Below are 144,179 nucleotides of genomic sequence, written 5' to 3'. Positions count from 1 at the left end.
TCCTCACATACCCATAATACACTAGACGCATCACAAAAACAACACCATTCAATTTTATTTTTTATTTTTATTTATTTCTCTTTGAGACAGAGTCTCACTTTACCATCCTTGGTAGAGTGTCATGGCCTCATAGCTCAGAGCAACCTCCAACTCTTGGGCTCAAATGATCCTCTTGCCTCAGCCTCCCAGGTAGCTGGAACTACAGGCTATTTTTTTCTTTTAGAGACAGGGTCTCACTCTTGCTCCAGCTGGTCTCAAACCTGTGAGCTCAGGGCAATCCACTCACTTTGGCTTCCTATAGCCCCTTCAGTTTTAATCGGTGCAACCCATCAAAATAGATATGATTTCCATTTTGTAGTTCAAATAACTGCAGCTAGGAGGGAAGATGAAACTCATACAAAGTCACAGAACTTGTCTGCACTGGTGCTGCCAGCTCTCACTGCCCTTTGGGCACTATCTGTTTCATCTGACACTACATTACTGAGTGTCTGCTGTGGACCAGGCAGTTTCAGTGATTAAGGATGCAGTGGTGAACACAAAGTCTCTACTCTCTTGGAGTTTCAGCTGGTGGTTGAAGAGCTGAGGGAGGTGGAGAATGGAAGCGGTGGGGGTGGCTAGGAGGCCTCCTTCCAGCAAAGTGCAGAGCGGGTGTTGCTCCCTGGGCTTTGGTCTATTTCTCTTCCAGTTCGTCTTTGACCCTAGGTGACCTCTCTGCACATCTGGTCCTCCTCATCTGCATACCTGATTGTGGCTGCCTCCTCTGCTCTTCCAGTGACCCTGCCTGGACGTGAGGGATAGCACCTTCTCCCTTCCAGCCCTCAGGAGGTGACCATGTCCTCGTGACCTTGACAAAGGCACACACTGGCCTGTCAATCCTCTAGGGCCTATTAAGTAACCAGACTGATAATGTTCTGTACACAAAATTATCTGATGTTTGCCTTGTATTGACATTTTGATAGGCTGCAAAGACCTCTCCCTGTCCAAGTGCCCCAGGACCTCTTCTTATCTTTACTTTTGCCCCATCAGTACTCTCATCCAGTTTCAAGGCTTTAGTTGCATCTACAAATAGATGACTCTCAAATTTATATTCCATTGTAGCCTACCCTCTACTTATCTTTTCTAATAGGCATCTCAGAATGGGCATTGCTATGTCCAAATCTCAGTTTCTATCTGAAGTCTTTTTCATGTAAGTCCACCATAAATTTATCTTTTTAGCTGCTCAGGACAACAAATTTGGGGGCATCTTTTACTCCACCTCGATTCTCACACCCAGAAGGAGTTGGCTCATTGTCAAATGAACTCAGAATTCAGCCTTTTCTGACCTTCCCCCTGGGCTACCACTTTGGTCCAAGCAGCTTCTAACCCTCTTTTCCTGTAGTCTCCTCCTCAGTAGCCGGGATGATCTTCATAAGTGAGTCAGATCATCTCTCTGCTTGGTTTATAATATACTCTCCAGTGGCTCCCACCTTGCTCAGAGGATTCGAGCCTGAAACTGTGCCCTCTTCTTTGAAAAGAAACCCCCCAACCCAAACAAAAGAATAAAGAAAGCAAGCCTGGCCTCCACGGTGGCCCTCCCTCTCAAGTAGGAGTGCCTGCAGCTAGATGTGTCCTCACAGGGTAATTTGAAAGTTGGTCAAGGTTAGATTTACTAAGAAGTGTTATTTCCTAGACCTGAGAACTCTTCCTGCTAACCCTGGAAGATAAGAATTTGCAGAGATTTTATCTGAGAAGAGATTGGTCCCTGGTCCCCACCCACACGGGAATGGGCCTTCTGTCCCGGGACACTGGCTGGGCGCTCACACCTTTCAGAAGTGCCATTTGTCTCATGCAACATTTAACCTCACAGCCCTCTCCTACTCAGCTCTTTAATAACTATTTTGCTTTTTCCCTTTAAGAAAACGAAGTCTGTTTTAATTTGGGGGGCTCGCCGGGACTGGGACAATAGGACAATGTTTGCTAGGATCAAATTTTTTTTGTGTAAAATTTTTTGGCAGAATCAGTGTTCGCAAGAAGCAGATAAAACTTGACTGTGGGAGAACCTCGCTGCGGCAAGCGGCTGCCTGCCAGCAAATCTCCAGCCAACAACAGAGTGGGGTCATTGTTAGCAGGTAGGAGAGGTGGGGGGAAAGCCCAGGGCTTCCTTGTCAGGCCTCAAATGAGTTAGTTGTTTAGCAATTACTGTGAGACAGCAGATCTGGGCACAGGGCTATCTAAAGATAACATCTCAACTTGGTCTGCCTTCCTCACCCACCCAGGTGTATGTGCTTCAGGGAAGACTCACGGCCCAAATACGTTATTCACCTCACACTCAGAGGAGTTCACTGACTAGAATTCAATAGAAACTATTCTCTGTGTGAAAGTAATTTCAGAAAGTAATCTAGTTTATGGAAATGAAAGGCATCAAAACACAAAAAACTCTGTTTCTCTATAAGTGCTTTACCTCAAATATTTGACATGGAAATTTGTATAATCCCTCTGGGGGCACATGGGTTTCACCAGTGTTAACATCTTTTGAAATGGATTTCACAAATGTTTATTTGCCATGCCGGGCTGACAAATAATTTAGAATATCGAGGCATCTTCCCAGAATCACACTTAATGATATGGATCTGAGATGACTGTGGAAGTTAAAAGGTGTAAATTTTAATTGGGTATTGAGGGTGACATCACGGCTTCAGGGAGCAAAGATGGCACTTAGCTGTTCTGGGCCCGCAAACCTCCTTGCTATGAGGGCAAAGCCCTCAGAAGGACCCTGCATCCCCTCCTCTCACGTCCAGCGGCATCTCCTGCCCAGGCCAGGTCTTAGCGCACCTGCGGGGGGAGTGTTGTGGGGGAGGGAGGGAGGCCACCAGACTCAGGCACTCAGGTGAGACCGGCTGCTTCCTGCCAGTGCTTAAGAAAGGAGTAAGTAGGCACAAGAAGCCTTCAGGAGACGGCCTTGGGTCAGGACAGGATCAAGGATGAGCAAGAGAGGGAAGCTCGTAGCTCCCGTCACCTGCCGAATCTGAATGCTCAAGGAGCCCCTCCTTCTTCCTTTAGGGGAGCATCGGCGGCATGTCATTTTAGAAAGCTCCATGTGGGCCTGCGAGAGCCTTTCCCCCAGGTGCAGGTGGCCCGCGGGCCTGATGACAAAGGGCCTTCCTAGAGCCATGGCGCCCAGTCAGAGATTCAGAGTTGCACAGTCCTAATGGCTCACCCTGAGGGCCAAGCATCCCTGTGTGACAGAGGGCCAGCAGCTAGCCTGTGTCCCTGTGGGGGGCAGGGTGCTGGGTCAGTTGCACACCCAGGTCCCTGATCATGGGTCTAGCACCTTCCCTGCCCTGAGACTGCCCTCTCAGCCTGGATGATCACAGAGGGCTGTGCCCAGCCCAGGGGGTTCTGCTGGAGGGGGAGCCGCCAGCCTTTGTAACACTACAGCACAGGGGTGAGCAGGCCAACGCCAGCCCAAGTCTGAGACCCGTGGGAAGAGGAGGCAGGTCTGTGACCGCTCTGCCCATTGTGGGCCCAGACAACTAGCACTGTTTGCTTCCTCCCTGCAAACCTGGAGGAGCCACCCTGGGGGGAAGTCCCCTGCTTTCCAGGGAGAGCACTCAGGTGGACTGCACAGAGGAACGGGAACAGGTGCAGCCTGTCAACTCTCTGTGCAGGCCACACGAGTCACTTCAAGTTTCTTAGTAGCTGCAGGAAAAAGTAAAAAGAAACCGGTGAAATTAGTACTATATTTTATTTGACCCAATGTATGAAAAAATAATCAACATGTAATCAAAAGCAAAATTATTGAGTAATTTTAGATTTTTTTTCGTATGCAGTCTTCACATATTTGCAGATACAGTGTGTCTCAACTCTGCCTGGCCACGTGTCAGCAGCACCTGTGGCCAGCAGCACCGGTGGCCAGAGGCTGTGGCTGGACAGCGCTGCTCTGAAGATGTGTCCCGCTGTCTGCCCCGGCCCACTTCACTCCCTCTGCGAGTGCGCTCATGCTAACAGACGTGCAGGCACGCTTGGGGGGACAGCTACTCGAGAATACACTGGTGCAGGAAAAGTCCCCTGCTGCCTACTTGGGGAGGCACAAATGGGGGCCTGCTGGTGACATTGTTTTCAGTGGCTGCCTGGTCATGTCAGACCCTCAGTCTATCTCACGTGAGCAAGCACTCTATATAAAAATTCTCCTTTGAGAAGGAGCTAAGTGGCTATTCAATTTGAATAAGAGTCTACTTTACAAAAGGATTCGCTTTAGGATTGCTTAAGCTAGCGCATTTCTCTTGTGTGTTTAAAATAAATCCATTTATTTTTAAAAGATTTAATCACATTGCACCAGCATCTATTGAATGAAATAAACTATCCCTACATGTGAAGGCTTCTTGAAAGTTGATGTGGGGAAGAGGAAATACTTACAGAAAGTTAGGGCTATAAAAGAACTTGGGAGTGCACAGCCTCTGATCCAGGGGTGGCAGATGTAGGTGGCTGGGCTATCCTCTGGCGACAGCTGGGCAGCTGGCACCACCTTGGGTGGCCCCAGGCAGAGTCTCTGCTGTCCCTAGGAAGTGGCTACCAACAGACCTGAAGCAGCCTTAGCGGAAATCGGCCCTCCCTGTCGTTGTAATAGGTGAGGCACCTGTTGGATTATCTGCCAGCCTGCCCCATCACTACTCTGAAATTCACCAGCACCCTCATCCATGGCTGATTTGTCTAGGGGGGCACCTGACCTGAATGCAGAAACTCTTTCAGGTTCTTGGCATTTAGGAGACCATGAGCATGTCAGTGAGTCTTTCCCGTGGGAGACGGAAAGCTCAGCAGTTGCCTGGCCTGCTCTATCCTCAAAGTAGATCTGAAGCCAGAGAAGGGAGATGCCGCTCTGAGCAGAGCAGAAGTGTGAGCACAGACCCTGAGGCTTAGGGCCCTTAGCCGGCCGAGTCTGAGGCAGGGCAAGCCTACCCAGCATTGTAGTAACCATCTGTTGCAGAATGAATGTGACGTGGCGGCTCTCATTTGTAAACCCAAGTCATCACTAACATAGAGGGCCGGCTTCAGGTTGAGCAGACTGTGCACTCACCAATGGCCCTGGGCTCAGAAGGACATTTAATGTTCTGCTGTCTCCTCTCAAAATCCGTAATTGTTTTTGAATAAGAGGACTTGTACTTTCATCTTGTACTGGGCCCCCGAATTAGGTAGGCAGTTTTGCAAATATACCTTCATTTTATAAAAGGAGGCAATTGAAACTGAGATGAATCAGTGAATCATTTAAAGTCCTAGAGTTGGGTACAAAATCCACTCCAGCCTGGTGGAGTCCTGGTTGGGGCTGAAATAGACGTAAAAGGTGAAAGGGCTGTGGGGAGGGAGAAGGAGAATCATTTTGTTTCAGTTTCTTCTGACGCAGACGCTCTCTATCCCCCTACATTAAAGGCCATTGTTTTGCTTCTCAATTTTCATAAAAATAAGCAGAAGCAAGCCTGTGCACAGGCTGCCTGGTGTCACAGACTGTTAGGAGAGAAGCAAATGTTTGCCACATTGCCAAAGCCAACTTCCCAATTTTTCAAAGACCCAGTTTCCCTATCTGCTTTGTTGACACAGTAGCAGGATTCCGAAAGGCGTGTGATGATATTAATGCATATTTCACGGTGTGCCGCCCTGTGCTCTTCGTGAACCTTCTGATTCAGGCCTAAAAAGAGGTGCTTTTGGCTGCTGGCCACAAAAAATAAGAAGCTCCAGGCCCAGTTCTTTGAGTGAAATAAGTGAGGTGCAGGGCCTAACAGTTGGGTGGGGTCTCCTCCACCAGCCGTCACCAGGAAGGAGGCTGACTGTGCAGACCATTTAAGTAAGAGCTGCACCTCGGAGTCCATTTCCACCCTCCTGCTACTCTGGGTGTTAAATGTAGCACCTTGAGCCATTGTGTAGAAAATCAATTATACCTTTGGCCCAGTGATAAGAATTCATCCCCCTGAGCTCAATTTTTAAAAGGCTTCAAAAGGGCTCCCACCTCTTTCCCTTTTCCCAAGGCAAATGAGCAACACTCAAGACATTTGCATGCCAAATTCCAACCTGGGTTTCCCCGAGTAAATGGTCATGTTTATTAGTAATAGTGGTAGCAGATGAGTAAGAGGTATAAGTGCATGCTGAAAGTATTAGCATTTCTAACCACTTAGTTTTCAAACCTTTTTTTTTCTGTACCCAGTTTATTTGATTCTTAAACAAGTAAACAAACAAACCAAAGCCCTCCGATGAGGACAAAGAGGGATTATCCTCATTCTACTGATGAAGAGAACAAGGCCTGAGAAAAGTTTTATCTTGCCGGATGTTACATAACTGCTTTGTGTTATGATTAGAACTTGAGTCCGACTCCTAGCTGTGGGCCTGTCCTGTGCTGCTTTGTGTTATGATTAGAACTTGAGTCCGACTCCTAGCTGTGGGCCTGTCCTGTGCTGCTTTGTGTTATGATTAGAACTTGAGTCCGACTCCTAGCTGTGGGCCTGTCCTGTGCACATCCTGCCTCATGGTATTTCAGAAGGGACAGAAGGACAAAGCAGGAGTTATCTAAAGTGAAAGCAGGAAAGAGCAAGCAATAATGGCTAAAAGCAACTAAAGGCTTACAATGTGTCTGCGGTGTGTATTATCTCATTTAATATTTTAATTAAACTTTTTAGTGTGAAATAATTGTAGATTCACACAGCAATAACGGTAGGAAATAAAGAGAGATCTGTGTATCTTTTTTACACACTTTCCTCCCAGGGTGACTTTCTGCAGAACCGTAGATGGCTGACATTGAGTCAGTCGGACGGGTGTCTCAGTGTCTCCATCGACAGTGACCTCTCACCTTGTCCTTCTATGCCCTCTCATCCCATCCTCCTGAGATGCTGTGTAGACTAAATTGTGCGCAGGGAACACTTGTCATTTCTTCCCTGCTCTGGGCATAACTGTCTGGAGAGCTGGTAAGGCTGTTGTATGTACCATTTACATAGCACGGAACCTGAGTCGCGTTCCGCACTATAGATGTACTGTGGTTTGTTTGACCATTCCCCTGCTGAAGGACATGTGGGTTGTGTTTGGGTTTTGACTGTTGGGAATAAAGCTTCTGCAGGTACAGGCTTGTATGTGAGTAAGTCCTCATCTCTCTGTGATAAACGCCCAGGAGTGTGATTTGATTAATGCGGTAGCTGCACATTTAGTTTTTTATAATTGCCGGACTAGACTTCCCCACATCCTCATTGTGGTGTTACTATTTTCATTTTAGTCATTCTCTTAGGTGTACATGGACATCTCACAGTGTTTTACTTTGCATTTTCCTAATACCTGATACGGTTGAACATCTCTTCATGTTCTTGGTCATCGTTTGTGTATATTCTTTGCTGAAATGTTTTTTCATGTCTTCTGACCACTTTCTATTAGATTATTGTTCATTTGTTTTGGTGGCTTTTTTAAAAAAATTATTTTTATTATGGAGCTTTTTTTTTTTTTTTGGTTTTGGTATTAGTTTGCTTTTTAGAGACCGTGTCTTGTTCTGTCACCTGGGCTGGAGTGCAGTGGCTCCTCACTGCGAGTTCAAACTCCTGGGTTCCAGTGATACTTTCTCCTCAGCCTCCAGAAAAGCCAAGACTATGGGTGCACACCACCACACCGAGCTAGTATTTCTAAGTTTTGTAGAGAGGGGTTTTGCTTATGTTACTCAGCCTGGTCTTGAACTCCTGCCTCAAGCCACCCTCCTACCTCAGCTTCCCAAAGTGCTGAGATTACAGACGGGAGCCACTGTGCCTGGCCTTCTGTGGAGTGTGAGAGTTTATAATATATCTTTTATGTGATTTGCGATATTTTCCTCCACTCTATAGCTTATTCCTTCATCTTCTTAATAGGGTCTTATTCAGAGCAAAATTTTAAATTTTGATCAGGTCTGACTTACCAGTCTCCCTTTTGGGGATCATGCTTTGGGTGTCAAGCATGAGAACTCCTTGCCTAGCATTAGACCCAAAAGATTTTCTTCTATGTTTGTTTCTAAAAGTTTTATAGTTTTCCAGTTTGCATTTAAGTCTGAGATCCATTTTGAGTTAATTTTTATATAAGGAGTGAGACTAAGGTGGAGGGAGAGCATTTGTTTCTGCATTTGTTTTTTTGGCTTGTGGATGTCTGATCGTCCCCACACTGTCTTGAAAAGCTGTCTTTCTTCTATTGAAGTTCTCTTGCACCCTTTGTCAGAAGTCAGTTGGGCACATTTGTGTGGCTTTATTTCTGAGTACGATGTTCTATCTTGTTTAATCTTTAACAGTTCTTGGAGACAGACACTATCACTGTCTTCTCCTTACAGGTGAATAAACTGAGGTACAGAAGGCAGAAGTAAGGTTTTCATCATTCAGTGTTTGCAACAAACACCAGGGACTACTTGTACATATAATAGGAAAATGCTTTAGTAACTGCTGGCTCAGTGGCATGGAAATTCGTTCTATAAAGGGACCAGAAAAGAAAGCTCCACGCTTCCTTTAGGAACATCCTCATCTTGGTCATCAGAAAGGTACCAAGAAACTAAGTGACTAGACTCAGATACAATAAAGTGACTGCAAACTGCACCTATCCTTCTCTGAGACCCAGTAAAGATCACTTTCTGCTTAGACGACATAATGAAAACCACTACTTCTTAAATAAACTAACCATCAGGTGAAGAAAAAGACTGTCACTAGGGAGTCCTCCAGCTGTTGACAGCTATGATGTAAAACTGGCAGCACAGCATGATTACTTGAGAGGCTTTTGTTTAAAAAATTCAGATTCCTGAGCCACATACTCTAGCCATAATCCCTAGGCTTGAGGTCAGGAGTTTGAGGCCACCTTGAGCAAGAGCGAGATCCCTTCTCCACTGAACATGGAAAAACTAGCCAGGCATTGTGGTGGGTGCCTAAAGTCCCAGCTACTTGGGAGGCTGAGGCAGGAGGATCCCCAGAGCCTGGGACTTCCAGGCCGCAGTGAGCTGAGAGACTCTGCCACCCAGCCCCGGGGATGACATTGGAGCTGGGGCATGCTGCCTTTCTGGCTAAGAGGGCCACAGTGATGACGGTGACAGTCTCCTACATAGGCCCTGCCTCTGTTCTGCGCATTTGTTTCAGCTTCAGCTTAGAGGGAAAAGAACTAGCAGAGCTGTGTGTGGTGTTGCAGACAAGGAGTGAGGGAACTGGACAGAGCTCCCAGGGCCCCTGTTAAGACATGTCTCTCTTCTCGGTGCCAGCTCCCCAGGATGACTTGTCTCTTATGAGGAGTTCAGGTAGAATACGGGCACCATGTATCTGGTCACTATTTATGGATAGTCCTAAAATCTAGTAGAAAGGGCCTGATGTCCCTGAGATAAGAGTGCCCTGCATTTTCCCTGGAGGAATCTCTGAGGGAAAGTCTGTGCAGATCCAAATTATACCTACAGGGGGACCAGGGAAGGCAGCTGAGCACAGCCGCTCAGTAGCCACAGTGAGGGCTCCACAGTGATGGTGGTGGCCCCAGAGAGAGAGCTTGGTGACACGTGTCCTTGCGTGATGGGACCATCCAGGATTTTGTTTGTGCTTTCTTTGTTTGAAGTTTACCTTGATTCTGTCTCACTATTTTTTATGTTGTAGTATGTTTATTTTATTTGGGGATGTAGAAGTGAATGAACAGTTAACTGAAATTTGATGTGGTGCCGGCAGGGTTGGCCCCCATCCACCTCACACTTCATTCATTTATCCATCTAAGACACATCTCTAAAGATCTGGCACAACAGACACTGTGCTGGGCACAGGGACCCAGAAGAAGAGATACTGTCTCTGAATTTGGTAGAGTGGGGAAGACAAACAAATAAGTGTGCCCAGACCATGAGACAGATCAGAAGCCATTGACGGTCATCCCCTGGTAGTTGGCAGGGCTGGGAGGGGCATTGCCCCAGATGTACCTCCAGCACAGAGGTCCTGCCCCGGAGAAGTGTCTCCTTAGATTAGGACTGCTTAAGAAGTCCTCTGTTTAAAGGATGTATTGCCTGGGTTTTGTCAAAAGGAGATCTGAGAGAAGGACCTGTGTGCCAAGAGTTTATTTGGAGAAGGACCCTAGGGACCTGCAGTGGGGACAAGAAGGAGGAAGGGCAGTTTAGAACACACACGTGACTCACTGTGGGCAAGTGGGGTCAGCCGCCTAGGTGACTTCTGAGGATCCACTAAGAAAAATGAAGGGAGTGGCTGTCCCAACCCGGTCGGTTTGCTGCTCACACTGCCGGGGGTTCATGCCTGCACCAGGCAGTGCCAGACAGAAGCCTGGGAGGAATGCAGAGAAAGGAGAGGTGGCTGAGGAAGGTGCCGTCGGGTCTGTACTGTGCACAGGCCGCTCCCATGTTCACAGGGGTCCCAATGGTGGCCTGGGTCAATGTGAGAAAGGGCATCCGAGGGGTCTGGCATAAAGGAAGTGTGATCTGAGGGAGAATAAGTGCTGTGACTTTAGGCCAGGGCCTATCATTAAATGTGCATTAGATATTCCATTCTGACAAGCAGTCATTGAGCTTTCTACCCTAGGGCCAGGTTGCTCATCCAGGGTCCCCCTGGAGAAACGGTCTGGAGGACAGGCATATGCTGACCCGTCAGTGAGAGGGGAGCAGTCTGGTGGCAATGAGTGGAGGGGAAGACCCAGCAGGCAGCCTCAGCTCACCCACTGCCCAAGGACAGAAGGACACAAAACTGTGTGGCCTCCCTGGAAGGGCTGAGGAAGGTGCCAGGGTGAAGCTCTCCAACTTAAGATAAGAGGACATTAGGGCGTCAAGGAGAGAGAGGCTGGCGAGCTTTGAGAAGTCAGGGAGCCTGCGTCCTTGGCGCGTTCCCTGAGCTGATGGCACACGGCAAGCGCAGGCCGTTCCACATGCTTGAAACATAAGACACAGTTCCCCAGAAGGTGAGGCCAGTTTCTGTGAGGACTGGTCATGATGAATAGCCTTCTCATTGCTCCACCAAACTTGAGTTTCATTGGAATTGAGTTACGCTGTTGCTGCTTTGAACTACAATACTTCTCAGCTGGGAGCTAAGACACCTCTGTGGCCGGAACTCTGTACTATAATAGAGTAACTGTCAGAATCACTAGGCATCAATTCTGACTCCTCTTTCCTTATTGGTGTTAGAAAATACCTCAGATGTGTTTGGGACTAATGCCTCTGTTTCATTCCAGAAGGCCTCATGGGGCCTGGAGTTGCTCGAGCAGCCTGGGCCCCCAGATAGTCTAGTTGGTTTGTTTTCATACGTGCAAACCTGCAGTTACAAAGACCCACAGGCATGGGCTGCAGTTCCCAGACAAGGTGAGGATAAAATAGAGAAAATTATCCACAAAAAAAAAAAAAACACACAAAAAACAGAGTTTCAAATCTCCAAAGCCATAAAAATTTATTAAAGCTACAATTTCTTGCATGTGTACCTGTCTAGGCTCATGCAGGACAAAGTTACCCCATCTAAACTTCACAACAACAGCATGAAGTAGGTGGTAGTTTTTTCAGTTTATAATCAAGGAAACTTGATCAAGTAACACGTCCAAGATCACCCAGTTTGAATCAAGGATGAGAGCCAGGACTCAGAATTAGGTCTTATTCTGAAGCCCATGTTTTGCATATTGAGTTGAGAGAAATATTTATGAAACAAAAACATCTGCCATGAAATCACCTTCCCTCCAAAAGGGTGAGCAGCGACGTCTTCCACAATGTTATAGCTGCTCTGGACTCTTGGCTCCGTGAGCAGAGATATTCCCCTTTCTCCTCATTGGCTTCTCCTGGTCAGAAACAGTCCCCCAAACACCCACACCCGGCCCATTATTGCTACACACACCTGCTAATTATGCCCAGTTATTCAGGCCCTTTTGGAGTGGTGGGGTCAGCCAGCCATAAAACTTAATCTTCCTTGCGTAAACACTCCTTGCTGGGCCTGAAGACTGTGGCTCCCCACAGCTGGAGACATACTGACGTCTCCAAGTGAAGAGACTCCTCCTTTTTGGCTGTGAGGGACATTGGTCATGTCCTGTGGAGCTGGAAGATGACTGGGCGGGCCATGGTGTGATTCTGACCCTTCTCTGGGGTTCGGGTGTGGAAGGACTGCCTCTCCTCTCTCTACCATGGAGATTTCTTCTCTCACACACGTGGGTGCCCACTGAATCCTTCCGAGGCCACTTGGCAATTAAAATAAGGCACTTAAAATAATCGAATAAACAACTTTCCTCTTTTAAAAATTTTAATCAATTTTTTCAGTCCGCAGTAGCTCTTGGTGGACAACTTCAGTGTTCTAATGCACACCCTCTCTCCACTATGCCTGCTCACCTGCACAGGGCAGGGTTTTAAAACCTCGTTTTATGAAGCACAATCAATATTCTGTTATTCTCTGTCACTTGGATGTTACCTTGTGCGAACAGTAGTTTTTTTAAAAAAATAACATCAGGAACTCTGCTGTCTACCCAAATCAACAACGAGAGACAAGAAGTGGATTACTACTGAACGAAATCCTTTTTGTTCTAAATCGTAATCAACTATATTGGATGCGAGGTTTGTCCATTTTAAAAATTTAATAACGGGTTTTGGTTCTCTTGGTTCTATAAAAAGGGCATTTATAAATATTAATATGGAATACCAGGGAAAGAACAATACATAACAATAATGAGAATCTCAAAATCCCATCACATTTGACACTGTCATATCACCAGCTTAAGGATTAGCAGGTTAACCTTAGAGTTAAAAATATTGCTTTATGATTAAAAAAAAAAGTCTCAAAATAAAAAAGCTCCTTGTTGCATTACATATTCCTCATGGCTTTCTTATTTTTTCTTCAGGTTATGGGATCACTGCTTTGATTAACACTTTGGGGGTGAGTAGGCTCTGAGGAAGGTGGGCTGACTTGTCTAAGTATTTCTGGTCCGTGTCATGCTGAGCATGGCTTTTGTCTAATCCTAACCCTGACACTGCTCGAGTCAAAGGCCCAGAGATTAATATCCCCATCTTAGCTGGTTTTTTATCCATCTGAAGCTCCATTTTAAATGATAGTTACCCAAGGTGTCAGTTTTCACCAGTTTTTCTAAATACGTGTAGTAAAAATGCAGCAATTTCCTAGAAAATCCAAGCTATTGCGATCTAATCACTGCTTAAGCTGTGGCTTTATTCAAATCTGGATCACAAATATGGCTTAAGATGTAAATGAAGTGCAGAGAGAAATAAAGCAAGAGAATCTCCAATGGCCTTTCTCTCTGCTGTTTGATGCCCAGCCCTTGCTTATCAGTCTATTAATGCAGCTCAACTTCAGTGGCAGTGTGAGCACCAGAGCTGCTGTCCTCCAGTCCCAGTCACACAAAATACACTCGCAGTAGCCTTAATATGAAACGGAAAAGGTCAAAATAGACAGGCCTTGCCCCAAATAAATCCTGAAGATCCATTCTAATTTCCACCCAACGATCTTTTAAGTCGTCCCGGATGCTCTTTATGATATATTGATCCACATTTAGTTTCATTAAAACTTTGTGGCTTGCTATTTTTCAACTTGAGAGCTTCACTCAACTAGTTCTCAAAGTGTGCACTAAGCCGCTATGCATAAAACTGCTTTGCTGTCATGGTGGCTTCTAATATCACCTAAACGCAGGCAGCGGCAATTCTGGAAATGAACCTGATCTACATGCATTCCGTCTGAGCTTGGGAAGTACTTTGCTTCTGCTTTTACTGGGTGTCTCATGAGGAAGGGGTGGTGTCCTCTGCAGAGCCCCCCCCCCCAAGCCCTCCTGCAACCGAATGCTGAATTATCTACCATCCCCTGTTTGTCCTGGAAGAAATCTACACAGGACTTTTATCTGCTAAGGTTTCCAACTGGGATTAACAGATGCTAAAACATTTGGGGAGGAGGGAAGAGCCCACAAAAGAGAAAAGAATTAAAAGTAAGGGCTCCTCGAACAACAGCATGGCAAATACAGAGATTCAGACTAAACTTAAAAAGCAAGAGATTTCTCGGAGGGGCACACGAAGAGCCCAGCTTTACTGATGTGAATTTTAAAATGGTAAAAGGGGGGAAAAAAACACATACACACTCTGGACTCCTGGCTACTCTGAAAATCACTTCCGAGCTGGCTGGGTCTCTCTCAGTGATTAGTTCCTGCTCTGCTTCCCTCCATCCTGAGTTCTGACAGAAACCTTTATTTCTTTATCAATTGCTGTGGTCAGTGTACATTACTGCAGTCAACAGAACCATTGGCAAAGGGTTTCAAAAAAGATGGAGATCATTTTTCCATGAGAAAAGAGGATTAAACATAAAATAAATAAATCAGCAAGGCTGAATAATAGATTCCTAAACCCCGATGAGTCTGCACTTGTAATGTTTTCCCCAGAAGTCCTACCCAACATAACAGGTGGACGGCCTTGCTGTGCTGGGGAGCAGAGTGCGAAACCAGCCCACTCTTCAGCTGACCTTGCCTCCTCCATACACTTAGTTTCAGGCCAGGGCAATGCAGGCTGATACCTGACACAGGCCTGCATTTCCATCTATAAGCTCTTAGGCTTTGCAAGCAAATCAATCTGCATTGGAAACCTGGCTCTTCTGGCAATGGGCTGTGTGACCTAGGTAATTCCTCTGAGCCTCAGTTTCTTCATCTATGATAATAACACCTCTGCTACAGCAGGTTAGACGACATCATTTCTGTGAAGCACCCGGCCTGGTGCCTGGCACATGCCTGGTGTGTGACACATGACAGTTAACACAGTGACACTGAACATTGTGCTGGGACTCTGCCAGTTCTGAGAGTCCAGCTGAGTGCTACTCCTACTGGGTCTAGCGAACAGCAGCAGTTACAGAATATATCTTGAAGCTTAAACCTCTGTCTTTGCTCATGTTGTCACTGTGACCAAATGGCTCCCAGATCCCCCACGATTAGTGCTTTGGAATCAAGGATATTTAATTCTACTGCTCTACGCACTCTCTGCCCATCATCAGACGGCATGTGGTAGTACAATGTAACAACCCTGGGTAGGCTTGAGCTCCCAAGACCATTGAGAAAAAGTGAAACGACCTCTAGGAGACCTCTAGAATAGCATGGTGGCTCTCCAAGGGTCTGAGACTCGACCCCCCTGCCCTTCTGCTGGTCTCAGGGCATGCCTGACAGCTGCAGGTTTCCGGAGCAGTGTGCCGAGCACCTTCATGCTGAGTGGCCCATGGGCTCGCCACCTCCTTGCTGATGGCTGGGGTGCTAGAGAGGTCTTTTGCAAAGAGGAAGGGGTTGAAAGGGCACTGGACAGAGGGGTCGGAACCCCTGCCTGTGATCTGCCACTGTCACTGTTGGACTCATCTCCTGAACCCTAGGGACTACATCTTTAAAATGAGGATGATTAAGCACCCCACGTGGGACCCTCCTTTGCTTGTGCTGCACACCCACGGCCTGCATTCACCAGGGCCACCATTCAGCAGCTTGTAGGAAGATGGCACCTGGGGAACAGCAAAGGCTTGGATGAATATACGAAGGAACTAGGAGTGGGGCTAGCTCAATGAAAAATGGGTGCAATGGCCAAACCGCATTGTATCATCACTTGTGATGACAAAAACCTCACCATAAAAACTGAGAGCACTTTGAAAACAATACAGTTTTCTTGTGTCTTGGGAAAGAAGTTTAAAGAAACTACAGCTGATGGGGAAAAACTCAGACTGTCTGCGCCTATGCAGATGGTGCACTGATTCACCATCAAGAATGGGAAGGGAAAGAAAGCACGATAACAAGAAAATTGCCATATGGGCAATTAGTGGAGGACTGTGTCATGAACAATGTCACCTGTACTCGGGTCTATGAAAAAGTAGAATAAAAAGTGCATCGTCACTCTGGGCAGGAATTAGTTATGAGAATGAGCAAGTCTCCAGACTGCTTTCTTTTTTTTTTCATTACTGTATTCAATTATCTTTTTTTTTTTTTTTTTTTTTTTGTAGAGACAGAGTCTCACTTTACCACCCTCAGTAGAGTGCCATGACTTCACACGGCTCACAACAACCTCCAGCTCTTGGGCTTATGTGATTCTCTTGCCTCAGCCTCCCAAGCAGCTGGGACTACAGGCGCCCGCCACAACGCCCGGCTATTTTTTTGTTGCAGTTTGGCCGGGGCTGGGTTTGAACCCGCCACCCTTGGTATATGGGGCCGGTGCCCTACTCACTGAGCCACAGGCGCCACCCAGTATTCAATTATCTTTATCACAAATATTTTACATGCAACTATTTCAAAGTGTTGGTTTAATTAGGTTTCTCCCTTTGGTTAATAAATAAATATGTTTGTGCTAAAATAAATAAATAAATGAGATGAGGTTGTTAGTTGACCCCTTAACAGGCATCACCTCTGAAGGAGGACATTGTAGGCAGAACTTTCACTCCCCACTTTAAATTCTTGTACTTGTTTTTTTTTTTTTTTTTAAATTAACAACATACTTGTATTAATCTTATAATACATACTTTTCATTGAAAGGAAACTAAGGGGGTGGATCTAAATCTCCTAAAATCCAGAGGACATGGTGGGCAAGAGTCTCATAGGTGACCAAGGAAAGATGCAATCTCTGACAGCTGAGGAGGAAGTCTCTGCTCCCTGTCAGGATCAAGATGAGATGGGGCCCAGAACATTAGCACCAAGGTCATCAGACGAAATCAGGCCTATTAAACCCAGATTGCACTGGAACCTGCTTCTCACAAGTTGGATGATCATATGATCTACTAGGCGCCCTCCCCTGAATCTGCTAGTTCCTTTGGAACATTTCCTGGCACCATGAAATGGGATCCTTTGTGGGGAGGGGAGCAATGGGGCTGGCAGCTGCCTGACAGTCTCTCTTAGCTTGGAGCATGGCCTCTATTGCTTAGGCAAGGTGCACAGCAGGGGCCCGCAAGGCAAAGGCTTGTTGGACATGGCAGAGTGGCCCTGCCTCTAGCAGTTTCACTCTATATTCGGAGATCATAGGTCCGATATGCTGTGACCAGCTTTCCTGGCCCAAGGTAATCTTTCTCCCCTCTTCACATTCATGTCCTTTCTCCAAAAGGTCAGCAAATAGTTTAGATCAGTACATCCCAAACCTAGTTGCATATGAGAAGCACCGGTTAATAAAACAGATTCCTGGGCCTCCTCCCACAAGGTCCTGGCGGTCTGGGTGGGTGGGACCCAGAAATTTGCATTCATTCTGAAGTACTGCAGGTGTTTCTGATGCCACCAGGCCAGTACAGTGACATCCACGGTGACACATTACCAGATAATTTTTTTAGGGCTTCCCAGGTGCAGCAGGTCAGACCCCAAAACACAGTCATGCACGGACAAAGCATCCAGACAGGTGAACCCAGACATCAGTCCCCACCCACCGGTGCTCCAGGCACAGGTGGGTGACTAGTGACAAGAGCATCACTGAGAGCCTTTGACAATGCTGAGTGGCCTCACCCTTCTCCATTCACCACATAAGTCTTCCCCTTCATTCCCCCTCCATGGCAAGTTAACCACAGATGGAACTGACCTCAGCAAACAAGAAAGGCAGTGGCGAGACATTCTTGGCTTCAGGAGAATTCAGTCCGATTTGCACCAAAATCAAGGCTTGCTTTTGATTATGTTGATGATAGAGACTGTAAACAACAGTCTTTCTCTACTAATTAATTCCCTCGAAGAACTCTAAAGATCTTTAATTACACAGTTTGAAGAGCAGCGGTCACCTGATCAGGCTGCTTGGCCTGTGTCTCCTCTCTCTGTCCACCTGAACGGAATGTTTTCTTGTTTTCCTGCCTCGCACATCTAGGGTGGACCTGCAGTAAATCCTGACAGCTAAGCGCCTGACAAAAGTGCTCTGATGTCAGGTATAAAGAATGCCACCTACAGCTTAATGTCTGGAAAAGAAATTCTGAGGGCTGCAGACAATGAAGTTTTTTGTCTTCTTAATGCCTGCTCTGCAATCGAGTGGAAATGCTACTTCCATCTGTAATCTACGAATGAAATTAAAGTTGTTGAAAGACAGAGTAAACCAGAAGCCTTTGTTTCTTTGCGGAACAGGAAAATTTTAAACCACTAAATGTTTTAGCAGATTTACTAAATTTCCAATTAAATCATGAAATCTATTATTGCAGAGCTCTGAGAAGGCAGGGTCTCTCCCCTTCCTGTCTCTCTCTGCCTCCCTACACCCCCTCTGTGAACACATACGAAACAAGATATAAGCAAACCAAACTCCTAACTTCCCAATGTACATATACACCTGGGGTGCAGGGAGGGGGACTCCACAAGCTTGAAGGTGAATGAGGCCAGCTCAGTGGTGATTTTAGGGAAGGCCTAGGCCAGCTTTGGGGACAAAACCAACAATTTGCCTTCCCTCCATGCTTGGTCTCCAGCAGGTCGAGAGAGCAGGCGAGAGCCATAAGGCATCAGGAGCTGGGCGTGGGAGGGAGCCAGATCTGCTATACAAGAGCACCCTCTGCCAGTTGGCACAGGGGGCTGGCTGAAGAAGCCTGAGGCCCAGAGTCAGGGGAAAGGGCACAGGACCCCTGCACACAAAGCTTGCGGGGCCGGAAGCCAGGCAGGAGAGAGATTCTATCTTCAAAACTAGACAGAACACTCACCTCTGGAACAATAGCGGGTGCAGCAGGGGCGATGCTGATTTTCCAAGGGCTCTCCACGTTAATCCTCCCCACGAAATCCAGCCGCTAGGAGCCTGAATGGTCCTCCAGACACCCATTCAGGGGAAAATGACGGGTGATTTTTGCCCTTGTCTCCCGAGATCTCCGGTGAGCACCGCTGCTCCGGCTGACATGTGTTTGTAAAGATAAAGCACCAGGCTACTTTGGGGGCCCTCCCAGGCTATTACAAAGAACAAGTGGTGCCAACTCAGGCTCTGCATGGCTTTTTCGAATTGAGCTGTTAATTTTTTTTTTTTTTATGTGCACCTCTTTCTGAAAAGGATTTGAAGCAACTTACAATAAAGGCAAACACAATAAAATCATTCAACTAAAATTAGAAAAGCAAAGCCATGGAAAGGAGGAAGAAGCAAGCATTGACTATGAAGAGTTACTGTGATTTTGTGTCAGATTAGACTCTGAGCTTCCTGGCAGCCAGGGCAAAAAAAGGCTACCCAGTTTGATAGTCCCTATGACGTACTGGAAGGGAGCAGGACCTCTTCAAGTGAGGTATGTTCTTCTTTTCTGATATTAAGTTTCATCTAGGAGATTTTTCAGGAAACTCTGAAAACATCAGTGTATTTAAACATCTTTTATATAAGTGCATCTTTGGCGTTTGTCAAGGGCATGAGTCAATCACAACTCAGCAATGGTGATTCTTCATGGAAGAAAATGAAGTGTGCGATGGAGAGCAGCTGGACAGCTAGATTCACAGTCTAGCTCTTGCCAGATGCAGTGGCAGGTGCCTACAGTCTCAGCTGTTCAAGAGGCTGAGGCAGGAGTATCCCCTAAGCCCTGGAGTTTGTGGCTGTAGTGAGCTCTGATCATGCTTGCAAACAGCCACTGCAGTTCACCCTGGGCAACATAGCAAGACTCATCTCTAACAAATGAGAAGTAGAATAAAATTTAGATGTTGGGTGTTTTGTTCATTCACTGAGGCATTAGGTATTTATTAAATGCCTACTAAATGTCAGGTTCTAGGTAAAGGGGATAGAGCACTGAACAGCTAGGTAGGTCCTGTCCTGGGGTGTGATCTAACTAACCTGATACTGGGGAAGAACTAGAAAGAGGGCAGTATCCTGGAGCACTGGTGGGCAGCTGGCAAACCTCCCGGGGCTTAGTTACTCTGAGTAGGAGCAGGTTAGCAGGCAGTGTGCTTTCAGACTAAGTCTCAGAAATCTCATTTCAAACGTCCTTAAACAGTAAAGAAAAGAGATTTCACTACTGGCCGCCACAGCTCTGGGAGAGACAAGACAAAACAACCTTCAGAGCAGAACAGGAGACCATCTGTTCCTGTGACTTTCTCTTGGGACGGAGGAAAAACTTTCTAGCCCTTGTGTCCACCCCTCCGACAGACTTGCACTTGGTCTCCTTGGTCAGAATCGGCCCACATGTCCATTCCTTAGACCAATGAAGCCATCCTTGGGGTCAGCTTCACTATAATATTTGTCCAGGTGGGGAAGGAGGACACTTGAAAAAAATTGGACTCATGGGTAGGAAGAAAGGGCAGGGGATAGATGGAGATAAATGGACACCGGGTAGGCAGCCAACATTGCTGTTTTGGCCTTTAAGTGCCAACTCTTTGGTGTGTGAAGACTGGTATAGTTGGAGAGTCATCAAGGGTGTTGGAACATCTGTCTTCCCAGCTTCTCAGAGAAAGAACATCCTTGTGATTTTCCTGTGTCTGGAATCAGACTTAATGTTTTCTATGCCTTTTGTCAATTCTTCAGCTTGGGCCTTCTGCTATATACATTTTTTAAAAATTCTCTTAGCTGGTCTTCCTTCCTCCAATTTTATCTGAATATAGTCCATCTTCCTCTTTGTTAGTAAGACAATCTTATTTTAAAATTATTTTTATTTCAAAATATTAGGGGGTTCAAGTGTTCTTGTTACATGGATAAATTGTATGATGCTAAAGCCAGGGCTTTTTGTGCGCCCATCCCCAGAATAGCACATGTTGTATCCTATAGGTAAGTTTTTATCTCTCCCCCCTTCTTAGTTTCCAGTGTCCTTTATACCATTTTATGATCATGTGTACCCCTTGTTTCATTCCCTCTTATAAGTGAGAACATGTAGTGTTTGTTTTTTCATTTCTGAGACACTTCATCTGGGGTAATGTTCTCTAGTTCCATCCAAGTTGCTGCAAAAGAAATGATCTCATTCATTTTATGGCTGAGTAGGACTCCATGGTATCTATACACCACGTTTTACTTATCCATTCATCAGTGCGCTGGGACTTAGGTTGATTCCCGATCTTTGCAATTGTGAATTGGGCTGCAACAAACATTAGAGTACAGGTGCTTTTTGATATAATGACTTCTTTTCTTTTGGGTAAATATCAGTACTGGAATTGCTGGATCAAATGATAAGTCTACTTTCAGTTCTTTGAGAAATCGCCATACTGTTTTCCATAGAGGTTGTACTAATTTACAGTCCCACCAGCAGTGTACAAATATTCCTTTTTCAGCATATCCACACCAACATCTATTGTATTTTCATCTTTAGTAATGGCCATTCTGATAGGCGTAAGGTAGTATTTCATTGTGGCTTTAGTTTGCATTTCCCTGATGATTAGTGATGTTGAGCATTTTTTTCGTATGTCTGTTGGCCATTTGTATATCTTCTTTTGAAAAAAACTCTGTTCAAGCTGGATGTGGTGGCTCAGTCCTGTAATCATAGTACTCAGGGAGGCTAAGGTGGGAGGATCTCTTGAGCTCAGGAATTTGAGACCAGCCCGAGCAAGAGCAAGACCCCATCTCCAATAAAAATAGAAAAACTAGCTGAGTATTATGGTGGGCACTTGCAGACATAGTTACTTGAGAGGCTGAGCCAGGAAGATCACTTGAGCCCAAGAGTTTGAGGTTGCTGTGAGCTATGGTTCCATAACACTCTACCCAGGATGACAGAATGAGACTCTGTCTCAAAAAGAAAAAAGAAAAGAAAAAAAACTCTGTTCATGTCTTTGGTCCACTTTTTAATGGGGTTAGTTGTTTTTTTCTTGATGATTTGTTAGAGTTCTTTGTAGATTTGGGATATTAGCCCTCTTTAATGTACAGTTTATAATTATTTTCTTCCATTCTATAGGTTCTCTATTACCGTATTGATTGTTTCCTTTGTTGTGAAGAAAACTTTTTTTTTTTTTTTTTTTTTGAAATAGAGTCTCACTCTGTGCCCTGGGTATAGTGTCATGGATAGCAGCCTAGGCAAAGAATTTATGACTAAGACTCCAAAGACAAATAATACAGAAATAACAACAATAAATAAAGAGGACTTAACTAAATTAAAAGTTTCTTCACAGCCAGGAGTGGTGGCTCATGCCTGTAATCCCAGCACTAGTACTCAGAGGGACTGAGACAAGTGGATTGCAACCTCAAATTCTTGGGCTTACATGATCCTCTTGCCTCAGTCTCCTGAGTAGCTGGGACTACAGGCACCCACCACAACACCCAGCTAGTTTTTCTATTTTTATTAGAAATAGGGTCTTGCTCTTGCTCAGGCTGGTCTGGAACTCCTGAGCTCAAAAAATCCATCCATCTCAGCCTCACTGAGTATTAGTGCTGGAATTACAGGCATATACCACCACTCCTGGTTGTGAAGAAACTTTTCAATTTAGTTAAGTCTCCTTTATTTATTTTTGTTGTTTCCGTATTATTTGTCTTTGGAGTCTTAGTCATAAATTCTTTGCCTAGGCTGATATCTGGAAGAGTTTTTCCTATGGTTTTTCCCAGAATTTTTATGGTTTCTGGTCTTACATATAGGCCTTTAATTGACCTTGAGTAAATTTTTGTACGTGGTGAGAGATAAGGGCTCTGTTTCATTCTTCTGCATGTGATTATCCAGTTTCTCCAACTCAATTATTGAACAGGGCATCCTTTCTCCAGTTGTCTGCTTTGTCAAAAATCAGTTGGTCATAGTTACATGATTTTATTTGAGGGTTCTCTATACTGTTGTCTGTGTCTGCGTTTCCACCTCTATACCAGTACCATGCTGTTTTAGTTAGTATAGCCTTGTAGTATACAAGCCCTGGGTCCAAGGGATGATGGCCTGCAGATCCCCATCCTGCAGCAGACTGGGGCATGGCTTTTGTTTGTAAGTTCCTGTTTCATGTTTCTTCCCTAGAAACTGAATTTGTTAGTCTCTTTTCCAGGCTCTCAGTCCCCTCAGCCTTTGAGGGGGTAGGTTTGCACAGACATGCTCACCTCAGAACACTTTGAGGACCTGGTCCACTTGGAACTTCCACGTGGCAGAAGAGGGCTGGTCATTAGTTTTTATTCTAATGTACCCTCTGCCTAGCACAGTGCCTGACCCACAGCAAATGCACTTTAGAAATTTGCTGACTGGCTTAGTGCCTGTAGCTCAGTGAGTAGGGTGCCAGCCACATATACCAAAGCTGGTGGATTTGAGCCCAGCCTGGGCCTGCTAAACATCAGTGACATCTACAGCAAAAAGAAATAGCTGGGCATTGTGGCAGGTCCCTGTAGTCCCAGCTACTTGGAAGGCTGAGGCAAGAGAATCACTTAAGCCCAAGAGTTTGAGGTTGCTGTGAGCTGTGATGTCACAGCACACTACCAAGGGTGATGTAGTGAAACTCTGTCTCAAAAAAGCAAAAAAAAAAAAAAAAAAGAAAAAAAGACTGTTTCAAAAAAAGAAATAAATAAAAATAAAATAAAATAAAAGAAATGTTCAAAGTAAAAATGAAATAAAGGTCCTATATTTATTAGGTATTGACCCTTTTTAAGGCCTGTCCACCTGCACTGTCTCTTTGATGTGCACATTAGTCTCAAGGATGACGTAGAACAGAGTGCACAGCCCTTGTGCTATGATGAAGAAAGGGATTCAGGAGTGGAATCCAAGGCTCCTTATGCCCAATCCAGAGCATTTTCCCTATGTCTCAGGGCCCCAGGAAACAAAGGTTCAGTGATGGGGATAGTCAACACTATCTAATTTAATGTCCACAATAGTCCTAGGGGTAAATATCAATATTTCCATTTGATTTATTTATTTTGAGACAGAGTTTCACTTCGTTGCTCATGGTACAGTGCCATGGCGTCACAGCTCACAGCAACCTCAAACTCTTGAGCTCAAGCAAAGCTCTTGCCTCAGCCTCCTCAGTACCTGGGACTACAGGCATCTGCCACACTGCCTGGCTATTTTTAGAGATGGGGTCTTGGTCTGGCTCAGGCTGGTTTCCTGAGCTCATGTGATCAGCCCTCCAGAGGGCTAGGATTATAGGCATGAGCCACTGCACCCAGCTTAATATTTCCATTCTAGAGAAGAAAAAACAGGCTCACTGGAAGTTGTCACTTGCCTAAGATCACAAAATTTTTATTTAGTCATTTATTTGTACACATGTATGGGGTACATGAGAAATTTTGTTACATGTATGTCATGGACAGTGGTCAAGCCAGGGTATTTGTGCTGTCCACTCCCAGGCACAATATATTTTTGTCACTCTAGTTATGCTACTCTGCCATTAAGCATTGAATTTATGCCTTCAGTGTTACTATATGTTTATTATATCCTCTTCCTCTCCCTTCCCCTGCTCACTCTGCTCAGTCTCTGTTTTCTATTTTTTCCACTCTCTACCTCTATGTGATCAAATTCTTTAGCTCCTACATATAAGGGAGAAACATGGAATATTTATCTTTTTGTACCTGGCTTATACACATAACACTTAAGATAATGACCTTCAGTTTCATCCATGTTGCTGCAAAGGACATGATTTCATTCTTCTTTATGGTTGAACAGTATTCCATTGTGCGTATGTACTGCATTGTCTTTATCCATTAATTTGTTGATGGACACTTCTGTTGATTTCTTTTTTCTTTTGAAACGGAGTTTCACTTTTTCACCCTCGGTAGAATGCCATGGTGTCTTAGCTCACAGCAACCTCAAAGTCTTGGGTTCAAGTGATCCTCTTGCCCCAGCCTCCCAAGTAGCTAGGACTACAGGTGTCCACCACAATGCCCGGCTATTTTTTAGAGATGGGGTCTTGCTCTTGCTCAGGCTGGTCTTGAATCTGTAAGCTCAGGCAATCCATCTGCCTTGGCCTCCCAAGTGTTGGGATTACAGGTGTGAGCCTCCGTGCCCAGCAACTTCTGTTGATTTCTTAATCTTGGCTATTGTGAATACTGAAGAAATAAACATGGGAGTTCCAGTAGCCCTTTAATATATTGACTTCTTTTCCTTTGGGTGGATACCCACTAGTGGGATTGATTGGTTGAATAGTAATTCTATGTTTAGTTTTTTGAGGCATCTCCAAATAACCATAGCGGTTATACTAGTTTATGTTCCCACCAACAGTGTGTAAGAGTTTCCCTCTCTCTGCATCCTCACCAACATCTGTTATTTTAATAATACCTTTATTATTATTGTAATGTCTTTATAATAATCCTTTGACTGGAGTAAGATGGTATCTCGTTGTTGTTTTGATTTGCATTTCTCTGATGATGCAGTGATGTTGTTTTTTTATATACCTGTTGGCCATTTGTATGTTTTCTTTTGAGAAATGTCTATTCATATCCTTTGCCCAACTTTTAATGAGACTTTTAATGAGATTATTTGATTTCTTCTAGTTGAGTTGCTTGAGCTCCTTGTATATTTTAGAAATTAGTACTTTGTTAACTGAATAGTTTAGAGAAATATTTTCTCCCATTCAGCAGGTTATCTCTTCACTCTGTTGATTGTTTCCTTTGTTGTGCAGAAGCTTTTTAGTCTAACATAGTCCCATTTGTCTATGTTTGCTTCTGTTGCCTGTGCTTGAGGAGTTGGTCATAAATTCTTTGCCTAGACCAAGTCCAGGAAAGTTTTTTCTAGTTTTTTTCCTAGTACTTTTATAGTTTGGGCTTTACAATTAATTCTTAATCCATTTTAAGTTTTTTGTTTATGGTGAATAAAAAGGTTCAGTTGTAGTCTTCTGCCTGTGGCTACCCAATTTTCCAACATAAGGTCCCAGAGTTAATAGGGTGTGAAAGCCTGGATTCAAATCCAATTTCCCTGGACTCCAAAATACACAGATTTTCTTGCGGTGAGGCCAAGGTACTGACCAGTTTTCAAGATTAGGAAATTTTGAAAAGATGCTATGAAACATTTCTTTCTGGAAAACTGGCTCCCCACTGCTATTTAAATAAGAATGAGGCAATGTTTCAGTGGGGTCGGTTGAGAGTTGATGGGTAATCTGATTCAGTAGAAACAGAGAGAGGATCCAAATCACAGAGCAGTCAGCCTCTGTCCTGGACAGCTTATCCATGATGGTAGACCCCTTTCTGGAAGCTACTTCTTAAGAAGATCATTGATCTTTGACATCATGGCCCTGGAAGGTGACAATGATGGGAGTTATGAGCTTGTAAACCACTTTTCTTTTTTCATAAAGAGATGAGTTGTGCTTAACTTGGAGAAGATGAGGAAGGCCTTGGTTTGGATAACATAAGAGAATCACTAGTTGAGGAATAGTGGACTCACACCATGTGTTCTAGGAAGCAGAACCATGGCCAACCATAAAAGAAAGCAAACCAGTTCACAGAGGAGTGCTCAAATGCAAGCTGCAGGACCAAGGTGGAAAGGGCCTGGTCTGCTCTGCTTGTCACTGCCCTCCCATGTCTGTCTCTCACATTCATGCCCATCTGCCAGCTTGCTAGGAAAAGAATTTCTGCACATCATGGCCCAAGTTTTCCAAAAGGCAGTGCCAAAAGAAATAGCTTAATTTACCCCCTTACTGGGGTAAAAGGTGCAATTCCAGGGAGGTAGAGTAAGAGGGAAGTGGAGTGAGGTAGAAAATCAGCAAGATACGGAAGCATAATCCTGAGTCAGTCATGGTTTTGAAACAGGTGCTGCTGACTGGGATGTCTTCAGACAGCCTTCTGAACTGTGTCCTAGAAGAGTCTATACAGGAGTAGAAAGCGGGAAGAGTGAGCCAAGTGTTCCCTGCATCCCACTGGCCAGTCTGCCTCATGGGAGGTTCACCTTCTTGCACTGTGGGTGGCATCAGTCAGTCTCCGTGTAGGGACTTGGGAAGCCAGACCCCCTGAGGGGACAATCCAGCCTATGGTCTTCTCCAGCTGCTGGGGTGGCAGCAGCAGTGACCTGCCTCCACAACCTTGGGCACGGTCAAGATGTTGCTTGAGCCACTCTGGATAGAAAGTGGGTAAGCACATGGGTTGCACAAACTGAGTCTACTCTCTGCTCTGAGGCAGAGTTTGAGCCAGAGGGGTAATAAATCATCTAAGAATAAGGATGCTTGTGTTCCCCCCAAATTTGCACGCTGAAATCCAAATTCCCAAGGTGATGGTATTTGGAGAGTGGGCCTTTGGGAGTCTTAGGTCATAAAGGGAGAGCCCTTGTGAATGGGATCAGTGATCTTACAGAAGAGCCCCCGAGGTGAGGGCCACCCTGTCCCGTGTGAAGACTCGGCAGGAAGATGGCCCTCACTGGATGGGAAGCAACTGGCACCTTGACTTTGGACTTCCTACCCTCAGAGAAATAGATGTCTATTGTTTATAAGCTGCCCGGTCTGTAGGATTCTGTTCTAGTGGCCCAAATAGAACAAGGCGGAAGGAAAGGAAAGGAGAGGGTAGGGAAGGGTAGTGGAGGGGAGAGGAGAAGAGAGGAGAGCTGCTGTCTAGTCCTGGGAGCAGGTCTGATACAGGCAGTGGGTTCTGAATGAGTACTTGGTGTGAGCCAGTTTGTTATATCATGTAATCCTCTGAAGCCTTTACAGAGTAAATATTATTGCCTACATTTGACAGATGAAACTGAGGCTCAGAAAGGTTAAAGAGCTGGACTGAGACCTCCCAGGAGCCAAATGAGAAGGCAGAATGGGATCCTGATCCCCCTCACCCAGTCCCAGAGAACCCCCCCTACCCAGTTCCAGAGCTCATGACCCCCTCACCCAGTCCCAGAGCCCCTGACCCAATGCCACACCCCAGCTGCTCTCTTGGGACTGGTTTCCTGAAGGGGGCCCGGGGTCCGCAGCAGGTGTGCCGTGTGCCCGCAAGGCCGGGTGGGCAGGCTGAGTCCACTCTCACAGCCAGGGCAACCCACAGTCATTTCAAGAGCTCAAACAGCTCAACATGTCGGGGGAATGCAAAGGCATGTTGGATGATAGACTTAGTGAGGAGGGTTTGAAGGCTCAGTGTGGTTCCCTGACGTCCCCTAGAAACATCTCAATAAATAATAAAATTTACATTTCATTCTGAATGTGTAGGTAGAGAACTGTGTGGAAAGGTTTCTGCCAATCCCCGAAGGCAAAGAAACAGAGCTGTAGCCAAAAGGCAGTTCTGAGGGGCGTGCCCTCAATGAAACTGATGGAACTTGGAGCGCTGGGTGTCTCACTTCTGGCCAGCAGTCAGGACAGGGAAGGCAGTGCCCAGTGCAGTGGGCACAGTGTCAGGACACGAAGGTCTGGGAGGTGGGGCTGTGCCCTGCTCAGGGCACCCTGCATTGGCTCTGAGCTGTGGAAGGGGAGGCGATGGCATGGTCACCTGATGGCCAAGCGGAATTCTTGGAAGGTGACCATGGTGACACTTAGCCAGGAGGTGTGCAGCACTTTTACTAGGATGAATTCATGAACTTAATTGTCTGACCCTGTAGGAACAATTTAGGAACAGTGCCATGATGCTGGATCTCCTTCTCTTTCCTGATGTCTCTTAAATACCATCAGACTGCACAGTGCTGCTGCGCATTGGCCCTGTGGGAGGCTGTTGTCACTGCTGGCCTGAGGGTGCCCACTGAGCCTCCGCACAGTGCTGCTGCGCGTTGGCCCTGTGGGAGGCTGTTGTTACCGCTGGCCTGAGGGTGCCCACTGAGCCTCCGCCGCAGTCATGTGGGTTTCTCCACCAGGCTGAGGCCCCTGTAGGGGGCCCCACAAACCCACAAACACTTTGGGAAGATGGGGGAGATGAGATCCTCCTCTCTCCAAGTCAGAGATGATTGAAGCCCAACCTGGGCTGGCAGCGCCTCAGGGACGTGCCCTCCCCTTGGCTGCCACAGGTTAGAGAAGAGGGCCTGGCACCGAGAGCCACTGCCCAACACCCGTGGTGGCCAGAGAAAGAATCCAACGACTGTCCCGGGGTGGGAGACTTCTCCGTCACCGTGAAGACCGTGAGGTTTGCCAAGGTGTCCTGAAGGGAGCAGCAGGCTGCGGGCTACAGCAGGCTCCTACTATCTGTCTGCATGTGGCCGCCATTTGCAGGCTAAACATGTCACAGCGGCTTTGAACACAGACATGAAAGAGGGTCACACCCCCTCCCCCCACATGGCCCTTTGGCCTCATCTTGCCCCCATTCTGTTGTAAAGTCCACCTGAGTGTGGCACAGGCGCCCTGCCGTAGGTGGCCTCAGCTAGTCATCGGGCACCCTCCCTGTGACTGTAGCCTTTGCTGTGTCCTGGAGGCACACAGAGCTGCCTGCTGCCCCATGTCCCTTCCTTCAAGGCTCTGCACCTGTGCACGGCTGCTCTCTCTGCCCACAACACCTGCCACCTTTTTCAGCTTAGCTGACCCCTGATCGCCCTGCAGTTCTCACCTTACTCAGGAAGACCTCCATTCCAGCTAAACCTGGGAGAGTGTTCTCTGATGGACTCTCGCATTATCCCATGCCTGCCCCCAGGGTGGCGCTTATCAGTTTCTGTTAGGATTCCTCAGTGACCAATTTGTGTACAGTGACACTACACAAGCGGATCCCTTGTCTGTCCGGAGGTAACCACTTTCTCTGCCCTTCCCTTAAAGGCCGCTGTTTGTTGGGCTCTCTCCTGGGCCCTCTTTCTCTCCTGGCCTATGTCCTTCTCGTGAGAAGTCACCTTTGCGCCAGGGGCTTCCGGCACCATCTGTCAGCGGCAGCCTCCAGTCCCCATCTCCAGTCCAGCACTCACTCCCGAGTGCCAGACCCATTTATCCAGATTTTAATAGGATCAATTCCTCTGTTCAACACACATTCCAGTACCCATCTCCTGTCTGCCAGGCACTGTTGCAGGTGCTGTGTGTACAGCAGTGAGCAGAACAGACAAGGCAACCTGCCCTTGTGGAGTGCCTCTGCACAGCAAGGAGTCACAGGTGATGGTGTAAGAGCTGTTGGAGCTCCCAAGGGTGGCACAGAGGAGGCAGCATGCAGACCAGGGAGGGCATGGGGCAAGGGCAGGCACACCCATTAGTTGACGTCTACTTCTGAAGGCCCCACAGACACCACCGACTCAGAACTGAGCCCATCCCCTCCTCTGAGCCTGCTCAGCAAAGGGGGCCTAGATCTACCAAGGACTGGCCAGAGCTCCACTCTCCCAGCCCCTTCCCCTCACACATAACCAGTCTCAAGTCCTGTCCCCTCTAGCTTCAGGAAACCTCATTCATTCATTCATGATTTCACTCATTCATCATACATTCACTGGATACTGACTGTGTTTCAGGCCAGTACCAGACAGGACACACACAAAATCCCTGCCTCCAGGAGCTCAGAGTTTAGCATGTAAAATAGACGAGAAAAACAGAAGGAAGCAATGCATATATTTCCTCTCAGGCTAAGGGCTATAAAAATGAACTGGTTTCAACAAAGGAGAAAAATATGGGAGCTCTTAAATAAGGTGGGTAAGAGGGACCTCCTAAGGATGAGAGAGGGAAGGATGGGATGTGTATGGGCAGCCACAGCAGATTAAATCCAAGGGAGAGGCTGAAAACAACAGAAATTTAGTTTTTCACTGCCTGGCCTCTGGAAGTCAGAAGTCCAAGTCTTCGCAGGGCTGTGTCCCCTCCAAGGGTCTTGGGAAGAGCCCTTTCTTGGCGACTCTTTGCTGGTGGTGGCTGCTGGTAGCCCTGACTTCTGACTCCGTCTTCACTTGGCCTTCCCCCTTCTGTGCCTGTGTGCCCTTTCCTCCTCCTACAGGGATGCTGTTCATTGGATTTAGGGTTTGCCCAAATCCAGGATGACCTCATCTGAACTAATTGTGTGTACAGAGATGCTATTTCTAAGTAAGGGCAGAATTTTGAGGAGACACTATTGGACCCAGTACAAAGTGTGAGTCTCTTTCGGGCAGATGGAATGGTTTGCACACAGGCCCTCAGGTGGAAAAGGGTTTACAGTGTTTGGAGCCAATATGACTGAAGTGTAGAGGACAGGAGTAGTAGGGACCCCGTGACCTTGGAGAGAGAAGCCAGGCCAAATGATGGAGGGATGTGACAGAAAAGGGGTGAAGTATAAAGAAAATGTCCTTTCAGATGGAAGATGCTGAGTATAAAATATGCTGGGTCGGGGGGGAGAGAGAGAGAGAAAATGAGACACCAGCCAAATGAGGTAGAAGAGAGACATGACCAGAGCCCTTGAGAAGGGGGCTGGCAGCTTTGGAGTTGGGACGGGAAGAGGGCTTGGGAGTGCGGAGGGGGAAGACAGACACAGAAGCACGTGGCTGTGATGACGAGGGGGCAGGGAAACCCTTTCCAGTGGCTTTTATTTCATAAGCTACATTCAAGGGAGCTGAGAGGTGAAGGAGAGGAAGCCCAAGTCTGGAGGAGAAAAGATCGCTTGTGATGTTTGTCTTGGAGAGTGAGAACTCAAGCTTGCCAGGATTGCCAGGCAGTGTTCAAAATGCATTCAAGATTTCAGCTTTTTAGAAGATGTCTGTTTTTCTTCCTCCCCGTGGCCATTGACCTAGCTATTGCTCTGTTTGATGGCAACTGTTAGGCAGGGGTCAAATCTGCATGTGGCACATACCATCCAGGAGAGCAGTAGAAGCCGGGACCAATCAGAGCAAGGGACTGCAGGAAACGCAGAATGCCTGCCAATCATCTGGCAACACCCCATCTGTCCTAAGCCCGCCCTGGACCAGGCCAGTGGAAGGAAACCACTTGGGAATTCTTCACACCTTTCTCCAAAAAATCACAATCCAGAGAGAGGAGTAGGGAAGACAGACCCGTTCCTCTCCCTGGGACGTATTTTCACTGTGCATGGCTTCCTTCTTTTCTGCCTGCAGTAAAAGCTGTCATTGTGGAGTTGCTCCCTGTCTGCCATCATGCTGTCTTCCAAGCAAAGCGACAAACAACCAGGACGACAGTCCAGTCCGCCAAGAGGCCAGACCTGACACAGCTGCCTCCGCGGGGCCTTTTCTTCCCCTCCTGACCCTCACCTCGGTCTTTCTCCACACTGCGGCCACATGATCATTCAGAGGTTAGTGGCATAGCTCTCCTGTTCAAAACTCTTACACTAGCTCCCCATTGCCCTGAGGAGAAAATCCAGACCTCACTGTGGCTCTCACGAGTCTTCTCACTGGTCCACGCTTGCTTCAGTAGCCTTCTTGCCACTCCCACTCAAGTTCCACACTGCGACCACCAGAATGGCTTTAAATTCCTGCAATGTACTGTGCTCTCTCTCCCCTCCCAGGCACTGAACTTGCAGGTCTTGGTTCCTGAACCCCTGTCCGTCCTGCTCTTCCTCTTGCTCCCCCCAGCAGCCTCCTCTGACACCTCATTCTGGATGGGTTTCCCTCATCACAGCAGTCTCACCTCACAGAGTAATTGCTTCCTTACCTATCATAGGCACTCAAAAACGATAAGCCCCCAAAGTTTCGATCTATAGTTTTCATATTACCTGACACATAGCAAATACTTAAAAAAAAAAAATACTTGAAAAGATTAAAACAGTTAATGTCCATGCTGAAAGTCGTGAGTAACTCAGAGCTTTGGAACAGTTGGCTCTACTTCCCCTCAAAGCACAACAGGATGGACCTTCCCTCAGGGGAGTCAGGGACTGGCCCCTGCGCGGCCATCTCCAGAGCCAGCCCATTTCACGCGTTGGTCCTCAGTGGATTTGTGGCTTCCCACTGTGAGGGCAGGATGCTTTATGAGGCTCCTTGCAGGAGACTCTAGGCCATGTCTTTCTGCTGCCACATGCCTCCTGCTGGTCCTGTCCCGGGGCCTCTGCTGTTTGCTTGTAGGTGTGCTTTTCTTTGTTAGCGGGCATCTAGCTTTCCGAAAGCCTTGGAACAGCGTCTGTCTTGTAGTCTCTTGGGTCATTTGATTTTGAGTTCCCAGAAATTTTTTTTATAAGCTGCTCTCTTCCTGTAGCATAAACAACTTTATCCAGTTTATCTGACAGTTCCCACCCTGCCTTCTAGTGGTATCCTGAGGATGGGCTTACACTAGTGCCCATTTAGTCCAAGGATGGCGATCTTCTCTCCTCCAGACCCTCTCAAATGACAGAGAAGCAGCAGATGCCCTGGTTTTGCTTGGTGTTTCTTTCTCTGGCCTTTCTCAGTGTGCTGATTCCCCCCCCATGGGTGCAGATGCAGCCCTGCAGCCCGGTGTGACCACTCCACTTCTCACACCCATTCCGCTGATGCGAAGGAATTTCCCACCTTGGGTCCAGTCTTCAGACCTGCCAGGTCCCTACCAGCTTTCCTGTCACCAGTGGGTAGAATCAGCTCTTTTGCTCTTCCCCATGTTCTAATAGGTTCCTCTGAACATGCTCTGGAGTCAAATAAACAGATGCACCTACATTGACCTTTGCTGATTTCCCTCTCACGGGACTGGAGGAAGTCTAGAATTCCCACCCTCCTCCATTTTGTGTCAACCTCAATACTCATAAACCCTTGCTGAAAAATACCCCATTACCAATTTATATATCTCTGAATGTGCACTCGGTTTTAGTCAAAAAGAAAGTATTTGTTCTTGCTTACAGTTTGCAAATATGCTTTTCCCACAAAAATCATGTTTTCGCTTCTGTAATTGTTTGAAGAGTAAGCAAATACAGTGTATTGACGTTCAGCATTTAATCTAACAGCCTTCTAGAATGCCTTCTGTACTGCAGAGGTTGGAAAGTTAAAACTCTATTTCCCAGATGCCCTTGTAGTGAGGGCTCCGGATGTGAGCGTGCAGAGCCACGCAGATGCTCTCACATGGGACTGGGGAGGCGGCCGTGAGACACAGCCTCTGAGTCTGTTCTTTTTGCTGCCAGGCATGAGCGATGGTATTTCGTGTCCCCGTGCCTCATCTCTGGCTTCTGTGTGTGTGCTGGACGGCAGTGCAGGGTCAGCCACTTGACTGGTGTGCACCTGCAGACACATGGTGGTTCTGGATGTAGCAGTTGCAGTGACTTCCTGACCAGGATGGCTTCCCCGGGGGGGGGGGGGGGCAGGAGCTGCCTGGCTATCGAAGGCCACACTTCTACCAGGCCCTGCAGAGCAGTTTTGAAAGTCAACCTGCAAAAGTTCGACTACAGCCTGTCTCTCCAGCCATTTAATGCCACATTGGTAGTCCCTTCTGCTTAGACTAGCTGGAATGGGTTGTTTTCTGCAATAAAACCATGATATATGATGGGAGCAGTAATGTGCAATATCAAACATAGCTTCTCATTGGAAACATTTTCAGACAAAAGCAGTGGATATCTAAGAAGAGAGGCAAGACTTGGGCTTTTTCTTGGCAGCTGCATCTATGTAGAGGCCAAATCATGGTTTTGCCATTTGGAGTACATATGCAACTTGTTGAAATACGGTTTGAGGGGTAATTGGGAGGCAGAGCTCTGGAAGTCTATGTTCACGTTAAACTTGAACTCATCCTAAGACCTAATTTATAGTACTTGGGTCTAATTCCAGGCCCACCTTGCTGGTGCCTGGCCGAGGTTGGATCATCTGGTATAGACAGAGTGGTCTGAGTTTGCCCACTCCAGTCCCTGCACATGCAGGACATGGCAGCAGGCAGGCCGCCCCTTTCCCGCAGCACGTTTGCCTTAAGTTTTATTATGTACTCCCCCATCTCCTGCTTCTCCTTCAGTTGCACATTAGAGTGCTTATGGATGGATGTTTGTTTATGTATGTCATCTGCCTGTCCCTTCAGGAGCAAATATGTGCATTTGAGGCAGGAGACTGTTTGTTTTTTAAACTAAGTGGAACTGCCAAACATCCTCCGCCCAGATCATGGAAAGTTGCCCTATTAGTAGTTTACACAAGAAAAATCTGTGCCAATTGTAACAGGAAGAGAGAGAGAGAACCTGAATAATCCTTTGGCAAGTCTAAGTGTGACACGAGATTCACTCCTTAGCAATTTTGTGCCTCGTTCCTGATAATTTTTGGGTCGGCTATGTCTTTGGTATGAGAATTAGCATCGGCAGCTTTCAAAATGACTTAGCAGTTAGCCCCTCCAGAAATCTTAGGACATTATTCTTTTCTTCTCCAAATTTCCCATCTCTAAGCCTTCTAATTCTCCTTCAAATTTCCATCTGTAAAGTTAATACAATCCAATAAGAAAATAATGTGCTCTTGAGACGTTGACATGCTCAGAGCCATTTTATCCTGCCCTAAAGCCTGCAAAGTTTGAATTTTCCTTGGGATAAAAAAGTAAGAAATAATAGAATAATTCACTGTACTGTAACAATTAAATCCAGTAATTTAACATTGCACATTGGTAAATATAATGCTTGCAACAACCAAAAGTCTCCCATGTATTGACAGACAAAACCAAAGTTATAAATCTAAACCTCCTATTCCGAACCACATTCCTAAATGTAAATGAGCGTCCGAGCATGCTGCTACATATCTTTACAGAAGCAATTACAGCCGGCCAGCCAGCGCCGCCGAGCCGCCAGCCGCAGCGCTTATCTGCTACGCCCTCTGCTGGATAGAGCGCGCAAGGCACGGCACATTATTTCCGATTAATTTTTGGCATCATCACTCTGCATCTGCTTTAGGAATGGAAGGCGTGAAATTTATAGTAGCAGGTTTAATATTCCATCCAGCCAAAATCATTTCACTACAAGGACTTACCTTTGGTGGAATATTTAGAGTTGCTCTCTTTTTAAATACATAGATTGCTTCTCTCCTTCTTACAACCCACCATCCAAATTCTCAAGCTGTCACCAAACTCAGGACATGGCAGGAATAATTTCATGCCAAGTAAAATGTGTTTAATTTCATGTCTTGTAAGAATACTTACTTAGCATAATGCCACTTAAAATGTATTTTTATCTGCAAATGCTAATGAAACTACAAAAACCTGAATCATCTTTTGCAAGAACTGAATGTCAAGGGTGCCCTAGCTCCACTCCCTCTTCTCCCACAGTGGCTGCTGGAAGAAGCCCTGACCAGAGGAATAATCCAAGACCAGATCCTGCTATCCTCAAGCCGGGTATGAGTCCAGTGCCTTTGAGGGGAATCTAATCCCACGAGCCTCTCCTGAGCCTCCCAGGGTGCTGATAACAAAGCTTTGGGCTCCCTGGAGATGCCCAGTCCCACTGGACAGCCCACAGGAGGAAGCTCAGGCCCACTGCCAATGAGGGCTCCCTATCCTAATAGACTGCTGAGGCGGGCTTGTGGTCTGTGGCCTTAGGGAGCTCAACTCCTTGATAACTAGTGCACCCAAATAATGAAGACCACTGTTCGACCTATTTGTTAGTCTTGAGACCTAAAATAGTCAACAAAGAATGACAAGTGGGGAGGGGAAGAATGCTTTGCTTCAAAGCATCTTCAAAGTTTTTTTTTTTTTTTTTAAAAAAAAAACCTTTTGTTTCAAAATAATTTCAGAATTACTAAAAGGTTGCAAAAATAGTCCTGAAATACTTGATTTCACCTTTTTTTCTGACAAGGTCTTGTTCTGTTTCCCAAGCTAGAGTGCAGTGGCATCTTCATAGCTCATAGCACCCTCAAACTCCTGTACTCAAGTGATCCTCCTGCCTCAGCCCACTCAGTAGCCAGGACAGCTGGCTCTATCTTTTTTTAGAGATGGGTCTTGCTATGTTGTCTAAGCTAGTCTTGAACTCCTATCCTCAAGTAATCCACCCACAACACCTGGTGAAATTTCTAGTTCACTCAAATCCTCCCAAAGTGCCAGGATTATAATCATGAGCAACCACGCCCACCCAACTTCACTTAATGATCAAAAACAAGAAACTAACCTGAGTACAATGCTATTAACTATACTATAGACTCTAATTCAGATTTTGACAGTGTTCCCACTAATACCATTTGTCTGTTGTAGAAGCCAACCCAGGACCCCACCTGTTTTTAGTTGCCGTGTCCCCTCAACTTCCTTAAATCTCTGCCATTCTTTCAGTCTTCCCTTGTCTTTTGAGACCCCAACACATCTGAAGAGTACTTACTGGGCAGGTGTTTTGTAGACTGTCTCTCAGTTTGGGCTTGTGAAATGTCTTCTCATGATTAAATTGAAATTGTACATTTTAGCAAGAATATTACAGAAGCAACAGTTTCTTCTCATTGCTCCATGAAAGCAGGATCAACTGGGCAGAGGGCTGTGCTGGGGGCCTGAATGAGACCAGTGCCCCTCTGGGAACTGGAGTGGTGGCTCTAAGGAGTTAGGCACCAAGCTTAAGGATAGTGACATGCTTCCCTTACCTGTCACCTCCTTTCTTTGTTGCTATGGTGGCGATGGGAGAAGTGGGACTATTTCTCTGCAGTGGGCAAACAGCACTGGTGCTCATTCACTCCAGGGCTGCCAAGACCAGCAGAGGGATAAGGGACAGCCAAGGGAAGGTAGTATTCATGTTGGTGTGTGTGTGTGTGTGTGTGGGTGGGGTGGGGTGGGGTGGTGGTGGTGATGGTGGAGGTGGTGGAGAGCTGCCAGAACAAAAGTGTGGGTCACATGAGCATTTTGTTCCAGTGCGGCCTTTGGTGAATTTAGCAGGGCTCCAGATAACCCAAGAATGAGATGCAGACATCTCAGCCATGGGAACCTAGCTAATTTTGGTTGAGGTGGTGATGGTAAACACATTTCAAGCAGTATTTTCTTTCTTTCTTTTTTTTTTTTTGAGCCAAATTTTCACTCTGTCTTTCAAAGTGGAATGCAATGGTGTGATCAGGTTAGGCCTAGTGGGCCTAGGCTGAGACAGAAAGGTGTCAGGCCTAGGCTGTAACGGAAAAATACCAGTTAACTCCTGGCAAATTTCCAAACTGCAAGCTTTCAAAAAAAAAAAAATGAAATAAGTCTAGTTTACTCCCAAGATAGACGGGAAAGTACTAATTAATTTCTTGCTTCTAGTTCACTCCAAATTTCTTGCTTGGCTAACTCCCTGGGAAACAAACCGGGAGGTACCAACTGTCCTGGACTGACTTTTAAACAATACCAAGTGGGGAAAGTACTGAAACTAAGATGTATAGAGGAAAATATTAAAACAAAAATGTATGGCTAACTAACTGCAAAAAAATCCTGCTTCTGTACAATGTTTGCTGGCTACTCTACCCGGATACACCTGGACAGTCTGTGTGCCAACCAGGATGCAGACCAGCCTTAAAAACCCAAACCCTTAAGCACTCGGGGCTGGTCTCAGAACCCCCATGTTGGGACACTGAGGCAGTCGCCGACCAGCTCTTCAATAAAGAAGAGCTCTCCTCTTTTAAATTTGACTTGTCTGGCAGTGTGGGCTTTGTGAGACTCCTGGGCATAACAATCACAGCTTACTATAACCTTCAACTCCTGCTCCAGCCTCCTGAGTAGCTGGGACTTCATCACCCCATTCATCTATTCTTTTTTAAATTTTTTGTAGAGATGGGGGTCTTGCTATGTTGCCCAGGCTGTTTTCGAACCCCTGGCCTCAAGTGATCCTTCTGCCTTAGCTTCCCAATGTGCTGGGATTATAGGTGTGGAGCACAGAACCTGTCCTCAAGTAGCATTTCTTTTTCTTTCTTTCTTTTTTTTTTTTTGTGAGACAGAGGCTCACTTTGTCACCCTTGGTAGAGTGCCCAGGCATCGCAGCTCACAGCAATGTCAAACTCCTGGGCTTAAGTGATTCTCTTGCCTCAGCCTCCCAAGTAGCTGGGACTACAGGCATCTGCCACAATGCCTGGCTATTTGTTTTAGAGACAGGGTCTCACTCTGGCTCAGACTGGTCTTGCACTCCTGAGCTCAAGCAATCCATCTGCCTTAGCCTCCCGGAGTGCTAGGATTAAGGGCATGAGCCACCGTGCCTGGCCTCTCAACTAGCATTTTTAACAATAAGAAAGCATGTTTGACTTCCTTGGTTGGGTAAAATGTAGCAATGGTGAAAAAAGATCCTTTGGCAGATTTTCAGACTTGCACTTTGGCTTCCTCCTTCCCCCAAATGGAGTTTACATATGGAACAGGGCCCTTGCCTGTCTGGTTCCCCTCTGAAAACCTAATAGTACTCAGGGCCTGACACACTGCAGGAGCTCAGAAAATGTTTTCTAATTAAATGAGTTAAAAAATAAGCAAATGAGCAGAGTACTCATTTATAAACAGACCGAGCAAATTGACTAGGTTCCCACCCCTGAGATGTCACCATTCTTGGGTGCCCCACTCATCCTTGCTCAGAAATCTATGACCCTGTCCCCAGGATGCTTTTGAAAGCCTTGCAGTGTCCCTGTGCTCTGACTCCAAGCTACCTGTCCCTAGTCTGTCCCCTAAGATCCTGGAAAAGCTGCCTTAGAGGGAGATTGTTCTTTCGGCAGTCCCCTGGACCAAGGGAATCCACACTGTTTGAGGAAAGGTAGAATCAGATCAAATGTACAGATGGCAAAATCTAATTTGGGAGGAGGGGCAGAGCAACTACTCTGAAGGTTCTCTTCAGATGGGCCGTGGTCTGGGGAAGCCAACAGGAAGAGGGAAGGACAGTCCTGGTAACAGGTTACATGAAATGGTGCGTATGTGTGCAGGCGCACTCGTGTGTGCACAGATTGAGGTGCATTTCTCTACTGATGGGACTGTTTTCATTTCTCCTGCTTAGTGCCTTTTAGTCACTCTTCTATAATTCCCAGTTATCCATATAACTTAAATAACACATTATTTATAATTATCAATTTAAATTGAATTATGAAATTTTCCCAGATGCATATTTAGTGAGGATTCTTTAAAAAACGTACAAGAGAGAGAAGCAAAGCACCGGGAGGCTTTGCACATCTATTTCAGGAGGAGCTTAAATAGGTAAGAGATGCTTTCACAGACATTTTAATGAGAACAGCGGGTGGGAATCCAGCTAATTTGGTTACCACTATTAACAGTTGGGACGCCTCAGGCTCTGCTCAGTGCACTCTATAAACATCAACCCATTCCGTCCACACAGCCCCAGAGCAAGTCTACTGTGTCCTATCCTACAGAAAAGGAAATTAAGGCACACAGAACTTTAGAAACCCCAAGACAAACGACTCGAAAGCGATAGAGGAGGGAGTCCAGCTCTAATTACCTCACTATTCATTGCTTCTGGTGTGATTCAGAAAAGGCCTATCCTTTCTGGAACAGTGCACATCCCATGAATGTGAAAGGCAGAGCAGGGCAGGACTCGGTTCTGCTCTCTGCTTCCTTAGGGCATGGTGAACACACAGCTGGGCCTCTCACACGCGGTTCTCCATGCACACAGCATGAGCCGGGCTGGTCCTCTCTTCCTGGGAGGTCACAGTGACTCTCTGCTGAAGAAAGCACACAGCTATGGAAGTTTTAAGGGGAGAAATGAAAGTATTTGTTAACGTGTGGAGACCTGAGAAGGAAGTTTGTGAATTCATCCTAGAAAAAGTGCTACATACCTTGTTGCTGAATATCCCTTCAGTAACCTCTGAAGTGCTTTCCTTGGGGAGCTATGTACTAACACCAGTGCTGAGTCCATCCTTCAAAGCAATTTTGGAAGTCTTTTTCTGGAATGGCCATCAGAGCTGTCCTATGGCATGCAAAAACGTGCAACAACAATAATGACCGCCACTCAGCAAAATACTGCCACATGTCGACATGAACACAGCCATAAGTCGTTGATGAACCAAGGTTATGAAACCTTACTGAGTTGTTTTGATGGTGCTGCTAATGTAACACACAGTGGCAAGTTTGTGAACTTAATTGTCACTCCCCCATGCAAATGACAGCTCTGAAAAATAGCTCAGAAAGGGTTGCAAAATTGCTTTGAAGGGTGGACTAGGCACCGGCGTCAGTACCTTAAAGGTGACCATAGTGATTTTCAGCGACGAGATGAGTAGCACTTTTTCAAGGACGAGTTTGTGAATTTAATTGTCAGACCTCCTGTTAGTTTAATCCAGGTGGACTGTAATAAAAAAGGAAAGTAGAATTTCTATTTTACCAAAACTTTAAGCAGGTCACATGTACATAGCAATCTTAAGCACAATTATTATGGGATCTCATGGGATTGCTTTGAAACAAGGGTCTAGTTTTGTTTGATTCTTGTATAGGATCACGTATTTCGTACGAATTAGCTCACAATATTTAACAGGTATTTAACAGTATTTAATAGTCTCTTTTAATTAGTTCACAAGGGGACCAGTAAAATAGGAAAAGTATCCTCCATGCTACCCCTGTGAAGTAGGCCACCTTTATGTTTTTATCAAATGCGCAAAATGCACTCAGCATGGGCTGTTATATCCAAGGGGTCTTTGTTTTGTGAGAGGCATCATATTTGTCTCCCAAAGATAAAGAATGATGTTACTTCTAAATTCTAAAGGTAAATGAAGGAAATTTAGGTGATTACAAATCATTGAAGCAATTCAATGACTAACAATCATCACCAAGATTATTTGTTATAGTAATAGTTATTATTATAGTGTATGTTTTTGCAATAAGACATATGACCTAAAAGTCAAATTTGGAAGAAATCATTATTACATACACACTGAATTGAAAAGGTTCTTAATTAGGAAATCAGAAACTTGGTCGTCAAGATCTCTTACTTCTGAACATTTAACATTTTAAGTAAAGTGGCTGAGCCAAACCACCACCACGAACACCAGCTCTGGGTGGCTTAGGTTTCTGGGAAGCAATGTCTGATTCCCAGCTCAGTGAATATTCCAGTGCAGCTGGGATATGTTTCTTTCTGTGGAACATAGAAATGTGATTGTGTTGTAAACTCTGCTTAGGAGGAGGAAGAAATACATAAACTAGTGCAACATTTTTCAAGTTGAGTTGCCAGCAGCTGATTCAGCTGGAATGTAATTTATGCTAATGAGTTCCTGGATTTCAAAGTGACTTTTTTCTTATCACACTAAAACCCTTTAATTTAGGTATATATTCCTAAATCCAGAATGGGTAGGGAAATTCTAAGTCAAAAGGCAGGGATGCAACTGGCCTTGTTTAAAAGAGGAAAAAAATTACATTCCAGCAGAGGGCTGGAGGCAGAGTAGGAAAAGGTTCAGTGTATGGCTTTTAAGCAATTTCCTGTGACACAGTTTTTGATTTCACAGCTGTTTACCTCTAGAAAAGTTTCTCACAGCTTCATTATGTGAAGGCTTAAAGTGCCAGGGAGTTGATGGTGGAAGGTAGCTGGGATGGAAGTGGGGAAAATATACCAGATAGAGCCCCAAGAGCACGTTCCAGGCCCAGCTCTGTCACTACCTCCCTGTGCAACATCAACTGAGTCGCTTAGTTAGTGCAGGGCTCGGTTTCTTCATTTATTGAACTAGATCAGTTGTGATAATCACACTACACAATCCCTTACTAACCCTCCTGGTGTTAAGTTTTCCCAAGCTGGTGGCTTTCCAATTTTTATTTTACTGTGACCCACAATAAGAAGCGCACTCTAGGGTGGCACCTGTGGCTCAAAGGGGTAGGGCGCCGGCCCCATATGCCGGAGGTGGTGGGTTCAAATCCAGCCCTGGCCAAAAAAAATTGCAAAAAAAAAAAGAAGTGCACTCTATATTGTGATTCAGCACACACATTTCTAGATGTAAATGTTCTCAGGTACACACGCATGCATAGAATGGCATGTTATAAACACGTGAGTGTTGCATGGAACAACATCCGGCCTTGTTTCCTCAAATGCATTACAATATTTTTATTCTATTTCATCAAGAAAAAGCTGGCCATTTCCCACCACACTGATGTCATGACTCTGTCTGACAGTTACCATAAGTCAGCACAGGACTACAAGCTGAGGAGCGGCCCACGGGTGAGCATAGGTGACTGTTCAGGTCAACAGCACTGAAAGAGGAGCTTAACTTTCAGCTTAACTTAGCTGAACGAATATGCTACAACTTTGGTGGAAAATTATGACACACAAAATAAAGGCCACCACCAAATTCAAGCTTTGCACAACTAAACTCTGGCTTTTCATTCTTGTAAGAATAAATTTTTTTTATAATTTCCTTTCACTTGCCAGACTGGCTTTTAACTTTCCAATCAACAGAATCCTAGTGTTTTGATAAACAGCTGCCTATAAATTATCTGTAACCTTTTGCCAGAGTAACTTAAAAGAGCTCTTGATTTTTTTTATATTCTAAAAGCACTATTAATAATGGAACAGTTTTGTAATGTCTCCCTTCCACTTTCAAAACCTATTTTGAGGGAAGACATTACAAGCACAGTCTAGTCTTTGCATCTGTTACACCCTCTCCTCAAAATCCTCACTATTGTGGTTTTTGAGAGCAAGTTCTAGCGTGCCAGGGTGACACAGGGAATAACACCACAATCCAGGGATGAGAGCACTGGGTCTGGTTTTCCAGTGTTTTCCTTCTGGTTTTAACCACACTGTTGTAAGTGACAGTCACAGCTATTAAAGACATTTCCATTGGTTCAATCATCTAAAGCAGTGGTTCTCAACTTTCCTAATGGTGCAACGTACTTTCATTGCTAAAAGGGGGTGGCGACCCACAGGCTGAGAACCGCTGAATTCTAAAGGAATATTTTGTTTAGCTGAGAGAAATCTTAAATATCTTCTTTAAAAGGTTACATTACCAAAAAAAAAAAAAACCATATAGATAACACTTCTAAATAGAAGATAATTATGCTTATTATTTTAAAAACATAATCTCCATGTATTAGTTTATAATATATAATACGTAAAGTCATAACTAACATATACTATATACAGGGTGCCCATAAAGTTTGTGTGCATAGTTATACACCCTGTATAACTATGTATGATATTTAATCAAAAACTAATAGGTCTTCAAAGAGGTCTCTGCCTTCTGGACACGCAGCATTTTAAACACAGTGGTTGTGCCCAACAGAACCACCAGCTCTGGGTGGCCTGTGTTTCTGGGAGCTGAATGGAAACAATGTAAAGATTATACTATTTCCATTTTTTAACACCCCCCCCATCCAACTTATACCAGAATTATAACAAATTCTAAACAATTAAATTTATAAAGGTATTTAACCATAGATGTGGTTTATTTCTGTTTATCTTTTATTACAACCTAATTTAACATTATCTTCAACTCATGGTGACTATGTTCAAGAAGGCTTGAAACTAGCTAGTTGCTCTGCGAAGCTGGACGGAATGTGGCTCACCAATTTGTCTTTGTCTTTTTGAGCTTTGTCTTGAAATGTTTTCAACCATGTAACTTTTTTTAATGTTACCACAATGCTTACATTACCAAAAATCAGCCCTCGGACACAATACTCTGGATTTTCAGAAACAAGCCAGAGCGGCCGCCTTCAGGTCACACGGCGGGCTGTGTGTGGACAGCGGCGGGACCTCATCCTTTCCCTCCCTGCCCTTCCACCGCCGTTACCTTATCTGTTGCTCAATATGACATGTTCTTAGTTCTTCTAGTACGTAGAATTTCCATGAAATATATATTACATTACCAAGAACGGTTGGGATTTTTTTTCCTGAAAAACCCTGTTTTGGGGCCATATTCCTGCTCATTTACTTTCCCATGTCCAGGTAAGTGCCTGTCCTATTCCCAGAGCTTTTCAAAAACACCATCCATGCTGATCCAAATCTAACAGCCCTATGGAAGGCACTGACAATGACATCTTCATTGACCATGATCACCACCAAGGCCTCAGCCCCTGCGTGCTCTGTTAGGCTGTGCCAAGATTGTGGCCTTCAGATGTGCCCAGAATCCCTGGAAACATCACGTGTGTGTTTGTATCAGCTTTAGAAGGGTTTCATATCCACAACACCATCTGAGGAGGAACAAAGAGGTACGATCCTCTTACTGGGTTGGAATTGTTCTCTTTACCTAACTACGAGACTTGGAGCCACTTAGAACAGAATTTTAAATAGTGTCCTATGTCGGCGTGTTTATAAAATATACCCGAAGTAAAACAGAGTAAAAGAATGTGCAGTCAAAGGATTCACTTTTTTTTAACCTTTGCTGTAATTGTTTCCCCTTGAATATTAAAATCATTAACATTTTAACATTCTGAGGAACACTGCTGGGAAATATAATTAAGGACTCACAATGTTTACCTTTTAAAATGTAAGTTAAAAAAAAAACTACTCTTTATATTTTAGCCCAGTGACTTAAAGATATCATTAGGGTATCATAGAAAAAGTCCTAACACTCAAAATGGGCTTGATTTAAATATCATAAAGACTGACCATCATGGTTCTACCATAAGAATTTGAATAGAAATAACACTGCACAACTCCTATCCAAAACTTTCAAAATAGCATACTAATAACTGAGTCCCTCCTACTTTGGCTTCATTTTGAGTTATAGAAGAAAAGTAAAAAATTTTTTTTGGAGACAGAGTCTCACTATGTCACCCTTAGTAGAGTGCTGTGCCGTCACACTCACAGCAACCTCAAACTCTTGGGCTTAAGTGATTCTCTTGCCTCAGCCTCCCAAGTAGTTGGGACTATAGGCACTCACCACAAGGCCCAGCTATTTTTTCTTTTGTTGTAGTTGTTTAGCTGGATGGGGCCGAGTTCGAACCCACCAGCCTTGGTGTATGTGGCTGGTGCCTTAACCACTGTGCTATGGGTGCCCAGGTGAAAAGCAAAAATTTTTTAAAGTCTAAACTATTGACTTTATTCAGATCCCCCCAACAAGGGTCCTTTCAGAAAACAACACAAAAAGCAAAGTCAATACCCAGAAATAAGCAGGCCTGCAGTAGAAGGGCAGGGCTGGGGTGTGTTCAGTGGCTCGTCAGGTGACAGCAGAGGTTACAGGGAGTGGGGTGAGCTCAGTGGCTCATCAGGCAACACGCACTCATGACCCCTTCTGCACTTGCCTTGCTGTGCGCCAGTCTCGGTGCCAGGCAGCAGGCGGGAGACAGACCGTTTTGCTGGCTCCCACTTGCTCCTCAGGCAAAAGCACTACTGGGTAACTGCTAGAATGCTGGCCAGATCCTGCATGAGAAGTCACCTCTCTCACATTCTCATCAATGTCGGGGGTCAGACTACTGGAAACCCCTTTTATCAGGCTTTATGGTGTTTGTGTACTTGCCAAGAAAAGCAAAAGAATGAAAAAGAAAGCAACTTGTTTAACCTCACACACTAGAAAGTATTCTCCAAAGTGGTTGATCTGGGAATCCAGCCCAACATCCCTACATCTCAGCTTAGTTTACTAGTTTTTCAATTATCAATGGATTTTAGAAATTTAAATCATTACCATGCTGTCTACTTTGGGACATCATATCACTGCTTTCTCAAAGAGAGAGTGGCCCAAGGCCATTGTTGCACAAATGCAGAATCATCTAGGTGCCATTTGATAATAATCAATACACAATGGATATCAGGCACATATGAAACTCCATAGTAGAGACACAAATTTAAAAAACCCAGTATTCTCAAAAAGAGGACTTCATCTGCTACTCTCAGGGCAACTAGTAAGAAGCTTCCTCAGACAGCACGCACATGTGCAGAGGCTGAGGTGAGCATCCACACCTTAGGAAAGACACGCAGAAACCAACGCCATCACCTCACACCTGCGTGCAATCGCTGAACCAGGACAGACCATGCATTTCTAAGGAATGTTTGAATTTTATTGTACTTTTTCTTTTTTAGGAAAGTGAAAATCATAATCTTATACCATTTCTTTCAAATGGACAAACTTAAACAACTTATTGACGCTTCCTTAAATTTTTACACCATGCTGAACTCTTAACAGGTTTTTGTTTTAAGGTAAAGTAGGTTTTTGGTCCTTCCCTGTGGAGAAGTTACTTTCAAGTCAGTGAAAGTCCTTGGCCCATGATTAAAAGTCTTTGCCAATTAGTGCTCAACAACTTCAATTCATTTTTTTCTGGTTCAAGATGAGCAGGAGCCTAATAAGGCTGTGATAAAAGGGCAAAAGGCACGGAGAGCCAAAAGCGGATTAATGAGCTCCTCCGTTTATTTGTCTTCCTAACAGCTGAACTGTTACAACTATTGACACTCTTCAAAAGGTCCCGCTCTGAACCCTGTCCAGGCACTGCAGGCTCCAATGGACATCTTCAAACCCAGAGAATGGAGGGGCAAGGGCTTCCCCTGTGTGATGCCAAAACCAACAAAGCCCCACGGATCAGGTAATGAAACTTCAGCTTTCCCCCCTTTGAGATTTATTTACTGCCAGCTGACAAGGGGCAAATTCAGCTCGAATTGTGCAGTCAGGGCCCTGTCAAGCTTTTAGAGGCACCCTTGTCTTAAAGCACCTTCATGACTGGCATTTCACTCAAAAGCCCTCAGCACTGGTCCTTAACAGCTTATGACATCACAAAGGACACTCCAGACAGATGCCTACATGGCATCCTGCAGCATTTTAAAAGAGAATTAGTGGTTTTAATTATGGTCGTAGTATGAAAGGGAACCAGGCAAGCTCGGCAGGAGACCTTTGATCAGACCCTTTTGCTAGTACAATGCCAGAGAACTGCAGCACTCCTGGTAAGGGGCCTTTCCTCGCTGAATGGCTCACCAGTGATCTTTGAATGCAGACAAGCTTCCAGCCCTCCCTCTTCATTAGTGAGCATTTCTATACAGGGGCCCAGATAGCTCAGAGTCTAGGAGCTATACAATTGGGGGTACAAGAAGCCCTACAGAGGCTGGCCTCTACTTAGGAAGTGCTGAAGGACTCTGAGTGACTTTATTCATTAAAACAGGTTGCTATTAATTAACTGTCATAATAAAATAAAGAACTATTATTTGCATTTCTTACTATGTTCTCTATAGTAATATGTATGAAAGATGCTTGTAACAGAAATGAATTTAGTGAATTACCTCCCCAACCCCCCTTCCCCCCCACTCCTTGCCTTTTTTTTTTTTTCTTTGCATTTTGGCAGCAGGAGCCTTCTAATTATTGGGCTTAGATCTCTGAGTCCAAATAGCAGTAAAACATAAACAAAAATAATTAAGTAAATAATGAAAATTCTTTCTACTTGCCAATCAGTTCTTGCAGCTGAAATGAACAAACACCAAATTAGTGATTCCAGCAAACTATCTAGGACAGTGGTTCTCAACCTTCCTAATGCTGTGAACCTTTAATACAGTCCAAAGGGGTCGCAACCCACAGGCTGAGAACCGCTGACAGCTGAAAACTCAAACTTTTTTCAAAATATCACTCACTTGGTTTTTAGGTTGAAGTGTGAGATTATGTTAACATGTATTAGTTACTTAAAAAAAATGGTACCCTAACTAGAAACATAAGTAGATTTATTCCTTTTAAAAAAGATTTCACTTTTAGAAAACAAAATGTCTTTGGTCTGGTATTAAAATTAAAAAAATTTAACCTTTAGAATTGATCTCAATAAGCATGGCCCTTAAAAGATTCATGACTGATTTTTCATTACACGAGCATAATCCATTCTCTTCCTGAATGTCTCAAGCACCGTCATCTGGAGAAGACTGTGATGTAGGAAGACTCCTCATAACTCCTCACGGAGATGCTGCTTCGTGATGGGCGAGCAGAACTCTGCAGGAGTGGACTCCCACCAAGCAGTGCCACTGCGTCAGGCCACTTGTATCTGACAGGTGATTTGGCTTGAAACTTTTTGTAGTTCTTTTCTTGAAAGAAAAGCTTTTGAACTTCAGAATTTTGAAGCTGAATGACAAACAGGTTTTTCATATTTTGCTGTCTCAGACATTTTTCATATTTCTTAGACTTTGCAGTTCTTTTCTCAGGTGCTTTAGAGCAACTAAAATATCAGCGTGCTGTGGATCATTCCAGGCTTTCTGAGCATAGAGACGGAAATGTCTGATGGTTTCAGATAACAGGACTTCGGGGTCCACAGCTCCTTCTTGCAGACGCAGCACCCGCTCACAGGCGATGGCATAGTTCTTGTGCCAATTCACTGGGTGCTCCTTTTGTGAATACACAATCTCCTTATAAAGCTGGAAGACAGCAATAATGTTGGTATTCCATTGTTATCCCTTGACTTTTTTTTTCAAAAACAGAAAACACAGAGGAATTAATAATAATAAAAGAAACCCAAGCAGCCAATAGTAAAAATCTAATCATTGCTAGGCCATGCAGAAAATACAAGGATGTGACTGTAATTGTTAAAGTAGCAGGAGGCAAATATGCTTCATCTAAAACCTTCTCCTGAGATTTTTGGATGTTGCAGGGCAAACCAAAGGCACACCGCGTCAGACAAAACGCTCTTCCTCCAGAAAGATGTTCTGGGAAAGGGATTTAGTTCTAATTCATGGAAAGCTATTTACTCAACAGGCAGAAGGATTGAATCTCTAAATTTAGCTGTTGGAGAAAAAAGCAGCTCTCATTAGAAGTCTGAATGGCAAAAGAACTCGAAGGAATGGACGTTTTGTCTCATAGTATTTATTTACATGAGTTTCTCTCTACATTAAAACACCACCAACAACAAGAGCAAACCATATGACAGTCCAACCATGTCTGTCACAGAGTAGGCTGGGGATGATAAAATTTAAAGTATCTTTTTTTTTTTTTTGAGACACAGTCTCACTCTGTCACCTTTGGTAGAGTGCGGTGGCTTCATAGCTCACAGCAACCTTGAACTCTTGGGCTCAAGTGATTATCTTGCCTCAGCCTCTCAAGTATCTGGGACTAAAGGTGCCTGCCACACCTGGCTATTTTATTTTTAGAGATGGGGTCTTGCTCTGGCTCAGGCTGGTCTCGAACCCATGAGCTCAGGCAATCTACCTGCCTCTCTCCCCAGTGCTAGGATTATAGGCATGAGCCACTGCACCCAGTCAATTTAAGGTATCTTAAAGTGAGATGTCTAAAATCTCCACGGCATCCTACTATTTATAATTTTAATACTTAAAACTTTCCCTGAAAAATTTAGAATTTTGTCTTTCAGCATCAGTGATGGTACTAAATGGGTGGAGTTAGAATTTTTGATACTGAGTTTCCCAGAGGAAACACATCAAAATTTAACAAATAAAGAAGCAGACATAAATCTGCAAAACGAAACATTATACTTGCTTCTTTGGGAATCTCTGAGAGCACAGGCAGGCAGCCACACCCTTCCAGGGCCAAGGCCCTGCAGCATTAGAACTGCATTCACATCATCTTGAGGAAAGGGACCTGGTTATATTGTCCTCCAACTCTACTCCAGGCAGACAACTGTATACCTACCTATCTTAAAATATCCTCGTGAAAACAATTCACGTTTGAGATGCCATTTTAATATGAAGTAACCCTCATCTTCGAGCTGCCTTTTGACGCAACTTTCCCCTTACTCCTTTCATTTTTTATAAAACAGGAAAGAGTTGCCATGCACAGTCATAACCTCACAGCTATGCAGTCAGCCTGCTTTTATTCTCTTGTTAAAACAGTCAAAGTTTCTCTGCCTTTTCCTCATCTTTTGTTCTCTAGAAGGCTCTCCTCCAGAGACTGCCTCTGATGAGGTCTGTGTGTGACGCCCCCGCCACATGAAGCAGGCTCCCGGGAGCTGCCAGCTCTAAGTCCTACCAAGTGAGTTCAGAAGTCTAGAGCAGACTCAGCCCGTCTCAGCAGCATTTCTCCAACCGCTGGCAGGCTCATTCTGGACCTGCCCCCCAGACCCTTGGGCACTGGGACAGCAGCTCACTGAGGCGTCAGCTTATTTTGATGATCCATCAAGCCACGTGTGCCACACCTGAGAAGCCGCATAGCTTTCTTCATGTCTGCGGCTGGTACATCCGTCTTGGGGGCTGTATCATTTATTTATTTATTTTTCTGTAGAGACAGAGTTTTACTTTATCGCCCTCAGAGGAGTGCCATGGAGTCACACAGCTAGCAGCAACCTCCAATGCCTGGGCGATTCTCTTGCCTCAGCCTTCTAAGTAGCTGGGACTATAGGCATCCGCCACAACACCCGGCTATTTTTTTGTTGCAGTTCAGCCGGGGCCAGGTTTGAACCCGCCACCCTCGGTATACAGGGCCAGCACCCTACCCACTGAGCCACAGGTGCCGCCCGTGGGCTGTATCTTATTAAATGGACACACTTCACCTTGCCCAGTTTATTCCTAAGGAGTTGGCTCATCCTGCTCCCCAACTGTACCTGAACTTACTGCCGCCTGAACTTAATGCTCTGCGCAGCACTTGAGTGGGACACTGCAAATGATAACAAACCAGGCTGTACACCTAACGAGAATGTTCTTGAAAGACTTGTTCTAGGGTAACTGAGTCACTGCCATTGAGTAATTGGCCTTATTTGTCTTGCCACACACCTAGAGACATGCGAAGGAGACGCCAACAATCTGTGTTCACTAAAAAAGAATAAAGCTTGCAACCCAAGGGGCAGTAAGTCCACAGATGAGCTTCCGTGGAGACGCGACAACTGGCCCTAGAAGAGATCACTGCTGAGGATGTGAACTATTGGTACACCTCAGATTTCTCCCAACTAAATATTGCTTGTTTTTCATAGAATTACAGAGTATTAGAGATAAACAGGATTATACATATGACTAGGATATGAGAGAGGATCTTCTGAAGTCTAAAGCCTGGAAGAGTGAATTGACTCACAGTTGATGATTACTGGCAGAGTGGGAGTAGACCCTGAACTCCCTGCATGACAGAACTGCAGCATGCTTCCCTGTAATCACGTCCCTTGCTGTCCTCAAATTGGGCCCCTTGGAAGATCCTGCCTTTGCCCCTCCCTCTCACTTCCTGGCCCCACTATCTGTGTGGCTGGCTCCCTGTCACACCTTCTCTAGACGCCTTCCCTCCCTTCCTCAGCCCCTCTCCCCCAGCCTGCTCCTGTCCTCTCTGTGTTCCCAGAGCACCTCTGTGTCCTTCACATAGTACTTACGAGACTAAACTGTGACTGAGAACTCTCATCTCTGTCTCTCTCTCTTGCCTGCTTTAAAGATTTTTTTTAGATAGTCTCACTCTGTCATCCTGGGTGCAGTGCTTAGCATCAAAGCTCACAGCAATCTCAAACTCTTGGGCTCAAGTGATCCTCCTGCCTCAGCCTCTCAAGTAGCTGGGACAAATGCCCACGACATCTGTCTAGTTTTTTCTTTTTTTTTTACTAGAGACAGGCTCTCACTCTCACTCAGGCTGGTCTCAAGCTCCTGAGCTCAAGGGATCCTCCCACCTTGGCCTCCCAGAGGGCAGGGATTATAGGTAGAAGCCACTGTGCCCAGCCACCTGATGCATTCTTTTTTTTTTTTTTTATGACAGAGCCTCACTAAGTCATTCTCAGTACAGTGCCGTGGTTCTCTAGTTGGGCAGGTGGGACTCGCATGATCACCAAAGTCCTCATGACAGGGAGGGAGGGGGAGAGAGAAGGAGGTGTGATGCCGAGGCCAGTGTGGGGGGAAGTTTGAAGATTGAAGAAGGGGATGCAGAAGGGGGAGGGAAACAGATTCTCTTCTGGACCCTCCAGAAGGAGTACAGCCATGCTTACTTTACAACTTCTCACCTCCACAAGTGCAAGATAGTAAATTTATGTTGTTTGAAGCCACTGTGTTTGTAGTCACTTGTTAACAGCAGCAATAGGAAACTACAATAGGAAACTAACATAATAGCTTCATAAAACACAAGTTCTGGCAGGTCACCCTCTGTGGAGAAGCCATGACCCTGACAACCAAGCTATGGGCGCCAACCCTAGCTACTGCATTTTTGATAGCAAGGATAAGACTTGATTGTCTCCAACTCAATATTTGGCACGGTCAGATGCTCAGTAAATGCCCAGTGAGGCAATTAATCAATGAATAAACAAGCAGTGATCAAAACCTAGGAGATGGCTGGGCACCCATAGCTAAGTGGTTAGGGCGCTGGCCAATATGCACCAGGCTGGGGGATTCGAACCAGGCCCAGGCCTGCTAAAACAATGAAAATTACAACAACAACAACAAAAAATAACTGGGCATTGTGGTGGGTGCCTGTAGTCCCAGCTACTTGGGAGGCTAAGGCAAGAGAATTGCTTAAGCCCAAGAGTTTAAGGTTGCTGTGAGCTGTGATGTCATTGCACTCTACCGAGGGCGACATAAAGAGATTCTGTCTCAAAAACAAAACAAAACAAAAAAACACCCAAAACCCAGGAGAACTATTACTCATAATGATCAGACACAAGCTATTTAGACTTAGCACCAAACGAGTGCCCTGGCTGAGTAGATCCACGGCCATATAGAGAGCGGAAGCAGTTCAGCTGCTCAGACATACAGGCCCCTGCCACATTTGTTTCCTGCCCAGCAGAGTCTGCAGAAGCCTAGTAAGCCCGGTGCTGTGCACCATGGAGAAGCAGAGCCGCAGAAAGCCGCAGAAAGCAGTGAGCACCATGGAAGGCTCTCCTCTGAGCTCTCGGCTCCACCAGACAATACCAATTTGCCCAAGAGCCTCAGTGTGGCTGTGTCTTCTGAAGGTTCGTGTGGCTCTGGGAGCCACAGTTAGAAGACAAAGCCAGTCCCCATGCCCCGTCATCTCTGTCACACCAACTCAACCAGCTATGGCCCTGCTATTTCATGTATGGCCAGGGTCATGACCCTCATGGGCAGGTGAGATCCACCTGGATAAACCTATATCAAGACCCCTAGTTTAATCACACCTTCTCCCCCTGCCATGTAAGGGAACACAGTCACAGCTCTGGGGGGCAGGCCACAGACTCTTGTGGGGGCATCGTTCTGTCTACCACAGCCATTTACTTTAGACATTGTCATATAATTGAGTATTTTTTCATATATGCTGCTTTATAATGCCCAAATGAAGCTGGAAATAAAAGAATGAAAACTCAAGTGCAATACACCCAGTCTCCATCCCAAACAATCACTACCACCCTCCCACTCAATATATTTCTCTGTGAAAGTGTTAATACCACATACGTCATATGCATGAAGGTAGAGCTGAGCTTTCAGGGGTGAAGGCGCATCAGCAGATTCTGCCAGGTTAAAGATGAAGAATGGGGTTTTCATCCTGGGAGTGGGGGTGGAAATTTCATTAAAATTTTCATTAAAATCATATTGCCAATTTTACATTTAGGGGGTAAATCTTCCAGGCTTTTCTACTGATAAGGAATGTATACAAACCTTTATTGTATTATTTTTAATCCTCTCATATTCAGAGACTTACTGTAAAACAGCACACACACCCCCCCCCCCAACACACACTAAAACATTGATTCCATCCACATCAGTCACTACACCGTTTAGGGCAAAAGCTCACATTCACTGACACTGTTAGACAGTGTCACTCACAACTCCTTCTCAGACACCCCTTACTGTCATGCAAGGGTAGCCTGTCACACGTCCCTGAAGTTGACATCACCGCAGCTCATGCCATGTGTGACCAATTCTTCAAATGCGGCTAGATTCTTTGGCCACACAAACTCATCCAAATAGCATTCAGCACACCAAGGAAACCAACACCTGCCCAGATAATGATCTTCTTTCTTCTATGTGGTTTCTTCCAAGCTTCCCCTTCTATCACAGTGAAGAATCATGCACATATATGGTATATCTGATCAGTTTGAAGCATTTGTCCCTATGACTGGACTGCTAAGTTGAAATATGCCATTTTCTGACTTTTAAAAACACTATTACATAAACCCTAATACATCTATTTTTTTTTTTTTATCATTATTTGGGAGCTGTCTTTTTTGACCACTCTTTAAAAAACTCTTTAAAATTACACAAACCTTTTATATCAGAACTCCATTCTTGGTGCACAGTTCCTGGCTGAGATAGAGCATCCTCGCGTGTTTCCGGAATAAGCCCTCCATGTGGACAAGGAACCCCCATTCATATGACTTAGGACTTTTACATTAATATTTAGGCCAGAGTTTGTTAGTGTTAGTTACTTTGATTTTTAAAAAGAGACAGGAACCAAAAGAAGCCATCGCATCCCTTTGAGATGTTCCGTACAGGACAGTATGACCTCTCTGAACAACAGGAAAGCGTAACATCTATCACATTAGTGCTCAAATCTCGTTTAACACATCTGACTGCTCCATTAGACTGTGAGCTCCATGGGGGTAGGAACCGTTGTAGTCACATCTGTTTCAATGCCTAGCATCCTGCCTGGCCTCTAATAGTTATTAAATAAGTGCTTAAGTAATTACCTGCCACATTACAAGTGGAGGTAGGGTTGTGACTATCAGCCTCTGCTCAATCACTCTTATTTTTGTTTAGTGGAGGCAAGGAAGCTCAGGAGTTCAGAGGTTCCAGAGTCAGACAACGTAAGCCCTGGATTCTGTCTCTAGCCGCTATGTCTACTACCTGGCCTTGAACAGGTAACCCTTCTACATCCAGTTTGTTTTTTGTATAAAACAGGGATAACAATAACTCTTTGGGTTATTATGAGGATGAAATGAGATATTAATGTATAAATGATTAGCACAATGCCTCAAACAAGACAACTGCTCACGAAAGTTATTTTTATTATTATGACCATTCACTATACTCCCAGAATTATGATACTCTTCTGCCATATTTAAAACAGATTATAAACACAAAAATGTAGATCAGTCACCTTGCTTGCCACATCTCTTCATTGGCCACAGATTCCCAAGAAGTTGGATCAAACCTGTAGTTTCAAGGAAAGAGTAACATCTTGCTGTCAGCTACATTTATTGCTTTGTTTAGGTAACACCTACGTTAAGATCATACAAGGCCAATAAAATTGGCTGGATCTTGAAGTACCGATAGTGTCAAACTAATAAATTTACTCTCCTAAAAATGTTCAACTATTAGGAGTTTGGGTTCTGGTACATGTGTTCTTAATCAGCGTAATAAGCTCTAGTGCCTCAAGGGAGCACACACAGCGGGGTGGGTGGGAGGGAAGAAGGGAGAGGTCTGAAGAGAGGGGGACACCTGGCTGCACCAAGTCATGGCTGAAGTTAGGATGCTGTGCAAAGAGTGAGGACCAAAGCATTGGCTTAGTTTTCTTCCTTTTAATCATAATGTTTCTTGCTATGTATCTATTTTGACAGAACAGAGAGGACGATGTTATGTACATGCACGGTCTTCAGCTGTTTGAAGAGCAGTGTTACCTTCTAACTTCTCCTTTGGATGGTGGAGGAGTCATTGATTTTGGCCCAGCTGTCCACCCCTGGCAGCTACACAACAGTGTGGTCTGTGTTTGCTAAATTAACTCAGAAAACTCCTATGTCATTGAAGAAATGTGATCTCTAAATTATAACCAATACATTATATCATCTTTAAATAACTCATAACTTAAATATTATTTTATACATATTTTAAAAATATTTATATATAATATTTAAAAAGTAAAAGTTATATGTGTGTGTGTGTGTGTGTGTGTATATATATATATATGTATTATAAAAAAATGTAAAAACCCAGACACATTTGTCTAGGTGGTGACTCATTTTCCATATGGGAAAGAGTAAACTCTGTATAGAAATGCCTATAGCAGACTAGCAGTGTTCCAGCTGCATAACTAGCAGCACTCCAGGTACATAACTAGCAGTGCTCCAGTTGCATAACTAGCAGTGCTCCAGGTACATAACTAGCAGTGCTCCAGGTGCATAACTAGCAGTGCTCCAGGTACATAACTAGCAGTGCTCCAGGTGCATAACTAGCAGTGCTCCACATACATAACTAGCAGTGCTCCAGCTACATAACTAGCAGTGCTCCAGCTACCTAACTAGCAGTGCTCCAGCTACCTAACTAGTAGTGCTCCAGGTACATAACTAGCAGTGCTCTAGGTGCATAACTAGCAGTGCTCCACATACATAACTAGCAATGCTCCAGCTACATAACTAGCAGTGCTCCAGGTGCATAACTATCAGTGCTCCAGCTGCATAACTAGCAGTGCTCCAGGTACATAACTAGCCTTTCCTCCTATGTTCTGTGAACAGGAGGAAAGAAATATATGTTCTCTTTCTGTACATTTTATGGTACTTTGTGGGTGGTAAATAATATTAATAATAAAAAGCAAAACAAAAAATTAAATAGCATCTCAAAATGTAGTTTTTTAAAGATACTCAAAACTGCTGTATTTATATGCATAAAAACACAACTGCTATTCATACCTTCCATATTCTTCAGTCCAGTTGTACATATTTTTGGTAAGTTTAATCCATTCCTCAGGGTTGAATACAATCTCTGAAGGAACCAATTTGTCACAAGACCCCCATGGCCAAAGTGAATAGTTCATTTTCCAGGTTGGGTCACCTTCATGAATTCCTATGCAAACAAATGTTTCTTTTCTATTAAAAACAGAAAAACTTATGATGTATTTTTAATTTGAAGTTCTACATGCTAAATAAATATAACAAGAAAAAATTGATTTTAATTAAAAAATTATTTTACATTGCTGTACAATCTGTCATGGTGGAAAGATCATTTTACACTTTAAAACCTGGTTACCAGTAAACCATTTACGAACTTTTTGGGTTATTTAAACTTTTCCCAAATAGACCATCTGAAATTTACCTCAGTGTTAAAAGTTATTTCTAGAGGTTTAGAGAAGCAAATTGGCATAGAAGAAAGGAGCGACCTTTCACGATGCTATGAGGAGTCACCTGAGGGCAGGCGCTGTCATGGGGAGAACTGTGCATTTCACCTCACACTGTCCTTGACACTCCTTCCTTTAACAGGTAGAAATATTACTCTTCCTTTTCAGCCCTACTTCCTAGTAGGCTTTCCTTCCTCAAATCCCCATTGTACTTTATCTCTTTTATCATTATTGTATTGTACTTAATGTTCAAATTTGTAAACCTTCCCAGTAGCCCAGAAGCATCCTGAGGATAGGTTGTCCATCCCCGACTTAACTCTGACTCCCATACAGCACAAGGCACATCTAACACACAGTAACTATCCGCTGAACACAGTCGATTAGATTAGAATAACTATTAGCAGCTTCAGATCCTTCAAGAATTAGCAGAGAAATGGTTTCAAAAGGCTTGGTTCACACAAAAGATGGCAAGTGAATAATCATTCTATTTTAATTTGTGGTTTATGCCTTAATAGCTATTACTAAGTAGGAAAAAGGGGAACAAATTAGGGAAAATTATTTCAAAGTAAGAACTTCATTACATTGAAGCAAGACACTTCTGGCTGAGATTTTAGATTTTTTTTCCCCACCATTTAATACCTGTGTGCTTTGGGGAAAATTATTTAACTATCCATATATATGTAGTCTCATCTGTGAAATGTATGATACCTATCATGAGTGCCATTTAGGATTAAATGAGAGGTATGACTTGAAGCACAGTCTCAAAGCACAGCAGCATTCTGTCCTGGGGAGACGGAGTGAGCACGCCGTGTGCTGGGGAGACGGAGTGAGCACGCCGTGTGCTGGGGAGATGGAGTGAGCATGCCGTGTGCTGGGGAGACTGGTGAGCACACCGTGTGCTGGGGAGACGGAGTGAGCACACTGTGTGCAGTTTATGAGAGGTAGGCAAGAATCTGTGGCCTGAGATTAACCTGGCCAATGGCTTTCTATACACACAAACAAGAAATTGACATTCTTCTTAGGATTTAAATAAGACCCAAATATTCACAGTGTCTAGGAAACAATCCAAAATGATTCGGCATACAAAGAACCAGAAAACTCTCAACTATCTCAACTAACAAGGGAAAGATTAAAAACAGCTGTCAGTTATAAAATGACAGAGATTCTAGAATTGTCAAAGACTTTAAAACCATGAACCAAGAAGTAAAGGCAAATACGCTTGAAATAAATGAAAAGAGAGAATCTCACCAATATAAAACGTAAACAGGGACTAAATGGACATTACAGAAGGGGAAAATACAATGACTGAAATTAAAAATTCACTGGATAGACATAATATAAGTTTATAGAAAGAGTATGTCAGAGAACTTGAAGATAGATCAAGAAAAGATTATACACAGGGTGAAGACAAGATGGCTGACTGAAGCCAGATTCCACAGAGGCTCCCATCCAGAAGGAGAGTTAAAGGACAGAAATTTAGCAAGTAACCTGGTGGATTAGAGCTATACCAAGAGAGAAGGTTGAAGAATGCACATCAACCCCACTGAGGTGAGCTGCGACCCCAAGGATACAAACAAAAGATATAAAATCCATCACCAAGCTAATGGGAGTCCGCTCCCTGATGAGAACAGCTTGGAGTGCCCCACAAACAAACGAGCAGAGTTCAAAGGTCCTCCCACTACACTCCATGGGAGAGACCCTCTAAAAACTGAATCTACCTCCCCTACTAGGGTGCCATGGAATTCTCCTGCCAGGCATAAAACTGTATAGAACTGTATATATCCTCTACCTGCAATTGTAAGCTCCCAGCACTCTTCCTCCACTCTCACTCTGAGGTCTGGAGGCCAGTCCCCCAGGAGTCCAGATTCTTGGGTGATTTCTCGAGGGGTGTGGACAGGGCCTAGACTATAGCTGGTCAGTGGTGATTCTGCGGCACTTGAGTGAGGAGAGGACGGTCGGCTGAGAAGGAACCACACTGGAGCTTTGGTGCCCTGAGGCGCAGAGCAGCAGCCATTTTTGGCAACAATAGGGTTTACTCCCAGATATTCCGAAGCCATACCCCCCATCTCCCTAGGCAACCAGAGGAGGCTGGGCATCTTCTCAGGTGGCAACCACCACGAAACAGATATGGCACGGAAACGCAGGCCTCGTGAGTAAAGGGTTTGCCTGAGGTGGTACCGGCCTGGGTGGAGCATGGGGACTAGAAACACACGCACAGAGCCGGGAAGTTCCCAGGGCAGGGCTGACCAAGAGGACTGCTATACTGAGCCTAAGACACACCCGGCCCTCAGGGGATCGTCAGCCTATAGACAAAGGAAGGCAGGAGGCTACAAATGACAGCTAACTGAATACAAACCTGCAGGAGCAAACACAGGGCCTGAGGTGCAGGTTCTGGGAACTCAAAACAGCTTCTCTTCTGCAGGGGAATTTAATAGGGTCAGAAACAAATTCCTGCAAAGTTGTTCTCTTCTGTTCTGTCAGTGACATCAATCGGGGGGAGGGGGGGCTGGAACTGAGTGAACACCCCCCAGCATCCATCAAGCGCCGAGGTTGTCAGGCCTCACCTCCCCCTGCTAGATAGAGGAAGAGCACAGCAGCCTGGCTGAGCAGAAATAGATTTCCTTGTGATTCAGGCAGGTGAAAACCCCTGGAGTATCTGTTCACTACAGGCAACTGGGTCACAGCCCTGTGGGGCTATCAGTGACTGGGTGCGACAGAGGTGCAAGGTGGGGAAGGAGGCATCAACCTTCCCACACTAATCTATTTGCTGGGTGGGTCCTCCTGACTCCATAGAGCACCGGAGCAAGCCATATCTGAGTTGTCACCAGATCCTTGCTATCCTGTTGCCAGAGACATTTTAAACTCTCCCACCTGAGACAGGTGCTGACTGAAACAACAGATTTGGACCTTTTGAACTGAGCCAATCGCCCGAAGACTATTCGAGTGGTGCCATGGGTGCGTGGTTGTAAGAAGGTTTGATTTTCCTTTTCCAATTGTTGCCTGTGGGGGGCAGGGTGACTTAATTGCTGATATTTCCCCACAGCTGAGACTTCAACCCAGAGTAACTGTGACAGAACCACTTAGCCCCACCACACCAAACAGATCCCTAGTTTCTCAGGCTGTAGCACTGTACAGGTCCTCGACAAAGCTCCAGGGGAAAAATAAAACGGTATAAAACAATCATGGGGCGGAATCAGTGGCAAAACTACGGTAACATGAATAACCAGAATAGATCAACTCCCCTAAGAAAAGATATGGCAGATGTAACTGAAGATCCCATTCATAAACAGCTGGCTGAGATGTCAGAAATCGAATTCAGAATTTGGATTGCAAACAAGATTAATAGAATGGAGGAAAATTTGGAATTAGAAATTCAAGGAGAAATTCAAAAGTTGTCTCAAGAATTTAACGAAATTAAAGACAAAACCACCAAAGATTTTGACGCACTGAAGCAAGAATTTGCAGCCCTCAAAGATCTGAAAAATACAGTAGAATCCCTCAGTAACAGAATGGAACAAGCAGAAGAAAGGATTTCTGACACTGAAGACAAAGCCTTTGAACGATCCCAAACTTTCAAGAGAAAGAGAAATGGAGAACAAAAGCAGATCATTCTCTCAGAGAGCTCTGGGATAATTAGAAGAAGGCTAATATCCACCTCATTGGAATCCCTGAAAGTGATGAAGTGGCCTCGCAAGGCACAGTGGTCCTTCTCCATGAAATTATGAAAGAGAATTTTCCAGACATGCCAAGAGATTCTGAAATGCAGATAGCAGACAGTTTCAGAACCCCAGCACGCCTCAATCCCAATAAGACATCCCCCAGGCATATCATAATTAACTTCACTAAAGTTAATATGAAGGAGAAAATTCTGAAAGCACCCAGACGTAAGAAATCCATTACCTACAAAGGGAAGAATATTACAATGACTGCAGATCTCTCCGCTGAAACTTTTCAAGCCAAAAGTGGATGGTCATCGACTTTTAATCTCCTAAAGCAAAATAACATTCAACCCTGGACCCTGTATCCAGCTAAACTGAGTTTCATTTATGATGGAGAAATTAAATACTTTAATGACATTTATCTGTTGAAGAAATTTGCCATAACCAAACCAGCTCTTCAGAACATTCTCAGACCTATCCTCCATAATGACCAGCCCAATCCTCTACCACAAAAGTAAACTTACTCAGAAACTTTTGATCAAACTCCAACGTCCACAGTGGCGAAAGGATTAAAAATGTCCACTGGACTTTTGAAAAATTCGATACCCCAAATTTTACCAGACTTATCAATATTCTTCCCATGAATGTGAATGGCTTAAACTGTCCTCTAAAGAGGCACAGGTTGGCTGACTGGATACAAAAACTCAGGCCAGATATTTGCTGCATACAAGAGTCACATCTTACCTTAAAAGACAAATATAGACTCAGGGTGAAAGGATGGTCTATATTTCAGGCAAATGATAATCAGAAAAAAGAAGGTGTTGCAATTCTATTTGCAGACACAATAGTCTTTAAATCAACAAAAGTAAGGAAGCATAAGAATGGTCACTTCATATTTGTTAAGAGTAATACTCAATATGATGATATTTCGATTATTAATATTTATGCACCCAACCAGAGTACACCTCATTTATAAGAGAAACCCTAACAAACATGAGCAACTTGATTTCCTCCAGCTCCATAATAGTCAGAGATTTCAACATTCCTTTGGCAGTGTTGGATCGATCCTCCAATAAGAAGCTGAGCAAAGAAATTTTAGATTTAAAACTAACCATCCAACATTTGGATTTAGCAGACATCTACAGAACTTTTCATCCCAAGAAAACTGAATACACATACTTCTCATCAGCCCAAAGAACATACTCCAAAATTGATCACATCTTAGGTCACAAGTCTAACCTCAGTAAATTTAAAGTAATAGAAGTTATTCCTTGCATCTTCTTGGACCATCATGGAATAAAAGTTGAACTCAGTAACAACAGAAATCTTCATACTCATACAAAAACATGGAAGTTAAATAACCTTATGCTGAACGATAGCTGGGTCAGAGATGAGATTCAGAAGGAAACTGCCAAATTTTTGGAACAAAACAACAATGAAGACACAAATTTTCAGAATCTTTGGGATACCGCAAAGGCAATCTTAAGAGGGAAATTTATAGCACTGCAAGCCTTCCTCAAGAGAATGGAAAGAGAAGAAGTTAACAACTTAATGGGACATCTCAAGCAACAGGAAAAGGAAGAACATTCCACCCCAAGCCCAGTAGAAGAAAAGAAATAACCAAAATTAGAGCAGAATTAAATGAAATTGAAAACAAAAGAATTATACAACAGATCAATAAATCCAAAAGTTGGTTTTTTGAAAAGGTCAATAAAATAGAAAAAAACAGTAAAATCTCTAATCTCATCAATCAGAAACGACAAAGATGAAATAACAATGGACTCCTCAGAAATTCAAAAAATCCTTGGTGAACATTACAAGAAACTTTATTCTCAGAAATATGAAAATCTGAAGGAAATTGACCGATACTTGGAAGCACGTCACCTTCCAAGACTTAGCCAGAATCAAGTGGAAATGTTGAACAGACCCATATCAAGTTCTGAAAAAGCATCAACCATACAAAACCTCCCTAAAAAGAAAAGCCCGGGACCAGATGGTTTCACGTCAGAATTCTACCAAACCTTTAAAGAGGAGCTAGTACCTATATTACTCAACGTGTTCCAAAATGTAGAAAAAGAAAGAAGACTACCCAACACGTTCTGTGAAGCAAACATCACCCTGATCCCCAAACCAGGAAAAGACCCAATAAGAAAATTAAATAAAAGACCAATATCACTAATGAATATAGATGCATAAATACTCAACAGGATCCTAACAAACAGAATCCAGCAACACATCAAACAAATTATACATAATGACCAAGTTGGTTTTATCCCAGGGTCTTGAGGCTGGTTCAATATACGTAAATCTATAAGTATAATTCAGCACATAAACAAATTAAAAAACAAAGACCATATGACTCACTCAATTGACGCAGAAAAAGCTTTAAAAGCTTTTGATAATATCCAGCATCCCTTCATGATCAGAACACTTAAGAAAATTGTTATAGAAGGGACATTTCTCAAACTGATAGAGGCCATCTACAGCAAACTCACAGCCAATATCGTATTGAATGGAGTTAAATTGAAATCATTTCCACTCAGATCAGGAATCAGACAAGGCTGCCCATTGTCTCCACTGCTCTTTAACATGGTAATGGAAGTTTTAGTCATCGCAATTAGGGAAGAGAAGGCGATCAAGGGTATCCATATAGGGTCAGAAGAGATCAAACTTTTGCTCTTCACAGATGATATGATTGTGTATCTGGAAAACACCAGGGATTCTACTACAAAACTCTTAGAAGTGATCAAGGAATACATTGGCGTCTCAGGTCACAAAAATCAATATTCAGAAATCAGTAGCCTTTATATACACCAACAATAGTCACGCTGAAAAATACAGTTAAGGACTGTATTCCATTTACAGTAGTGTCAAAGAAGATGAAATATTTGGGAGTCAGTATCTAACAAAGGATGTGAAAGAGCTCTATAAAGAGAATTATGGAACTCTAAGAAAAGAAATAGCTGAAAATGTTAACAAATGGAAAAACATACCATGCTCATGGCTGGGAAGAATCAACATTGTTAAAATGTCCATACTACCCCAAAGCAATATACAATTTTAATGCAATCTCTATTAAAACTCCACTATCATACTTTAAAGATCTTGAAAAAATAATACTTCATTTTATATGGAATCAGAAAAAACCTCGAATAGCCAAGACATTACTCAGAAATAAAAACAAAGCAGGAGGAATCACACTACCAGACCTCAGACTTTACTAGAAATCGATAGTGATCAAAACAGCATGGTACTGGCACAAAAACAGAGAAGTAGATGTCTGGAACAGAATAGAGAACCAAGAGATGAATCCAGCTACTTACCATTATTTGATCTTTGACAAGCCAATTAAAAACATTCAGTGGGGAAAACATTCCCTATTTAACAAATGTTGCTGGGTGAACTAGATGGCAACCTGTAGAAGACTGAAACTGGACCCACATCTTTCACCATTAACTAAGATAGACTCTCACTGGAATAAAGATTTAAACTTAAGACATGAAACTATAAAAATACTAGAAGGGAGTGCAGGGAAAACCCTTGAAGAAATCGGTCTGAGCGAGTATTTTATGAGGAGGACCCCCCAAACAATTGAAGCAGTTTCAAAAATACACTACTGGGACCTGATCAAACTAAAAAGCTTCTGCACAGCCAAGAACACAGTAAGTAAAGCAAGCAAAGAGACCTCAGAATGGGAGAAGATATTTGCAGGTTATGTCTCTGACAAAGGTTTAATAACCAGAATCTACAGAGAACTCAAACGTATAAGCAAGAATAGAACAAGGGATCCCATCGAGGCTGGGCAAGGGACTTGAAGAGAAACTTCTCTGAAGAAGACAGGCACACGGCCTACAGACATATGAAAAAATGCTCATCATCTTTAATCATCAGAGAAATGCAAATCAAGAATACTCTGAGATATCATCTAACTCCAGTAAGATTAGCCCTTATCACAAAATCCCAAGACCAGAGATGTTGGCGTGGATGTGGAGAGAAGGCAACACTTCTACACTGCTGGTGGGAATGCAAATTAATACATTCCTTTTGGAAAAATGTTTGGAGAACACTTAAGAGTTCTAAAAATAGATCTGCCATTCAATCTTATAATTCCTCTACTAGGTATATACCCAGAAGACCAAAAATCACATCATAACAAAGATATATGTACCAGAATGTTTATTGCAGCCCAATTCATAATTGCTAAGTCATGGAAAAAGCCCAAGTGCCCATCAATCCACAAATGGATTAATAAATTGTGGTATATGTACACCATGGAATATTATGCATCCTTAAAGAAAGAAGGAGACTTTACCTCTTTCATGTTTACATGGATGGAGCTGGAACATATTCTTCTTAGTAAAGTATCTCAAGAATGGAAGAAAAAGTATCCAATGTACTCAGCCCTACTATGGAAGAAAAAGTATCCAATGTACTCAGCCCTACTATGAAACTAATTTATGGCTTTCACATGAAAGCTATAACCCAGTTATAACCTAAGAATAGGGGGAAGGGGGAGAGGGAGGGGAGGGGGGTAGGATGGGCAGAGGGAGGGAGATTGGTGGGACTACACCTGCGGTGCATCTTACAAGGGTACATGTGAAACTTAGTAAATATGGAATATAAATGTCTTAACACAATAACTAAGAAAATGCCAGCAAGGCTATGTTAACCAGTGTGATGAAAATGTGTCAAACGGTCTATAAAACCAGTGCCCCATGGTCACATTAATGTACACAGCTATGATTTAATAATAATAAAATAAATAAATAAAATTTAAAAAAAAAAACAGAAAAAAAGGAATAGAGAACCAAGAGATGAATCCAGCTACTTACCATTATTTGATCTTTGATAATCAATTAAAAACATTCAGTGGGGAAAAGATTCCCTAGTTAACAAATGGTGGTGGGTGAACTGGCTGGCAACCTGTAGAAGACTGAAACTGGACCCACACCTTTCACCATTAACTAAGATAGACTCTCACTGGATAAAAGATTTAAACTTCAGACATGAAACTATAAAAATACTTGAAGAAAGTGCAGGGAAAACTCTTGAAGGAATCGGCCTGGGTGAATATTTTATGAGGAGGACTCCCCAGGCAATTGAAGCAGTATCAAAAATACATTACTAGGACCTGATTAAACTAAAAAGCTTCTGCACGGCCAGGAACATAGTAAGTAAAGCAAGCAGACAGCCTTCAGAATGGGAGAAAATATTTGCAGGTTATACCTCTGATAAAGGTCTAATAACCAGAATCCACAGAGAACTCAAACGTTATTAGCAAGAAAAGAACAAGTGATTCCATCTCAGGGTGGGCAAGGGACTTAAAGAGAAACTTCTCTAAAGAAGACCAATGCACAATCTATAGACACATGACAAAAAGCTCATCATCCTTAATCACCAGAGAAATGCAAATCAAAACTACTTTGAGATATCACCTAACTCCAGTAAGAGTAGCCCACATAACAAAATCCCAAAATCAGAGATGTTGGTGTGGATGTGGAGAAAAGGGCACACTTCTACACTGCTGGTGGGAATGCACACCAATACGTTCCTTTTGGAAGGATGTTTGGAGAGTACTTAGAGATCTAAAAATAGACCAGCTATTTGATCCTATAATTCCTTTACTAGGTTTATACCCAGAAGACCAAAAATCACATTATAACAAAGACATCTGCACCAGAATGTTCATTGCAGCCCAATTCATAATTGCTAAGTCATGGAAGAAGCCCAAGTGCCCAATGACCCACGAATGGACTAGCAAATTGTGGTACATGTTTACCATGGAATATTATGCGGCCTTAAAGAAAGAAGGCGACTTTACCTCTTTCATGTTCACATGGATGGAGCTGGAACATATTCCTCTTAGCAAAGTATCTCAAGAGTGGAAGAAAAAGTATCCAATGTACTCAGCCATACTATGAAGCTAATTTGTAGCTTTCATATAAAGGCTATAACGCAACTATAGCACAAGAATATGGGGAAAGGGCCAACGGAGGGGAAGGGAGAAGGGAGGTTGTGGTGGAGGGAGGATAATGGGTGGGGCCACACCTATGGTGCATCTTAGAATCGGTACAGGCGAAAACTTACTAAATGCAGAATACAAATGCCTACATACAATAACTAAAAATGCCACGAAGGCTATGTGAAACATAGTTTGATGAGAATATTTCAGATTGTATATGAAACCAGCACATTGTACCCCTTGATTGCACTAATAATGTACACAGCTATGATTTAACGAGAAAAGAAAAAAGAAATTCTACAAGGATATTCTCAGAAAAAAAGGAAATGATACAAAAGGGAAAATTAAAGTATCGGGATTGAAAGAAGCACAATAGTCTGGTAAATAAATATCTGGATAAACACTACAGACTATTTTTTTCTCTTAAGTTCTTGCATATGTATGACAATTGAAAATGAAAATGGTCACGTCCTATATAAATATGTGACAATACAATCAAAAGTGGGGAGGTAAGAAGGACCTACATGGCAGTAAGGTTTGCAAAATATGAATCTTAGACTATGAAAAGTTAAATATGTATACTGAATCTCAAGAGCAACTAGAAAAAAAAATTTTACCAAGAGTTACACATACAATAAAAAATCTCAATAAAAATTGTAAGAGGGAATAGAAAAAAAATCCCAAAAGAAGACAGGAAAGGAGAAACAGTGGAATGAAAAACAGAAGGAACAAATAAAAAGGAAATAATAAAATGGTAGCCATACATCTAAACATATCAATTTTTCCATTAAATGCAAATGGTTACACCAATTAAAAGAGAGATGTTTCAAGAGGATAAAAGAAGACTCAAATATAGTATATTCTATCTACAAGATACCCATTTTAAATATTACATACATTCGCTAAGAGTAAAAGGATGACAAAAAGATAGCAAATGGTGTGAGAACAATTTGACATCTATATGCCAAACAAAATAAAACAAAACTGTAAAACTCTTAGAAGATGAGAAAATCTTTGTGACTTGGCGATAGGCAAAGAGTTATTAGATAATGATAACAAAAGTATGAGCCATAGAAGGGAAAAAAAACAAATTTCATTAAAATGAAAACTTTTATTCTGCAAAATACACTTGTAAGAGAATAAAAAGATACAAATAGGGGGAGAATATTTACAAATCACATACAGCAGAACCTCCACAGCTGACCACCTCTCTACACTGACCCCCTCCTTAGGCTGACCTATTTCCATAGACTGGGCATGCATCACATGTACGTATCAGCACACTATGCCTAGTTCTTTACACTGATCACCTCTGTATGTTGACTGGTTTCTTACAGTCCCTTAGGTCAACTTACAGAGGTTCTACTGTATTTGACAGATGATTTCTGTCTAGAATATATAAAGAACTTTAAAAAAAATTAAGAACTAGGAAACTCAATCCTACCCCTAGATAGAAAAACATACATACAAATCTGTGCCATGAATATTTATAGCAGCTCTAGTCACTGGCGCCCCAAACCGCAAAGAACTCCAGTGTCCTTCAGCGAGGGAGACAAGCTAATCACAGCAAGTCCACGCTAAGGACACTGAGTACTGACAGCAAGAGTGGACTGCTGACACCCACGACAACTGGGGCGGGACTCCAAGGCGTCACCTGGGGGAGAGACGGCAGTATCACAAAGGTGCATGCTTTATGATGCCATGTAGCACACATGGCATTCTAGCACAGCAAAGCTATGATGATGAAGACAGATGAGCCTAACTCCAAGGCTAGGTTTGAAGGACAGAGTGACCACACAGGAGCAGCACAGGGGTCTCTGGGATCATGGACCATTCGTCCCTAATGGTGGTGGTTATACGAATGCACACATTGTTAAAATTCACAGAACTGTATTACTCCCTCCACAAGGTAAATCTTATTGCATGTTTCAAGTAAAAAATAAAATAACAGGTGCTCAATAAATACTAGCTTCCTTCTTTTTAAAAGTGCCCAGTTAGAGAGCTTTTATATGAAGATGATCCATCACTTTGGAGGAAAAATATCTCTACCAAGTGCCATTAAATCATTCATGTCCTTCGACATAGTAATTTTACTTCTAAGAATCCACTCTAATCATTAAAATTCTACTGCCTCTACAAAAAAACTACATACATGAAAGCATTTGTTGGAACTCATAATTGTATTATAGTTAAACATTAGATATCATATTAAATACCTATTAATATTTTTATTCACCATTATTATTAAATTATAGTATATGTGCCTACTAAAATATTTACAAATAGTAAAAACATAAGAAAATGGTTTTATGATAGGGCTGTATTTATATTATTCTTTCAACTTTGTAAAACATGCATTTTTAATATGTTTGTTTCTGAACAACAGGACCATATTTTTTCCAGTTTTTAAACAATAATTTCTTATTCTGTAGTGAACACATACTACTTTAATTTAATTTAATTTTTTGAAACAAAGTCTCACTCTGTCACCCTGAGTAGAGTGCTGTGGTGTCATAGCTCACAGCAACCTCAAACTCCTGGGCACAAGCCATTCTCTTGCCTCAGCCTCCTGAGTAGCTGGGACTACAGGCACCCACCAAAACACCCAGCTTGTTTTTTAGGGTCTTGTCTTGCTCAGGCTGGTCTCAAACTCCTGAGCTCAGATGATCCACCCACCATAGCCTCTCAGAGTGCTAGGATTACAGGCATGAGCCACCGCGCCTAACCATTCACTATCTTTAAAATTAAAAACTTATTTAAAGGGTTGCGCCTGTGGCTCAAAGGAGTAAGGTGCCGGCCCCATATGCTGGAGGTGGCGTGTTCAAGCCCAGCCCCGGCCAAACACTGCAAAAAAAATAATAATAATAAATAAATAAAACTTATTTAAAAACCTGATTTATGTTGAGATCTTTGTTTGTCAAAAATATCAACAAAACTGTGGGCCAGACTGTTCACCACCATGTCATATGTGGTATTTAATACAACAGTAAGAGTCTAGAAACAACAAAAATTTCCAAAAAATATAATATTTGTTAAATTTGTTAAATTATGCATCAAATAGGATCATAATAAATACATCATATTAATTACATGGAGCCTATGATACGATGTTAGGTAAAAAGCAACCCCATCCTGGGGCGGTGCCTGTGGCTCAAAGGAGTAGGGCACTGCCCTATGTGCCAGAGGTGGCGGGTTCAAACCCAGCCCCAGCCAAAAAAAATGCAAAAAAAAAAAAAATTTTGAAATACTCATATTAATTTGCAATAAAAAAACAAACTAACAAAAAAAACAACCCCATCCCCAAATAAAACTGCACAGGAAGCAAGGTATTATCCCCGCTACATAAAATACAATGTGTGTTTATAAATAAATAATTTATGTTAAAGATAAATGGGATCCAGAAGTTTGTCAAAATGTTAACAGTGGTATTCTTGAAAGAGAGATGATACTATCTTTACACTTTTCAGTATTGTAAGTTTCCATAAGGATCATACGATATTTCTATCATATCATTCTCGGAAAATTTTGGACACCCAATTTTTACTAAATAAATGATAAATGGATGGCCCTATGAGAATTAATGGTGCCCTTATTCTGGCTCCCAGAACACTTGGCTATATTGTCAGATTTAACAGGTGCTCAATAAATACTAGCTTCCTTCTCAGTAAACACGTATTGGGGCTCTATTGTGTCTGACAATTACAAGGTCCTGGTGGAAAGGAATACATCTCATCACTCTAGCCAGCTGTACACATATCTATGTATACGTACAAGCAGACTGTGGTCTACTTGAGTTTGGAACTGAGTCTCATGCATCTTTTTATTGACAAGGTCTATGTAACATAGCAGATATTTGGTCAATGTTTTTGAGATTGAATTTTTAAAACTTCACAAAAATGACAATTTGGGGATGTTAATAACTCTTAATATTTTATTCCAGAACAGAATGGTTAAATATTACTCTTACAGCACATTTATACCCATCAAACTTTAGGCTCTAAGCAGCAAAAACACCACATTATTATGTTCTTAGCAAGGGATCATTTAACTTCAGGATTTATAAAGACTGAAGTCTTTTTTTAAGAAAAAAGAAATCATGAAGTAAGTCTTTCTTCTTCCAGCTCTGGACAATTCCAAGCATTTCCTGGACAGAAGAAACGTTCAACACCATGCTATTAAAGGAGTCATTTATTCTTGACCTTAACACAAATAATTTTATGTTCTCAAGTATAGAATTCACAATTCTCTTATTTTATCTCAGCTAGCATAAACTGTAGGTGTTTTTCTTATTTATAAAAATGTCTTATCCTTTATAAAAATCCTTAAGCTATTTTTATATAGTGATTATTCCTGAAAACATTTGCTTTACACTTAAAAGGCGGCCACGGTGTTGATGCGGGAACTATAATTGCTTGCCATACACCTGCAATGATTTCAAGTAGGCAGGCACATCTCCAATTTCTCTGAATTGTACTAAGATCTTATTTGCTGTTCTTGCTAATCTGTCTTTATTTTTCCTTTACCCAGAACAATAACATTTATTTCTGCCTGGCCTCATTTATGCACAGATATTCAATTTAATTACAAAGATAATCTCACCGGTGACAGGGAAATAGGTGCAGAAAATTGGTCCTTTGGATGAGGCACAGCTGCTACAGAAACAATTTTAGAAAAGCTTAAGATTTTAGAAAAGCTATTATATGAAAAGAATGCTTACTGTTTGTTTATTTCGAGAAAACGATAAAGATTAAACGTGACCATTCCACTAGGTAATATTCCTTCCACAGGATTCCACCGGTCCCCTGGGAAGCTGACACCTGGTAAATGCTTTGCCATCTTGGGTAAATACCACTCGTAAGTCATCATCTGCCAGAAAAGTCACATATGATGTCAGACTTTTAATATGCTTCTTGAAAAGAATCAAGTTTATCAAGTACAACGAAAATGTTCTGAAATGTGAGTCTATACACAACTGAAAAGCAAGCACAGCTGAGACACCTGGCTCTGACCACTCTCCCAATGACATACACCTTGGATTTTAAGTGGTAAGATGTGACCAGCGTCAGCAGCATCAGTACAGTTTCATTTTACCCCAGGTGTTTGACTGACCACCCAGCATGACCTTCTCCTTCCTCAGACCTGCAGAATGTGTCCTCAACCGTCAGCCCAGGGAAGATATCACTTCCTGTGTGATGTCCTCCCGGTCTCTACAGCACTTCATACCCACCTCTCCTACAGCTTGAGGCCTATCCCCACTAGCCTGTAAGCCCCTAGAGGGGGAAGCTGTACCTTTCATCTTTGCATCTCTGCACTTAGCACATTGCCTGGCTGTTTTATGAACAGTTCTCAAATCATGTTTGATGAAGTTAAAATTTCTTTGATGGCCAGATTAGACAACCTACACAAGATACAGAAATGTATTATTCCATTCTTTCACTCATTCAAAAGAGCAATTATTGCTCACCTATAATGAATAAGATATAATCCTTGCCCTTGAGAAACTCAATCATATAACAAAGTTAAAATCGCTTTTGGCTAAATTATATAAATTTATTAGTAGCCTCAAAGTAATTACATATCTTTACCTGCTCTTTTGATTTAACTAATTTATCAATATTAGAAAAATTATTTTTCTTAATTTTATATTTTGTTTTGTTTTATTTGAGATAGAGTCTCACTCTGTCACCTGGGCTAGAGTGCAGTAGCTTCATCATAGTTCCCTGTAGCCTCAAACTTCTGGGCTTAAGCAGTCTCCCTGCCCGAGCCACCACAACAGCTAGGACTTCAGATGTGTGCCACCATGTCCAGCTAATTTTTCTATTTTTTTTTTTTTTTTTTTTTTTTTTGTGGTTTTTGGCCAGGGCTGGGTTTGAACCTGCCACCTCTGGCATATGGGACCGGCGCCCTACTCCTTGAGCCACAGGCACCACCCCATTTTTCTATTTTTTGTAGAAATGGAAGCTTGCTCTTGCTCTTGCTCTTGCTCTTGCTCAGGCTGCTCTTGGCAGGCTTGCTCTTGGCCTCAAGTGATCCACCCACCTCAGCCTCTCATTACATGCGTGAGCCACCACACCCGACAAACTACATTTAATGTATACTTAATTCTATACTTTTATATGTATAGATCCTTTCTCTTAAAAGAAAAGAATCCTATTTATACTTTCAAAGTTTCATTAGACATCATCATTTGAGCAATTGTGCTGACATTTTACTGACCTTATATAAGCCATTTAACTAGCAAATAACAAATTAATTTTAACCTAAGTATAAAATGTAAATACTAAAAATAACTTATCGAATTATATTTTATTACCCAATAGTTTCAGTTCTTGGGGAAATGAACATTAATTACATGCCCACTGTGTGCTCTCACCTCATTACTCCTCATCTACTTCTCATAACGACCTTGGAAGTAACAACAGTTGTATCAGATCAGTCCTGACTCTGACCAGGCAGTTCAGGGTGGCAGTGTGCTCAGGCCCGGTCTTGTGCCTTTGCTAGTGAGCAGTTCAGGAGGGGATGAAGTGGAGTCCTGCTGGGGGCTTTTAGGGCATGTTACCCCCAATAAACAGAAGGGGAAAGACAGGGATACGCCCTGGAAGAAGCACCTTGCTTTGTTTTAGGATGCGATACCTGGAGCTGAGCACCCATCTTATAAGTGTGAGGGGAAAGTCCAGAGAGCTGCAGTGGAGCAGCGCAGAGCCCGGCAGGCACCGCCCTGCTTCGCTGCCAAGGCTGAGCTCTCCTGTCTGCAGACCACTTGTCGCAGAAGACAAAAATGCAATGATTTAAGCTGCTCTTACTCAGGTATTCTGTCTCTTGGATCCTAACTTATATACAATGATGACTCCCATTTTAAAAACAAGGAAACAGAAGCTCTGAGAGGAAAACTTATCAGTCCCATGTCAAACATGCAGGAAGTGACGGATGAGGACTTTAGGTCTAATTCACTTTCAGATGTAGGTTTCTCAGCTACCGTAAATATGGTCCTAAACAGTATTTAAAACTCACACTGTGGAATCATGTTATTAACAAATAACCTAGGTTTTACCAGAAGCTAGAATGAAGATCAAACTAATCAATCACTGCTTATAAAAATACGCACAATTTGCAAATTTGCCTATTATTTACAAATCTCTTTGTAAAATTTTCTCCAAAAACAAAATGATTCGCTAATTTTACACAATTTCTTAAGAACCATACTTCATAATTTATTCAACTGAATTAATCATATTATTTTTCAAGATTAAGAGTTTTTCCTTTCCTGATGAGTACTCTTAAAACACCAGCGATAGATTTATTACCTTTTAAGTATCTATAATCTAAACGAAAGGGCCAAGGAAGGGGAAGGGAGGGGGGAGGTTTTGGTAGAGGGAGGGTAATGGGTGGGACCACATCTATGGTGCATCTTAGAATGGGTACAGGTGATTGCACTAATGTACACAACTATGATTTAACAATAAAAAAAAAAAATCTAAACAATAAATCTTATAGTTTAAACATAGTTCTTCACTTCTGGAAAATTGTTTTAATAGCCCTCAAAATTTTCAGGAGTCCTCTCCTAACATATTTTTGTCATAGAATCAATAAAGTTTATACAAAAATTTGATAGCAGAATTGTAGTTAATAATTTTTATTTTGACTGAAATGTTTACTTACTCATAGTATGATATATTTTACAGTCAATCTAATTTATTTTAATCCCTGTATCAGGGGGCAGTATTAATTTGAATGGTTGAATTGGCTGAACATAAAAGAATAATTTAAAAATAAATTTACGGGGTGGTGCCTGTGGCTCAGTAGGTAGGGAGCCAGCCCCATATACCGAGGGTGCCAGTTCAAATCCAGCCCCGACTGAACTGCAACAAAAAATAGCCAGGTGGGCGCCTGTAGTCCCAGCTACTCGGGAGGCTAAGGCACGAGAATTGCCTAAGCCCAGAAGTTGGAGGTTGCTCTGAGTTGTGACACCATGGCACTCTACCGAGGGCAAAAGAGTGAGACTCTGTCTCTAAAAAAAAAAATAATAAAAATAAAAATAAATTTATGGTATAATAAGCATATTCATGGTTTGTCACATGAACTAGAGCCTTAAAATATTATTTGAATTTAACATGAAGCACATTAATACTTTTTTGTTTTTGAGACAGAGTCTAAAGCTGTCGCCCTGGGTAGAGTGCTGTAGCATCACAGCTCACAGCAACCTCAAACTCTTGAGCTTAAGTGATTCTCTTGCCTCAGCCTCCCAAGTAGCTGGGAATACAGGTGCCTGCCACAAGACCAGGCTATTTTTCGGTTGTAGTTGTCATTGTTGTTTGGCAGGCCCGGGCTGGATACGAACCCATCAGCTCCGGTGTATGTGGCTGGCGCCTTAGCTGCTTGAGCTATGGGTGCCGAGCCAGCACATTAATTCTTAAAACATTCCGTTTAAATGAGAAAGATGGCTCATACTATTAGTTAAAACAAACAGAAGAATGGGTATATGTTCTATCCAGGAGTGATTATGAAAACTGGACCCATCTGCTATTTAAAAAAAGACTGTTTTTTCAAAAACATGTTTCAAAATAATTGCTGCATTTTAAGTATATTTTTCAGATGGAGGTACTTACCTCCTGATCCACTAGTGAAACATCTGGCCTCAACCCCTCGCAGTAATGCATGTACCGGAGAGAATTCCCAGGCAAATCTCCTCTGAGTAAAATGATTGCATCACGAGGCATAGAGGCTATAAGGTTCTTTGCAAATTTATCGATCACATAGTTGGTCCTTTGGTCACAAATGCTGAATGAAAAGATAAAAAGAATTATTAGAATAGCAACACTTTGCTGCAGTTTTAATAAGACAGGGTTTGTCTTCTACACTGTTCCTTTCTCATCATTCAATCAACATTCAGTTTTCAAAGTATTCTAAAAGGATGAATGTATTTGAAAAGAGAAAAGTCATCTGATAACAAGAATGCAGCTGAAAAAACCTGCTTGCTGCTCACCCTTGGAACTTATACTCATTTTCATAAAAAGGGAATCATTTAGTTCTCAAGAATAAGTCCTTTTATCTCAATCCAATTTTATTTTTAAAAACCAAGGTTTTCTGATTCCACCTGGAACTTAAAGTAATTTTATGTTAATTCAAAGGAATCTTCAGAAATGCTACAGGAAATCTGCACATTCCTGAAATAAATTTCTGTGACAGTTGTGTGACTTTCTTGCATGCAGAGGTTCCCACTGTCCCCTGAACCACAGGCCTCTGTGCTCCTCTCACCCTTTGGAGACAAGGAAATTGCTAGGGAATGAGGCCAGTGAGAAGGCAGGGGAGGGGAGGAGAAGGGAGGGGAGGAAGGGCTTGGTACACTGTTCATGCCTCTCCAGGCATTGGCTGCTATTGCCAACAATGGCAGTACAGCTCTTTTCAAGAATGAAGTGGACTTTCCACCTTCAAAACTACAAAACAAAACAAAATGGACATGAATTCTGAGAGCTTCCCATGAAAAAAGAAAAAGACTACATGAGAGTAAAAGAATCAAAAGATGAGACAAGCAACATCCTTCCTTACTAATTTCAGGCACATTCCACTTGATGGAGCTGAGGAACACATTCTGAAGCTGGAACACTGAGCTGCTATCACAAAGCAAACATTTCTTGGATTTTTTTTTTTTTTGGCTGGGGCTGGGTTTGAACCCGCCACCTCCGGCATATGGGACCGGCGCCCTACTCCTTGAACCACAGGCGCCACCACAAAGCAAACATTTCTAGGAAGGGAGTATCATCCCTGTCTTGGTAATCAATGTAGCTAACAATTACCATTTCCCTGTAAGTACTATGATTCCCTGTTTGGCAGAGTGAGGACTCACATTTTACCACCCAGCAAAGTTGCTATCTATTCTATTCCCCTGGGGCAAATAAAAAGACACAAATAAGATAAAACCACCCAGCCTATGCAAGCCTGCCCGGTGTTGAACCCACACTGCCCTAATAAGTCAGGAAGTATAAAAAAGGCCTGGTGAACATGCTGTGGGCATGCGTAGTGGTGGAGCTGTGTCTGGAACATGCAGCCCCTTCTCACAAGGCCTCCTGACGGCCTTCCTAACGTGGGCTCTACTGCAGCATTATAAAGAACGTTGGTTGTTAAAATGAAAGAAGGAATTCAATCTTTCAAAACAAGACCAATCAAATCTAACTACTGAGATTCTCTGGGACTCTCCCTCCCAATTCTGTGACATGTACTTGACACTTGACATGGCTGGAAACAAGTATGATCGACTGAGATTTTCATTATAGTGCTTATTGAAAAGATTCTGAAAAATACATGTAATTCTAATAATCTATAAAAGAGACTTTTAGAACTTAATTTAAAAGTAATATTCCTAACTATGTGGTTAGCTGGATAAAGACCAGGTATTATGCATGAAGGTGAGAGCCACATGAACAAGCGAGCCCCAAGCCAGGGAAGCACCGTCTGTGTTTATAGCTGCTGCCCATTGCCGGCCTCCGGGCTGAGCCCTGCTTCCTGGCAGATCAGTGGCAGGGTTAGATTCCCACGGGAGTGTGAGCCCTGGTGTAAACTGTGCATGGGAGGGATCGAGGCTGCAACTCCTCATGAGAATCTAACCCCCAACCCCCAGCTTGTGAAAAAAACGTCTTCTGTGAAACCGGTCCCTGGTGCCAAAAAGGTTGGGGACTGCTGGTCTACACGCACAACCCACGCCCTTCTTTGCGGTGTCCTAAAAGCACACAGCACCATGCTCAGATTCCAGCACTACTGCATTCAACCAAGAGGTCTCGCTTTCAGTCTTGCACATCAGTGGAAGTTAAAAGTAAAATAAAGTTCCAGAATCTAAACATCCAGGCATCTCTGGCTTGAGTGGTACTTTTCATAAAAATGGCCATGTGTTACCTGTAATTAGAATATATTTGGTGAGCTACAAACAGGGCTGCTGAGAGCCACTCCAAACACCGCAGTGCACTGCTGTTCAGCACTCGGCTGCTCTCAGACGCAAGTGCTGCCAAACCCACGCCAGCCAGGACGGCCACCACAGCATTGCTCTGCATCCAGAACCGTTCTACCTGTGAAAGAGGCACGTGAATAGCACGTTCTGTTGGCTTGTGAATGCAACTGATGAGGTACTTATAGATTTAAAAATATACTGCAGACCTAATAGCTGGGGCTGCTGTTATTCAGGTCTTATAAACTGACTCCCCCAGTTCAATCACAGGCCACTTTATTTCCCAATTTTCAAACATTCCTCTTTCCCAGTTTGACACGTGCATCTCTCTTAGATCCACACACTCATTCTAATAGTATGGTCTTGGTCTTAAACTCCAGTGATACATAAGGTGGAGGAGGTAGGGAAATGCTTTTGCATTCCTCCTGATGTTTCCTTCATGTGGACAAGCTCCACCAGCATAAGAGCCCTGGGGCTCTCTCTACCCCTCACTTAACTCCTGACTGATCCACCTGCACGGTTTGTGGGCTGGGACTGAGCCTGTAAGGCCCTCCCTTTCTCTTGGAAGTGAGCTGCCCACAGGAAGCACTTGTCCAGGGGTAGATTCTGTCTCTGTGGCACCAGTGATAGACTCCGGGGGGGGTAAAAGGACAGAGGCCTGCCCTATGCAGCAGTGTCTGACTGGTGGGTAAGTCTGTCCACTCTGGGACACATATGAGAAAGCCCCCTTGTCTGCAGACGGAAGCCACATTCTCCAATCTCAGGGCCATCGGTAACAAAGGCAATTCTCCCAGTCTTACTGGCTGATCTTGCTTCTTAACTGATTTAGCACTCAGGTGATCAACTAGGGTATTGTTATTAGGCTTCTTGAACACACATACAGACACACACACACAGAGACAAGTTGGTTTCAGCTGTCAGAAAAGAGCTATCAACATTACAGTTTCCGTTATAATAAGAAATACCCTAATCTCAGAGATGGCTTCTAGGGGAAAAGAGACACACCGTTGCTCTTTTGCACAGGCTTGGAAATGGTGAGGTGAGAAATAAGGGAATATTTAGTAAAACACCCCACTTACAACCCATGCTGCTTTTGAATATATATATATATACATTTTTTTTAGAGACAGAGTCTCATTTTGTCGCCCTCGGTAGAGTGCTATGGCATCACAGCTCACAGCAACCTCCACCTCTTGGGCTTAGGAGATTCTCTTGCCTCAGCCTCCCCAGTAGCTGGGAATACAGGCGCCCGCTACAACGTGTGGCTATTTTTTGGTTGCAGTTTGGCCGGGGCCGGGTTCGAACCCACCACCCTCGGTATATGGGGCTGGTGCCCTACTCACTGAGCCACAGGTGCTGCCTTGCTTTTGCTATTTTTAAAAGGCTTCCGGGAGAAACACAGTTATACCTATACTTGCAAGCACACACACACACACACACACACACACACACACATACACACACACAATGACTAACTTAAATCTATTTCACTTTTGTTTCTCTATTTAACTACTGTATTACTAAACGTTTTGGTTTGGTTTTGTCCAAAAAGAGGCCTTAGCTATATTGACTCAATAATGTAACCTCTGATTTATAAAAATGTATATACAATTTTAACTATTTCTGAAATAATTTTCTCTTTTATGAGATTTATGAAGGACAAGTTTATATATTCTTTGCAAACTTTCTGGTCAAAGGACATATCTAAATGAAACTTACCACACCCATGAAAAGTGGTTTCGAAATATCTAAATTTGCCCTCCAAGCAAAGAACAATGAATAAATGCAAAACATTCCAGTAAAAAGCCATACCAATGATGGATTCTGTCTGTTCCTACAAATAAAAAAGAAAGTCCAAAATTATTCATATACACGAATATCAGTGACAAAGTTACATAGCGTTAAAACACAGGAAAAATATTTGGATCTATAAAACTTTCCATTTTAAACTAGGAACAAAGAAAGATCTCATTCCTTAAAATGTGAGTTAAAACACATAACTGAAATGTAGTAATAAACTAGAAATACATATAGTAGAAAACTTAATTTGGAACTATGCAGTAAAGGATATAAAGTTAAAATTTACAGAATATAAACTATTAATCTTATTAAATTTAAAAAGTAATCAAGCATGTAAAATCAAAATATTTTTATGCTTGAAATAATAAAGATTTAAAAATGGCAAATCTCAATGTTGGCATAAAAGCAACAGTATGCGATAGTATGTTATAAATAATAGTAATTAATATAGTTTTTCAGAAAAATTAATTTGATAATATCTACATCAAGAGCCTTAAAAATATTCACAATCATTGACTTGGTTATTTGACATGTAGGCATAAATCTTTTTTTTTTTTTTTTTTTGAGACAGAGTCTCACTTTGTTGCCCCCGGGAGAATGCCGTGGTGTCACAGCAATCGTAAACTCTTGGGCTCAAGAGATTCTCTGGTCTTAGGCTCCCAAATAGCTGGGACTATAGGGGCCAGCTGCAATGCCCGGTTATTTTTAGAGACAAGGTCTCGCTCTTGCTCAGGCAATCCAACCACCTCGGCCTCCCAGAGTGCCAGGATAAATCTTAAGCAATAATCAGAAAGTTGGACAAAGAAGAATTTATAAGAATGATTTTCCACTAATAATAGTGGACAAGTGGAAGCAATTAAAGACGCTTAAATAGAAGAAAATTTAATAATTCTCCTGTTCTACAGGTTAGACTATTACACAGACATTTAAATGATGTGTAAGCATTTTTATGGTATGGGAAGATGGTCTCTATATTATGTTTAAGTGTTAAGCCAACAAAACTGTAGATGCATATACAAACATACCCTTACATACAAACACAGACCTTCAATACACTAGATAGGAAATGAATCAAAAATTAATAGAGATTAATAGAGCTATATTTTTTAGTCTTTCTTTTACCATCAAAGGAATTTAAATAATTGTTTCTTTTTCAAATCAACAATAATAATGGGTTATGAGCAGAGAAAACGGCCAAACTTGAAGTTTGGACATCTAATATATCACTAGACGGTAATATACAGCTCAGTTTTTTGAAATCATTGACTTTTAATCAAAAAGGAAAAGCTAGTAAGTAAGCAAATGTCTTAATATAAGTAGTTAGGAGAGTCATTCATTTATAGTATAAAATAATACTGGCAACTTTCTACCCTAACACATTGAAAATATTAGTTCAGTTCACTGAACCATAGAAACATGGGAAAAATAGCAAGAAAAGAAACAAAATTACTTACTTTCTTGCCAAACATATTTTTGCCCAAATTGCAAGGGCTTGGATGTTGAATGAAAGTTCAGTCCTCATACTTGTCACTTGAGAACTGTAAGAAACAATCTAACTTATTGTTGGCAGAAAACAAACTAGGTTAATTCTGAATAAAATATTCTTTGTAGAATACCTTTAATTATACACTGAATAATTGTAAGGGATATTTCAAAATCATTTATCACTTTTTTCTTCATTTAATTTTTTTTTTTTAGAGACAGAGTCTCACTTTATTGTCCTCGGTAGAATGCTGTGGCGTCACAGCTGACAGCAACCTCCAACTCCTGGGCTTAGGTGATTCTCTTGCCTCATCCTCCAGAGCAGCTGGGACTACAGGTGCCCGCCACAACACCCAGCTATTTTTTTGTTGCAGTTGGCTGGGGCTGGGTTCGAACCCGCCACCCTCGGTATATGGGGCTGCCACCCTACCCACTGAGCCACAGGTGCCGTGGCTTTTTTAAAAGTACTGTAGAAAGAGGTATGAATACAATTCTAAGATGTTTTCCAATTTTAACATTTGGTTACCAGCTTATAGAATTTGGAATAAGATCAGAACAAGTAATTCTTTGTTTATTTGTTTGCTGAGACAGAGTCTCACTCTGTTGCCCTGGCTAGAGTGCTCACAGCAACCTCAAACTTCCAGACTCAAGTGAGTCCTCAGCATCCTGAGTAGCTGGGATTACAGGTGCACACCACCATACCCAACTAAATTTTCTATTTTTTTAGCGAGATGGAAACTCATTCTTGCTCAGGATGGTCTCACATTCCTGGCCTCAAATAATCCTCCCATCTCTGCCTCCCTAAGTGTTAGAATTATAGATGTGAACCACCCTGCCTGACCTATTTCATATTTTTGATACAGGTCTACTGTATAATATCCTTGATTGGTTCATTAAGAAGTTGGCTAAAATGAATTCTTTAACTTTCTTCCGTTGGCAATGTAGATATGGCCTCCAGTGATTTAGCAATTGAATACAAAAGTAATTCTATTAGTTTTCTGGAGATCTAATCATGAAAGAAACAAAGGTCAACAGAGGTGATCTCTCATCATTCTTTTTTTGCCTATCTTCCTTAAAAGGCTTCCTTGTTTTCCATTAATATATTATTTGTTTTGAAATGCACATAAACAATCTCAGAGAAAGGTATTCTTTTTTCACTATAATTAAGCTACATTCGCCTATTCACTAAGAAGTCTTTTCAGGGTTATCTGAGTTCTAAAGTAGCTTTTGCTCTAGCAGTCTCTGATTTTTTAAAAAAAGAAACGACTCCATCTACCACCTCAAAGAACTTTTTTCTCCCCACTGGCAATGTTACTGGAGAAAATGTGATGCCCTAATTATGGAAAGCATACAATGTGTATTTTATTAATGGGGACTCATCTATTATGAGAAGATATCCTTACTCATTTTCAAATACATTTAAGAAATTGATTCCAGCATGAGGCCCATTTCAAACCTTTCTTCAAAAGGAATGAAGTCAGTCTCAAAATTAATTCTTCAAGATCTGTTGCTTAAATGCAAACTCCAAAAGATGGTCACTGCCTAAGGTTAGATTCAGTAATTTCCTTGTACAGGGTTGCAATTTGGAGATGTGCATGGGGAAAGAATTTAATTTGCTTGACTACAAAGGGTAGATGATTAGCTTCCATCATGCTGAAGAATTTTCTCATAAGTTAATTATGAGTTGCCCTTTTCAATACTCCTGTCCACCTGAAACAATTAAAGACTAGAAATTCTCACTCCGAGGATTACGCCTCCATTCTAAATGGTGATTTGGACTGAACACACAGTGTGGGTGTGAGTGGTCATCACTTTCGTCAGCCTTTTTTTCTGAGTATACAACCTGCTATTATTTTAATGTAAAGGAAGCCTTTAAGTCTCCCAGTAGATGACTTGTATGTACAACTAATAAAAGTCAGATGTATGGATTACTCCTGCGAGTTCTTTGGAGCTTGTGTAGAATTTGTTAAGGCAAAATCCTTTTACTGGCATAACAACCTCAGGCAGGTAGGCAGTAAGGAGCAGACAGTGAGTCTTTCCACATGGAGGAAAGCAGAATAAAATGAAAGCTCAGAGACATTAAAAAGGCTGACTTCATCTTTAAAAGGAAACCGAGCTTCTTGCTACCTCCCCCCAACAGAGAAGAAAAAGGAGCCACAAAAGTCTCATACGTGAAAATAGTTATTTAAAATCAATTATGAAAACTACCAAAAGTTTACATAAAAATAATTGATAGGCAGGGAAATGTTTTCAAGATATAAACTAAAGTGAAAAGCAGCAGGCTAATAAAACAATATGAACATTATGATCCTATTTTTTAAAACAAAAATATAAAAAATATCGGAAAGATATACACAAAAATGCTAATAGATTAAGAATTGTGGTTATTTCTGCACGTTGGCATTATAGGCAATTTTAATTTTCTTATTTTACTTATCTTTATTTTCTAAATTTTCTCTAAAGATTATGTATCTTTTTTTGGTATTGGAAAAATGGTGTTTAAAAAGAAATGAAGGGTGGATGGAAGTAAGCAAGTAAACAAGGAAGAAATGAAGAGAGGCCTTGAACTGCCTCATATATGTAGTTGAAATATTCTCCCCATAATTTTTTCAAGTAGCCCCAAGACTTACAAATTAATCATTTGTAAGGGGAGACCCCTTTAGTGTAATCGACATTTATTTTCTTCCAAATTTTTACATTGAGAATATTATACCTAATACAGATAATTTTCAAGTTTTCTTAATCTGTGTAGGTTTTAAAGCAAATATTAACACATTTTTCAAAGAACAGTTTTGGATAATATAGATGAAAATGTATTTACTTTAAACTGTAAGTCAAAAATAGAATCATGACAAGGACAGCCTAAAGGAAGTCACAGGTGACATTAAATACATCAAGGTCTGAAGAACCAAAGAACAAAATAATAAGAAAATAATTGTTCAAATTCTGCTAAATAAAATGTCACATAATGTCTCCAAAAGAAAGACAACAGAACAACCATAACAAAGAACAAATTATTTATAAAGCAACACTACACTGGGTATTTTGTATCCAGTGTAAAGTAGAAACCTTGTAGCTTTATAACTGCTCTATGGGTGTGGTCCCCAACCCCCAGGCTTCTGCTGCTACCAGTCTGTCACCTGTTAGGAACCAGGCCACACAGCAGGTGGTGAGCAGCAGGCAAGCTAGTGAAGCTTCATCTTTATTTACAGCTGCTCCCCTTGGCTGGCATCACCTCCTGAGCTCTGCCTCCTGTCAGAGCAGAGGTGGCATCAGATTCTCACAGGAGGAGGATCCCTCCTTAAACTGTGCATGTGAGGGATCTAGGCTGTGGGCTCCTTATGAGAATCTGATGTCTGATGATCTGAGGTGGAGATATAATGTGCTTAAATAATCCAGAAACTGTCCCTCACCCTGGTCAGTGGAAAATGGTCTTCTATGAAACCTGACTCTGGTGCCAAAAAGCTTAGGGAGCGCTGCTACATAGTTCCCTAATACTCTCATTCACTGCTGCATTTGTTGCTCACTTTAAGCTTTATCTTATTAAAGGAAATGCTAGAATATCTGGCACCCTGTATCCATTGATTCTGGCTCTGTGGAGTAAACCAATCTTGGATCAAAAATACTCAGAAAAAAACTGTATCTATATTAAACATATACAGACCTTTTTCCTTGTGATTATTACTTAAACAATACAGTATGACAACTATTTATACAGCATTTATATACTTAATTAGGTAGTACAAGTAATAAAGAGATGATAGGAAGAAGGTGTGCAGGATAGATGCAAATATTACCTCATTTTATATTGGGTATTTGAGCACCTTCATATTAGTACCTTTGGGAGGTCCTGGAACAAATCCCCAATGAATACCAAGGAACAAATGAATATACAAACAATTGTTAACTGTGAGTGAAAACTACTTCTCAGACATACTTTACAAACCCTAAATGTATTTAAAGGAACTAATAGATAATTCATTTAAAAATAGTTTCAAATATTTCATACTCACAGCAATAATTTAGACATACTGCATCCTATTTCAGATTTGGCCTAAACAAAGAAGAGAAAAAAATTATTTGCATAAGTATTAAACTGAAGTTTTGTCAGGTTATTGTTATTTTAGTGATCTTGATTTAAAAGATACAAGTTTTAAATATATGATGTAATATCTCTCTTTCTCAGAGCCTATTAAATTTTTAAAAAGAAATCACTGAAAACTAACTTGGACATCCTTTAGGAGAATTTTAGAAAATAATTGGCTAAAAATCAGTTAAACTATTCTAGCAGGAATGATTAACACATTAATGAATGAACAGTCCTTTTACAGTCTGTTATAGACTCTATATTTAAGCCTTTTTGGTGGAATTGGATTAAAGTTCATTGCAACCTGTTAGTCTATAATTTCACAATTCTGTGTAATTTACACAAATTTCAAGTACAAAATGGCCTCAGACAATATTTTTATAGAATAACCAATGTAAGGAAAGCGGAGTATGAATTTAAAGTGTCAAACCCTCTAAGTCAGAATAATTAATAGTTATCCTTTTATTAATCTATTTTATCATGAAATATCACTTACATGTGAAAGATATATAAATGACATATATATCTATAGACTCACTATTCATTTAAGAAATAAAATATCCCATGAGGTATTTCACAAAGCCCTTGCAGGCCTCGCTTGTATTCCCCAGTGCTAACTACTATCCTGAATTTGGTGTTAATTCTTCCCCTACTTTCTATAAATATGTATATAGTTTTGCTACTTTTGAATATATGCTTGAACAATAGACTGTTTAGTTTTCACCTGGTTTAGAATTCTTCTCTATCAATGGTCTCACATACCATGGACTCTCCTGAGACTTGCCTTCTTAAGTAGGACACAAAAAGCATAAACATGAAAGAAAAACTTGATACAACATCTATAATGAAATAAAAATCCATCTGTTCATCCTTTCATTTGCCAGTGAACTTTAATTCACCTATATTTAATGTCATCCCTTAATATGTCTTAGGGAGAGTGAGGCCTTTTGAATTTCTTTGAGCCCACTATTTCTATTAGTGAACTCAAATTTTATGAAGCATTTATAGACATTTCTAAAACTAAATACTGACTTGAACACCATTCTCTCTCTCCATATGGTCTAGTTAAGGTAAGTTTACAAACTTGAGGTTCTTTTCCTTCGATCTTTTCCAAATATTTTCCTTTACAACTTGAATGCCCACAGTAACACTCAGCACTGAGTCTGCAGGTAGCAGACTCCTTTTTTTTTTTTTTTTAAGACAGAGAATCACTATGTCGTCCTCGGTAGAATGCCATGGCGTCACAGCTCACAGGAACCTCAAACTCTTAGGCTCAAGTGATTCTCTTGCCTTAGCCTCCCAAGTAGCTGGGACTATAGGCGCCTGCCACAACGCCTGGCTGTTTTTTGTTGCAGTTGTTATTGTTGTTTTAGCAGGCCCAGACTGGGTTTGAACCCGCCACCCTTGGTGTATATGGCTGGGGCGGTAATCACTGTGCAACAGGCACTGAGCCAGCAGATTCTTTTTAATGCTTAATATCCTGAATAGAATATGCAAGATATACAATAGTACAATGTCAAGAGATTCCGATTTTTGCTAACATGGTAAAGGCTACATTTCAAGGGAAAGAGTCTGTTACATAAATAACTGAAAATTCTATATATGGTCATTGATGAATACTAATTTTTTTTCCAAGGCTCCAGCAGAGAGATCAGCTGCTGCACTTATTTCCTTAAGAAGGGCTTTAAATAGAAATTTACCAGGCTGAATGTTCCATATTCTTCCCTTAGGAAATGTGTCAAAAATCCTAGCAATGTTGTCTGGTCTCCCCAGGTCCACCGGGCTCGATTGAGGTAGGATGAGATGGGGAGGTGGATGTAAGGCAGCAAACCAGCAGAGAAGCACAGGCTCAGCCACAACAGAGCACCCAGCGAGAGTTCCTGTGCCAGAGCACAATGGGTTGCAGAACAAATGTTTATTTTAGTTGATTCATTCTGGAACTTCAAGAATACATCAAAGAAAACATCAAATGTGTTTACTCAGAGCTGATCTCTCAATTTATATCAAGTCACCACAGAAAACTATGTTAAACCTTCTGATTACTATGGATTACTAGAAAATTGCATCGGCCCAAACTCTTTTGCATGGCAGGTAAAATCTGAGTGAAGCAAATAACACTAGCAAAGACTCCTAAGTATCAGGTTTATTACATCTCTTACATTTAAAACCGTATCATGACATGCGGCTTTGTAGAGCTGAGATAACCCACTTGGAAGTGATTAAGTGTTGTCTGGCTTATTTTGAACACACCAATTTGCTATTCAAATACCACTTGACTTCATCATCATAAAGATGATAACTTTATTAAGATTATATCTTGACAATGTAAGTCTTTCAATGAGGAACTGGACATTTCATAGACATGCTTGGCACAAATGAAGCTAGGTTTTACATCACCTATAAGCTCATCCAAATGTTTTTCTCCTCTATTTACAGGATTGAGGAAATTTGTTGTAATATGTAACAATGTTGCCTCATATACCTGATTTGGGGGAATATATTACTCTTCTGTACACGTCTAAAATAGGACAATTGAAGTTTTATAAAGATGAAGTCCAAAAAAGTATGAATTCTGGTATATTGAACTGATTCTAGTACACTTGAACTAACATTCAAATATCAATTGCTTTAGTAACTGGGAAAAGGGTCTCTTATTAATATCATATTTGGAAATTGTTAGCTTTTCCTTTACAGAAAAGAGAAATTCAGATGTGAGGATGAATATAAGAACCAACGTTGTATTTACAAGAAGCAGAAAGAGCAGATGATTTATATTACCATTTTCAAATAAACATCTTAATTGGAAATGAAGTGTTTTATTATGGTACTGATTTAATTTGAGATTTCTACAGCAGTAATGATATGCATAAAAAATGATGGCATGAAAAGAGTGCAGGAAATAACTAATCTAACAATATGATGCCTTTGCTATTCTTCAAAGTAGTTTTAAAGAAAGTAAACGTTTACTTTTTTGCAATTTTTACATGTTATAAAGTTGAATTTAGGAAGGTAAGATGCAGTTGCTGCAGAATTTCCCTTTTGTGTGAGGAATAAACGGAGACAACTGCACAACGAGCCATTACTGAGAGCTGGGGCTGGTTCTTAGTCTCAGCTGCACATTAGAATCACCTGGGGGAGCTTTATAAAGCTACTGATGCCTGGGCCTCCCCCCAGATCAACTGTATCACTAAATAATCCCACACTCTTGTACACATATACTTACTATATGGGTATGTATGTGTGTGTACGTATGTGTACAGACATGCAAACATGCAGTTTTTTAGTACTTTTAAAGCCAACTGACTCAGATCAAATCACCTGCTCTGCCTCAAATCACCTCACAGTGCGGTCCAACCCTCTTCTCATTTCACTAGTAGAACATATTTTCTAGCCTCTTCTCGAAATAAATAATGGGCATGAGGGGTCCACTGAAGAGCTACAGTTCTCACGACCTCTCCATTCATTGCTAGCTCACCTCAGCACAGGGTAAACAGGCCTTAGTCCACGGCCCCCAAATTGCCAACTCTGGGTCCTGCATGCTTCATAGAAAGCATACAACTCTCCTTTCAGTGAAACATGAAATAAGTGCCCTTCAGGTCCTTCCCAGAGGTGCCCCTCACTGATGTTGGTTTAGGTCAGAAGCCTGGCTAAGGTGATGGACATCAGAGTCCATCTGCCCCCACCTGTGAGCCCACTGATGCACAAGAAAATACTTAGGCCTCCTCACTGTTGTATTCCATGGGAAAGTTTAACTGATTGCATTTCATGCTGCCATTTTTAAATCAAGGGTTTATAAAGGACCCTGTAAAGAACTTTTTGTATGCTCCATAAACCACTCTGGACAACTCAGCCTGTTCACTGTCTCTAACAGAAGGACTTACATGAAGCAAATTCCAAGGAAATGTTGCTCTTTCCTGTCAACTACTATGTTTCCTTTTTATTTTTTAATCATATAATAAGAATTTTATAATCTCCCTGTTACCCTTTTTGCTTTGCTCTTAAGAAGCTGAGGAGAACCAAAATGTGTACAAGTACAGTAAATATAGTTATCTAAAGCTCTGTTATAATTATAACCCTATTTATATATGATAATTTTATTCGCTTTATGTATTTTTCATTACAATTCTGCTTATAGCTGGTTATAATTCCCAAATGATGAAATGACAAATAAAGCTGAGTTTGTTCACAAACAAATAATAAATAAAGTAAAATCAATCCAACACGAGCTCTGTATATACACTGCTTTAACCTCTGCGTACCTGTATCTCCCAATGCCTAACAAAGTAATTTTCCTATGTTGCTTTTTATTCCCATTTTAATTTACAATCACTTTTCCTGTCAGAGAAAGAAGAAATTAAAATAAGGCAGTTTTGATTCTAAGAAGATATGTTCTAAGAAATTAGGAGTCTGTTTCTCAAAGATTTTACCATCTAGTTCCTTATATAGCAGGGCTGTAAGTTCCTGCACAGAGCCAGGGCTCAAAAAGGGAGAGATAAACGAAAGAAGTGTTATCAATGTAGCACTCTGCCTCTTAGAATGGATAATAAACAATTAAGGAAAGTTGATATTGTGGCATTAAGTCCTTTCAGCCTATTTGCATCAAGGTGCTATTCAGAATCATGAAGTTATGAAACAGGTCAGATGTCCCTGCAATCAATACTGCATAATTTTTGTAAATCCTGTTTTTTTAGTTAATATTGGTAGGGCCTAAGGTTATTTATGCTTTATGAAACCCAAGAAAAATTAAAGCACCATGTTTTCAGATGAAAAATGTTACGAATTTTAATTTTTACAAATTTCACAAACCTACCTTCTCCTTTATAAGTCGAAAGAGAATCCAAGGTATTATGCATGAAATGTAGAGCAAGATTGTGTGCTGATTACACAGACTAAGGCCACAGCAGAAAGCACCAATTTTAGCTATCTGAAAATAAATAAAAGAAAAAAATCAAAGTTAAAAATTCACCAAGACAAAAATCCATTTTTTATATTAAACAAAAAGACATAGCTTGGTTTTACCATAGCTTAAGCTTTTTTTATCATAGCTTAAAATCAACCTTTTTAGATACGAATAATTATACTTTTAACAGTCATTAGTGTTTATCACCATTATTTTTGTTAGTATTTTCATTAACATTAATTAAATATTTATTAATATTTAATAATTATATAAATAATATGTATTTCCATTCTCATTAAATAACTGCAGTTTAAACTTAAGTAATTATCTTTAAAATGACTTACAGAAAGTCCTATAGAATGACCAGATAAGTTCTAACAATAACAGAGGATCAAATGATTGTTATTCAAGTAAAATCTGTAACTGAAGTTCAGTAATTGCTTTAGTTTCTCTCCTGTCAAGTAAATGAAATACAGTTTCTCTCCTGTCAAGTAAATGAAATCTTTTATTTAGAAATCTGGTCTCAGGGTGGTGGTTTTTGATTTTTTTAAATGTGTTAGTTTCCTAATTGACAAAGATTCTTTGACCAAACTCTAGTCAGGCTCCTCTGAACCCTCTTCTCACTGAGGCCCTGACTTTCAGGCTTCTGTGTTTATCTCTGCACAGTTGAAGTGAGAACCCTACTGAGTCAGCTCAGCCAGAACCCTCACCTTTCACCAACACCACTCCCTAGGTGACATCTGGTCTCCCTGCTCTGCCTCCACCAAGGACTCCCCTTTACCTCTGATCCTTCCTCTCAGTAATTTCCCAGTTACTGACCCTGATCCTTGGCTATAAATTCCTACTTTCCCTTTTTTACATGTGGAGTTGACTCTGACCTCCACTCCAGTATAAAATCCTACTGCAGTGGCCCCTATACCTCGACCTGAATAAAGCCTGCCTTGCCATTCTTTAACAAGTATATTAACATTCTTTCTTTAACATAAACAAATTGTTAAGCAAAAAAATAAACTCTAATAACATCACAGATCTATTTATGGGAATCACAGATAAACCGTAATGTTCTTTTGTTTCTATGAGCAGCACAAGGCTGCCTATACTAAGATGTTTTAGCATCTTCCACTGTATGGATCGTAAGCTCTCAGAAGAGAGGGTTTTTCACATTTCAAATTACTCTGACAATAGCGTTTGCCTTAAAATTCACTATAATCTCTTCTGAACTACTTTGTTTCTGAAGTACATTTGATCCTCCTCTTTTGGTAAAAAGAAACAATTACAAATTTGACTTTTTTTGGCTATTAGAGAATGAGTCAGCATTTCCCAAATGCAGGGTCAGTCTGGAGTTTGGCACCTTATGGTAACACACACAAACAATTATCTTTCTACAGGACACGAAGGAATTTCATAATCTCCTTATTCTCCAAAAAAACTTCTGAACTCTGAGGGCAAAAGAAAATCCCATGTTTTATAAGGGTTAGCAAGGTTCCATCCCGGATTTAAAAAACTGTAGAACATTTTCTTTCTCAAGATGCCTAAGTTACTTTGAAAGTAATCAGCACAGACAAACTGTATTTAAACTGAAGTTAGAAAGAACAGAGCATCTGTCTGAAAACTAAAACAATGATTTCACTTTGATCAAAATAAGTTACCTTTGATCTCTCCTTTGCAGTTGCTGCCTCCTCAAAATGTACAGTAAGAGCCATAAGCAGCCCCACAAACAGATTGTTTAAGCTGAAAACCTCTGCTGTGATGGACCACTGCCATGTCAGACGGGAAAACGAAAACACCCCCGCAGCAAGGATTCCTCCAGCATATGAGCCAGAAAGCCTGCAAACACAGATAACACGAAATCTTCTTTCCCAACGAAAAGAACTAACTTTATTTTCCTTTTTAGAAACTGTACCAGCAGAAATTATGACAGTTGCCCAGCACTGCCCCAACATAGTATATAGCTAGTACATTTCACATAATGATTTCCTTCAATAGATTTTAATTAAGTTCACATGTTAACCTATTAACAAAGAAATAAACAGACAAATGGATAGAATGAGGGTTAGTCTTCAGAATGTAACTGCTGGGACTCAAGCCAGTTCATAAAACCTCAAGAGACAGTAGCTAGAGAGATAACAAACCTATATCGTTCTTTTGCTCTATCTACAAACAAGGATCGTCTGATTAAGACCTAAATATATTGACTTGCAACAGTTAAATGGCAACATATTAATATTTATTCAGGAAAACTCATTTTCACTTCAGGTGGAATATGAGGATCTAGGTACCACCTATCTTTATGTTATATGTCATTTGGCAAAGAATGTCTTGGTCACAATACTTCGTGATTTTAAGTTCTTTTATAGCAAAGTTCTTAGTTTCTAATGGTTCTGTTCTTTAAACAATGCTGAAGTTAAAAATAGTAGTTTTCTAAAAGATGGAGATGGGAATGTGAACTTCAAAAACACTAAATGAATCAAATTTCTTAGAAACAAATTTCTCACCCCAAATGTCTTAGAAACAAATTTCTCATCCCCAAACGTCAACAAGAATCATATATTTTAAATCAATCAGGAATCTGGATATCATTTCAGAGATCTAATGTGAGATCAGTAACATGGTTGAGCACACGAGATTATGTCAGGTCAAAACAACTTTCTATTCCACTATTAACCTAAAGTATGAAAATTAAAGCTATCGCCAAATACCTATTTATAACAGAAATTATTAGAAATATTTTTTCTTGAGTTTATAGTAACAATTTATTTGTTTTTTCTTATAAAAATCATCAATTTCCTATTTCTTTCAGAGTTTTCCATTCTTCCACTGATCCAGATTTACAACACTAATGTCATTTTCTCCTTCCAATTCCTTCCCTATCTATTCCTTCTTTTGATTTCTGTTCCTACTGCCTTAGAGCCAATTATTTTAATAGTTATTTAACTAGTCTTCTAAATAGTCTTTTGCAGTCTATCTGCAATATAACATCATATCAAATTACCTAAAACTTACTTTTTATGACTACACAGCTCCAAACTTAAGGACTCTTCATTGCCTAAGGGATAAAGTCTAAATCAGCCAGCCTGGAAGATAGGCTTCCAATAAAATGGATCCCACTGGGCAGCACGTGTGGCTCAGTGAGTAGGGCGCCAGCCTCATATACCGAGGGTGGCTGTGGAGAGCAAGATGGTGGCCAAGTAACAGCTTCCTTGCATCTGGGCACAGTGAGTCTGGGGAGATAAGACTCCAGGCATCTCTGGCTGGTGGGATCTGCCTATAATCATCCCTTTGAGGATACAGGGAGTCAGCGAGAGACTTCTGGACCCAAGAGGAGGACAAAAACAGTGGAAAACTGGCAAGTAATCACGTGTGTTCAATAGGTCTAATCCCGCTGACAGCTGTAAGCGCAGTAGCAGCGAGACTACAAACTGGAAAGGCCTTACCTGTGAACTGTTTTGGTGTTTTTTGGACTTGGCACTCAGTTGAACTGCCTTGGGGAGAGCTTGAGCGGGAGTGCAGAGAACTTTGGGCATTGTCTGGGACCCCAGATTGAGCCACTGAGCCGGATGGACGGAGCTAATAGTGTTTGGCTGTGGGCCGCAGGGAGCCATTGTGAGAGAAATGCCCCAACAAGGTCCACCCTAGGGGTTGCAGAGCAAGGATCGGGCGAGACCTAGTAACCTAGTGACTGAGCAGCCTAAAGGCGGGGTCTGAGCCACCTTACAGCCCTAACGCTCAGGGGCAGAGTGAGACAGGTTTTGGCACACTGGGTAAGTGGATAGCCACTTCACCAGTGATTCCAGCGATAAGCACTTTCCTGGGAAAGCTTCTGCTTAGCAAGTTTAGAAGCTTAAAGTGCCTTTTAAGAGGGCTGAAGAGAGACTAAGGGTGTCTACTCTGTGGGGTTTGAGAAATCAGCGGAGGCCTCCAGTCTATCAGCATTGTAATTAACATCTCATACCCCAGAAGACCACCTGTTGCCCAGACAATATTCAACAAGATATATATACTGCTTTGTTTTTGGTTGTTTTTTTGTTTTGTTTGGTTTGGTTTTTGTTTATTTTGATGTTGTTGTTGTTTTGTTTTTTAATTTCAACCTTTTCCATACAGATTTTTTCTTTCCTTTCTCCAGTTTTCTAGTATAAATACAATTTCCCATTGCTGCCTTTTTCAATAACTAGAACTTCATTTTTGCTAGTGTTTCTACCCCTATTATTTGGTTTTTCATCCAATTTTATCCCGTAAAGTTTTCTGTTGCTTGTTTTGGTTTGATTTATAGCATTTTTGTCTTTCCTCTCTACTTGGTGGAGGTGGGGTACTGTGTCTGATCAGGTTAGCAAAGAGTTGCTGACCTCAAGGGAACCACCCAACCGGGCACCCCCAGAAGTTGGTTTTTTTTTTAAGGTTGTGGCAAAGTACCCTACTGTACACCTAATATTGCTCTGTCTCCCTCTTTCTGTGCCTCTCTTCTTTTTGTCAATATTCCTTTTACCCACGCCCTCTCCTTTCTCTATTTTCTTTTTGTTCTTTCCTTCTTTCTTTCATCCCTTCTTGCTTTTCAACCTTCTCATCCTTCTAGTCCTGTACCAAAAGGACTCATCGAAACCTTATTCCACAGGCACAGGAACTTAAAGAGCAAGAGGAAGTGAAAGGAAAATTAGGGCAAGGAAACAGATAAAAGAAATCACTCATGAGGAAGAATCAGCAGAAAACTCCAGGCAACATGAAGAACCAGTCCAGAACAACCCATCCAAGAGACCATGAGGTAACTACTGCAGAGGATTCCACCAATAAAGAAATGTTAGGAATGACAGAAAGGGAATTTAGAATACACATGCTGAAAACAATGAAGGAAATGATGGAAACGATGAAGGAAACTGCTAATAAAGTGGAAAATAACCAAAAGGAAATCCAAAAACAGAATCAAATAAGAGATGAACGATATGAAGAATGTAGAAAGGATATAGCAGAGCTGAAGGAACTGAAGCAGTCAATTAGAGAACTTAAAGATGAAATGGAAAGTATCAGCAACAGGTTAGACCATGCAGAAGAAAGAATTTCAGAGGTACCCTGTTTCCCTGAAAATAAGACATCCTCTGAAAATAAGACCTACTTACAGGAAAGATAAGACGTCCCCGGAAAATAAGACCTAGCACATCTTTGGGAGCACAACTTAAAAAAAGACACTGTCTTATTTTTGGGGAAACAGGGTAGAAGACAAAGTTCTTGAGACAACTCAGATAGTGAAAGAGGCAGAAAAGAAGAGAGAAAAAGCAGAACGTTCACTGTCGGAATTATGGGACTTTATGAAGCGTTCCAACATACGAGTTATAGGAATCCCAGAAGGGGAAGAAGAATGCCCCAGAGGAATGGAAGCCATATTAGAGAATATTATAAAAGAAAATTTCCCAAATATCACCAAAGGTTCTGACACACTCCTTTCAGAGGAATATCGGACCCCAAGTCACCTCAACTCTAACTGAGCTTCTCCAAGACACATTGTGATGAACCTGTCCAAAGTCAAGACAAAAGAAAAGATTCTGCAAGCTGCCAGGAGTAAGCGCCAGTTGACCTACAGGGGCAAATCCATCAGAGTGACTGCAGACTTCTCTAATGAAACTTTCCAAGCAAGAAGACAATGGTCATCTACCTTTAATCTACTTAAACAGAACAACTTCCAGCCCAGAATTTTGTACCCTGCTAAGCTAAGCTTCAAAATTGATGGAGAAATCAAATCATTTATGGATATACAAACATTGAGGAAATTTGCCACAAGACCAGCTCTATAGGAAATACTTCAACCTGTTCTACACACTGACCATCACAATGGATCAGCAGCAAAGTAAAAACTCAGAAATTAAAGGACAGAACCGAGGGTGGCAAGTTCAAACCTGGCCCTGGCTGAACTGCAACAAAAAAATAGCTGGCTGTTGTGGTGGGCGCCTGTAGCCTCAGCTGGAGGTTGCTGTGAGCTGTGTGACGCCACGGGCACTCTACTAAGGGCGATAAAGTGAAACTCTGTCTCTACAAAAAAAAAAAAAATGGATCCCATTCATCCATTAATCACCAACATTATCTCTCCAACAATTAGGCTCCTCAAATTCCCCCCAAAATACATGTCTCTTTCTAGCACTCCACCTCTGCTCATTCTGTGCACATGAATTGAGTACCCTCTCTGCTCCTTTCTACTTACTCAAATTGTACTTCTTTCTCAAATTTCTCTTCAATTCCCAGGTTTCTAGCCCATCTCTACACATCTATAGCATTTATTCATCTGTACTAATTATTTTGACATTGCTTTTGAAAAGTAAGATGGAGTTCAACTTCATTTATATTAGAAACATCTAGCCCTAAGCACAAAAAGGACACACAGTGAATGAGAGCACAACTAAAGTACACGTATTTCTAATGCTTTTAAAGGAATGGCTATATATTATCTTGGAAAGTCAGTATAGATACAAGATTCCTTCTTCTACTTACAACACAAATTAGTATCTTTGGAGAAGTGGCTGATTCCAGGGCTAGAGTAGCTCATGCACAAAATTAGTCCAAAACATCTTGTCCCAGAAGATGAAGAAAAACTCAAAGGATGCTGGGACATGACAGAAGGACATGGGAACCAGCTGAGAGGGGCTACCTTGAGCATCAAAATAATATCGTAAAAATCCATGAATCCACAGTGACATGAACAGAGGAGAGGGAACACATTTGCCTTTCCATAGAAAGTCAACTAACAATTGCAGAAGAAATGGTGCAAATAGAAATCACCTCTGGACAACTATCTTAACAATAATCAATGAAGACCAAAACTAGCACACAAAAGTTTTGGAGTAACAGAATATGTACACAGTCTCAATGTATCTCCCTATAAATAAATTACAAAGGGAAAAATGGTAACTTTACAGTGGACAGAACAGGTAGACAAAATCTTAGCCATGTGACCAAAGATAACATCACCACAAATCAACATCACCCGCTTCCTGGGCTATTCTAGTGAAAAGAATACTATATACTCAATATTAATATGAAACCAACATAGAAACAGCTACAGTCCACATGAAAGAAAACACAAGTATATTCAAGTGAGGGGGAGGGGAGAGGCCGGAGAGGGGAAAGGGGAGGAAGCAGGGTGACTGGAAGTTCTCACCTAACGCGCACGTTGTAAGGGTACACCCTGGAGGAAGGGCTCAACTACAACTTGAACTTTACCTTAGAAATGAAAACAGTGTAACCTAAACACTGATAAAACATTTTAATCTGGAAATAAGAAAATACTATGGTGTTCCTACCAGAAATATTACCGGAACCTAAGCTAAAGAAAGTACTGCTATAAATGGATCCTCAGGAAGAAAGCTCAAGATTTATTAATCTACAGTGATTTTTAACACAGGTTATTACACTCAAAAACTCAGTAAAGTTTTTGAACTGTTGACATTAATCTTTGGTATTATGAACTATGTTAACTGTCTTTTCAAATATTTCATAAGGTTTTAAAAATTGAAGAGTAATGTCAAATTATTGACTTCAGAGATAAAATGTATCCACTTTAGATTATTAAACATGGGTACATTTACATTTTAATCTCACATCAGCAAAATCTATAATCTGAATTTCTTCTCCCCATCTTCCCCTGCAAGGTCAGGATGGTTTTGCAATGAATAATCCACATGCTTTTTTTAACCTGATTTTCCTTGGAATCAGAGGAATAGTTTATGAGACTGCTCAGTGAAGTTACCTCTGCTCAGTGAAGCAGAGGTAACTGATCATACAACCATTAATGGAACTCAAATCTATCATCTTAGACTTTTTAGCATCAAATTCACTTGCTCAGAAATCAGAGTAAATCTATAGCAATTTACACTGTAGTCCTAATGTAAATTGCACACCACAGAGTAGTGGAGTTTTTAATTTGTTTGTTTCTCAACAGCAGAGTGTGAGGATCTGATGTCTCCTAGTGAGCACCCATCATCTGGCTTTTTAATTCTAGCCATCCTAGTGGGTATAAAGTGGCATCTCATTAAGATTTTCATTTCCATTTTCCTGATGGCTAATGATGCTGAGCACCATTTTCTGTGTGTATGAGCCATTTGTATAGCTTCCTTAGAGAAACATTTATTTAGATCCTTTGCCCATTTCTTAAATTGGATTATCTGTCATTATTAAATAGCGGAGTTCTTCCCAACTTCCTTTAATATGTTTCTTTCTGCTAAACACTGCCAGAGTCAACTGCTTGCAACCAAGAACCCTGACCCAAACATGTCTTCCCTCTTTTGTATAATTTCTATTATGTTTTCAAGGGAAAAAGTGTAAGGAAATTTTGAAAATAAATGCTGATGTTCTGTTAGCCTGTGGAAAGCAGAAGAGGGAATGTGCCTCTAAGAGGAGAAAGCTATGTGTACACCTTACATGGGACAGGTTGAGTCTGAAGCATTTTGGAGGCTTCATCACTTTATTATTTATGTTTTTCATAAAAGAACCCACATTACTTCAGCCCAGATGAATTTCTTCTACTTCAGCAGTGTTTTCTAAGTCAAACTCTAAAACCTCCTAAAAATGCACATATTTCAACACATTGCCTTTAAGTTTGCTTTATACTAGATTCAAAATCAGTCAACAATCACCAGCCATGGTGATTAAGGAATGGATTAAGAGGAGTGGATTAAGAAAAGTTGAGAGGTTGGGCAAGGTGGCTCACACCTGTGATCCCAGCACTCTGGGAGGCCAAGGAAGGAGGATCGCCTGAGCCCAGAAGTTTGAGGTTGGCTGATGCTACAGCACTCCAGTCTGGGCAACAGAGTGAGACTCTGTCTCAAAAAAAAAAAAAAAAAGAAGTTGAGACAATTTGAAACATTTCTTATGGAAACACTCTGCACACTCTGAAGGGATACTCTCAAGGCTTTGTGGGTAGCAGTAACTGCTCAGCTCAGGAGACTTCAGAGGCTGTGGAGACGGAGCGGCAGCATCAGGCTGCGGAGCTGGGCAGAGGCTGCAGCAGCCTGAGGCAGGCTGGGAGAGGCTGGATGGAGCCAGCCTTAAGGCCTCTGCTAGGTGGGAGGGACACAAGGAGATCAGGACAGAAGAACAAGACAGAAAGAGAATGAAAGTGATGCATCATGAGGCCTGCCAGCAGGGGGCTGATGAGGTGAGGGGTAAGCAAAACGTAGTGGGTCTCAATTACTCCAAGGACGTGTGAAGGGAGGACATGAGTGAAATGAAAGCTAAAGTCCGCCAGGGAGTGCACAGGAGGCTGGGAAAGGGAACACTAAATTGTGAGAGGCTGGAACAGGCCAGTTAAGTAAGACTGTACACTATTGTTAACAGCAGTCCGTGACAGAAAAAGGGTTTAATAAAGCTGTCATAAGACTTTCATTAAAACTAAGGATTTGTCCTAAAATCCAAGCAGTGGTTGGTGCACCCCGTATCGATGAGTCTGCAGGCTGAGTGCAATGTGGCAATGCAGTTGTGAGGCCCAGGGCTGCAACCTCCCACCCACGCTAACACCAAGCTCAGTCTGCAGTTTATGCGGACGCATCAAAAGACTGAGGGCTTCGATTCTTTCTCAGATTTCTGTATGAAAGCAGTGTCAAGACATTGCTCAAGCCGTGTTTCCTGCACACTATCTGAGCATGCTTCGTTTCACCCTCATGAGGCAGGTTAAGTGACCATGAAGCCAGCTGACACCACGGATGAGTTCATGAAGGCAATTCTCCAACTCAGTGTTGGCCTCACGCCCACACCTGCAACCTTCAGCCCCTGGTCCCTTGCACTTTGCCCATCCTGCTCTCACTGTGGTTCCAGTGACACCGTGCTCTCTGGACCTGCCGCCTGAGTCCCCCAGGTTTCCTCATACGAGTCTGGATCTTCCTGCTGTGTTTTCTCTACATGTCTCCTTTTTTTCCATTAACTGCTTTAAAGCTAGTTATTCTCCCAGATTTTACTGCCTTCACTCTCGGGCAATTGCTCTTCTCACTCTGCATACTCGGTCTGTGTGGCTCTACCCATCATCTTACGTTCAACCTCCAACTACAAACTGAAAAAACCAAATCTGTCCCAGCACTGCCTCCTCCCTTACTTCCAGACTTATGTGTCTCCAGCTGAGTGGGAGACCAATGCCGCTCCAAATCTGGGTGTCCCTAGAACCTTAATGTCAACATATACAAAACTAATTTTGCATCTTCTTTCCTAAAAATGACTCATGCTCCTGTATTCACTACCTCAGTGATTTTCCCTGTCTGCCTGGTTATCTAAGTTAAGAGACCTGAGAGTCAGCATCAAAGCTTCCTCTCCCTTTTTCTCTCTCTGTCCAACATAGCACATCTTGCCAATGTTATTTCATAATTATTTTTTTTGAGACAGAGTCTCACTTTGTCACCCTCAGTAGAGTGCAGTGATACCACAGCTCACAGCAACCTCAAACTCTTGGGCTCAAATGATCCTTTTGCCTCAGCCTCCTGAGTAGCTGGGACCACAGGTGCCCGCCACAATGCCTGGCTACCTTTTGGAGATGGGGGTCTCACTCTTGTTCAGGCTGGTCTTGAACTCCTGAGCTCAAGCAATCCACCCACCTCAACCTCCCAGATTGTTAGGATTACAGGCATGAGCCACTGTACCCAGCCTTCATAATTATTTTTTATCCTCTTCTTTCCATCTATACCACTGTCCTCAGGCTTAAACCACTCCAACAGCATCATAAGCTGACTGCCTCCCATCCTGTGCCCCCCATAGCCACCACAGTGAAGGACCCAAAACACATCTCATCTCCTACATCTCTGCATCCAAACCTTCAGTGGCTCCCCTTTCATCATAAACCATAATATAAGCTACACATCAGGACAAACGAGACCCTTCATAAATCTTTTCTCAGCTCACCTGTAGCTTCATTTCTTAACATAATTCGGCACAAACTTCATTTCATAAACACGAAATGACTCATAAGTCCCTGTACTTACAAGCTGTTTCTTCATCTCTGAGTTTCTTTGCAAATGGATTGCATATCCATTATCTGAAATGCTTGGAACCAGAGTTGTTTTTTGTTTTTTTGTTGTTGTTGCAGTTTTTGGCCGGGGCCAAGTTTGAACCCGCCACTCCAGTATATGGGTCTGGCGCCCTAACTCCTTCAGTCACAGGCACCGCCCCCAGAATTGTTTTTAATTTGGATTTTTTTTTTTCACATTTTGGAATATTTGCAGAATACATGTCAGTTCAGCATCCCAAAACCAAGAATCTGAAACCCAATGTGCTTCAATGAGCATTTTCTTCGGGTGTCATGTCAGCACTCAAACAGTCCTGACTTTTGGAGCATTTTGGATGTTGGATTTTTGGAATAGGAATGCTCAACCAATACCTGTAACAGTGTTTTGCCTTCACATGGCTCCCAATTGTTGTTCATGACCTACTATAGGAATCACCTGTCCCAAGTTTTCCCTGAAGTACTTTCGCTAAGACTAAGGCAGCTGCCCCTTTGCTAGGTCCTCATTAAATTAAATGTATTGAATGGGTACTCAATAGATTTTTCTATATTTCTTTAAAACAAAAGACCCCAAGGACTATGAATTTTTAACTGTAACCTAATCAAAATATAAATAAGATAGATCACAACTATAGCCCAGGATGAAAGAGAGAAATGGAGTGGGAAGGGAGGTTTGATAGAGGGAGGGTAAACAGCAGGACCACACCTATGAAGCAATATTGCAAGGGTACGAGTCAAATCTATCAAGTATAGAATACAAATGTCTTAACACAATAATTAAGTAAATGAGGCAAAAGCTATATTAATTAGTTTTATGTAAGCACTCCAAATTATATAAAAAAACAACACATTGTACCCCACATATGCATAAATGTATTCCTGATCTATGTATATATGACTTAATAAAAGGAAAAAATATATAAATAAGGAAAACAGATTTTAAGAACTTAAAATTCTCTATATAATGCATTACAAAGCCATATTGATGTATTTTTAAAGTTAAAAGCATATCTCACTTTACCTATTTGTGTAAATAGCTTGTCCTAGACAAGCTATTTGACTTTTCAGAAATTGCAGGTTTTCCCATACATATATTATTTTAGACAAACTTTATCTTTAGTTTTTAATGCTCTAAAAACAGTAATTATTTCAATTACCATGACCTAAGTCCACCTATTTTTAAATCATGCTATATAAAATTCTTTATGCCATTATTTAGAAAGAAATCTTTTTTTTTTAACTGCAAAAAAATTAAGACAAAAGAGACTATGGTGTTGGAGTGAATTTTGTTTCTTTTCAAAACCATGTCATTTACTGTTAAAAAAATGGTGTGCTGGTAACAAATTAAGGTAAAAATTAAAGGATTCATTTTGAATTTGTTACATTGATTTTTTCTTTAATAAAACGATGTGTATATGGATATATCTTTCATAAACCAAGGAATAATTATTTCAGCATTTTAGATGTTAAAACATTCTTTTAGCAAGAGTATAGAAATAAAAATTTACTTAAAAGCATTTTCAGTTTTCATATTCTGTGATTTATTCCTTGTCTATAAAATAAATATTTCAAAGAGTATATAGAAGGTTCTTAGTTATTCATATTGCCTTTTTACACACTGGGATGTTAAGAAAGTTCCTTAATTTTCTCAAATTTTTGTTTAGCTAAAAAAAAAAAAAAAAAAACACTTGAAAGTTCCTATCCTATGTTTTATTGAGTAAACATCAATGCATGCTCTGCATCAATAGACCACTGCATACTGGAGACAAACAACTTCAAACGTGCGAAGGCTTTCCTAAGTGATGCTGCAAAAATCATAATATGAATATACCTGAAGGCAAATCTAGTCTTAAACTTGTTAAACAAGAGAGGTAATAAGCACTTTTATCACTGGTTTGTTATAAGTTTAAAAGAAAGATACTTTCCAATGAGTCTACAGAATTCCTAGAGCCTCCAATTAATCCACTGTCTCCCTCCCCCCACCTCCGCCTTTTTTTTGAGACAGAGTCTGGCTCTGTTGCCCAGGCTAGAAGGCTAGAGTGCTGTGGCCTCAGCTTAGTTCACTGCAACCTTGAACACCTGGACTCAAGTGATCCTCTGGCCTCGGACTACCAAGAAGCTGGGACTACCAGGGCCCACCACAATGCCTGGCTGGCTAATTTTTCTATTTTTAATAGAGATGGGGTGTCTCTTTGCTCAGGATGGTCTCAAACTTCTGAGTCCACCTGCTTTGGCCTCCCAGAGTGCCAGGATTACAGGTGTGAGCCACCACACCTGGCCCCATTGCCCTTTTTGATCACTGGGGCCTTATTATCTGATGAGCCTGGACAATTATCATACCTATAAATGAAGGGTTGTCCCGTGAGTGAGTGATTTGACAAGTTAGTTACAATCTCTTTTGAAGAATAACTCCAACTAAGGGACATACTCTATACTTTATTTCCCTAAAAAAATCTGCAACATATATTTTGAAATTTTTGGCAGAGTTAGATTATATGTAGAGTGAAACATTATCCATAAATCTTACTATATACAATACTGTTAAATGAATTGAGAGTCCAAATTTTTGACTAAGTAATCTTCCTTTTAAAAGATAAATCAAAGGATGCCCAATTTGGCATTATTTAAACATGAGTTTTAAATAAAATTGTTGATATGAGCTCACATAACAAGCTATATTGTATCACCCATAAAGTCTAATGTTCGGATGAACTGTGGATATAGGTGTGCCCCAAATAAGATAAACCAAACATTAGCATTTACCTACAGACTAACTCTGATGATCTTTTTTTTTTTTTTTTTAAATAAAATGACATAATCAAGAACACCACTGTTTTCACTGGGCAATCCAGGAGCCCTACTTTCAATTTTCATTTTATTCTTTTGAACAAATATGCTTAAGTAATTATTGTCTTCTAAAAAAGCAACTAAGGAGTCAGTATGCTAAAGTGGAAACTTGGACACTTAAAATTAGCTCACTGAAATTAAAAGAATTACATTTTCCTACTGAAATTAATTAAATTACTTCAAACTAAAAGCAAATGAGAAAAGAAGAGAAATTTGAATGAGTTAGTGAATAAAATGAGAACTGTTTTCTCCAGAACTCATTAATATTTTACAAACAGTCTAAACTATTTTCCATTTTACCTTAAGAACACTTTATTATGAATTAAATATGATAAAAAATCTAATTTTCACAGAGCCTCATGGAACTAGGTCAAAGGAGGAATCTCTTCAAATGAATACATATTTCTAAAATCTGATACACAGAAAGATAAAATCACATAAGGCTATATGAAAAAATGACTTAAAACACCATTATTATGATAATTTTAATAACACAAACAATGTATTATAAAAGATAGTTACATGTCGATACCAACAAGCAAAACCAAGCTTTTATACTATTAGCTTACACTATTAGGCTATTAGCTTAATTCTAAGGGCTCACAACGATGCAGATGATTCAAAATATCAAATCTAAAAGTCACTGAAGTATGTATTATCTTATATAAATAAATTTATTTATGTATGTATGCATTTATTTATTTTTGAGACAGAGTCTCACTCTGTCATCCGGGATAAAGTGCTGTGGTGTCATAACTCACAGCAACCTCAAATTCTTGGGCTCAAGCGATCCTCCAACCTCAGCCTCCAGAATAGCTGGGACTACAGGTACCTATCACAACACTCGGCTAATTTTTCTATTTTTAGAGAGGAAGTCTCATTCTTGCTCAGGCTGGTCTCAGACTCCTAAGCTCAAACGATCTATCAGCCTCAGCCTCCCAGAGTAGCATTACAAGTGTGAGCCACAGTGCCTGGCCTACATAATTTTAAATTTTAAGCACAAAATATATTCTGCAGTATAATTTGCAGTAAATGAAATCTTCCTGATTGCTTTTTACTTGTGTTAACTAAAATCATGTAGTTCACGTTCCAGGAGAGCACAGCATTTAGTCAACAAAGAAAGACGAAAGAGTATGACAGTGTGGCAGAGTGTTGGTCAAGACAATGCAAATTCCCAGACAATGCAAATGACGGGAATTCTCCACTGGGGTAACGTGATGGAAGAAGGGATGCTATTAAAGAGCCCCCTTACAAACATAAGCATCAGAGCCCTCTGTGTAAAACATAACCACCTTCTTTTTTGTTTCATAAAATCCGTAAGTCCTACATAAGATTCCTAAGAAAGGTACTGTGTGTGTAGTAGTTTTCTCCCTGATGGAATACCATTCATCTGTTGACACAATGGATAAATCAGGAGGTTACAATTTACACCAGTGACACAGGTTTGCTATTGATGATAAGGTATATTTTTCTTTCCACTGCACAGTATTTGATTTTCATGTGTAGTCACATGTTTGTCTAACTCTCAATCAAAAAGCAAATAACAAAAACCTGAAATTCTTTCCAAACACACATTTGACATGCCTCATAAAATCCATGAATGTATTTGTCTTCAGTGTTACTTGCACGCAAACAACCCAACGTGGAGAGTACACCACCCCAAATCTACACCGAGAACTCCTATCTGAAGTAAATGGAGCTCAAATAGTCCAGAATACAGGATCAGAGCATCACTGTTTAATAATTACTATCAGTATCAGTTTCTACTGATGACTGAAACAGGGTATTGGATCACAGGGAGGAAGCATGGTAGAGCAGGGTACAATCAGCAGCAGATCGACCACCCTATCCTTCCCTGTCCTTTCTGGGTCCTGTTCATAAAAATTACAGACATGCTGCTTTCTGGCTCATTCACACAAATCAGCACCATGTATTTACTCCTCCCATCTATCCACCTGAAGAATGGTCAAACTAGGAAGCAAAGCTGCTGAAAACCTAAGCACTGCTAAACCTCTTTCTTTTGGTGACAGTTCACTCCACACTCTCTCAACAAACATAGCAGGCATCTAATATGTGCCAGGTACTCTGTGGGAAATAATAATCAGCAGTCATTTACAGAGCAGTAAAATATAAATCTTTCCATTTTTAGGGTTAGACCTAAAGAACATAAATTAATTTAAGACATGATTAATATTAAAGTTATATCTCTGAAGCTACCACCACTGGGCTTAAAAAAATAATCAGAACATTTCCAACTTTAATGAGTTTGTGAATAAGCCCTTTTTCCCAAATTTTATAAAAATGTAATTTCACTTCAGATAAAATCCTATCGAGGTTAGTTCTATTTCATGAGATTCAATCAAAAGAACTGTTTATCCTGAATTTCCAGCTACATAAATGTTAACTACCAGGACTCTAACAGTAAAGTACAGAGTATTACTTCTGTTTTAAAACCATTAAATAAAATTGAGGGAAACATTTAAAAGCCTTCAGGAAAAAAAAGCACAACTGAAACAGAGGGAATAAGATTATGAATAGCTTCCATATATGTAATCATAAAATTTCTATTAGAATTAAGATTTATGCATTATTCAAAGTTTAAAACAATTCATTTTATTATACTCCATCAACTTATACTTGAATATCACATTGAACTGGGCTTTATAGGAACCACCATCATTTACTTCACATTTTACTAAGTTTTCATGGTACACCAAATAACCTCACAAGGGGAGGCAATACGTTCTTGAGGTACAACCTAGTTTAAAATAATCCCCCAACTGTATATTTTAGTCAATTTTGTTTGAAATATGTAAAACCACACAAGAAATCAAGATTAGCTTGTTACTCAATCTTAATAGTGTTTTTGCATTCAGTAGCAAGACTGAAATTGACTAACAGAGTATTCTAGCACATTATTCTCAAAGGCACTAGTCAAGGCATGTCACCACACTAAATCCTTAACTAAAAACTTAGAAGATGTTGCATAATTTTATATGAACTAAACATAAAACATCCAAAATGAGGGTAGTAAAGTCGACAGAATGAGGGTATTAAACTACTTTCATCGGCAACACTAACCAACCTAACAAACAATAGAGATTTGATATTAAGTAGTCTTATGCAAAGTTATGAACTATATTTTCATATTTCAATTAAAACTTTTTTCTATTTTGATGGTTTAGAAAAGCAGCAAATCTACATGAATTATCTATAATTTTATTGTAATTTTAAGAAATATATGCATTTATTATTACAAGCGTAATAACTGATGACTAGTTCCAGTGGCAAAATCTCGGCAGGAAACAGATTTAGCAATTTAAATGTTTTATAAGTTTTTGTAATTGAGGAAACTTTTCATAATCTGACATTTGTTAAAACCACTTATTAGAAATTATGCAGCACAGTAGCTGTGGAAATATGAGCTAGCTTCACAATTACAAAGTCAGCCTATGCAGCCCCTTCCTATTGTACGTGGTGGCATAAACCCCACGGCGGCCTATCAGCTAACTGGCAGGCAGGGGGCTGCTCTATTCAAAGTGAGAGATACAAGCTGCAGGGCAAAAACCTGGCAGCTCCCATCTGACCCCACAATCCCCTACTGGTGACAGCTCCAAGCTCCATGGCAAATTAGGCCTTCTCATATTACAATTGGAGAAGACAGATTCCATTAGCAGTATCTGAAATTGAGTGGAGAGCTGCACTGTTATCAGACTTGACTCATAAGCACTGCTATTAATCAGAGCTATGATAGCATTTATATATTTCAAGCTATCTGCTGCCGCTGTGATATTCTGCTACAAAGGGTTGATGGGACTTAGGAAAGTGAACAATAGCGCTTTCTGGGAAAAGCAGAGTAAATCAAGAAAGTCTATGACTTCCGCACATTCTGAAGGGATTGTGGTTTACATAAATTTTCTCCCAATTGGAGATTGAGCTCTTCCTCATCTTACACATGGGATTTAGTTGTCACTCAATGGTAACAGCTGTGAAAAGGTGAAGCGGCCCACCGCTCAGAATATTGCCTTCGCTTTTAAAGCAATTAACCCATGAACAGGAGGATACCTGGTGATATCAAAGGGATTAGGCCAGGCAGTGCATTATTAACATTTCCTTGAACTAATTCTAACTCTAACTAGCTGTCAGAAAAGAATCTACAGTCTTAAAGAAGAGTTTTTGCCCTGCTTTTTTCCCTTCAAAATGAAGTGCTGCTATTTGAGCCTAATATGTCCCTCTACTTATAAGAAAATGCAAATGAACCAAGCTCTTAATATGCTTAAGCACTCTAAGTCAATGCAATTTTAATACAAGTATGAGAGAAATATATGATCAATTACCCAGGGATCAAGACAGATATTCTCCTGAATGGAAATTAATGCTCCAGTACTTTCCATTCTTCTTCAACTACAAAAACTTGGGGACTATTTGTTACTTATGCATAGTTACTTCTGAAATTAGGAAAAGCTTCACATTATTCTGTACGGCAATAATCTAAAATACTCTTTGAGCTGGAAAATCCAAATGTCTCTTAAGCAGGAGATTGTGCATTCTCTAAGGTATGGCATTTTAATTTTCTATTCTTTACTGAATGGAATCTTAACCGAAACTATAAGAATAGCAGACACGGTGCTCAGGATCAAGTTTTTGCTTTCCAAAAGTTTGATCAAGTTAATTTTTAGCAGCAACCTAATGTTTAGAAATACATAACTTACAAAAATTATAAAATCCACAGACCAATCTGCCAGAATCTATTTATATATTATTGAAATTGATCCTAAGTTATTTGTAGTAAGTCGCATAGTTTCAATACACCCTTAATTATTATTAAGATTCATGTGTTCTAAATTACCTACTTGGCATGAAGAGATCTGATTTCTTACTGCACTGTGTTAATAGTATTAGAAAGTATTTTTATGCAAGTTTCCCAAAATCATGCCTTTTAGAAAAAATATTTGAAAACTCCTTATTTAATGGTTAGTGACTTTGTCTTTCTTTTAAAAAAGCCATGAATTTTGATTATAAAAACGAAGAGTTTTACTTTCAGTTCACATGTGTACTCAGCCAATATTGTTAAATGCATTCTTTCATAGTTCCATTTGGCCCATACTAGTTTGAAGAGGATATGCTGACTCTTGAGCCTGTTGAGAATATATTCCCTGCTCTGTAACTACCCAAATAAATAATATAAGATGTGCCCTCATCTGATATCATAGGCGATTTAAATCTTCCTGAGGTAAAGAATTTTTACACAATGCTATCAATACACTCCCCTTCTTTTAGTAATATCAGGACACATGAAGGGTGAGGGTGCAGATGTGTAATGACAGTGACTTCATAAGACTCCTTCCATATTCTTTAAGATCTAGCTTGATATTTCCTAGAAAATTATTTCGAAATTCAAGTATTAAACAATGTTAAATGGCATTCATATTAGTGATTTGTATTATCTATAACTTTTAAATTTAATATTAATAGGATTTGTGAGTTTCAAATGGAATACGAAACTTTAAATATCACATTATCACATTTAAAAATCATTTACTTCAATGGCCTTGAAGAAGGAAATCTATTTCCTATAAATCACTAATTATATTACAGTCTTAAAAACACAGATGTACTTACCATTAATAAAATGAACACTATTTCATATAAACATAATGTATGAAACTCCCTAACATAATGCATGCTTAAAAATACCCCTGAAAGGAATAATACATAAATAAATGCACATGGGAACAACTGACACAGTCTTACTATTTTTAATTCAATAAGCTGCATTGACACAGCTCCCAATGTGCTGTTTTACTCATGCACTTTCTACATTACAGCAAAGCAAATATACATGAGTTCTTGCCAACCATTAGGAAAGATTGACAAAAAAATGTAGTGTTAATGACATCTTACAGCTTTTAAAAGCAAGAGAAAGATGCAAGAAAGGAAAAATTACATAGTAATTGGAAACGACGAGTAAATTGTTCTTTCAACCTAAGTCATGTTTACTGAAAAAAGGGAGCTTTTTACATCAACACATTTAAACAGAAATTTGCTTTTGAAATAAAATCTTTGTTTAAAAGGTACAGAAAGTCTTTATGTCCACCCCAGAGCTAAATATAGTGAATGCTATGTGAACAATAACCTGAAAAAAATCTAAACCTGTTAAAAGAATTAATTTACTGCCCACCAGTCAGCACTAATCCTACATGTACAGTAATGTTCTCTTAAGTGATGGGGAAAGAAAGAATAAAACTGCATCCTGGTTCAAAACCCTTCAATATTCAACAACAAAATGGAATGATGATTTGGTTTGTAAATGAATAAAGTAGTGAAATGTTTCCTAAACAAATGCTGATAAAAGAGTTAACCTGTAAAGGAATATATTTACTGTATGCTAGGACAAGAAAAAAGCCGTCACTGTAACGGCTATACAAAAACTGTGTCCTGCTGTTGGGTTTATAGTCACAGAAGGTTTTAAAGGTTAAGTTCAGGTCACACAACAAATGAAATTGTAACAAGCCAGCTGACATTGTATAATGTCTTCTTCCACTCAATCAATAGGCTACTGTTAGTCCTATTACCATAGAGATGGCTTCTCCTTTTTGAAGGGTGTCTATTGTTTGACAAAACAGATTTGCCACTTGAACTAGGTTGTTCCCAAAGGATGTGTACCTTGTCAATTATTTGTATTCAAAATAATGAAGTATTCTCATATTATAGGCTAGCATGATAATCTAAAACTAAGGATAACCAATCATAATAATTAATAAAAAGCTATTTTAAAATGCAGACAATTCAAAAGAAAATTATTGTCAAAAACTGTTGGACTCTGTCAAAAAAAATTTTAAAGATTTTTATATATGATTTTTGCAGTGGTTCTCATGTGGAACTGCATCAATAGTTAATATGTCACAAAACATGGCAAAGTTTTAGAAAATGATTCACTTTACTTGCAAAAAGAGCTATTTATATCTGCAAACATTTAAATATATGTATGCTATATAAATGATCTAAAAGACAGACTATATAAATATTCATTTTCTTTAAATGTTTTTGCGTTAAAATGTCTTATGAAAGACATATATAACTCACACATTCAAAACAGAACAGGTAAGCTCCTGTTCAACCTAGTTATTTAAAAATAAAAAAAAAAAATCAGTTTTTCTCTCAATGGAACTACTGACAGATTCCCTATTATAAAAACCCCAAAAGGAAAAATTCTAATAGAAGTTATTCACGGTGCATCTTACAAGGGTATATGTGAAACTTGGTAAACGGTCTGTGAAGCTAGTGAATGATGCCCCATGATCATATCAATGTACACAGCTATGATTTAATAAAAAAAAAATAAATAAAAAATAAAAAAATAAAATAGCCATTACTTCTACAAAAAAATATATTATCTATACATAAAATTTAGAATAGAAAAAATGAAACTATGATGTTTTCTCTTTTATTTCTGTACTTTGAAATTTGCTGTACTGAGACTGCATTACCTTCTTAATGAAAAAACATACACTATTAAAATAAAGGTTTTTCAAAAAAAAAAGAAGTTATTCTAACCATTTAGATAACATTCATAACACTAAGCAATCCCAGCAGAGGTATTATCTTAAATATCTCATACTTAAAAATTTCATTATCACTGCAAATATCATATACTTAAAAATTTTGCTATTAAGGCTGAAATAGAAACAAATTTAATAATAAAAATTTGCTAAATGATCAAGGTATAGTATTTGAATCTGGAAGCTTTTTGCAAATAGCTTAAAAAATAAACTTTATTGAGTTATAAAGGTGTTAACTTTTATCATTTTATAAATAATTAAGAGAATTTAGAATTTAGGGCAATATTATGACTTTAACACAAAAAATACTAGTCTCTAAAATGACATGAAATTATATCTATTCAAATTATACCATATTTACATACAAAAATAATTTGTTTTTAATAATGAAACTTGCAAGAAGTATTTTAATTTGGTTTTTCTCTTTACAAGAAGTATAATTTGTATCTTTCACTATAATTTTTAGGCATAGACTGAGGCTGAGTTAAGAAAGAGGGAGAGAGAAACATCAAAGACCTAAACTAACAACCCATTTTTTAAAAGCAGGGTAGCCTTCCAAACTAAGAAAGCCTTCTATTAATGAAGTAAGTGGGATCTAATTTGCCTACTTTCCCTACAGCCATAATGGAGCAGAGTGAAACCTTACTAGATATCAAACCCAAACTGATTTTCTTAGTTAAGAGCCTCATTTCAAAAAGTATACATGCTCATACTTAGAATACAATATAATTAGATATTAGCCCTGAACCTAATAGGCAGCTGTCAATCAGCAATACTGTGAGTAATTAAATGATATTTACCATTTGCCAAAAGATGAACCTCATATTGTAGAATTAAACTGGCCCATCTGCATCTTCATAAAATGACAAACTTCATTAGTTCTGCCTAACCAGAGAATAGTGTTAATGAACTGCTGACACCTTCACTCCATTGTATAAAGCAGAACCAACTGTGTAATTATTTGAGGGGCCAAATGCAGATGAAATTATTGTTTAAGTTAAGAAAGTGAAATCACATGAATTAGGGAAGCCATTCACGCAAAAAAGATTTTTTTTTAATGTATGCTCCTGGACCATAAGAAATCTACATCTTCAATTGCTCAAAATTAACTAATCAACTACTTTACCTGAAAACGGTGAAAAAAAGTAATGATGCAGCTACTGCTCCAAATAAGCCACAGAGAAGATTGACGCGGTAGGCAATTGAACCAAAAGGAAGCAGTACAATTGCCAGTTTAGCCAACAGGGTGAACAAAGGATAGCCGGGAGGATGGGCGACCTACGGGAAAATCAGCAAGAGTTAGGAGGTTTTCATCTAGTAAAGGAAAAGTCACACTGGCTTTAATTGAAAAGCATCCCTTTTTTCAGGCAAGTCTAAAGATTATGTGCCAATGACTAAATGTTTGAACAGTGGTTTTCTATTGTAATCCTCGGGTGCCAATACAAATAAATATTTTCTTTAATGGATTTGGCAGCATCTATCACATGGTTTGTCACCTAGAGAAATGGTGACATACTTCATTGTCAGTTCTTAAGCAGTTTGTTCTCTGGGTTCACAGTACATTAGGATCATTTAAAAGGCTATTGAAAAAGGGCAGGTTTTGAAATATTGTATTGGTTAGAAAGTTGAAAGACCACACTGCTATCGGATTACCACCACGCTGACAGTCGCGAGGTCTTGCCTAAAGGGATCATGCACCATAATAAAGTTTATTAAATAATAAACTTATTAAAACTGTTAACCCGATTTATTTTATTCTCCACAGCTTATACAAAATTTGGGGTGATAATAAGGCAGCTACTGTATATATAGTAAAGGCTTTGCTTTATAATTTAGTTTAATTGGATTTAAAACTTAAAGTAAATTGTCACATACTGTACTTATAAGTTACTAAAAACTGGGGTTTGAAAATAAATTAATCTACTTTACTCCATGCTTAATTAAACTTTCTTAATTCCTAAAACTGTTAATGAGAGCATTGATTAAACAATAAAACTAATACTTACTCCAAGCTCATATGCGGCTGTGATCAGTTCCCCTGTGAAAAAATAATGTAAAACCAATAATTACTATTAGAGAATGACACTCCTCCAAAATTTCAAAATCCAAATGCTTGCATTGGGGTTTTGCATTAATTTGCCTGGATAAAACTGTAAATCTGTAGAGATTTAACGGCATGAAATAGTCTAAGAATACTTTCTCCCTTAGGTCTGATGAGCAAACTATCCTTGATCATTCCCAATAACTGGTCAATGGAAATAGAAGCGAATTCTGGTTTTTAAAAAAATGCTTATTTTCCCTCCTGAAAATTGTATTCACTTGCAAATATACAAATACTGCTGTGGCATTAGTGTGATATGCTTTATTACCCTCAAGTATTCAGCACAAAACAATCTACAAAGATGCAACCTTGTATGCCCGACATGTGAGGTTTGAACACACCATAAAATGTGCCATATTAACCTAACACTGACATTTGGATACCTTCCCTAAACTACGCTGGATATCTTTAAACAATTTCCAAGTATTTATTAATTCCAGGTTATCTTGGTAAGTTCTACTATAATACGTTTTTCAAACCGTTAAATCATCAAACAATTAAATTATAAAAGACTTTACATAGTCTTTTATAATTCTTCTCTATTAATGACTATTTCTAAAATTTTGATGAAGTAACTTAATGCCTATTTGTTAATATTTTCAATATCCAGAGCACAGGGACTATTTCTGACTCATTCCTGTATACCAGGGGTCCTCAAACTGCGGCCCGCCGGCCACATGAGGTGGTGTGATTGTATTTGTTCCCGTTTGTTTTTTTTTACTTCAAAATAAGATATGTGCAGTGTGCATAGGAATTTGTTCATAGTTTTTTCTTTTAAACTATAGTCCAGCCCTCCAACGGTCTGAGGGACAATGAATTGGCCCCATGTTTAAAAAGTTTGAGGACGCCTGCTGTATACTATAGTACAATATAATTAATGTAAGAAATCAATTAGTATTGATGAATTATTTACCTATCAGCAAATGTACTAGTGTCTGTTTTTTATGCTTTAATAGCAGTACTCTGCTTTTAATTTCTACTGCCCCAGCCACAATGTGGACTTTTGCCCTCTCTGGCCTGCACTACAGCCACAGACCTGAAGGATCTTCTACGTCAAATCATTGTCACACCACGATCTATTCCCCACTCCAAGCACACATACCCCTAAAGTATTTCCATGGCTGCTCAGTGCTTACTGAATGAAGTATAGATTCCCAGTGTGAGGGTTTCAAGGTCCTTTTGCTAGGCTTATCTCCATGCTCCCCAGTCAGAGCTTATCATCCACTGTTGCTCTGGAATGGTCCTCTTTTGCACCTCTTCTCACTCATTTTCTCACCCTAGAATATTTTCCCAGCCTTCTCTCCTAAACCCTTCCAGGCCTTGTTTAATTGCCACCTTCCCAGGGACACCTCTTCTTATATATATTCCTCCCCAGTACTCCCCTTGTAAATTAATCACTTCTTCCTACTCCCCAGAACCAGCTCCAACCTCCCTATTTAGCACTTTCGATTCCCTTATAGTCTGGTTAGTTGCTTTAATTTTTCTAAGTTTAAAAACATTATCCTATCCATTTCAGGATCCTGCCAAGATAATACCACCTCTCCCTTCTGGCCACACACAAAGAATCTGATTTAAGCCCTGCACTAAGGGATTGACAAAAAGACACCTCACACTGTCATCCTCGCTACGCAGCCAGCCCTGCCTTAGGTGAATGGCTGACTATTTGCATCCTGGAAGCCCATAACAACACCCAAAGGAAGACACGGCTCACTTACAATAGTCAATTACTTAAAGATGTCTTTTAAATTGATTAGAGATATTCAAGAGAACCTTGGAAACCAAAGGCATTTTTTTATATTTTACTTTTTTTAAAAAAGGAAATTATTTATGGTTTAAAAATATTTAAAACTTTCCCTTTGTAACTACTGTCAAGAATATTTTAAGTTTTACTCCACAATGGGTTAGTTCTTACATCTTCAGTCCCAAATTGTTTCCATCAGTTTTCTGTCATTATATCTTTGTGTGACAAAGCACCCCTAAATTTAAATTTTCAAGGTCACAGGCCAGGTGCAGTGGCTCAGGACTATAATCCTAGCACTCTAGGAGGCCAAACTGGAGGACTGCTTGAGCTCAGGAGTTCGAAACTATCCTGAACAAGAGTGAGACCCCATCTCTACTAAAAAAAGAAAAATTAGCCACTATTGTGGTGGGCACTTGTAGTCCCAGGTACACAGGAGGCTGAGGCAGGAGGACTGCTTAAGCCCAAGAGTTTAAGGTTGCTGTGAGCTATGATGACGCCACAGCACTCTACCCAGGGCACAGAGAGAGACACTGTCTCAAAAAAAAAAATAAATAAATAAAAAAAATTCAAGGTCACTATTCATTCTCCTCCATTTAAAAGGTATTCAGAATTTTACCTAATATTAAGCAAAATAGCCTATTTTCTCTAACTTCTTCTTCTCCTTTGATAAAAGATAAATTTGGAATGTGACAAACTTTCATCAACCCTTATTAAATGTTAACTAAAATCTAAATAAAAAAGATGCCGGGCGGTGCCTGTGGCTCAGTGAGCAGGGCGCCAGCCCCATATACCGAGGGTGGCGGGTTCAAACCCAGCCCCGGCCAAACTGCAACAAAAAAATAGCCGGGCATTGTGGCGGGCGCCTGTAGTCTCAGCTACTCGGGAGGCTGAGGCAGGAGAATCGCCTAAGCCCAGGAGTTGGGAGGTTGCTGTGAGCTGTGTGACGCCACGGCACTCTACCGAGGGCGATAAAGTGAAACTCTGTCTCTACAAAAAAAAAAAAAAAAAGATGCCACTATTCAAAGCCCATAAATGTATCCTTGATAAAGAGCTAAAGGGAAACACTTCTCTTAAATTGAGTGTGATAAAGAGAAAAGAGGAAGTGAACAGTTAAATACACACACAAAACCACCAAAAAGCACAACATTCTGCCTCTTGAGTCTTGACTTTCTCCCAACCCTCACACTAGGGTTTCCTCCAAGTTAGGTCCTATGACTACCTGCAGCAGAGTAACTTGAGTGGTTTCTAAAAATGAAGATGCCTTGCCCATACTCCAAAACTCCCTAATTGGGCCCAAGTTCCCCAGGCAATTCCGTAGCACATTCCAGCTTGAGAACCACAGCTTTATTGTCTGGGACACAATCAACAGCTTAGAGAAGTCAGCAGAAGCCTTTACAAAAAAAAATTCCCTTTATATGTGTTACTATTAATTGTACTATTACATTGTCATATGTCAAGCCTAAAGTACCACCAGCACTCCTCCCATAAATAACAGTGTGTCAAGTAGTTCAAAATATAATTCTGTTGATGATTTATGGAGTCTGATTTAAGACTTATTGTGAAGAAGAATGCATACTTTATACTGGTTTTGAGATATGTTCTGTTTATTGACAGAAAATATAATTCATAAACATTCAAGTTAAATAGTACATTCCACATATAAACAAAATTATCAAAGATATAATTAAGCAAATTTCCAAACTGGTATACACTTGGCAAATATTTTGTCATTCCCAAAAATGAACATAAAAATATTCAAAGCAACCAGTATTTAGCATCAAACTAAACTTAGAACACCTAAAGTTTGGTAACTCAAAGTGAATATATAAATGTATTCTCTTGGGGAAAAATACAGTATTAATAAAAACAAGTCAATAATCCTAGATTTGTAAGTAGATCTTAAAATCTGTATGTGATGGTGGATTTAAAAAAGATTTCATGAAATTCTGTGACACAGAGGTTAAGAGAGAAAATCCTAAGGTCAATCTACTTGGGTTCTTTCCCTGACTACATACTAGCTGTGACTCTGGGCACAGCTTAGGCTTGGTTTTCTCATCTATAAAAGGAAAATAATTAATTATACCTACTTTATAGGGTAGCCAGGAGAGTTAAAACAATCTACATAAAGCACTTGGAATAGTGCCTGACACATGGTAAGTACTCAATAAACGTTATTGTTCATCCCATCACCTGTAAATACTGTCAATCTTTTTGTTTTAAACAGGTAACAGAACTACTTATTCTGTGTGCTCCCATATCAACACTCTCATAAAATTAATTTGTTATTAAATATAAATCTTGTAAATGTGGTACACCAACTCCATTCCCTGCTACACTAATGAAACACTATCCCTATTTGTTCAATAGGATCTGAAAGAAAGATAATGATTTGGAAATGGTCTCAATGTGGTGAGCAGCCTTAAAGATCGCCCCCAACAATCCCACTGCTGGTATTCTTACTTATGTAATCCCTCTCCCATCGAACACAGGCTGACCTGACTAATTTCCATGAATAAAATAGGGCAATGGTATTATCACTTTCTTTTTTTTTTATTATTAAATCATAGCTGGTACATTGATATCATCATGGGGCATCATTCACTAGCTTTCAACTATGGGTTACAAAATGACAAGATATCAGCTACTTTATGGAGAGACCTACATAGCAATGAACTGCATTGTTTAGAAGATTCTCCTCAAACTGGGAACCACAGCCCCAGGCTGGATCATGACAGCAAATCTGTCCTGAGTACCTAGCTAAACTGTGCCCAGATTCCTGATTTACAGAAACTGAGATGATAAAATTTGCTGTTTAAGCTGCTAAATTTGGGGGTAACTTGCTGCAGCAAGAGACTACCAGGCAGAGGCAAGGTGCAGTGGCTCACACCTATAACCCCAGCACTCTGGGAGCGTGAAGTGGGAGGATCACTAGAGCTCAGGAGCTGGGAGACAAACCTGGGCAACATAGTGAGATCACATGTCCAAAGAAACAACAACAAAAAAACAGGTAAGAAAATCACCCAGGCATGGTAGCACCACTGTAGTCCCAGCTACTTGGGAGGCTGAGGCAGGAGTACCCCTTGATCCCAGGAGTTTGAGGTTAAGTATAACCCACACCTGCACTTCAGCCTGGGCCAGAGCAAGACCCTGTCTCAAAAGGAAAGAAAAAAAAATATTAATAATAATTTAAAAAAGGTAACAAGCAGATTCTTCCACCCATACATTCACACTGAAATCACACACCATTCTAAAAAACGCAGTGGCTACTATGAGGCATTCGGGTGGTCACTTAATTTGGCATCGAAACAAACCAAATCCTAGGTCGATCTTGTTTCTTGTCTCAAACACAAAACAATTATATTTAAATGGCCAAGGAGTCACGCTGTTCTTTATAACAAAAGCAAGCATCTGGCTTCCGCTTTAAAAAAAAGTTCTCTATTCTGCATAGCGGATTCCTTCTCACTATTTAGGTTTCAACTAAAATCAGCACCTCCTCAGAGGTCTTTCCTGACTAGCCTTTCGGAGGGACCCGCCATCCCTGGACCCACGCGCAGTGACACCTCCCCGTCTCCGAGTAGCTGTGTTTATTCAGCGATGGACAGCATCTCCAATCGCGCTACGACACCCTCAGCGTTCGCTCACCACTACTGTCATTCCTTTTGTCCGAAACACAGTAAGGACTCGGTAAGTCGCATCTGTGCACTAAAACAATGGAAGGCACAGAGGACAAGAGAACAGGGTCCGGGGAAGTGGAGAGGCTGATGAGCCCCGCCAGGCGAAACCCGCGACACAGCCCGTCTTGAGGGCCGCAGACAAGAGAAGGCGGAGTCGGCGCCGGCACACAGCCCCGCGCCGGCTCGGGCGGTGCACAGCGCCCGCGCTCGCCTCACCGAGTGCCCAGGGGCAGGGAGAGGGCGGGAGGGCCGCCACGAGAGTACTTTACCCGCGTCTCCCCCGGGCACCGAGGGGGGCAGAGTGAGGGTGAACACCGCGGCCACAGCGGCGAACACGGCGAGGCCGCCGCGGAGGCCCCCAGAGCGCCGCGGCCCCACTCGGGCTGCCCGCCCCCGGGCCTGGTCCCCCCAGTGGCCAGAGGGACTCATCGGCCCGTGGGGACAGAGGGAGGAGGGCGCGGCAGGCCCAAGCACTCGGGGCAGCGCGAAGCTCCACCGCCACAGGAGAGCGCAGCTGCGCGGCGGCCGCGGCGGCTTCCGGGTCGAGCCTCTCCGGGCCTGGGCGGGAAGCGGAGACACCACCAGGCCTCGCGAGAGCCGGACCCCCGGACTTTTCCGGTGGCGAACGAGGCGTTGGCGTTTGCGGACATACTATGTGCTTTAAAGTAAATAATCACAGGGGAGAGCACTCCTTTAAAGAGGCAAGCCTGGCCACTCTCTATGGCTATTTCCCCCCACTTTCCTACTGACTTGGTTGGTTCTGGTAGAGAGAAGCACCGTCGAAAACCGCGAGCGAGGATGAGCTGCTTCTGCCTCCTACGGTGTGGGGTGGAACTGCAAGAAGGACCAAGGGCCGCCTGTGTTAAAACAGTATGTAGCATATGGACAGCTGGTGCAGAGCCAGCAGGTATGTAAATGAATCTCGGCTTTGTGGTGATAACGATTTAATGCACTACTATGATGAGTTGTAAGTTCCTGTGCTGATTATTAACGTAAGTTCAAAAACGTGCTTGTTTATCTTTTCCTTATAGCATGATGAAAACTCTGTAGATGAGGTGGGAAGCTTGAGTTCCTGTACTTATACAAGTGACCTCAGTACTGCGATAAAGGCATCTCCTACTTTAATGAAGAGGAGTATTTTGGTGAAGCTTTGACCACAAAGGGAAATGAAATGGATCACCAACTTTACAATTAGCTGCCATGAGAAAGTAAGTTTTTAAAGCTTACACTGTACGTTATTATAGCAATTATTTAGAAGTGAGACGGGAGGAGGTTAAGCTCTCTAAAAGTATCTCAAAACATACACTGAAATCAGTGACTATCTCAGATGTTACATGCAGTGAGTAGGAGCCTGGGGTCATCGTGCAGGGTGGCGGGGTGGCAGGTGGACCGCTGGCTGCAGCCCAGAGCAACACCTCTTTGGACGCTCCTGGGGCTGTCTCTGCTGCCAGGCCACTTCGCACGCTGCTTCCAAAACGGCTGCCAGCCATCCAGCCTCCTGATACCAACCCTGAGCAATGCTTTTCCTGTGGGGTGGGCTGGACCACATGGCCTGCTTCTGTCAGTAGAATCAGGTAGACATGATAGATGTCCTTTATGAGGACATCCTTTTAGGTTAGCAAAGGCCGACTTTCATCCTGCTGGCACTTCTTCCTCTTACCCTCCCTCTTGTTCTCATTGAGGAGGCCACCTATCATGTTGTAAGTGGCCCTGTGAAAAAGGCCATGTGAAGAGACACCCCCGCCAACAGTCAGCAAGAAACTGAGACCCTCAGTCCAACAACTTGAGAGAAGCTGAATCCACCCATGGGGCAGTGAGGAAGTGGCTTTCACCCCATTTCAGCCTCAGCCAACTACCCCTCCAGTCTCGGCCTTGACCGTAGTGGATAGTCCTGAGCTGACACCTGTCTAACCTATCCTGGTTGCGGTCCTGTAGAAGCTGAGAGAGGATAAAAGCCACTATTTTAAGCCAATAAAGATGGGGCAATCTGCTACTCAGCAATAAATAAAACAGGGTCTCTTCTATGTCTCTTCTGAAAGAGCATACCATGAATGACACTGACTGAGTCAAACGTGTGAGTTCAGATGATTAAGTTCATGTGTTTCCAGGGTCAGATCAGGCAGTGATGAGCCAACATGGAAAACAAGGAGAAGGCCCTGGAAGAGAGCAAGGGAAACCTAGCACATGTTCCTCCCTATTGGTTTTCTCCCACCTGTGCGTCTCCGGCTGTGCATCCCCGTTGAAGAGTCGCCATGACTACCAGGGAGGAGCTGTCTGCAATGTACTCTGAACTCCTCAGACATCAGGCACTCGGCCAGCATGAAGGGTTGGTATGAAAACTTCTGGCGAAACTGCAAGACGTTCTCAGAGAGTGTGCTATTTTCCTTGAAGTACCATTTCTTCCATGAGTAGTCTCATCTCTAATCCCGCAGCTTAGCACATCAACATATTTGCTTGATGGTGTCCTGAAGGAGGAGGACAGTCTTGACATTCAAGTGAGAATTGCTAATTAGAACAACTGGTTTTACTGTGGTATAAACCAGTGTTCCAGCATGTGTACAGTGATAAATTATGAAAGCTATTCTCAGCATTCCTGCCCTGTGAAGCTGCCCCGGCTTCATTAAACCTGTGAGTGTGCATGGATGGAGGTCGCCAGTGGCAGAGCAGTTCTAGACAAACTGAAGGGTGTCCCCACACGAGCCTTAGCATCCTCTGTGCTCCTATTCCTGTGCTCTGCCTATCCTTGCATTAGAGTGTCATCCTGTCATTTGTCTGTTTCTCCCACTGGATTGTAAACTCTTGGAAAAGAAGAACCAACATTACTAAGAGTAACAATTAAGTTTATGAACTCATCCTAGAAAAAGTACTGCATACCTCATTGCTGGACATCACCTTGGGAAGCTGTGCACTGATGCCAGTGCCTAGTTCCCCCTTCAAAGCAATTTTGGAACTCTTTTTGGAATGGTCTCAGAGCTGTTGTTGTATAAGGTCTGACAATTAACTTCAGGAACTCATCCTAAAAAAATTGCTTTTAATCTAGTAATCTAGATGCTAGCATCGATGCATAGCTTCCCAAGGGAGCACTTGGAAGGTGACTGTAGTGATATGCAGCAATGTCTCTCCTGGAGCATTCCCTTATCTGGGCATCAAAGATAGCAAGCCAAAGACAGCAAGCTCCTTTAGTTTTCCTTTGACCTCTGACCTCTCTGCCCCAGCCCTGCTTTTGTCAGACCTCCAGATGATGAAAGGTTCCAGGGCTGTTCTAGACTTTCTCTCTTTCTGCATTTTTTTCCCCAGGATGATCTTATTAAAGATTTAAATATTAGCTACCAGAGGATATGTACCAAACTACACCTCCCCAACTTCTCCTTTAAGCTATAGAATTTTTTTTTGCCCAATTGACTTCTGTTTTTTTATTCTAATGTCCATACAGCTTTTCAAACCAGCAGACGTTTTCTTATTCCCATTGTATCTACAGTAGTGCCCACCACCAAGTGAGTGCTTAACAAATATTTATGTAGTAAATGATTAAGGAACAATCTGAGACCATTGGTGTATTGATTAGGGAATGCATTTAGCTACTAGTAAGAGAGACTCTGCAACAATGGCTTAAACATTCAAGTGTTTATTCTGTTGGGAAAACAGCCTGATACTGGTTTGGCAACTCCTTGGTACTGCTAAGGATAAAACTGAGGTCTTTATATCTTTCTGCACCATCTACTCAGGTTACATCTTCAAGGTCATCTCCTGATCCAAGATGGTAGCTAATGCTCCAGACATTACATCTGTATTTGGGAAGAAAGAGAAAGGACAGGAACAGAAGGGCATGCTCCATCCCTAAAAGAAAGAGCATTCTAGATGTGCTACTCTACAACTTAGCTACCTCTGATTGGCCACAATTAAGTAACAGGCCACTCCTAGGGGCAAAGAATGCTGGGATTCTTGGCTGGATAACTTGCCTGGGATTCTATTACTTCTTTTGCAAAGGAAGGAGGGGAAAGTGGAGTCTTCGAGGCAACCAGTAGGCCTTGTATAGTTGGATTGGGTCACACAGAGGATTGTGAACCTTGAAAGTTAGAGAGGTCAGTTTCAGTAGTAGATAAAGAAACCAGATACCAGAGGGTTAAGAAGGAAGCAAATGAGGAAATGAAATAGTATGGAGAATCATAAGGATTGAAGTGTTCAATGAGGTTTCTGAGTGATTTTTGTTGTTGTTCCCTTTTCTTTTAATCCAAAGGACAATTTGGAGAGAGAATGATATACAGGAGACTGGAGGGGATGGGATGAAGGAGGACAGAGGAGAAGCACTGAAGATAAAAAGTATTAGAGGTCGAGAGAGAAGCCTTTAGCCTGTGTCTTATTTAGGCTGACAAATAAGATATATAAGGAATATTTGCTGAGAGTTTATGCTGTACATCATTCCACAATGGTTTGCAGATAGATACTATAATACAAACTGCAAAGCAATAAAATATGTATTATCAGTAAGGATTCGGCCAGAGAAACAGAACTAGTAGGATGTACATATCATGGGATGTGCTACAAGGAATTATCTTATGTGATTGTGGGGGCTGGTTAAGAAAATCTGAAACCCATAGGCAGGGTCACCAGGAAGAGCAGGTTGGAACTCTCAGACATGGGGTCCAGAGGTAGAAGTTCTTTCTTGTCAGGGAACCTGCAGCTCTGCTCTTAAGGCCTGTAATTAGGATAATCTGTTTCTTTTAACATCAACTGATTAGGGACATTTGTTATGTCTACAAAGTACCTTCACAGAAACATCAAGTTTAGTGTTTGATTGAAAATTAAGGAATGATGCCAAGCCAACTCGACACGTTCATGACCATCACAGAAACCAGTGAATTAGAGATAGAGCATCAGGTTGAAGATAAGTAAATACGTACGTCTGTGGTCCTATGGTATCCTAAATTTGGTTCTGGGAGTCTTGAAAGAAAAAAAAAAAAGAAAGGGATTGGGCGGGGAGCAGGATCACTTGTGTGGTCTCTGGGTTCCCCAGGGAAAGTCTTCCTGGGCCTTGTGTCCAGCATCCAGCCTCTACTGAAACCCAAAGGGGTGGCTCCTTATCAGTGCTGGGCAGAAGTGGGTATCTCACTACCCAGGAGTCCTTCATTACTGTTCCACCCGTGACTTCCACAGCACCTCATGGGTGGGAAGAAAGTGGCCTCCTTTTTGTTGGATGATGGTGAAAGTTCTGACTCTCTACTAGGTCCCCTCTGGTACCACCTGGTAGGGAGGGAGAGGGGTATTCATTATCGCTGGGGAGGATGGAACTCTAGGATCTCCACATCTCCACTGACGCCATGGAGAAGAAGGGCCTTCTTCCAACCAGAATGAAAGTTCAGGCTCTTTCCATAGCATTCTTCAGCATGATCCCAGTAGGTGTGGAAAGGGTTGAAGTCTAGACTCCCCACTCAGCCTTTGTCACAGTTTTTCTTTGGTTTTGCCCATAGCAGAGAAGCTATTTTCCAAATGTGTCCATCTTGCCCCTTTTCCTGCTGACCAGAGAGAGCAGGCTTTTTGTTGGATTTTTAATTCTCTGTGCTCACTGGCATCTCTAGGTCGCCAGTTTCTCCAGCAACAAATTTGGGAAACATTGAGCAAAAAGGAAGCCCAGGGAACTCCCTGTTATGTTATTTTTCAGATTCAGAGCTCTTATGTGATTTTCCCTTTTTCTTTTTTTCTTAACCTTTCAAAGTCTTGTTATTTTGTCTTATGTATAACGTCCAGGGTATGCAGTTGTGCTTAGCAGGAGGAATAGAGAAATATGTGTCTACTCCATCCTTCTGGAAGCAGAAGTCACTCTTTGTTCTATTCTTTCAGAGTAGCTTCCCAGACATTAATGCACTGGAATTCACCTAACAAATGCAGAATTCTAATTTAGAAGTCCTATATGACCAATATGCTACTTAATGTAAAGTCAAATGTTTCTTACTTTACTATTAGTGAGATTTTAGGTTAGAAATTTTATGTTAGTAAGAATAATGTCTTCCATGTCCATCCAGGTTAATACGAAGGATGTAAAGTCTCCATTTTTTTTAATGGCTGAATAGTATTCCATGGTATACATATACCACAGCATTATTCTTAGTAAAGCATCACAAGAATGGAGAAGCATGAATCCTATGTACTCAATTTTGATATGAGGACAATTAATGACAATTATGGTTATGGGGGGGGAAACAGAAAGAGGGAAGGAGGGAGGTGGGTGGGGCCTTGGTGTGTGTCACACTTTATGGGGGCAAGACATGATTGCAAGAGGGACTTTACCTAACAATTGCAATCAGTGTAACCTGGCTTATTGTACCCTCAATGAATCCCCAACAATAAAAAAAAAAAAAGAAATTTTATGTTAGAACTTAAATACCTAGAATACTATCCATCTGTAATAGAACAATATAAGTGATACAAATATCCCTGTCAAATGCCTTAGAAAAAAATGTTAAGCTTCCAAATGTACTAGTAACCAAACAGGTTTGAAATAAAGAAAGGCCATTTCACTTTGCTAGTTGTCAAAGATATTTATCATTTATAGTATTAGTGATAAAGGAGTTTGGTGTAAAATTTTAGACATCAATTATGTGTATCAAAATCTATAAAGATATTCATATAATTTGACCTAGAATTAATTATAAGTAAATATATATAATATATAAATGTGTTTAGTGATCAGAGGAATAAATATTAAAACTACAATGGGATTCTCCACACCTACCAGATTTATAAAAATTAAAGTCTAACTGTGTATTATGTGGCAGATGTGAAGAGCAACAGAAATGTTACCAGAAGTATAAACTGATACGCTCACTTTGAAAAACACATTTTTCTAAAGATGAAGACATTCAGAGCCTACAACCAGCAATTTAACTCCAGGAGACAGATACAAAATGTCCATGACAGCATTGGTCATGACAGACCCCAAACATCTATCAACAACAGACTAGAGAAATAAATCCTCACATATGCATGGAACGAAATAGTAGACGGCAAAGGGAATGAACAAACTATGGCCAGCTACCATGGAACAATATGGACAACTCTCACAAACAAAATATTGAGCAAAAGGAGCAAATTATGAAAGAATGCTTATAGAATGATTCTGGTTATTTAGATTTGGAAGACAGTGAAACTGAACTAGCATGTAGTGTTCAGATATATGTATATTCATAGAGTTTAAAACTCTAAAGAAAATAAGAAAATTACAAATACAGACATAGGGAGAATAGCATTACCTCTAGGAGGGAGGAGGCTCTGATGGGGTCCGGTGCATGTAGGCTTTAGAAAGCCCATAAGTGTTTCTGTCTTGACTCAGGTGCTGGTTACATAATTCTTTATAATTATTCTTTAAAATATTTAAAAATGCTTTGTGCACTCTTCTCTCTACATAATGTATCTCATCATTTAAAAAGTATGTAGGAAGGAAGGAAGATTCTGGCACAGTTATTTAATGGGCCGTTTTGTAATGAGTACTAACCAGAATATTACCCTCGGTAATAATTCATGGATTTCCCTACATCTTTTCAGTGCAATATAATTTAAATGATTATGTAGATAATATAATTATATGGATTATAGTGGAAGTGTTTTATACTTAAGTAGATTTCACCATAACTTTCTTTCAAAATTCCTCATGGTGATCTAATGTAAGAGTCATAAACTCTCTCCTAAAACCAACTAATTTTTTAATTTTTTTTATGATTGGGGATTCATTGAGGGTACAGAGAACCAGATTACAATGATTTCATTTGTTAGGTAAAGTCCTTCTTATAACTATGTCCCTCCTCCAAGAGGTGTGTCACACACAGTGAGCCCCTACCCACCTCCCTCCTTCCCACTGTCCACTCTCCCCATTCTTGGCTGCCCTCACCATGTACTAGGTCATCAATTGTCTTTATATCAAAATTGAGTACTTTGGATTCTTGTTTCTCGATTCTTATGATGCTTTACTAAGAAGAATGTGTTTCAACTCTATCCAGGTAAATACAAAAGATGTAAAATCTCCATCTTTTTTGATGGCTGAATGAATAGTATTCCATCATATACATATACCACAGCTTGTTAATCTATTCCTGGGTTGGTGGGCATTTAGGTTTTGTCCAGTTTGACAATTATAAATTGAGCTGTGATAAACATTCTACTGCAAATGTCCTTATGATAAAAAGGATTTTTTTTTCTTCTGGGTAGATGCCAGAAGGATTGCAGGATCAAACGGGAGGTCTAGCTTGAGTTCTTTGAGGGATCTCCATACTTCCTTACAAAAATGTTGTATTAGTTTGCAGTCCCACCAGCAGTGTAAAAGTGTTCCCTTCTCTCCACACAGCATCTGCAGCTTTGAGATTTTTTGATGTGGGCCACTCTCACTGGGGTTAGGTGATATCTTAGGGTGGTTTTGATTTGCATTTCTCTGATAATCAGGTATGAGGAGCATTTTTTCATATGTTTGTTAGCCATTCATCTGTCTTTTTTTTTTTTTGCCGGGGCTTGGTTTGAACCCGCCACCTCTGGCATATGGGGCTGGCGCCCTACCCCTTTGAGCCACAGGTGCCACCCCATCTGTCTTCCTTAGAGAAGGTTCTATTCATCTCTCTTGCCCATTTTTCTATGGGATTGTTGGCTTTTTTCATATTGATTAATTGAGTTCTCTGTAGATCTTAGTTATCAAGCTTTTGTCCAATTCATAATATGCAAATATATGTTCCCATTCTGATGGTTGTCTATTTACGTTGGTAGTTGTCTCCTTAACTATAGAGAAGCTATTCAATTTAATTAAGTCCTACTTGTTTATTTTTGTTGTTGTTGCAGTTGCCACTGAAGTCTTCTTCATAAAGTCTTTCCCCAGTCCAATAACTTCAAGTGTTTTCCCCCAACTTTCTTCAAGGATTTGTATTGTTTCATGCCTTAGATTTAGATCTTTTATCCATCTTGAATCAATTTTAGTGAGTGAAGAAAGGTGCGGGTCCAGTTTCAGTCTTTTATATGTGGTTCTCCAGTTCTCCCAGAACCATTTATTAAATAGGGATTGTTTCCCCCAGTGTCTATTCTTGTTTGGCTTATCAAAGATTAGGTGACTGTAAGATGTTAGTTTTATCTCCTGGTTTTCTATTTGGTTCCAGATGTCTATGCCTCTATTTTTGTGTCCGTACCATGTTGTTTTGATCATTATGGCCATGTAGTACAGCCTAAAGTCTGGTAGGCTGATGCCCCCAGCTTTGTTTTTATTACTAGGAATTGCCTTGGCTATTTGAGTTTTTTCTGGTTCCATATAAAACAAAGAAATATTTTTTCCAAGGGAATTGTGTCCTTGATTAGCTTTTCAACCTGGTTGTTATTGGCATATACAAAGGCTTCTGATTTGTGGACATTGATTTTATATCCCAATTCCCTTTATTTTACATAAAAATTCCCTTCACGGTAGCTTCAAAGAAAATGAAATACCTAGGAATATACCTAACAAAAGAGGTGAAGGACCTCCATAAAGAAAATTACCAAACCCTAAGAAAAGAAATAGCAGAGGATATTAACAAATGGAAGAACATACCATGCTTATGGTTGGGAAGAATCAACAGTGTTAAAATGTCTATACTTCCCAAAGCAATCTACAGATTCAATGCAATCTCCATTAACATAGTAATATCATACTTTCAAGATTTGGAAAAAAATAATTCTTAATTTTATATGGAACCAGAAAAAAACCCATATAGCCAAGGCAATTCTTAGTAATAAAAACATTTACTGTATTGTTTGATCACTTCCAGGAGTCTTGTGGTTGAGTCTTTGGGGTTCTCTAAATATGAGATCATATCATCAGCAAAGAGGGAGAGTTTGACCTCCTCTGCCCCGATTTGGGTGCCCTTTACTTCATTCTCTTGCCTGATTGTATTAGCTAGAACTTCCAGCACTATGTTGAATAGTAGTGGTGATAGAGGACAGCCTTGTCTGATTCCAGTTCTAAGTAGAAAAACTTTCAGTTTTACTCAATTCAGTATAATATTAGTAGTGGGTTTGCTATAGATGGCTTCAATCAGATTAAGAAATGTGCCTCATGGGCGGTGCCTGTGGCTCAAGCAGTAGGGGGCCGGTCCCATATGCCAGAGGTGGCAGGTTCAAACCCTGCCCCGGCCAAAAAAAAGAAATGTGCCTCATATGCCTATTTTCTTCAGAGTGATAATTAGAAAAGAATCCTGAATTTTATCAAATGCTTTTTCTGCATCTATTGAGAGGTCTTTGTTTTTGCTTCTGTTGATATGGTGAATAACATTTATGGACTTGCATATGTTAAACCAGCCTTGCATCCCTAGGATGAAACCTACTCGACTGTGATGAATGATTTATTTAATGTGTACTGCAATCTATTGACTAGGATTTTATTGAAAATTTTTGCTTCTATATTCATTAGTGAAATTGGTCTAAAATTCTCCTTTTCATTTGGGTCTTTTCCTGGTTTTTGGTACCAAGGTGATATTTGTTCATAGAATGTGTTGGGAAAGATTTCCTCCTCCTCAATTTTTTGGAATTATTTCTGCAGTATGGATATAAGCTTTTTTTTGAAGGTTTGATAGAATTCTGGTGTGAAGCCGTCTGGACCAGGGCATTTTTTGTTGGGAGATTTTTTTATGGTTTCTTCTATCTCATTTCTTGAAATCTGTCTATTCAAGAGATCTTTCTTCTTGATTAAGTCTAGGGAGATGGTGTGATTCCAAATATTGACCCATTTCCTCCACATTGTCAAATTTCTGTGCATAGAGTTTCTTGTAATACTCAGAGATAATCTCTTGTATCTCTGTGGCATCTGTTGTTATTTCCCCTTTATCATTTCTGGTTGAGGTGATTAGAGATTTTACTTTTCTGTTTCTACTTAATCTGGCCAAGGATTGATTGATTTTATTTAATTTTTCAAAAAACCAACTTTTTGTTTCGTTACTTTTCTGAATGATTCTTTTTTTCTTCTATTTCATTTATCTCTGATTTAATTTTGGTTATTTCTTTTCTTCTGCTGAGTTTGGAATAAGATTGTTATTCTTTTTCCAATTGTGTAAGATGGTTTGTGAGTTTGCTGATGCACTATCTTTCTGTTTTTCCAAAGTAGGCATCTAATATGATAAATTTCCCTCTTAAGACTGCTTTTGCTGTATCCCACAGATTTTGGTAACTTGTGTCTTCATTGTTGTCATGTTTGAGGAATTTAATGATTTCCTCTTTTTATCTCTTCCTGAACCCAATTATCATTCAGCATAATGTTGTTTAATTTCCATGTCTTTTGTGGGGATGAACATTTTTATTGGAGTTGAGTTCCACCTTTATTGCCTTGTGGGCTGAGAAGATATGAGGTATAATTTCTATTCTTTTAATTTTGCTGAGGTTTGATTTGTATCCTAGGATGTGGTTGATTTTGGGGTACGTACCATGGGCTAACAAGAAAAATGTATATTCCTTAGGTTTGGGATGGTGTGTTCTGTTTATGTCTATTAATCGCATTTTTCTAGGGTCACATTTAAGTCCTTTGCATCTTTGTTTAATTTCTGTTTAGAGGATCTGTCCAGTTCCATTAGAGGAGTGTTAAAATCCCTGACTATTATGGCATTATGGGATATCATATTGCTCAGACCCATCAAGGTCTGTTTCATAAATCTGGGAGCATTTAAGTTGGGTGCATAAATATTTAAAATTGAAATGTCTTCTCATATTTTTCCTTTGACTAGTATAAAGTGTCCATATTTATCTTTCTTAACTCTAGTTGCTTTAAATCCAACTTAAATCCATATTATCTAAAAAATAATATTGCAGCCCCGCCTTTCTTCTGATTTCCATTTGCTTGAAATACTGATAACCCTGAATCTTGATTTGTCCTTCAAGGCTAGGTATGTCTCCTGGAGACAGCATATGGATGGCTTGTGCTTTTTTATCCAATCAGCCAGCCTGTGCCTCTTCAGTGGGGAATTCAATCCATTGACATTTATTGTGAGAATTGATAAGTGTGGTAGAGTTCTATTCATCTTATTTTGTGAAAGTCCATTGTGTAGTTATACTTTGTACCATTGTAGCTATGTTTTGACATATGGCTTCTGGGCATTTACTTAGCTGATGGTCCATTGTGATGGTCAGTGTTTAGAATAGGTCTAAGTATTTCCTGTAAAGCTGGCCTTGTTGTGGCGAATTTCCTCAGAGCTTGTATATCCACAAAAGATTTGATTTCTCCATCAATTTTGAAGCTTAGCTTAGCAGGATACAAAATTCTGGACTAAAAATTGTTTTGTTTAAGAATATTGAAAATGGATGACCATACTCTTCTGGCCTAGAAGGGTTCAGTTGAAAATTCTCCTGTCAACCTAATGGGTCTGCCTCTATAGGTCAGTTGGTGCATACTCCTGGCTGCTTGCAGAACTTTTTCTTTTGTCTTGACTTTGGACAGGTTCATTACAATATGTCTTGGAGAGGCTTTGTTTGAGTTGGGATCACCCAGGGTTCAATATCCATCTGAAAGTAGTGTGTCAGGGTCTTTAGTAAAACTTGGGAAGTTTTCCTTTATCATGGTCTCCAGTAGGGCTTCCATTCCTTTGGGACAATCTTTTCCCCTTCAGGAATCCCTATTAGTTATATATTTGAATGCTTCATGGAGTCTCATAGTTCTCTAAGTGCCTGGTCTGCTTTCTCTCTCTTCTTTTCACAGCGCAACCTGTCACAGCAACACAATACAACATACTGTCATCAAGAACAAGAACTTCTGTTTGAAACAAAGGAGGCAGTGAGAAGGAAAAAGGAGGACAATGGGGTGAACAAGAAGAAAGAACACAAGAGGAGCAACCAACAGAAAAATTCAGGCAGCATGAACCAAAACAGAGGAACTCCCCCAAGGGACCATGAGGCAGCTACTGGATAAGACTCTACCTATAAAGAATTAATGGACTTGACAGAAAAGGAATTTAAAATGTGGATGATAAAGAAAATAAAAGGAATGGACCATAAAATGGAAAGACAGAACCAAAAGTCGGATGAGAGACATATAGAATATAGAAAGGATATGGGGAGCTTAAGGAAATGAAGGAGACACTCGGGGAATGTAAAGATGCAGTAGAAAGTAACAAAAATAGGTTAGACCATGGAGAAGAAAGAAACTCGGAGTGAAAGGATAAAGTTTTTGAGTTAACCCTGGTAGTTAAAGAGGCAGAAAAGAAAAATTCAGGTTGTGCTGTGGGTTTTTTTTAGGAGACAGAGAGCACAGTCAGCTACCTCTATGGTCGTTATTCCTAACTTAGTTGTCTTCGGTGATTACCTGATTGTTTCCTCAGCATTTAGACCCTGCTGGGTTGGAATCTTAAAGCTCATAAGACTCCTACAGGAGCAGGTCTCTCAGTGCCCCCTGACTCCAGTTCCCGTGGGGTGCAGGAGTCCTTGGGCCTGTCCCAAGAGTTGATTTCTGATCCCAGCAGGTGTAATTAAGATGGTTGTGCTTTAGGACCCTATTAAGAATTCTTATGACCTTCCCACAATAGCAGACCTCCGGCCACCTAGACCTTCTCAGTGTGGCTGCCTCGGCAGTCACCAAACCTATGGTAAATCCACTCCAACTGGCATTCAAATCTGGTTGCTGTATACTATTCAAGTCCGCCCACTCTTCCAAGCTTTCCACTCAACATGCAGCTTCCCCCAACTGAAAACTCTGGAAAGGCTTCCTCTTGTCTTGGGACTCTGTGGGCAGCCAGCCCATCTGAGCCAGTCACAAGGCCTTGCCTAATGCATCAGATTTCCACTCCTCCAGATCATATGCTGTATCCAGCTCACCATCTCCTCACTCTGCTCCCTGGCTATGACTCTGGGCAAGGTCCCCTTGCTAGATATGGCTGGATTCTCTCTGTTTCCCCAGTCATTCTAGGAGAGCTCAGCTGAATGATCCTTCTGATCTGCCATCTTGCTCTGCCCCCCAAATCCCAATTTATTTATTTATTTTTATTTTTATTTTTTTTCCCAATTTATTTTTTAACATAAACTTTGTGAATTCTGCTCCAGACTTTTGGGGAAAAAAGGGGGCGGGGGATTTCATGATTTAAATAAAGTTACTTTTTTCTAAAGAAAACTCCCAGATATTACACACATACACACACATGCAAAAGGAGTACTATGTATTATTTAAGGACACAAAAGTAAATTCTTAGAAAAGCTAAAACAATCACTAAAGCTAAATCAAAATTAGGAGTGGAAGAGAGGATGGTAGAAACAAACTATGGCTTTGAGGAATCAATGAAAAATAATCTTAAGTTGATAAATCAAGAGGGAGAGCTAGAGTCCTATTATTTAGGAAGGTAAATATGAGTAGAGCTGAAGCCATAATGGGTAAAAGTGGTTGCCCCTGAGAAAGGAAGTTAGTGGACAGGTGAAGCAAGATGGGAGCTATTTCATTATAGGTTCTTTTATACTATTATATATTTTCCATGTGGATTATATTACTTTAATAAGGATTACCAAAATATTTGTAAATAAAATAATGAAAAAAGCTAACCCACAGCCTTTTTGAATTAGAGATTATAATCCATATGAACCCTGAAACAGTAGGAGCTACATAAATGCTTGCTCAAATCAGTTGTCCCCTATATGAATTACATTTAAAAATTATCTAATTTAGCCATTCAATTTCAATTTATAAATATAACTTTATGCACATGAGAGAAATAAAATGTTCATAAAGTATTTCAAAACTTTTATTCCAAAGTTATTATGTTAAAATTATTCCAAAACTTAGTGATATATAACCATTTATAGGTTAGAAATGCATACAGGGGCCAAGTGCAATGGTTCACATCCACCTGTATTCCAAGCACTGTAGGAAGCTGGGGCAGGAGGATGCTTGAGCTCACAAGTTCAAGACCAGCCTTAGCAAGACCTCGTCTCTATTAAAAGTAGAAAAATTAGCTGGGCATCTGTAGTCCCAGCTACTCAGGGGGCTGAGGCAGGAGGATCACTTGACCCAAGGATTTTGAGGTTGCTGTGACCTGGGATGATGCCACTGCACTGTAGCTTGGGTAATAGAGGCTGTGGCATGGACATTGACTGAGGTCACTTGGTGGTATTCAGCTGATAGATGGGCTGGTCTGGGAGGTCCAACATGCCTTCATCATATATCTAATACCATGATGGGGATGGCTGCACTGCTGGGCTTAGCTGAGACTTTTGATCTGAATGGTCACATGTGACTTCTTCAGCACTGCAGTCTCAGAACAGGTGAACTGATTACCTGACAGCTCAAAGGTTGTCAGAGACTTATAAGAGGCCCACAGAGGCTTCAAGGTTCATTATGACTTAGCTTTAGAAGGCCTAGAATGTTATTTCTGCTATATTCTATTGATCAGGCAAATTATTAAGGAAACCCCAGATACAAGAGGAGGGAATTAGACTTCCCTATGAAAAGGAGAAATAGCAAACTTGCAGCCATATTTGATCTATACATGCTCCAATAAGATCTTGAAACAAAAATAAAGCAAATACATGAGGCAAATATTTTTTTTTCTGCCAGATTGGGGGGAAAAAATGAGTTAGGATGTCTGGAAAAATTAAATCATTAATTAAACATGCACTTTGGAAAAGAAATATTGTCTAGCCCCAACGCAGAAGAGTTTTATAAAGAATATTAAGATACTAAAGTTTTAATATCTGATAAAGTTGTAATGCAGTAATTTAATGAGAATTTTTAAATGTTCGTGTTATTTTTGAAATCTTTTCATTCTAGTTCAGTTTCAGAGAATAAAGTGTTTATATTCAGTAAGAAGATATTACTAAAAACTATCCATTAGATGGAAAAACAAATATTGAATACTAGGACTGTGAATTTATCTGAGTGCCTAGAGCAGTAAGTACCTAGGTCATAAGTGCTCAAAAGTTATTTGATGATTGGCTGTAGAGCATGAGGAGGGCTTACCTAATCTTGCTGTTTTCAGAAAAGATTAGATCTAAACTCCCTGCCCTAAAGAAAGTCTCTCCCAACACAGACTGGGGATATAACTAAAGACAAAGAAAATGTAAGAAGCACATAATTATACAAGGTGACTTAGAAGGTAATTATGAAACTTATTTGATAATTTATAGGACACTAGTTCAGGGAGCAGCTTGTGTTCAAATCCTGACTCTACTACTTATCACTGTGATCTCCAACAAGTTTCTTAAATTTCCTGGTCCTCATATTGCTCATCTGAAAGAGGAAAGTAACAATAGTGTCACCTCATAAGTTTGGTCTGAAGAATATTCTGAGTCACAATAAATATTAGCTATCATTATTATTACCTAACATTTAGAAGGAATTCTGTGGGATGTGATTTAAAAACAAGGCAGCATAGGCAATAACTCCCTAGAGACTTTGTCAACCCTCGATAAAATTTTAATTCTACACTTCATGGGAGTCCAAGCCCCATCCCAGTGTTTCCAGCATGAGAAATCTTGCTGCCATGTCCCACTCACCTCTAGCTCCACTCCTCAGCTCAAACTCAGGCCTTTATTTAGTTTCCAGAGAAATGCACTCATGCCAAACCAGCTGAGCTTTAGAAGAATGGAAAGAAATATGTTTGACCAACACCCACTTGCAGGGGGCCAGTCCCCACACTGCCTGTGGGTGTCCCCAGTGCTTGGCAGAGATGAGAGAATGAAAAAACTGAAGACAAAAGCGACAAGGTAAGATTTAAAAAGAGTGGGCCCAGGGGACCAATACCACCTAATGTGATTTAAAGAGTGGGCCCAGGGGACCATTACCACCTAATGTGAGGATTTAAAGAGTGGGCCCAGGAAACCAATACCACCTAATGTGATTTAAAGAGTGGGCACTAGGGGACCAATGCCACCAATGCCAGGAGCAGCGAAGGCCCTGTGTTCTGGGTTAACTCAGTCTTTATCACATACATTGTCTTCAAATCAGCAAATGAATAATCATGGGGGAAAGCAAAAGACTGTCATCCTTTACGGTATCTACCACCTTGACTTAACTACTCTTTAACCACTTTAGCTAAGTAGCTCTTTAACTACTTATACCTGTGTTATTTATAAACTGAAGAGTTGGGATGCAGTTAATGAAACAAAGAACAAAGCTTAGAAGCAGGATGTGAGAGCAGACAGCAGATTTGACCACGAACACAGTTTCCACAGGAGGCAATTAAGTCTCCGGTCCCTGCAGGCCATAGACTGACGCCATACCTATACTAGGAGCCGGGGAGAAAGAAACTGTTTCTCTTATCTAACCCCAAGAGATTGTTTCTCTTACCAGAGAGCCAGCTGCCTGTGCTGTTCTCAGCATATCTCACAAGGCTCATCCAGCCCTCAGAGACCTTTGTACAGGCTCTCTGTGGGGGAAGGGTCAGGCCTCCGTAAGAGGAGGACCCTTCTTGTCCTTTTTATCCAAGGCCTGTGCTGTCGTGTTCAACAGAGTTTGGGGGCTCAGGGTATACATTGTGGTCTCCCTGCACACATACTCTCTGAGATATCCACATCCATCTGTCATTTGTCCCTTGCCTCACAATCGGCATTCCCTAATTGCTAAAATATTTCATAAATTCCAATCTAAATAAATGCTTCAAGAGGATGGCTTCCTCTGCCTCTACTCCTCAGCGAGTTCTCCCACATTTCTACCCATACCCGGATCCCCAGGTCCATCTCTTTCCCCTCACACACTTGCCTCCACAAGATCTAGGTTCTTTGTCTTTTTCTGAGCAGCCTGTGAGCTTGCCCGAGGCCCTACCCTTGAACTAGATGCCCAGAGTCACCAAAGTATTTAGCTAGCAGGGTAACAACCTTTCAAGCAACAGTATTTACAGGCTGTGCATCCCAGACACAGCTAGTGGTCTAGTGCTTGCCTGCCAGAGCAGGTCATTTTCTTCTGTCTCAGGTTTCCTGCATTGATGCTATGAAGATCTTAAGAACAGTTGCCGAAAGACAAGTGAACAGGGTCTTGATACGTTTAAAACAGTTAATAAAATGAAGAGTTTCGTGCATGTGCATACATGTACATTAAAATGTACCTACCATGGCCCAGAGTGGGCAATGGCTGCCCTGTGAAGATTAGAAACCAAAGTCTCCAGTGGCCAGAAAATCTTGTTAGAAGTCAGCACTCTGTTCTTCTCACTGACCTGAAATTCTTTTCTTTCTTTCTTTTTTTTTCTTAGCAGGCCCGGGCTGGGTTTGAACCCACCGCACCAGTCCTGGAGCATGTAGCTGGTGCCCTAACCGCTGAGCTATGGGCTTCCCTGACCTGAAATTCTTACGATTAGAGTCATTAGAGCCTCGCTCACCACCAATGTCAGGAATGTCTGGAGAAGTGTCAGTTCACTAATCATTATCTATTCTAGGAAGCTGGAAAGGAAAAAATAAAATAGATGCAGGACTGTATTTTAAAGATTTTAAAACAGTGCCTTCTAACGTTACAGAGCCCAGTGGGAAATCAGCTTTTCTTTGAAAAATAGGGGTGCCAATAAGGTGGGAGTGAGTGAGGCAGGGACAGGGCCGTCAGCAGGCCTGAGCCAAACAGGCAGAGAGGCTTCCGGTCCTGGCCCCACGTCCCATTAGTTGAGCAGTGGATCAGTCTCCCTGTTTGCGTCACCCTGACTGCTGAGTCCTCATCGTGCAAGGACATCTGTGCAGGTGGTGCCGACAGGAGGAGCACCTGGACGCACAGACTTCCCCCAGGGGTCAGAAAGAGCGACGCAAGCCCGTCAGGTAACGTCATTCTTAGTGTTTATTTTTCCACAACCCCTGCAGGACAGCCCCACGCTGAGGGTGCCGGATGGCTGCACCGTGAGCTGGGCTTAGGGCATTGGGAGCAAGCGGATTGTAAATCAGCGGAGGGAGTGCTGGGGCCATCCTGCGAGCATTACCGGTAAGGTTCACTTACACCACCTGAGGGCATTACCCATAAGGTTCAGGTACATAGCCTGAGGGACAAAGAAGAATCACAACAGTCTGGTGGGTTTCAGAACCTTCTTGGAAGGCGACGTCAGGCTCCCAGGCAGCGCATAGAGGATGCATGTTCGTGGGAATGGAGAGGCGTGGAGGCGTGGGGTGCGGGGGGTGGAGTGCTGCGGGGGTGGGAGTGGGGTGCGGGGTGGTGGCAGTGCTGTGGGGATGGGAGTGGGGTGCGGGGGATGGAGTGCTGCGGGGGTGGCAGTGGGGTGTGGGGGGTGGAGTGCTGCAGGGGTGCGGGGGGTGGCAGTCCTGCAGGGTGGGATTGGGGTGCGGGGTGGTGGCAGTGCTGCGGGGGTGGGAGTGGGGTGCGGGGTGGTGGCAGTGCTGCGAGGGTGGGAGTGGGGTGCGGTCCACAGGCCCAAGTCGCCAGGAGCAGTCCGGGGCCGGAGACAGGCCTGACACCACAATGCTGGTGGTGCCCCTGGCCTAGGGGCCTGGAAACCAGGAACGCTTGTCCTTCCAGGACTATAGGGAAATCCATGGTGAAGTTCGTGCGCTTTGGAGTTAGACTTTCTAAATTCAAATCCCGGCTCTATCACTTACTGGTTGGCCAGTTGCTTACCTTCATTTACGTTATTTTCCTATCTATTAAATGGGGGAAGTTGTGAGAATTAAGTGACAGAATCTAGATTCAGTGTTCAGCACCAAGCCTGGCACAGAGTGAGTCTTCAACAAATGTTGGTGGTGGTTATTATTGTTCACTACAAAAGTATCAATAAAATGCCTACAATGTGCCAGGCTCTGCGTTCTGGGGAACAGCTATAAACCTGACATGTGTCCTTTGTCCTGTCTCAGCTTGCAGACCTGTGGGGACACGGATAAGCAATCAGCAACAACATTGTGTAACAAGGGCCACCAATTGGGGAAGTGCAGGGTGGCTTCATGGAACCCGAGGTCACCAGGTAGGGCTGCCGGAGGAGGGGCCCGGGCGCACGTGAAGACCTGGGGTGGTAGAGGGAATGGCATGCGGCCTCGGATGCAGAGGTGGGAGGGCTGTCTTATACGGAGATGGTAACCCAGGTTAGGACAGATGGGGACTCTGGTTCACATAGCACGGGCACACCGACTTCATTTTGATAAGTCACACTGAATGTGTTTTGAGTCTATCCCACTTGGTTGTCAGAAAAATTCACTCTGACATTATTGGGGCTCTTTTTCATCCCACCCCACTAAGGTCATATGGAAGGCTTGAGGGCTGACACAGCTGTGACATTCTGCACTTAGTCTGCAGTCTGCCAATGTGGTCGTTATCTAAGTCTACCTCGCCCCAGGAAAGCCAGTGCACTCAATACCTCTGCCAACTTTGAGCCTGCAGAGATTTCCCCCCCAGATATGAAGAGAGGGTTGTCTGTGAATAATGCCACCCTTGTTCCTTTTAATCCGCTCCAGCACCCCCTGTCAGTCCTTAGTCTGCAGTGTTGCTGACAAGCGACTCTGGGTCCCCACCTGCTTGAAACCTTCAGGAACCTGGTCTCTTGCCTCTGGAAATCTTTCCCACCACGCTAGCTCAGCTACTTCTGTCTTTCAAATACCAGTCTTGTGCTTTCCTCTTCTGGGCAAATAGATATCCACGAACCCAAAGTTCACAAATAAACGTTGGAGCTGTTATAATCTTCTTGGTCACACTGCTCCTTTGACTTTTCAGACATGGACCCAAGAAAACACCAAGATCTGACTATTTACTTGGCAAGGGGAAGGAAAAAGTACCTAGAGCAGCAAGAATGAAACTCAAAACAAAACTGATCTTGTCGCATACTATCCTAGAACCTTTGTCCTAAAAACTTTAGGAAACTTTCAGAAGATTTCATGATTCATGTTTTAGAAAATTCACTCTGGCTATAGCACGAAGGAGAGGAGGTGAGGACAGAGGCAGGACAAGGGGTGAGGGGTAACTACAGGAGTAATCTAGGTGAGAGCTGACTTCGGTCCCAGCCAGAGTAATGGTAGTAGAAATGAAAGAAAACTAAAACTAAATTAAATACAGTATAACATTCATATTCAAATACAGGTGCTTTGGGGGCAGTACTTACATTTACTAACTTTTTTTTCCGTTATTACTTCTTTGATGCTGCCATTTCCTTCTGGGCTTATTGTTCCTTTTTTCCTGAAATATTTCCTTTAGTAGTTTCCAAATCTCTGTATGTCTGAACTTTTCTTTTCTTTAACTTGATTCTGAATGATGATTTAGCTGGGTATAGAATTTTAGACTCATCATTTTCCCCCTCAGCACTTTTTTAACTCTATTTTTTTCCCCTTGAATCTATTAGTAAGAAATCTATTATCACTCAAATTTTCATTTCTTTAGCTATTTCGCTTTTTCTCTCAGGCAGCTTTTAGGATTTCTTTTTTCTTTTCTTTCTCTTTTAAAAATTTCCTGTAATGTGTTTGGGCAGAGATCTTTTCTAATATATTCTGTATGGCACTCAGTTCATTTATTATCTCTCTGAGATTTGCATTTTAAGAGATTTATTTATTTCTTTCAATTTGCTAATTACCTCTTTGTTATAAACAGGCTACTAGTTGGTGTATCTAATGAATTTTTTAGTGTTTTTCATTTTTGTGACTTTTAATTGCTCCTTATTCTTAACTATTCTATTCCCACTTTATAGTTGCAGGTGTAACCCTTCCCACAGTGACGACAGAGGCCAGAGCAGAAATATTTTAACCCCACCTACTTGGGGTTAAAGACACAGCAGTCAGGAAGGAAGGCCTCACTTTGAGAGAGCCCTGAGCAGGTGGTTGGGATGGGAGGAAGAAAAACCCCAAGTCCTGAGGGAACTGGTTGAGCAGACAAGGCAGTGACATGGAGAGTGATGCAGAGCCTTCTTCTGCAATAATCAGACCACAATAATACATGGACAGATCTTATTTAAACTAATATTTTTTAAATTCCTAGTGTGCACAGGCTTTTCATCAAACACATGATATAAATTATAGAACTGCAGCTAAGATTTACCTTCCTCTACCGGTGAATGAATTAATAGATCCACAATGTTCCGGAGACTGCCTGCTTCAGAATAAGCTCTCAGAAACTCACAGCTGTTACATGTTCTCATTTTACTTCCTATAAGATAGCAAAGAAATTTTATTCCCATTTTACAGATGAGGCCAGGGAACTGCAGTGAGGTTGGGGGACTTAGCCAAGTCACATACATAGCAAGTTCTGACAAGTGACTTCTGCAGTGGGGACTCGTGAGCTGTGGGGACAGAATCCAAGGAGGAGTCAGAGCTGTGTGGGACTCTTGTGCAGGAGGGACGCAGGGACACAGGAGGAGTAAAGTGTGGGCCAGTCTGGAGACACAAAGGCACGTGTCCTGAAACCAATCAGCAGGAAGCAAGGAAAGCGATGGAAAAGACTGCACTTGAGTTTGAGGAATCCTTTTCCAGATATTTCTTTAAATAGGGTGAGAAAAGAGTCAGGTTAAGGAAAGACCAAGCATGGAGTGTTCTCCAAAGTAGCAAGTTTAGAGAGTAATTCCCAGTCGCAGGTGGAGCCTGGAAAGCTGAATGTCTTCAGAGCTTCCCAGTGACCTGGAGAGCAGCTGGGTGGAGGGCCATCATCTAAAGTTGGACCATTCATCTTACAGATAAGGAAGGCACACTGGGGTTACGCACCCCAAGCCACACAGCGGGCTGATGGCAGTGCTAGAACTGGGCCTTAACGTAGTGCTCTTCCCATGTTATTCTGCTTTCTGTCACTGTACTGAATGTGTGCAGTGCTGCAGGAAGAAATGTCCCCAAATAGACATGCACTTGTGTTTTTATATAAGATTATCGAGTAAGTTCATCGTCATGTACTATGAGCTCCCATAATTAGACACAATATATTCTATTTAACACACTTTGTTTACAACTCCCAGGGTGCAGTTCTAGCCCCGGGTGGGATATACATGACTCAGAAGATGAAACAATATACTTTTCCCTTTTTATACCTCCAGCTTCTCCCATGGTGCATTTAAGTAATTGCAATAACTAGACAAAACCATTGTGTCACGATACGTTTAAAGGTGAAAATTCAGTACCATAGTAAGAAAGCATGTTTATGTTTTTACAAATGTCAGAACTGTTTTTTTCTTTTCAAATTTCTCCAAAATTTGTCACTTTGAAAGTGTAGCTTATTTGGTAAGTAATATAAAGCCCTGAAGGAATAAAGTAATATTTCCTTCCTAAAGGCAGCCTTGACAAATACATTGAATAAACCATCTTTAGGTGGATGGATCAGTTAATGCACCAGATGACTAATTCTCTGCCTGAGACAATAGCATTGATTTCCATTTCCAGGGGGGCAGGATGCCACGATAAGCTTGGCATCTGATATTACCCTTGTACAAAATAGGAAAACCGAGGCACAGACAGTTTGCACTGACGTCCTAGACACAAAGCTGATAAGCTGAGGGGTCTGCAGCCTGTGCCCTCTCTGTGCACAGCTTCATGCTATTGCGCAAGTGGGAAGAAGTAGATTGCTGGATTTGTATTAGTTTTTCTGCCCAAAGAAGGCCTGCAAATCACACAAGCATAGAGGCCAAAGAAATCCAATAGAATAAGAGCAGAGGGAGTGTCTGCGTGGGAGTTTGGTTAACCACACAGACCATCAAGAGTGTTCTCAGGAGCCTCTGAGGTCCACAGAACCTGGCATTGGGGGGGCGGGAGGTGGGGGCTTCTGGTCCTGATAGATTGTGCTCATTTGCCCTAGGAAGCTTAGAGCTCTGTAGGCGGTGGCTACCCTAAATTTCTGGAAGGGGAATCTGAAGGGCTTGACCAGGAGTCCGGGGCAAGGTCTGCACCGCAGCAAAAGAAGGGCGACTAGTAATGTATGGATGGCACTCTTATTAGAAGGCAGAGGGTCACTCATTACTGACTTGGCTTAAAGTTGTGCTTACATAGCAAATGTAATGCTTCAATATAGATTCTGCTTTTATTTGGGGTTGCTTTGAAATGGGCTAGGTAGAGTTTGGAGATTAATGAGGGTGAGGGAAGAATTAAATCCCCCAGGCTACCTCTTTGTGTTCCCACTGTATGTGATAAAGTCTCAGCTGAAGAGCACTCACCACCCCTCCCCTGTTGCCCAAGGGCTGGCATGTTGTCTGCTCCAAATCTAACTTGAGTTTTGCAGGGATGAGGAATGTCACACACTCACACTAGTGGTTGGACACCCATGGGGATCCCCTTAGGCCTGCCCACGGGCAAAGGAAGCTGGCACCCTGGGCTGACTCAGACAGCCATGCTTCTCTAAGTCGGCCACACGGCTGCCCCTGAGCTGGGTCTCCATTTGTCTGGGCCAACCTGGCTTCAGTCCTGGGCTGCCTTGTGGTCAGAAGGAGAATGTGAGCCCCAGTGCTGGCAGTCACTGAGCCGCGAGCAGAGTCCTAAACATCCAGGCAGACAGGTGGTCCTAGCCATAAGGGGCTCATTGCAGGCTTTGCTGGAGCGACCATGACTGACATCCAGGGAAGGAAGTTATTTTGGGTGTGAAGCTGTTTAAAGGTCTGGGAGCAAAAGGACAGTAGGTCACTGGACACACAGTGAGACTGAAGGGACAGTGCCTAGAGAGAGTCTCAGTAACCCTCGTCCTCCAGGGAAGAAGGAAGGTACAAAGTAGGGCTCTGATAGAGGGATGGAGGTGGTGACACTAAAGGGTGATGGAATGGCACTGGTGAGCAAGGAGCTGTCCCCCAGCATGGCAGCTGCCACAGAGGTCCTGCACTGTGCTCTTAGCAAGACCCGGGCAGCCAAGATTGAGGCGGAGGCTTCTGCCCGGGATTTGACACAAGGGCGGCAGATCCTCAGGCTAAACCTTCTCATTCTGGAGAACATATTGATGTTGATGAAGGTTGGCCACTCTGATGGTAGTTGGGATTAACTCCCCCCCCCCCAAAAAAAAGATGGTGGAGATAAAAAATAAAGTGGGGGACACATCCACTATTGCCTGAAGACCTCTTCCTCTCTTCAAAGGAGTTAAATCTGCCCAGACAACCCCACATGTTGGGTCCACAGTGATGCTTTTTTATAATAAAGTAAAAATACAGCTTGTGGATGGCAGAGAACTAGTATTTGTATTTGAATTTTATTTGAATCTGGAGCTAAGTGGAGCTAATTCAAATACAAAAAATGAACTCACTCAAAATATTGTCATATGTGAATGTTGAAGCTCGTCTTCAGTTCCACCTAAATCAAATTGAACATAATCTGGTCTTACCAAGACAATTAAAGGGACACTTCTGTAATTAGATGGAAAGACTGTTTCTAGGCGTTTCATCCATCTACCTTGCCAACTGGCTAAAGAAAGGCTTCTGAATTTTACTGTGCATTTTACAGCACTACAGCACCCTCTAGTGGTGGTGAAGAAAAGTAAATGCTTCCAACTGCTGAGTGTGTCTGGGGGTGAGCACTGGATAAACACTCCTTGTTTGGGCAAAAGGTTAGGTAGGTTCACCTCATAGGACAGCAAAGAACATTAATAGAACATTTTGTATTGACTTCAAGCTTTATAATTCTCCTCTAAGAATAAGGCAAGTTCTCTTTTATCCAGCTCA

At 41.4% G+C, this 144,179-nt stretch overlaps 1 protein-coding gene and 1 pseudogene across 6 annotated transcripts; one reads left to right on the top strand and one right to left on the bottom strand.

Moving 5' to 3' along the window:
- Positions 1-11,249: 11,249 nt before the first annotated feature.
- On the top strand, positions 11,250-15,789 carry LOC128594801 (fatty acid-binding protein 5-like; annotated as a pseudogene).
- Positions 15,790-39,364: 23,575 nt separating this feature from the next.
- Positions 39,365-119,267, bottom strand: TMEM260 (transmembrane protein 260). 6 transcript variants are annotated; one of them, XM_053602508.1, is made up of 17 exons: positions 118,971-119,085; positions 118,048-118,174; positions 113,192-113,223; positions 112,312-112,463; positions 91,466-91,643; positions 89,727-89,840; positions 86,617-86,796; positions 84,843-84,883; positions 80,802-80,885; positions 79,267-79,381; positions 77,499-77,668; positions 75,218-75,389; positions 71,329-71,477; positions 56,566-56,742; positions 55,041-55,094; positions 53,396-53,486; positions 46,164-48,499 (listed from the first exon to the last, which is right to left on the bottom strand). In XM_053602508.1, the coding sequence occupies exons 5-17, from the start codon at positions 91,517-91,519 to the stop codon at positions 48,245-48,247; spliced, it is 1,656 nt and encodes a 551-aa protein (XP_053458483.1). In that variant the 5' UTR covers positions 91,520-91,643; positions 112,312-112,463; positions 113,192-113,223; positions 118,048-118,174; positions 118,971-119,085; the 3' UTR covers positions 46,164-48,244. The 6 variants fall into 6 exon arrangements, with proteins under 6 accessions (XP_053458481.1, XP_053458480.1, XP_053458482.1 ...); XM_053602506.1 differs by lacking the exons at positions 46,164-48,499; positions 53,396-53,486; positions 118,048-118,174 and adding exons at positions 39,365-39,620; positions 39,713-39,952 and having other exon boundaries at positions 118,971-119,267; XM_053602507.1 differs by lacking the exons at positions 46,164-48,499; positions 118,048-118,174 and adding an exon at positions 39,777-39,952 and having other exon boundaries at positions 118,971-119,267.
- Between the last annotated feature and the right edge of the window lie 24,912 nt (positions 119,268-144,179).

The sequence above is a fragment of the Nycticebus coucang genome, chromosome 9 (assembly GCF_027406575.1).
Source record: "Nycticebus coucang isolate mNycCou1 chromosome 9, mNycCou1.pri, whole genome shotgun sequence".
In the NCBI taxonomy this organism is placed as follows: domain Eukaryota; kingdom Metazoa; phylum Chordata; class Mammalia; order Primates; family Lorisidae; genus Nycticebus; species Nycticebus coucang.
The sequence above is the reverse complement of the archived record's forward strand: the minus strand, read 5'-3'. Positions and strand labels throughout refer to the sequence as shown.

What these genes read in the sequence shown, in the direction of transcription:
- TMEM260 (XM_053602503.1), bottom strand. Translation starts at nt 119,130, where the DNA reads ATGAGTCCCTCTGGCCACTGGGGGGACCAGGCCCGGGGGCGGGCAGCC. An exon ending in CAGCCGCATATGAGCTTGGA is followed by an intron (nt 112,464 to 113,191) that starts GTAAGTATTAGT and finishes ATTTTCCCGTAG; the next exon opens with GTCGCCCATCCTCCCGGCTA. An exon ending in AGTATGTCTAAATTATTGCT is followed by an intron (nt 80,886 to 84,842) that starts GTGAGTATGAAA and finishes TGTTTCTTACAG; the next exon opens with TTCTCAAGTGACAAGTATGA.